General features: G+C 39.9%; 2 protein-coding genes across 6 annotated transcripts in view; both read right to left on the bottom strand.

Annotated features, from left to right (window-relative positions):
• IPCEF1 (interaction protein for cytohesin exchange factors 1) overlaps positions 1 to 52,571 on the bottom strand; it is a 62,250-nt gene extending 9,679 nt beyond the window's left edge. The window contains exons 1-8 of one of the 4 annotated variants that reach the window (XM_060753614.2): positions 52,246 to 52,571; positions 23,873 to 23,922; positions 16,872 to 16,908; positions 16,222 to 16,391; positions 11,629 to 11,702; positions 10,302 to 10,373; positions 8,822 to 8,883; positions 3,948 to 4,039 (exon numbers count right to left, since the gene is read on the bottom strand). In XM_060753614.2, the coding sequence (XP_060609597.2) occupies positions 3,948 to 4,039; positions 8,822 to 8,883; positions 10,302 to 10,373; positions 11,629 to 11,702; positions 16,222 to 16,391; positions 16,872 to 16,908; positions 23,873 to 23,896 (531 nt within the window). In that variant the 5' untranslated portion in view covers positions 23,897 to 23,922; positions 52,246 to 52,571. Of the gene's footprint in view, positions 1 to 3,947; positions 4,040 to 8,821; positions 8,884 to 10,301; positions 10,374 to 11,628; positions 11,703 to 16,221; positions 16,392 to 16,689; positions 16,833 to 16,871; positions 16,909 to 23,872; positions 23,923 to 36,210; positions 36,259 to 52,245 lie in introns of those variants that run through there. The other 3 variants (XM_060753613.2, XM_060753615.2, XM_060753616.2) reach the window with 3 other exon arrangements.
• A 12,557-nt stretch (positions 52,572 to 65,128) lies between these two features.
• CNKSR3 (CNKSR family member 3) lies at positions 65,129 to 142,149 on the bottom strand. 2 transcript variants are annotated; one of them, XM_060753610.2, is made up of 13 exons: positions 141,963 to 142,149; positions 106,960 to 107,123; positions 96,728 to 96,930; positions 91,418 to 91,505; positions 87,985 to 88,026; positions 85,332 to 85,451; positions 83,660 to 83,719; positions 80,243 to 80,311; positions 79,585 to 79,731; positions 72,733 to 72,863; positions 70,780 to 70,988; positions 68,662 to 68,751; positions 65,129 to 67,011 (listed from the first exon to the last, which is right to left on the bottom strand). In XM_060753610.2, exons 1-13 carry the CDS (start codon positions 142,012 to 142,014, stop codon positions 66,710 to 66,712), a joined length of 1,677 nt encoding a protein of 558 aa, XP_060609593.1. In that variant the 5' UTR covers positions 142,015 to 142,149; the 3' UTR covers positions 65,129 to 66,709. The 2 variants fall into 2 exon arrangements, with proteins under 2 accessions (XP_060609593.1, XP_060609594.1); XM_060753611.2 differs by having other exon boundaries at positions 72,733 to 72,860.
• Between the last annotated feature and the right edge of the window lie 2,030 nt (positions 142,150 to 144,179).

The following is a 144,179-nucleotide window of genomic DNA, read 5'->3' as shown; positions in this document are numbered from 1 at the left end:
ACTATCTCAAGACCACTGATATTACATTTGTAGTGGTAATGATGTCTTTTGCCAGGTTTCTTCCATCTTTAAACAACTGCACAAGAAATAATGACACATGAGAGGAAGTTTCCTATGCACATCAATAACAGTGAAAACTTATCTTCTTAAATCATTGCTATAAAAATTTTCAAAATAAACTCTTTTACCTACCTACCCAAGAATTACTTCTACAAGAAAGACCAAAAAGGTAGACCACAGGGGCCTTTTCTTTCTTTATTATTTATTCCAGAAACAACAGCAACGACTTGAATTATTTTAGCTGCACTTAGAAAGTACAGCCACATGAAATCCAAAATAGAATAGAAATCTCACATTATAATTTTAATTAAATCTGCCATCTTTGACATTCTTGCCTTGAGGATAATTAAATTAGTCTCAGAGGACTTTTACAAACTGGGGGGAAAGCCTGCAATGCTTTTAGAGAGTATGGGGAGGGGAGCTTGGGACCAAAACAATTTTAGAATAAACTAGGGAAAGATTACTCAGTTGGAACAATCCCAGGCTCTGATATTTCAGTGCCAAATATCTGTGAATAACTCCTCACAATGTCACAAAGGGTCTGATGAGGTTATAAGAATGATGTTACAAGAGACAGTCTCTGGCCAATGTGGCTAAGCATCAACTCTAGGTGCATACAACACGACATTCAAAGTCTTTTCAAGGCAACACTCTTGCCTTAAGTTGCTTTACCTGAGAACTGGATAATCGGGGCCATGCCCTGATATTAGAGAATCCTTTTGAGTAAGTGCCGGTTGTGCCTTCCACAGTGTCCTGACATTTGCACAACCCTCAGAATTCCCCTATGAAATCTAGTGATTCTTCCTATCCTCTATAGCAGTTCTCAAAGCGTGCTCCACGGAGACCTTGGGACTGGGCGAAGCATACCGAGGGGGTCTGTGGTTCCCTCCTTTTCCTCCCTCTTCCTCCTCCTCTTCCTCTTCCTCCAAGGTTTCTTCCCTCTTTCCTACTCCTCCCCCTCCCCACCTCCCTTGCTGCCAAAAGCCTTTTTTCCTCACCTTCCTCTCCACCTAGATCCTTTCCCCTTGCCTTCCATGCTTTCAAAACCCTTATTTCCCTCCCACTGTTCATGAGGTGCTTTGTGCTTTTTCTGCATGGCAGAAAGGTGCTGAACTGTATGGCCCCTGGGGTTTCTCCTTCTGTTGTTGTTTTTGTTGTTGTTACTATTACTATTATTGTTATTACAAAGGTTGGGTGACCATTTCTTAGGGGTACTTTGATTGCACTTTTCCTGCATGACAAAGAGTAATTGGACTGGGTGGCCTCTGGGGCCTTCCACTGAAATATTAAGCATGGTCAAAAACTTTGCCCATGCTTGTTATATATACATTATATATACTATAATATATAAACATGTCTTGGGACAGCTGAAAAGGATTGAGAACTTCTGCTCTACAGGAAGGGCAAAAGGCTGTTTACTTTGGAAGCAGCATGGGAGAAGCAGGAGGAAGAGCAAATGAAAAAAAATGCTTCACCACTATCCTACTTTCTTCAGCAAGAGTGTTCACTGGAATGCATTACCTTCATTTTTCATATTGTTGCCAATATAATTTTCAGCACCAGATATTCTGCTCCCACCAGCTAATGAGGATGGAAGCAGTAGTGCTTACCTTATCTTACTGAAACAGAAGGGAAAAATTAGAAGGGGATATCATGACCTACTACTCAAATAATATAAAGCTAAATTAAGCATTAGGCAATGCTTGGCATAGCTGACAATCATACAACCTCTTAAATACTGAGTTATTTAAGGTCAGAATGCTATGATTTATGAAAAGCAGTGATGAAGTGGAATGAGGATGACTATGAAGCGGGGAGTCTGGCAAGCCTGTTTGGTGCTAGCCAATGTCTGCACAGGGAACACTGTGAAGGTGAGTCTATGAGAGAGAAAGGAAGCAAAAGTGAGAATTGTCTCAAACAGAAAATAGATAGTGGAAAGATTATATGACGGAAAAGCTGTAATAGAGATATGGCAGTCAACCAGGAGAGAAAAACTGGATAAGGTCTTGGAGAGCTGCTAGTGACAAAAAAGTTCATGGGTTAATGTGTTATCTAAAGATGTCTTAGAACCTCATTACATGCAGAATTCCCCCTGTTTCCAGACACTGAGTGCATGAAGGTCATCACATGATGAAAGACTAAGTCCAGGGGTTGCCATGGGACTCCGGTTTTAAAGTGTCTAGAAACAGGCATTTTGGAGTCAGGTAGCTATCAACTCCAAACCCCTCTCTTAGATTAGAAAGGCAGATACTTGAAGGTATGATGGCAACTATTGTCAGATGTCTCTACTGTATTTTATGAAGACAAATGGAGCAAGTGATCTGTCAAGGGTACTTTGTGCATGGTAGGGGGTTGGACTAGAAGGCCCATGCGGTCTCTTCCAACTCTATTATTCTATTATTATATAATCCCATGATTGCTGTTAAAACAGGAGGAGTAACACATTTGAGGAGGGAGACAGTAAATATCTGATTAAAAAACAACAGGGAAAGGCATGAAATGCAATGATAAAGAAGATAGCCATTATGTCATGTCACGCCCGCCCCCCCCCCCCCCCACACACACACACACACTTTTTACTGCCTCCTCCCCTTAGTGGAATGAGGTCCTTAATGAATATTTACTTGTTTGTTTTTTACAACAGTGTCAGACTGTTTCTATTAAACATGATAGGGAGTAAGTTCCTTTTGTGTAGTAGGACTTCTACTCAGTGAACAGAGGTGTTAAACTCCAGATATTAGGGACTTCAACTCCCAGAAGTGCTAGCCAGCTTGTTCAATGATCATGAATTCTGAGAGCTGAGGTCCAAAACACCTGGAGGGCCACACATTTGAAACCACTGCCATAGAACCACATATACAGTGATCCACATAGGGATGACCTTGAGACACAGGTACTCAATCCAGGAAGGAATTAAGAGGGAACAGAGGCAAAATGAATGCCCGAAGTCCAAGGGGTGAAATTATAGGATCAGCTTGGAGAGGGGAACCATCAAAATGAACTACTGTGAAAGTTAAATCATGAAGACATGGGAATTGTTCTGCTTTAAAAAGAATTATAATGTAGCCAAAAAGATGAATGCACATGGTCATATTGCTGGAAGTGGTAGAGCAGCCCCATTGATGCTTTTCATTCATCAAGGACCAGGTTGATTTTAGCACATCTGTCCCAAACAAAATTCAGAGGGATTGACAGGATCCTATGCAGAATCCAAGGTCCAAGTAGCATCCATTACACCATCCCTTTATTTCTACCTTACCTTTTTCACAAATTGGGATTCAAGGTAGCTTACAAAGTAGAGAAAAATTACAATAAAATTCATATTATTTTAAAAAAATTAAAAACCATTTGAAATATTACTTTAAAACAAAGAATTGAAGCAGTACAACACTTTGTTCTCTAAACTAGATGTGGAAACAGTTTCACCCCCTGAATGTTTAGAACAGTAGTTCTCAACCTGTGGGTCCCCAGTTGTTTTGGCCTACAACTCCCAGAAATCCCAGCCAGTTTACCAGCTGTTAGGATTTCTGGGAGTTGAAGGACAAAACATCTGGGGACCCACAGGTTGAGAACTACTGGTTTAGAAGTTCAAGTTCATGAGATCCCAGCCAGCATGGCCAAAGCCAAATGATTGTGTATAGAGAAAAAGGATGTCATCTTAAATAGCTGAGAGCTTTCTTCTTGCCTTTATTTGCAAGGCCAATGGGAAGGGGAATGTGGGAGCTGTAATCTGAAATATGACTCTGGACAAAAGTGCTGAGTGCAATCTGACATTCTTCACTGCAGATTACTTCTCAGAGAGGCATCTTGAGAAAAAAAGAAAAAGAGAGTGACATTGGGACAAGCCATCCAGCAAGGGGAAACAAGCTAATTACTGTAATACATACTGAAGGAGGCAGCTGTAGCTGATCTGAATATGGAGGTGGCGGCGTCTCTGCATTTATTTCTGGATCTTCGTGTTCACTTTCACTATAGCACTCTGAGGCAAGAACAGTTTAAAAATGCATTAGACACTCCAGTGATTGCTTTGCAGTACAAAGAATGTGAAAGAAAAACATATTATTTCTGATTCAGTCATGTATGAAGGGTGACCTGTAAGAAAAATTGGGTTTCTTACAGCTTTTCTGATTCTGATTTTCCATTCTACTTGTAACAGCATTCAAAAAAGAAATAAATCTATAAAAGACTGTAGTAATCCCCACATTAATGGAACCTCTTTTGGTAAGAGAGGGGGAAATGTTATGTTTCAAGAAAGCAATAGAAACCCACCCTACATGTATGTGTGTGGGAGCGATCTCTCATGATGGGGTTGTGATATTTAGACCACCCACATCTAAATACCTCTGCCTTTTCAACTTCTGGATATACTAATGTATAAGTCTAATGATTTTAGATCAAAAAAGAAATCCCCTAAACCAGAGCATTTTATCCATGGGTCAATGTGAGAATTATACTTTAATTCTTATTTTTTTAAGTAACTTTCCCCATCTCTCAGTAGAATGGTGAAAGGTGAGAGCTTAGTCGGTCCAGGAGCACATAAAAGGAGAACCAAGTTCCCCTGCTCTCACCACCATTTCTCCACTTTTGCCCTTTTTAAATGCCTATATAGGGAAATGGTGAAGGCCAGCCCTCTGAGGTGGAGCTAGTGTTTTCTACTCTGCTTGGAATTATTCTTATTTGCTATAGAGCAGTAATTCTATGGAGCCACCCGTGACACAGTGAGTTAAATCACCGAGCTGCTAGACTTGTTGACCATGGAGCATCATAAGCTTCTGCTGTCAGCCCCAGCTTCTGCCAACCTAGCAGTTCACAAACATGCAAATGTGAGTACATCAATAGGTACCACTCCAGTGGGGAAGATAATGGCACTCCATACAGTCATGATGATCACATGACCTTGGAGGTGTCGACAGACAACGCCAGCTCTTCGGCTTAGAAATGGAGATGAGCACCATCCTCCAAAGTTGGACAGAACTGGACTTAATGTCAGGGGAAAACCTTTACTTAGTCATTTTATACCAAATAAGAGTGATTCCAATGAGAGTATTTCTGTAACAAATTCTATGACAAATAAGAGTGATTCCAATGAGAGTTGAAAGCACTCGTTCCACCTCAGAGGGCTGGCCTCCACCATTTCCCTATACAGGGATGTACTTTTGTATTTCAGACAAGTTTGGGCGTCAAAATTATGGCTTTTGATATCCATGGGCCATATCAAAAGCCATAATTTAGACCCCCAAACCTGCCTTAAATTTATACACAAGTACATGCAGTAATTCTATAAGAAGTAAAGTAAATTGGAGCTTAGTCTATCTTGGGGGAATCAAAAAGAAGCTTCCAATCCCCTTTACTTCTCTGCCATGACACAAACTTCTGGTCTTTTTGAATGTCTAGGCAGAGAAAATGGCAGCAGGAGCAGCTGGTATCCTGAGGCGGCACTGATGTCATATCAAAATTCATAATTTTGGCTCCATAATCCTGTCCTCAATGTATGCATGAATATATGGTACCTAGCAGGTAGTTGTAGAAGTCAGAAATGTAACTTATCCTTCCTACAAGGCAAGAGCCATGAAGCTGGCTGTGCACTCAGGGGGTGTTTGTAGATAGCCAGCTGAGTTGTGAGATTAGAACACAAACAGCTACTACAAAACACCAGCTAAGAAGATACAAAAGCTGAAAAGAGGATTTTTTTTAAAAGCAATTACTTGGGTAATTTACTACAAAGACTCCCACTGTTGAAGAAATTTGGTAGGACTAAAATGGCAAAAAGATATTTGTTACATTAGTCACTAGTTTACTTGTTCCTTTTTCTTAGGGAGGAACCCCTCCAGACTGGGGAGGGGATTATGCATTCTCAGTGCCTCTCAAATGCCTATACTGCATTGAACTTAACATAACTTGAAAGTGTTGCTTGATACAGCCCACACACCAAAAAGCAAATCATTCTGATTCATCATGTTGCTTTTCTAATGTAACTTCATCTAACCTTTCTACCCCAAAAAATAACTCACTGCAGTTAACTAGGTTCCTTCCAGCTCACTTCCAGCTCAACAATCAACACACCAGAACTAATGTTAGCTCTACCCCTTCCTGCTGTATATTTTGAGTTTTCTCAGCATTTGATGTCTCCTACATGACTTACTTCCTTCTTACTCTTTAGTCTATGGAGAAATCACTCCACACAAAATCTTTACTGGTTTAAAAAGAAAATACCCAAGTCATGTAATTTTTTCGGTTCCTCCTTTAACATGCCAAGCTGGATGGAACCAGTTTCCCTATTCCTTCTCTACTATTGTAGCTAGTTGATGTGATGTCGTGACCTGGCAATATAACTAAACTTTGTAGTTTGGAAGATGACAAAACACATATACAAGATAATGACATGATTCTTCCAAAGTGTCAAAATCCATGCTTTAGATCATGGATTCTCAAACTTATTCAGCCGCAGAGCCCTTTTTGAAGCAAAAGTTTCTTGTGGAGCCCCAATAAATGTTTATATATTATATATTATATAACGTATATATATCAGGCATGGACCAACCTTTTGACCAACATAAACTTAAAAGTATTTCAGTGGAAGACCCCAGAGGCCATCTAGTCCAGCCCCCTTTTGCAATGCAGGAAAAGCACAATCAAAGCACCTCCAACAGATGGCCATTCAGCCTTTGCAATAATAATAATAATAATAATAATAATAATAACCCAGGGGCCATCCAGTCCTGCCCCCTTCTGCCATGCAGGAAAAGCACAATCAAAGCACCCCCAACCGATGGCCATCTAGCCTTTGTAAATAATAATAATAATAATAATAATAATAATAATAATAATAAACCCCAGGGGTCATCCAGTCTAACCTCCTTCTGCCAGAAGCAGAGAGAGGGAAGAGTGAGAAAGAGGAGGAAAAACTTGGAGGGGAGGAGAGAATTGCAGAGACCTTCATTAAGCTTTGTGGAACCGCAAGGGCTCTGAGGAGCACACATTGAGAACCCCTGCTTTAAGTTAACTGAGACTATAACTATACAGATAACTTCTAAATCCTGACCCAATTGTACAAAAAAACATGGTAAAATATCTTTCAATAAATATTTTCCAATAAACTGTTAACATCTCTTTAAAAGGATAGGGAACTTGTGTCTTCTAGGGCTTTTTGCATTACAGAACCCATTATCATTTTGACTAAGGCTAGTGGGAACTGGGGTCAAACAACAGCTAAAAATCACTATTTTCCAGTCCTGCATTTAGGCAAAACCAAATAAATAAAACAAGCTTTTAGAAAGGAGTTCATATTTAAGCAGTAGACCACTGATAAATACTTGTTACAGTATACTATCTCCCAAAATGATACTTTGAATTTCTCAAAGAAACATTTGCAGATGTAACTTTTTGAGATTTGTATTAAAATGTATTCATATTTTTGGTTTACAAACCACAACTTTGAAAAGTTTGGCTGTGGAGATTTCTTAACAGTTCCAAGATCCTATCTGTTCTTGGAAGCCAAGCAGAGGCTACATCTACACTGCAGAATTAATGCAATTTGACACTACTTGAATTGTCATGGCTCAATACAATAGAATCATGGGGATTGTGGTTTTACAAGATTTTTAAGCCTGATCTGCCAAATAGCGTTGGTACCTCACCAAACTATAGCTCCCACAATTCAACAGCAATGAGTCACAGCAATTCAAGTGGTATCAAACTGCATTGGCTCTATAGTGTTGATCGGATATGGGCAAACTTGGGCCCTCCAGGTGTTTTGGATGCCAACTCCCACAATTCCTAACAGCCTCAGGCCCTTTCTTGAGGGAGGGGGAAAGGATGGGGCCTGAGGCTGTTAGGAATTATGGGAGTTGGAATCCAAAATACCTGGAGAGCCAAAGTTTGTCCATGCCTAGTGTAGATGGACCAATGTCAACCCTCCTTAGAACTTGGATGGGCTACTGTGAAGAAACAGGCAAACCACCTCTAAATATACCTTGCTTAAGAAAACCCTGTGGAATATATGAGTTGTCATAACTTGACAGCGACTTGAAGGCATATACACACACTGTCCGATAAATAGCCTTTCCAAGCTTAAATGGAGACACATATTCACCTTGTAAGCGGTCTCCTGTTTTGGGGTGATATTTCTTATTTTCTTTTTTAAAAGCCCAATCTTCCCTTCCTGAAAGGAATTCAGATAATCTATTGTTGACTATGAAGCAAACATGTACTCTCTTTGAAAGATACAGCTTTCATATTCTGAAAGATTTTCAAGGAGGGGGAGGCTATGAGATAATGGCTGAAATGCAGCATAACTGTGCTGACTCTTTTCACAGGACACAGTAATAGCATTTTGATTCCAATTTAACTGTCATAGTTTCACCCTGCAGAATCCTGAGGAATGCCATTTGGGGTGACCATTCTACTAACTGAGAATTCTAAATGCACCATAAAATTACAAATTCCAGGATTTGTAAAGTGGAAGCATAGCTCTGTTTTTATAGCATAGATGGGACATCTACCTCTTTTTAATAATTTCTTCAGACTTTTGCTGGAAAGATTCATAAATATGTATTTGTGGTAAACACATGGTTTGGATTTTATTATGCCAAGTTGGTTCCATATATTTATGAAGTTTGGATTTCTAACTGAATTGTACATAGGCTTCCTGTAATGTTTTTATATTCAAGCCAAACATGGAATTAGTTTTATTGCAGAAAAATATTCTCAAGTAAAAAGGTGCAGAAAAAAATACTACTCGGAGGTTAATAAAGGAACATACCTTCTTCATTCTTTTTATTGGCTTGGTCATTAGAGACAGCGAGGCCAAGTTTGCTTAGCCACCTGAAATTCAAAAAACAGGATCGTATGCTTATGGAATGGAATATCCCAGCTATGAACAAACACGCTTCTACAAAATACCTATAATCACCTTCCCCTGGTGGCACAATGGGTGCCACCAGGATTGCTAACTGAAAGGTCGGCAGTTTGAATCTGGGGAGCAGGGTGAGCTCCCATCTATCAGCTCCAGCTTCTCATACGGGAACATGAGAGAAGCCTCCCACAGGATGGTAAAACATCTGGCTGTCCCCTGGGCAACGTCCTTGCAGATGGCCAATTCTCTCACACCAGAAGCCACTTGCAGTTTCTCAAGTGGCTCCTGAAATTAAAAAAGATCTCCTGCTAGCCTTATCTAACATTGTAATGAACTTAGTCAAACCAAACAAATAAGTACCATGTTGATTAGAAATATTCACCATAATAAGAATGGTTGGATACATTTATTGATACTTCTTCCTCCTGTTATATGTTGGTCATCTCAGCATAAACTACCAAAAATGTGGGACACTTGCATATGCTACTTGCAATTAATGCACATAGGGCAAGCTGCTTTCAGTTTATGATCCAGTATAGCAAGAATCCTTCGATCAGTTTTACATATTATGGTGACATTAAGCATTATAACTCAGATAATGATGTTACCATAAAAAATTTACTATAGCAACAGCGATCGACTTTTGGAAGCTCAGGCAAAGGAGGAGGAAAAGATGCTTTCCCAAGGGGTGAAGTGTGAAGGAAATTGGCTTTTCAGTTGTGAATATAATTTTCACTGTGTCATCAGAATTCAGAATTATTAATTATTTGGACTCCAGCTCCTAGAATTCTCCCCAACCAGAATAGCCTTGTTCAAGGTGGCAAAGAGCCTGAGTTTCAGAAGACAAGCTGAAGGAGAAAGGTTTCATCAACATCAAAATGTGATGAAGAAGTGCCTTTTTTAAAGTACACCATTATAGCACTTTAATGCTACTTTAACTGGGGTTTGCAGTTTATGGAAAGGGATTTAGAAGATTTTGCCAGAGAGCTGTAGTGCCTTGCTAAACTAAAAATCTCAGGATTACAAAGGACACAAACAAAGTTGCGTTAAATCAGTATTATTTCTAGTGCCCACCACTGAGCACCAATGGAAAGATGACCATGCAAGGCAGGGGGACTTTAACCTCTTCCTCTGTTCTCACTACTGAGAACAGAAGTAGAAAACAGAGAGTTATTTGTGAGTGATCCCTGCCCACTTTGAATGTGACCTGATTCACTTTAGAATTTTGTCTCTGCCATCTAATGTTATGCAGTGCCTAAAAAAGTAACTCGGGTGCAGGAAAATGTTCTCAATCTGTGTATTCATATCTCTGATAACAATGGAAACAGTAAACAGCTCTAGTTAGGCAAAAGGTAGTAATCATGATTGGACATTTGCTATTGCTTACCTATTCATTTCCTCTCCATTTTCTGCTGCAAAATAAAATGTCTTGATGTGTGGATGGATGATCTTCATAGCGCTTGAGGAGGGAAATAAAAGCATATATTTATATAGGAGGAATATTTTAACTTGTCCTTCTTGAGCTCAGAAAAGGAAGTAGAAAGGGAAGGCTGTCTAAAGTTAGTGAGCTGTCAACACTGAGAAACATTACTTTTTTCTTGGAGAAAAATCAAGCCAGAGACTGGTGCATTTTCATGGATTAGCCATTACAGTTTAGGCTATAATAAATCACATCTTAATTTCTTCTAATATACTCTACACTCATAGAGTCTATAGGGGCTGCAGTGGCACAATGGGTTAAACCCTTGTGTTGCTGGACTTCTGACCTGAAGGTTGGCAGTTCAAATCTACAAGACGGGGTGAGCTCCCGCAGTTAGCCCTAGCTCTCACCAACCTAGCATTTCGAAAACATGGAAATGTGAGTAGATATAGGTACCACTTCATTGGGAAAGGGCAAAAAGACACTCCATAAACTCATGCTTGCCACATGACCAGGAGGTGTCTACAGGCGCAGGCCCCTTGGCCTGGAAATGGAGAAAGAATGCCTCCCCCAAAGCTGGAGATGAGTACCATCTCCAAGCCGGAAATGAAAGAAGTCTTTGCCTTCGTCTGTGTATTTGTCTCATTGTATGTCATTTGCAACAAGGCATTGAATGTTTGCCTGTGTTTGTGTAGATACTGAAATCCACTCTGAGTCCCCTCGGGGAGAAGGACAGAATATAAATAAAGCGTATTATTATTATTATTAAAGTCATTTTCACATTACACAGTTTTAATACAACTCTAGAGCTGTTGCTGCATCCTGTGGGATCTTGTGATTTGTAGTTTTGTTAGATACATTATTAGAATTCTTGGAATTACAATTCTCTGAATTTAAAGTTCTCTAAATTACAGATTTTATGAGATGCAATCATGACAACTGAATTGGAGGTATGATGCAAATAAGGGCACAATGTGGGGGGAAAAAGCATCAGACTGAAATGTAAATTTGTGTAGCAAAGAAGCAGAGGCAGGGTTTTTCTCTCATACCTGCTGGGAAGTATTACATAGACACATGGAGAAAAGAGAATGTTGGACAAGGTGGACATGCTGTTATGACCCAGATAGAGCTTGGAAAAGCTATTTTTTGGACACAGCTTCCAAAATCTTCCTGTCAATTATTATGAATGCTGGGATAATTTTAGAGTTGTGGCCTAAAAAAGTAACTTTCACAAGCTTGCTTTGTTCACATGTTTCTGTTTTTTTTTCAATTTTGGGTAGAATTATTTACTTACTGCTTTTTCTTGCATTCTGTTGCTCGTTCCACTGTGAAATTGGGAAGACTGAGGAATCCTTCAGCTTTTTCTGCCTAAAATGACATAAAAGCCATCAATATGGAATTCTGGCACATGATTTATTGAGAACTAGACACTAGAAATGGACTGAACCTACCACACTTTATCAATTAAATACATGTTGAGTAGGTGATACATTTAAGGATGCTGCCTTGATAAGCATATTTAAATAGTCTGCATACTTTTACTCTCTTCCATCTCCAAACAGAATTCAGACTATGTGACTTGCCACTTCCCCTGCATTCCTTTCAAAGATTCCCTAACTCATATTTATTTTTTCATAAAGCTTACTGACGAAGTAGAAGACACACTGCCTTGACCTGCTGTTGCTATGTTACGTTTCCCTGCATTTCTGAGCAACTCAAGATTTTGTTCAATGATGAGCACACTTTTTGCTTCATAAAAAGATGACCTGCTATTGCATAAAAGCCTATGAAACAAGCAAGACAATGTGAAGACGAAGCAGAGCTCCTTTGAACTGTCTCTTCCCCCTCAGATGCATCTGTGCATTGTCTCCATACACAAAGCAATCTCTGTTTTTAACCTGAGCAGTACATTCAGTAAGTTGAGTGGGGAAGGGACTGTCCCAAAGCCCACACAAAAGGTAAATGTCAGCCAACCCCCACATTCCTAACACTGCAGGTGCTGTGCGACAAAACTTTGTCTTTAGAGGAAGCTTCTAAACTTTTAAACTCAGGCTGAATATAGTGACTTGAAGAAGACTGAAATTTGTGAACAGAAATATTGGCTTTCCATATTCATAGAGGAAAGAAGAGATGGGGATAATTGGGAGATTCCCAAAGAGAGAACAAGGTCAAATCCTCCAGAATTTTACAGATGGTAACTGGAACACATGCAGCCAAGCAACATCAATTGACTTACGCATTGTAGCCATCAGCCTTATCCTTACAATTTGATTCCCCTTAGCTATATCTATTTGGTTTTGTTTTGATACTATTTTATTGTGTTATGTACACCCTGAGTCCTTTTGGGGAGATGGAGGTGGGGTATAAAAATAAAGTTATTATTGTTGTTATTATTATTTTACTGACACAAAAACACAGTATGTCACAGCAAACGAGATCTATATGCTGGATTTTGTATCACAAAATCAAGTCAAACACTTCCCAAGCGTCTAGGACTGTGTGATGTATTTTTTAATAATGCGCACAGATCCAAGTAAGGTGGCCTTTTGTAGTTGACAGATTGCGATTTTGTCAATGTTCATTGTTTCCAAATGCCGGCTGAGGTCTTTTGATTATTATTATTATTATTATTATATTATTATTATTATTCTGACACAAAAGCACAGTATGTCACAGCAAACGAGATCAATATGCTGGATTTGTATCACAAAATCACAAGATGATGATGATGATGATGATGTTGATGATGATGATGATTATTATTATTATTATTGTACCAGCCGCTCACCCGTGCCCAGAAATTGATCATTATTGCAGGTTTATTGGTTGCTGGTTGATGTTTGCTTTTATATTGTTATAATGTTGTTTTATTTTGTTTATGTTGTTGATGATTTTAATGTGTTTTATTTTAACTATGTTGATCAGGCTTGTCCCCATATAAGCCGCCCTGAGTCCCCTTGGGGAGATGGAGGAGGGGTACAAATTATTATCATCATCATCATCATCATCATCATCATCATCATCATCATCATTGTGTGGTCAAGATGGCAAAAGTTATTAATGAGAAAGTACACACAATCATCTGTCCAGTTTCCAGCAACACGGCAACAGAAATGTTATCTATCTGGAAACTCAATCTCATCCCTAACATCAATATCTGGAAGTGAAGCCCAAACTATGGCTTCAGTTCAAAGCACTCAGACTACCCAGGTGTCTTTTGCTGAAGGACCTGACTCACACTCTGGGGTCATTTGTGAACTTGTACTTCACCTCTTTCCAACACATAATGGCAGTGGGGAAAACACTTTACCTTGTTGATAAAAAAAAAAAACCCTTGTATCGCTATTTGTGTGTTCAGGTTGTTTAAGTTCAAGTCCTTTTTTAGTATTGAGTTCAAGGAGATGTGGTCATTCAGCTGAGGAAAAAAATCACCCTTTGCCACCATGTGATTATAAGGTGAGAAACAAGGGGATTTACTGCATATTTGCAAAAGCAAAAATAAAAAAAATGTATCAGATGCCTCAATTTGCAAGATTGCTTTCATTTTAGTTTTAAAAAAATCCTTCAACTTTACAACAAGGAGAGAGGATCTAGAAAAAGGCAAGGGGATTTATAAAAGTGCACAAGGGAGGGGTAACTTAGGTAAGCATGTAATTACCAAAGCCTTATCCTACCTCTTCAGTCCCAATGGATATATTTCCTGAATAAGTCTACATAAAATTGCACTTCACACTGCATCTCTGTGAGAGGTCATGAAGACTCCAATGTCAATGTGACCAGCTCAAGAAACTTTCCTACCTGAGATGAAAGACAACATTTCAAGCTTTTCTGTTTGTCTCTCTGGGCCCTTCCACACTGCACAGATAGAGCACTATGGTTCAGTTTTAATTGCATTCTATGGAATCCTGGGGTTTATAGTTTGGTGAGGCACTAAAGCTCTCTAGCTGAGCATTGTAAATCCCCCCCCCCCCCAGCTACATACTGGTGAAGAATGCAACCGTGGCAGTTGAAGTGGAATCATAGCATTTTAATTATGTAGTGTGAAAGGCTCATCACTTCCATATTGGTATGGGGGCATTCCATACATTCTAATGTATGTCCTTATCTCAGAAAGCTAAGGCCAAGTCAGGCTTTTGAAACACAATTTTATCCTTCCTTTTTAGTTTATATCCTAATGGTTCTTTGTACCTAATGGTAAGACTGGTACTGACTCTCCAACTCCTGATCTTTGGAGACTTTGCTGGTCAATTTTGCAAATGAAGAGTAACTGAGAGGCTTAGAATCTCATGATTATCCATGAACAAGACAATCAACCCAAACCTTCTCCTCTAAAACTCAAAGGAAAACCAAGTCTAAATATGATCTTATTTTTGGTTTAGTAACACACTCTTATGTTGGGGACTTAAGGTTCCAATAGAATGGTGAAACTTCACCTGCACACTCCAAAAATTTCTTCTAGAGCATGAAAGTGGAGAAACCCCTTCTAAAAGGTGATAGTCTTCCCCATCACTATGCTAAAATCAGTTCAGATTCAAAGCGATCGCAATCCTGATTCTTGTATCCAAGCAAGAGAAAAACACTGAAGAACATTTTAAAAATCTACACTGAAATGAGTCAAAGCTTATTCAGTTAAGCTTTATTATTCCACACTGACCAACCAAATGACTATGGGAAGCCTATAAAGAGAACATCACTATCTCAGTTCCCAAAATGGTTTCGAATCCACTGACTGAATCCACAGTATCATTTATGAGTATCTAAAACTTTTCCACAAGCAAAGTAATCTTTTCCCCTCTCTCAAAAAATGAAATCTTAATTCTTTTCTAAGGCCCCATCTAAACTGCCATATAATGCAGTTTAAGAATGCAGTTTAACTGCACTGAACTGGATTATATGAGTCTAAACTGCCACATAATGCAGTTCAATGCAATTAAACTGCATTCTGAAACTGGCAATGTAGATGGGACCTAAGACATACCATATTAGACTGATCAAGGAAACATTTATCTAACAGAACACTCCATATAGCTTCCTTTGGGGGCTCTTTCAGAGATAAACCCCTTCCTTGACTGGTTTGTTACCTTGGATCCACATTATTAACTGAAATGGGCAAGGGTCAAAAATGCAAGTGTACAAAAACCCTGAGCACATACTAGAGTGTTCTAAAGATCTATCATTTTAACCAAGGAATGACTGGGGCTCTGTAGGAGAGGCCATCTTTGAGTGATGTTGACTACTGCAAAATTATCTATGTTTTCCAGAAATGTAGTATGGCCATAACATGATATCCTCCACTTTTAGCTAGGAAATGCAAAGACAATGGTGACAGCAAATATACTTTTTTAAGAACATAAGTCTCAGAATCCCCCCAGCAGGATGGACACTGACAGTTGTGGAATTGTGCTCCCTCGTTCTCCTACCCAATTAATGCTTTCAAGTTTAGTGTGATAATCTATAATTGCTTTGATGTATGGCAGTAAAAAAATCCTTCTATAATCCTACCGACACTCTCTCCACTGATGAACTGAAAGCCAAAAAAGAGGGATAGGAGGACTGTCAGCTAAATAAGAAGCCCTAAACTTCTTTCATGAGCTCTAAACTTCTTTCAGCCAGTCTGAAAGAAATACAATTCACTTTTAGTTTGCTTATGCTTTCTTACCTTATCACTGTCAGTATAGCTTATATGTTAAATTTAGGGGATGCTTTTTAAAAAGAAAAGAAAACTGAGAACTGAAGTAACTCCTCCCTCTCACCGTCTTACTTTTATCTTTCCCCCTGCAAAAGAGACCTTACAAACTTGCACATTCTCAAATTTTACATCCAGGCATTATCCTTGGGAAACAAAATTTTGCTTCAGCAATGTAAATAAAGAAGTTAACATGCTTACCAACTGACTGCTGTACCAATACAATGATGAAGCCTTCAGGACACACCAGAACTTTTTCCATTTGTTGCCAATGAAGCCTCCTTTTTCTTTTTTCTTGTACAGCCATCCCTGACAATCAGCTAGTCCTAAGTCCTTACATGAGATCCTTCGACGGCTCATGCCACAAATTTCTGGGAAATTAAGGATACATACCAGTTTAAAGAAACAATGGAGACGGCTGTATTTTTCCTTCTAAATGATAAGCAAAGCTAAATCAGCCCAAACTGAGCCTTTACAAAATCTATAATGACAGCAAGCATAACACACATAAAGAGAATCAGATACTAAGATGATAACAGGAATCATAGGCACATTAAGGTATATCTTGCAAATTTATTAGAAATGTATCTTTTTGTGGCACAGACAAAACACACTGGCAATTAATTCAGCCAAACACACATTCTTTTCTCTTGTCTCCCACTCACTCACCATTATTGACCTACCAAAACAGCTTAGTCCAAATGAAGAGCATGTCATGGTGATTCTACACCCTCCCCTTCAAATCAAAGGCAAATGAAAATGAAGTTCCCACCGCCAAATAAACAACACTCCACTTCTTATGAGCTATACAAAACACACTGAACAAAAAGGGGAACAAAAGATCTCATTACCTTGGTTTTTCTTCCTTGTCTTCTGACGCAAAGGAACCTGCAAGAAATGCAGGAAGGAAAGGGAAGAGGAAATTTCAGATTGTGTTGCAACACTTGTAGAAAGGGGAGGGGGAGGTCTCCACTGACAGAAGGAGGAGAGAGGAGGAGGAGACGATGATGGTGGGCATCACTTAGCAGAGAATGCAGAATGGAATCTTTCAAACAAACACAGATACAGCTAATGGGGTAACAAGTAGCTGAAGCAGAAAATGCTGTAATGAAAATTGATTCATCTGAAGCTCCAGGACAGAAATTGCAGCCAATCTTTTTGTACCTCTGTCACTCAAGCTTCCTGTTTTTCTACCCACAAACAGCTCTTTCGTATAAGAGTAGTACATGAAGTTTAAAGCAATTGAACAACCACAAGCGAAAGCTAGCAATGAAGCTTCGGCCACTCAAAAGTTACTCAAAAAGTGAGATTGTGTTCATTTGGTGCCCATACAATTATTCTTAACCCTTGCATTACTCTGTGCTCACTATCATAAAAAAAAAAAACAAGTGGAGAGAGAACCCAAGAATCAAAGGTAAGAGAAAAGAGTTGCTGCATAACTGATGCAATCCCACTGGAATTAATGAAGCTAAAGTATCCAATCACATATTAAATCAGCCCCCTCCTGTCCTTCAGTAGTATGGTGAAGAACTGGTTTTGGGAGCAAGCCTTTGGGGCAGTGCAATGAGGCAATAATAGAATGGTGTCCTGAAATGGTTTTTAAGCAACTGATTTTAAAGTGGATATAAGTGATTTTAATGTTTGTTTTTATTTATAGTTTTATGTCCCAGCATTGAATGTTTGCCATATATATGTTGTGCTCCGCCCTGAGTCCCCTGCAGGGTGAGAAGGGCAGAATATAAATAAACAAACAAACAAATAAATATGTTGACCAGGTAGGGATATAGCCTTTGAGCCCTGGTAGCGGAACATCTGAATGGTTCCCAATGGAAATGGTTGTGCTTAGAGCAGTGGTTCTCAACCTGTATGTCCCCAGATGTTTTGTCCTACAAGTCCCAGAAATCCCAGCCAGTTTACCAGCTTTTAAGATTTCTGAGAGTTGAAGGCCAAAACATCTAGGGACCCACAGGTTGAGAACCACTGCTCTAAGACATATATGCAAACACACCTTTAAAAAAACACACTCCTTACAAAAAAGCTATCAGAGTAGACCAGAGACAACATAATGCATACTTCAGCTTCACAAACAAAAGAAGAAAGAGGTACTGTCTAAAGAAGGCAGGAAAAACAACCCTGATAAAGTCAAACACTTGGAGGAAAGAATCAGTATAGAGTAAGTATGAATGTATCCATGGATTCTGTATCCAAGCATCCCACTTTCCTTGGCTTCAACTATTTCTTAAAAAATCTAAAAAGCAAACCATGATTTTGCCATTTCATATAAGGGACACACTATTCCTACAAAACTGAATACAAAAGAACTTGATTTAGAAACCAATCCCCAGTGGATACTTTGGGCCCGTTGTAGCTACCTTTTGATGTGATATCTCTTGGTTGTCTCAAAGAATCCCGCCCATTCTTGTGTAATTTCCTGAATACCCTTCTCCCCTGAAGATAGCTTTGAGTTCCAGGGAAACTTGTAAGCTGTCTTTCACTCAGTTAGTGCTGCAAATTAATAATGAGAATCATTCCATCCTTGTGTCACATACAATTTATTTATTTTATTTATTTGCTACATTTATATACCACCCCTCTCAACCCGCAGGTGACTCATATAAGACACATCTGTATCCCCTACCCCTTTCCAGGCCATTTGTATTGCAAAAAAGAGAGAAAATATATAGATAGATATATACAATAATTTCAAATAATTCCAAGACCAAAGATCTCAATGAGCTGTGAATCCTCAATAAAAAGCCTCATTCACATATATCTTGTTCCACAAAACCCAATCTGGAAACTACCAGTGACATTCTGGTGACTTTTGAATTCTTTAAAAGCAGTTCGGTGTTTTGCAAACACATGTCTTCTGAGTGTTTTGGACTTCATCTCCCAGAATTCAAGATCATTAGCCAAGTCAATGAGGTTTCTAAGAATTAAAGTCCAAAACACCCAAAGGATTAAAGTTTGGGAATCCCTGAGTTAGACTAATAGTTTGAGGGAATTCTAATACAATTCTCAGCCTTCCTGGAGTTGACCATTGTTCCCCTGCAACAAAACGTATATGTCACCCTAAAACTTACATCAGAGATGAGACTCATTCCATTCATATGTCACATCTGCAGGGTGAAAAACCCTACAAATGCTCTGCAAAAGGGTATAAAAAGGAGACTTTTATATCAAAGTATTAGTATGGAAAAGAAGTGCATTTCCAAACTGTGGTGCCATTTTTGAAAAGTCCCCGTGTCTACCCCAGTCATTTGTTATTTCAAATGAATGAAGACTGGGGATTCCAGTGAAGATCTGAAGACAGGAGTGGAAAAAAGTAATTATGACCACAGTTTAAATCAGAATTTTTCATTCTTAACTGAGATGGGGGTTGCAATGAATCCCCAATCTTTTTGTGCAAATGGATTCTAGTGAATCCCCAATCTTTTTGTGTATATCTAGCCATGTCTATTACTAAGTATGTCCTGTTGCAAGCAATGAAGCTTACAAATAAGTGGGACTTACTTCCAAGTAACTGTAGCTTAGCAACCTCATCAGAGGTGTTATGCTTTTCAGAGGGGCATAGGGAAACGGTGCCCCACATCCCACATTGCCTGACTCCAGCTAAGGGTATTCAGATGGAGGGAACTGTGAACATGCATAGTGCATGTGGCTTCTTCCCATGCATTGCAATGGCAACACGGGAGCCCTCCTTCATCCTCGTAGCCAGCGCAGCATCATGTAATGGGAGCTGGCCGGCTCAGTGGATGGCCAGGGCTAAATTGGCACATGCCTTGAAATTTAGCCCCTTGTGACAAGGTTTAATTTCAAGAAAAAATGACCTCACAACCTCTGAGGATGCCTGCCATAGATGTGGGTGAAACGTCAAGCGAGAATGCTTCTGGAGTATTGAGCTTACTAATTCAGGAACCCATTCATATTGTGTTGCCATACAGCCCAGAGAACTCAAAGCAACCCAGACATCATCTCTGTCTCAAAACCTATGTCAAAAGGGCAACCCTGCATCACCATCATCCTGCTGGTGAGTAATCATGCTTTGTCATTGCATATGATTTAAAATTTGCAACATCATGGCAGGAAATGATCCATTTTACTCAATGTGAAATAAAATTATTCTTCCATTTCACTGTCCTACATGTACTTTAGTTTTGAGAAGGAATGAGGATATTGTCCCTATTAGACTTCCATCTCAAAATGAAATGTTTCTATAATCCCAACGTTTCTAGAATTACAGAGAGACTGAACAGTGCTTAAACCTAAAACAGGCATTTTAGATTTAAACAACTGGGGTAAAAACAACAGGATGAGGATGATGATAGCAAACATACATCTGCTGTATTCCCATTCTGAATTTTGTCTGACACTTTTCTGTGTATTTCTTATTAATTTTTGACACAATCTAATTTACAGTCAAAGTGGTATGAGTAGTAAAAGAGAGAAAGAGAAGTACATGGAAAAGGAAGAAGTTGTGTAAGTATTGCACAGTAGGACTCTGACATCCTTTTAAAAAGCCTGATAGTTATACAAAATAGAAGCAACACATTTTATCATTACAGATCTAACTAAATAATCCTGCTAAAATTACTATTCCCATTGCTCAAAAATCCATAAATGATCTTCAACCTTTCAAAAATATCTTCAATTGGCATTTCCTTTAGGATTTCTTTTGCCATTTGGGTCAATTCAGCAACCATAACAATCCATTGTTCCATCATTTACTGTCTGTTTTTTAATTCATAATGCCTAATGGAACCATTTCTGTTAATATAAATCTGGACCAATAACTTTTCACCTTCCTACAGGTCCATCACATATGAAAAAATAGCCCTCCTTGTCTGATATCCCCAACATTGTTTGAAACATTATGGGGCATTTTGACAGTTTTTTGGGGTTAAATATCATCTTTACATCAAGCTGAACAGACTTTTTTAAAATCACTGCTCAAATATCCTAATTTTTTCCATCCATACATCTGAGCATCATGCCCAAAACTAAGGTCCACCTTATCATATACATTTTAGAGGTCTGTCTTCTGTCTCTAAGTTTCAAAGGCCATTGATAAACCTTTCCACTACATGGGCATCATCTTTGCAGAACTCTAAATAAAATTCATTTTTTTCTGCTTTAATTCCATCTTGCATATCAGAAAACCAATTCAGATCTTTGACTCCCTTAACATACTTAATAGGCCTGGGTAACAACGGAAAAATTTGTTTCTAAAATCGATTCGTTTTTTGGGGGGTTTTGCGTTTCGATATTTAAAATAATTACAAAATTTTCCTTTTAAAAAGTTCGATATTTATGAAATTTTGTAAATGGTAAAAAAATAACGAATCGATTTTCGAAACAATAACGAATCGATTCGTTAATGGCGGACGCGACCGCGAAATACGCTAAAAAACCTCCAAAAACTTCTGAAGCTTCCCTCTCCCTCTGTTGTTGACTGTTGGTGTGATATTATAATTTTTTTTCACTAATTAAACCATAAAACTGGCCCAGACATGCAGAAATAATAACAAAACGACCTCAGAACAATAACGAAACGAATACAATAATGAAATACGAAGCATTTACAAAACGTCTTTAAAAATTCGTTTTTTAAAAAAAAATGCTCCAGAATGGTTCGTTATCGCTTCGTAATCAACAAAATTAACGAATTATTAACAAATTACGAATTAACGAAACGAAACCGCCCAGCCCTAATACTTAACATCTCTTTTGATGTAAATATCCTGCTATCCTGTTCAAAGTACATAAGATCATCATAAAGCATCCATCTCTAATTTTTAACTTATTTTTTCCATTTAAAGGGGTTCTTGCCGAGAGGTGACGTATATTATCTTCCAGAAAAACCTCCATTTATACTTATACCAAACTCATAGACAAGCCTTTTTAATGTGATAATTTTAAAATTCAGCAAATGCCTTGACTTTATCATACCAATGTTCACCATGCCAACCAATCTGAAATTATGGCCTTCAAGTTCCAACAGTCTTGGATCTCTAAGCAATATCAATTCTTTCAAAGCAACAGGCGTTCTAATACAATTTGACATTAGGGACTCATAAGCCATCCTTTTCTTTAGCATGATCCTGCCCTTTTCTTTGAATACCTAACTACACCTCTAAATAGCCAACTGAAGATTTAGGATATTGCAATGCTAGAAATCTGAGAGCTAAAGAAAAAGCTTCATTGGGAAGGAAGTGCTCATATTTGGAGGGAGGAATACCCTCTCACATAGTATACACTCCTTTATGCATGGTTACTCATAGAGCTCAAGGCAGCATATATAGATAATGAAAACCAAATACATTAAAATAATACAAGATATTCAATGATGAGAAGAGTAACTTTTCCACCATATAAAATTGATTAATAGGAAATGCCTGGCTTTAACTTAAAAGAACACTGGGTCAGCGCCAGATGTACATGTTCTATGAAAGCCTTAAAAGATCAGAACACACCAAATATCCTTCTCTTCCTCTACATGTGTATAGTAGACATCTGATAAAGCTGGAACAGGAACGAGAGCATCTTAATGCATGAACAGGTAGCACTCTTTGAGGTATTAGGACTAAAAACGTATGCACTAGTACCTAGATTCAGCCCTAAATAGGCCACCAGTGTAGTTTATATAGATAAGAGTAGGAAACATGTCTTCTCCGCTGCTTGTCCCAAGCTCCTATCACCACTGAATTTTCACAGCAAGCAAAACATCTAAAAGTTAGCTTTAAAACAAAGCAGCACTGAGTGGACACACATTGATTTCAAAATTATTTGTTCACCCAGGATACTTTTGAGAGCTTTAACCAACTAGAAAACCCAACTGAGATGCAGTAATGATGGAAGATATGGCCTCATGGGAGATGGACACTCAGTGAATCAGCCAAGAGATTAGCAATTGAATTATATGCTAATGGGAGGTTTTAAGTTATATTGAGGAGCTCTCCCACATAGTATCCATTACAATGTACAGGCTTTTGGACAGCATGAATCATTATGGTCATGGAAGCCCTTTCCAAGAAAGGATGCAGCTGATGAACTAGCTGAAGCTGTTAAACAGTGCTCCAAGCCAGTGAGGGCACTTCTAATGATATTGCTTTTAATGACAATAATACATCAAAAGAAGTGAAGTAGTAGCCACTGAATAATTCAATTTAATTTCTCTGAGCTATGTGAATTTATCTAATTTCCACTTCAAAGCTGTCCGGATTGGTCATCATCACTACATCCTGTGATGGTCATCACTGCATTTCGGAGACTTGATCTTCAGTATGTCTTTGGATATACCTTCCTTTCAAAAATCTGTGAATAGCTAGTCCCCATAACTTTTTGAAACATAATATAGGGATGGTTTACATAGCAGCCCTGTTTCATTTATTTCTTTTACTTCAATAAACTATCTCTGTTCTAGCAAATCTTGAACTATCCGGCACTGGAGAAACACCTGCTAAACATCTCCATATTTCTATCTTCTTTGTGGTCCAAATATTCCAAAATGGTTTAATAGTTCTGCAATAATAAAACTTACAAAATACAATAAAATCAAGTTGTAATACAATGCAATAATAAAATATTTCATTTATACTAAATATCTCAGCATGTTGTAGAAGATAGATCTTTATAAAACATCTTCAAAGACTGAAAGATTTGCCAGCTTTTTTACAATCCCACACAGACTACTTATTGCCAAGGTGATAGTCTTCATCTTTTTTTTTCCTTGAAAACCTTCTGGATGTTTCAGTGGAAATAAGAATCTCCACATGTCTAAAATGCTAAGCTTATTTTTCAAATGGGTAATAGTAATACTACCCTTTATTTAATATGAGTTTTATATACTTACAAGGTTTTTGCCATCAGCTGCCATGCACAATATTGAAATTGATGGGGAAGCTGTAAAAGAAAATATACAATTACACTTTAAATCAAAATCAATACATATTAGCAGAGTTATGCTGAAGGGAGAAGTGCATTGCTGTTACTCGTTTGGATCAACTGCCATGTGCTCTCACCCCAAGAGAGCAGAAGGCAATGTAAACAAGACCATCAGAAAATGAGATGCAGCGCAGCATCTCTGGAACCACTACAGAAGCCTCCAAACCAGGGACTGAGGATACCCACCAAGAGAACAAATAAATTAACAATGATTAAAACAACGTCTACCACAGCATTGTGTCTTTATTGCAAACAAAATACAGAATATGATACCACAATACCTTCAAACCTACTGCATATCATGTAGGACTCTTACAGCAATAGTCCCTTCAGACCAGCATTTGAAAAACAATGAAATGAACTTACTTTGGAATTTGCATTAGTAGCATTTTTTTCTTTTTAAAATGTCTACACTAAATAAAAACTAACTTAGAGTAGAACTTATTGGAGGATGCAGAGGATGGGCAGACTGGTTCTTTTACCATTATATCCATCTTAACTTCATTTATTGTTGTCTTTGAGCATCTGTCTCCTCTATACTTAAACTCTTACCAGGGAACATTTACAAAAAGTTTCTTGATGTGAGTTAACCAGGAGATGAGAGCTTGGAATTGGTTTATTCTTTTTTCTTCTATCATAAATGCATGCCTTCCTCTTCCTCTTACATGCCTTCATCTTTCAAGCTGTCCACTCCTGCCTCCATATGCAGACATATATTTTATGTCAATGCTCAACATGACATTTCCTACAGTGACATGGAGACTTCAAAAATTCAGGAAGTGGAACAAACTCATTTCAATTGAGGGGTTTTTTTTTTACTGGGATCTGGTCTTTTACAAAATATTGTTGCTGTTGTTAATTGCCATTCATTCAACTTTGACATGTGGTGACCCTATGAATGACAGCTTCCAAGTTTCCTATTCAAGACCTGTAAAGTCGAGCCTGTGGCTTCCTTGATTGAATCTATCCTCCTGCAGTACAGCCTACCTCTTTTCCTACTGTCTTCTACCTTGCAAAGCATTGTATTATTATTATCATCATCATTATTATTTTGCTGACACAAAAACACAGTATGTCACAGTAAATGAGATCTATATGCTGGATTTCGTTATCACAAAATCACAAGTTGAACACTTCCCAAGCGATGTGTTTTTGAATGATGCATGCAGATTATTATTATTATTATTTATACCCTACTTTATTTCCCCCAAGGGGACTCAAAATGGCTTGACCTAAAAGCATTAGTACAGAATTTAAAATGTATAAATATACGAAAATTTAAGCAGAATTAAACACAAACAGCAGTAAAAAAAAGCAGTTAAAATCCATCAAAACATGTTAAAAGTTAAAAACTGCTGCACCCCCTGATTAGATCTTAAACACCTTCATCTTTAAAAGCCTGCCTGTATAAAAAGGACAGCAGGAAGGGGGTCTGGTTAGGGAGTTCCAGAGTCAAGGGGCAGCCACCGAGAAGGAAGGCCCACTCTCTTGTTCCCAGCAATTGAGCTTGAGATGAAGGTGGGACAGGGAGATGGGCCTCTCCTGAAGATCTCAGGGCTCAGTCAGGTTCATACAGGGGAATGCAGCTGCCCAAATAGCCTGGACCTGAGTCATCTAGTGATCATGCCTTTTCATGATATGCCTGAAGTATGATAGCATTGTCATCTTTTTGTTCATGCGATTTATTTATTTATTTTCACTGCTCAGCTTTCACAACTACACACAGAAATCAGCAATATGAGCTAACTTGGCTATCGTAGTCAATGATATCTTGTCTAGTTTCTTCATAACTGCCCTTCTAAGTCCATCTTTTTCTGATTTCTAGACTATTGTCTCCCTTCTAGTTGATGACTGAGTGAATAAGGTAAATCTAATGGATCATGACTGCACATTGAAGATCAAGGTGAAACCATGCTTTATAAGACTGATAGCTCATGATAATAATATACTGTTATTGGCAAAATTCACTCAATGCCATCAAGTTATTTGGGACTATTGAAGCATGGTATGTTCAAAATTTAAAGATTATTTTGTGTGCATCTCTACACATTTTAGGTTCACAGCCAGTCTGCTTATAGGACTCTCTTGTTTGTTGATTGTGCAATGTGGTTCCATGGGAATATTCCAATTTGTGTTATATAATAATAATAATAATAATAATAATAATAATAATAATAATATAGGTGTATCATGAAGCACCTCAAGATTACAACCAATCCATTTAGCACTATAGCCCAAAAATTCTCATAAACTATTCTCAGTTAAGCAGCTGAAATGCTCATAGCCCCCATCCAAAGAATTAAGTAGTGCTGGATTAACACTAAGCTCCACAATCCATATTTAGGTAATTATAGAAGTGATTTGATTTTCAGAAATCATATCCTTCACAATATGACCCAGTAGGCACCCTGCAAATAAATTACTCTCATAGCTGCTCACAGCCGAGGCTATTATAGCACTCCTGGACCATTTTATTTCAGAGAAAAGTAATGCTGTGGAGGGAAACACATATGCAACAATTTTCCAAAGCAAAGAGGTTGTGGCTTAATTTGATAGTAAAAACAGGAAAAACATAATCTGCTTTTAAAAGTATGAATGTCATTGTCAAGTAGCAGCAGGAAAATATTATCATGAACTGTTTCATTTACATAATTAAAGTTACACACTAAGATGTTATGAATCAACATATCAGTTACTTTTCCACATATATTATTTATTTATTATTTAATTATTTAAAACATTTATATTCTGCCCTTCTCATCCCACAGGGGATTCAGGGCGGAGCACAACATATATACAGCAAACATTCAATGCCGGGACATAAAACCATAAATATATACAAACATTAAAATCACGTATATCCACTTTAAAATCAGTTGCTTAAAAACCACCTCAGGACACCATTCTATTATTGCCTCATTGCACTGCCCCAAAGGCTTGGTCCCACAGCCAGGTCTTCACCATCCTTCTGAAGGACAGGAGGGAGAGGGCTAATCTAATATTGTCAGGAAGGGAGTTCCACAACCAGGGGGCAATCACTGAGAAGGCCCTGTCTCTCATCCCTGCCAAACGCGCCTGTGACAGTGGAGGGACTGAGAGCAAGGCCTCCTCAGAAGATCTTAGTCTTCGTGGTGTTTCGTAAAAGGCGATGCATTCGGACAGGTAAACTGGTCCGGGGCCGTTTAGGGTTTTATAGGCCAAAGCCAGCACTTTGAATTGTACCCAGTAGCAAACAGGCAGCCAATGGAGCTGACATAACATGGGAGTTGTGTGCTCCCTGTATGCCATTTGTATAGCTTCAATGTATGTTAATTTCATGACACTGAAAGACAGCTAATACTGATATATGATTACTACATATACAACCATTGTTATAAATGTCAACTTTGGATGTTCCTTTACTTTTTTCTCTTTTAGCTATATGTGACTTAAACTATGTTTCTTTTATTCTGTAAGCTGCTTTGAGCCCCAATATAGATAAAATGATTGACTGGATAATCCAGCTATTGGTATTTACTCGCCTTTAGCTTTTAATAGACCAAAACACACACACACAGAGCACAACTCTTCAACAATATACCAAAATACCTACATCGTGGCCTTCAGCTATTGGATGCTAAAAATAAAGAGCATGTTTCTAAAACTAGATACAAACAAGGAAGTGAAAACTTAGGAGGGCGTCCTATGAAAGACTGTAAAATCAATTGTTTAGAAATTATGCATAAAATATAAACATGCCGATAGGAAACACCTTTTTCTCCATGCAAATTGTAAGAAAGATAAAAAGTTAACCAGAAAACAAGGAAATGAGACCCGAAAAACCACACAACTAAAAAGCACAAGAATAGAAGAGAGGGATATAGGAACCTATTATAAACAAAATATTGTATGTAATTATTAGTTTCCACATCCTTAACGGAAAAAGTCAAATGGGATTGCACTTCTTGGCTGAAAAAAATGAAATGTTTAATCTATGTACACTTGTAAATGTTCATGCATTCATTTACATTCTATTTACTATTCGTGATATTTATTGATTTATGCATGCACACAGTATAGTGTACTTATAATAGAACATCAGAAAACAAAGTACATAAATAAATGTCAATGGAACCCACACCGCATACAAATCATAATATAATTTTAAAAGCCTGGGAATGCTCTTTTAAAAAGAGCATTTTGTCTGACACCAATAAATGGGTAATTAGAGGTAAGGTAGGATTCCTTGGGTTAGCACTAAGACAAACAGGAGTGGCCTTGAGCAGGGAGAGTTATGAACTGAATTCTCCACCCATTTCTCTGAAGAGTTACCTTGGGAACAACATTGGATTTCATCTGGGGACCTTGGGATCTGAGAATGAGTTGGTCTCTAGTGGCCACTGCCTCATTTAATACATACCAAATTCAAGTTTAAGCTCATGTTCATGCCTTTAAACAGGTTGGCAGATCACACCAAGATTGATTGGTAATATATAATAAAAGTTGCCTATAGTTAACCCATACAGTTGTGTTGTCTCTTGATTTCACTGGTGGGAGAGCAGCTCACTGTGAAAAGCCAACTATGGACAATTGTGGTGGTGTTAGTCAGTCCCCAAATTTCTAGCTTTGCTGTTAAGTTAACATTTAAGTTGAACAGTTAGAAATCCAAGGAGAAGGACAAGCAATGTTACAGTGGAAATGTGAATACAGCAAATATAAACATTCTTGGTGTGGATTATTTTCATAGTCTCGTTTCTGCAGTGCTAGAAATTTGGGGATGGAGGGGAAAATAATTAGAAAAGATCATTCTTATTTAGGGTGTGTGTTCCTTCACCCTCCCTCCCCATTGCAGTTATACTCCTGGAAGGTGTTAAGGTTTGAACGAGTTGTCTGTTTGGGGGGAAAGTTAAAATTACTATGTTTAGAAGTCACAATAATATCAGCATTGCTAAAAATTAAAAACAGTGCTCACTTTCTCATCCCCTTTCCAACTCGAGAGAGAGAGAGAGAGAGAGAGAGAGAGAGAGAGAGAGAGAGCTTGTATCACTGCTGGTTCATGGGGCAAAAGCTGGTCCCCTTTCCTCATTGACCATTATTTCACTCCAGAAAGTACAATTCTGTTCCCACATTTCACATGTCTTATGTAAAGCCCAACTGTCAACAGAAAAGGGCAAAATGTGCAGCTATGAGTACTAGAAAATTGTGTAAGTGTGTTTGAAATGGAAATGGAGATTCTCAGAGAACATATCATTACGGTTTAGCTAGATATGGAAACATGTTTCCAGAAGAGCAAAGCAAAAAATGAATCAATGGCATTATGAGTCACTGCCTTATCCACATTGCTTGATCAGCTGCAGGGGGACCCTTTCAATGAAAGGTCTTGTCAATAAAATTTGAGTATTTTTCTCCCACAATCCTTCCCCCATGCACACATACACCCATACACATGTGCACCTGGAGAGCCATCTGTCCTGTCCCACCCCAACATTTCCTAAATACCTAGAATAAATTTGACTGGAAAATTCAAGCATGGACTAGAAAGAGAAACTATACATAGGTTAATGATAGATAATAGAGAGACAGCCATGGGCTTTTCTGTAAAGAAGTGAAATATCAAGGAATAGGTAAGTGTTTCCTTGAACCATATTTCCAATATCTTTTTAGCCACAAATTTATTATTTATTTATTTCTAGGTTTTATATACCGACCCTCTCACCTTCAAAGAGGGATTTGGACCGGTTCACAACATGTGTTAACATACAAAAAATATACAATAACAACACAATGCCACTTCATTACACGATTAAAATATCAGCACCATACACATTAAAACATTATCATCCCAGTTAAAAGAGCCAAATCGTCCGACACCATCAGAATCCCATTCATCATCCTCCTTTCATGTGGGCAAAGAATTAAATCAGTTGTCAAATGCCGCGTTCCACAACCAGATCTTTGTTAGTTTCCTGAATGTCACGAGGGAGGGGGCAGTTCTGATCTCTAATGGCAGGGAGTTCCAAAGTCGAGGGGCCACCATCGAGAAGGCCCTGTCCCTCGTCCCCACCAGCCGTGCTTGTGCAGGCGGAGGGACCGAGAGCAGGGCCCCTCCAGACGATCTTAGTGGTCTTGATGGTTCGTAGGAGAGAATACGTTCAGAGAATACGTTCGGAGAGGTAAACAGGGCCGTTCCTAGTCAAACATTCCTAGTTTGGCCAGATTAGATATAATATTTTAGTCTCAATAATGTATATGTTTCTAAAGTGACATATTTCCCTTTTTTTGGTCACTAGGATGTCATATAGTTTTAGAGACATACTTTTAACTGTTTCTGAGATGTCTTGTCTTAGAATCATAGAATCATAGAATCAAAGAGTTGGAAGAGAACTCATGGGCCATCCAACTCCAACCCCCTGCCTTGGTATGTCTTGGTATTTTATACAACCATATTACATGGTTGTTTACGACTTTCTCCATGTATGAGCAGCTTCTAGATCTGTGGCCAGTGTCAATCCCTGCAAGCTCATGAGCTTTATTATGTTCTCTATAAAAGTTTAGCTTGAAAAAAAACCAAGAGGCATGTGCATAAAGTAGGCCTGGGTAACAACGGAAAAATTTGTTTCTAAAATCGATTCGTTTTTTGGGGGTTTTTGCGTTTCGATATTTAAAATATTTACAAAATTTTCCTTTTAAAAAGTTCAATATTTACGAAATTTCGTAAATGGTAAAAAAATAACGAATCGATTTCCGAAACAATAACGAATCGATTCGTTAATGGCGGACGCGACCGCGAAATACGCTAAAAAACCTCCAAAAACTTCTGAAGCTTCCTTCTCCCTCTGTTGTTGACTGTTGGTGTGATATTATAATTTTTTTTCACTAATTAAACCATAAAACTGGCCCAGACATGCGGAAATAATAACGAAACGACCTCAGAACAATAACGAAATGAATACAATAACGAAATACGAAGCATTTACAAAACGTCTTTAAAAATTCGTTTTTTAAAAAAATTGCTCCAGAATGGTTCGTTATCGCTTCGTAATCAACAAAATTAACGAATTATTAACGAATTACGAATTAACGAAACGAAAACGCCCAGCCCTAGCATAATGATCTATGTATGATCTTGCTTTTTATAATTATTGATTCATTTCTGCTACATCTGTATTTTGCAGCAAATATTTCAACTGAATATGCCCTCGTGTGGCAAAAGATAGTATTTACTCACTTAAGAAAAAACATTTCCTTTCGGTGGAGATGTATAGTATCAGTGTAGTGGCTCTGACTCATCAGCACTCCATGCAAACAGCCTGATGTTATTTCAAATTGTATTTCAAGGCCACACCAGAATCCCAGATGTACCATAAGAGAGTATGTGAAATTGAAAAATATACCAGAAGTGTGATGTTACTGAAATACCCAGCACCAGATTTTGTCAGATCTTCAATTATTCATCTCCTTACAAGTTGCCTGGGTGCCCCATACTGACATCAGCTTCAAAAGAACCCCTTGGCTGGCTAGGAACAGTGGCAATGCAGAGGAGGTGATAGTGGCCTGTGCTGGAATTCAAACCCACACTATTCAAGTCTGCAGTCCTCAATGAGGGACAGACTAAGGGTTTCCCTTCCCCTATGTCTCCTGAATGTCAGGGTGCTTCCACACAGCCCTATATCCCAAAATATCAAGTCAGAAAATCCCACATTATCTGAGCGTGAACTCAGATAACCCCATTCAAAGCAGATATTGTGGGATTTTCTGTCTTGATATTCTGGGATATAGGGCTGTGTGGAAGGGCCCACAGTTGGAACTATATCTTTTTTTCCTCTTCTATGCTCTCATTCTGATTGGTTGTTTAAAATGGATTCTTTTCTACTGCAAGCTTTTTGAATCTGTCTTCTGCCTTTTTACTCTTTGATATGGTGAGTATGTGCTCTGTGCTTTGAGAGATCTCACTCTGCTTGTGTGTCAGAGAGACGTAAAGGTAAGGTTCCCCCCTGACATGAAGTCCAATCATGTCCAACTCTGGGGGTTGATGCTCATCTCCATTTCTAAGCCGAAGAGCTGGCGTTGTCCATAGACACCTCCAAGGTCATGTGGCTGGCATGACTACATGGAGCGCCGTTACCTTCCTGCCAGAGCGGTACCTATTGATCTACTCACATTTGCATGCTTTCAAACTGCTAGGTTGGCAGCAGCTGGGACTAACAGCAGAAGCTCACGCCACTCCACGGATTCGAACCTGTGACTTTTCGGTCAAAAAGCTCAGCAGCTCGGCGGTTTAACCCACTGCACCACCGAGGACTCCTCAGAGAGATGTAATGATTGGTATTTTTTCCCTCACTTGAAACCTAAGAAGATATGGGCAGTAGAGTAGCTCACACCCAGTTCTTGATTATTAAGAAATTCATTCATTTCTTATTATTGTAAATAAACCTTTGGTGATTTTTAAAGATTGGACTCTACATGTTTGCCTCCTAAGCTGTGAATTCTTTACATCACACAGCTCTTCATGCTTTGCATGCGAATGAGCTGATGCTCAACTTTAAGTATCCTGTTTGATTTTGGATTCTCTGCTATATTTTATAATGCTTTTATAATGCTTTGTATTTTATTTTATTTTGCAGCTGAGTTGCTTTTACTGATGTATTATTGTTGGGCTTGGCCTCATGTAAGCCGCCCCGAGTCCCCTTGGGGAGATGGTGGTGGGGTATAAATAAAGTTTTATTTTATTATTATTATTATTATTATTATTATTATTATTATATTTTAGGACATCCCCAACCAATCTACGGCCTCAGAATCAGTATGAATGTGCTGGATTCAGAGTTGCTCTGGGGCAGATTTACATTACTCTAATTTCCCAGTTTAGATGAGTCCTAGGAAATCTACCGATAACTTACTTTCTGCAAGTCCCACTTTGTCTACGGAAAGCAATGACAAATCCTTTCTGACCAAATCTTGCTAAGAAAATCCAATGATAGGTTTGCCTTATGAATACTGATGGAGTTTGGGGAAAATCGACACTGACATTTAGGAGTTGTAGCTGCTGGGATTTATAGTTAACCTACAATAAAAGAGCATTCTGTACCCCACCAATGATTGAATTGGGCCAAACTTCCCACACATAACCTCCATGCCTTGAAGGGACTCACTGGCACGAGCTTCCCTCCAGCCTCGCGTGCTCTCTCTCACCTGCACATGCACACCACGCTGCCATGCACTGAGCACACCTGCTCTTCCCTCCCCACTTAGAGTCTCAGAAACAGCCCTCCCCTTGGCTGAGAGGCCGGCCAATCACAGCGGAGGAGGACTTTTGGTGGGAGGAAGAGAAGGACAGGCGGAGAGAGACTCAGCCTTCTCTGCCAAAGGGGTTCCTCCGCACGCGCCCCCCCCCCATGACACACTCATGGGTCCCAACCCCAAGTTGAGAAACACTGCCCTAAGTCCCTGCAAGCACATGGGCAGGCATTTATGAAACATGTGAGTAATCATGAACATTTTACATAGACTTTTTAGCAGGAAAAACTAGTGGAGAATCAGCAGTGCTGTGCATAGGACAAAAAGATATAGATGGCAATGGAGCTGCTGTAGTGGACTGCTATGTTTGTTTTCCTGCATGACGATATAGGAAGCTGTATTTGCAGCAAGTGCAAGCTGGTCACCCTACTGGAAGACAAAACACAACAGAATAACAGCTTGAAGCCCATCTGCACTAATCAGGAAAATTGAAAAATGACAGCAAGGGAGGAGGAAGATTACTAAATACAGGAAGCAAACATTTGGAAGAATGTGACACATAGAAGCAAAAAAATAATGATGGCAAAAAAGAAGGCTAAAGCAATTCTAGACTATCAATGGAAATATAGTATCTGTTCATATCAATGTCATCGCTCTAATCCGCTTTGGTGGAACTTTCGCAAGAATACTGAGTTCCGTTCTCAATATAGCACTTGAAAAAGAAAGGCGACCAAGATCTTCCTTCTTAAACTGTAAAAAATTAAGCATTGTATACCACTGCTTTGAGTCTCTTTGTGGAGAGAAAAAGCAGGATGATGATAATGGTGATGATATACCAGGTTTTAGAATAAATGTTTGAGGAAGTTGGATATGTTCAATGTACACAAGACTAAGAGGTGGAAAAGAACAGATACTAAAACCATATATAAATATCTGAAAGCATGGTGATGAAAATTACGGAGAACATGGAATAGCTTTGGGGCTGAGGGATGATGCCCAAGTCAGTGAGTTGCTTTAATAACAGTGAAGAGTTTTACAACTATTTAACGACAAATTAGCTTGCTTCAGCATATGCTTTCATGGACTCCAGCCCACGTCAACAGATAGATTAAGTGTGATTGCATTTAACAGATATTTAAGCACATGTAGGTGGTGAGATTGGAAAGTATACATCAACAACAACCAACCTCACCAGAAAGAAAGTAGTCATAGCAGCCAAATGCAGGTGAAGAAAAACAACTTTGTCCCCATGATTAAACTTGAGGTACAATCACAGAGCCCTACTGTGAATATTTATTACTATTTTATTCACTGATTTTTTTCCTCCATGAGCCTGCTATTCTATTCCTGAGAATTATAGCAAATACAAAATATCAACATGCAATTCAGATAATTTGGTCCATGGATATGCCCAGTTTATGAACTCATTTTTAATATGGATGTAACAAGCAAATGTTATGGCTATTGTCTGATCATTACTTTCTGAAGTACATTGCTGTGTGGTCAGGTGATATGACAACAATGGAAGCTAATGGTTAGGAATTATCCTCTTGAACTCCTGCTCTTCTAACTGTAGAGAACATGAGACATGAGAAGGAAGGAAGACAGTATAAAAAGCAGCCTTCACTTTGAAAACAGCTAAATAAAGTCCCACATTTTCTGCATTGAGCTGGAATACATGGCAGATAACCCAGTTCAAAGCAAATATGGTGGAATTTTCTGCCTTGATATTCTGAGTTATATGGCTGTATGAAAGGGCCCTAAAATGATGTAAGCTAGAATGGAGGAGGTAAGGCTTGGTAGAAGCAAAAGAGTGGGGGAAATGGCTAGGAGGATCTGTTGAATATCTCACCAGCTTTTTAAAATACTCTTTTTGTGTGCTTTTAAATAGAAATATAATAAAAGATGCTACACATTTCCAGTGTTCTTTCACCAAAATAAAATGAAACCTAACACTCTTCTGTTTTTTCGTTGCCAATTAAGGTGGGAACTACAAAAGAAAACAAAAACCAAACACATGTATGACAATAATAAATGGGGCATGTAAATACAGGTTGCACATGTAACTCAGTGTTGCTATTCTGTTTCTTCAAGTTGTGTTAAAATTACGATGACCCTAAGACAGGTGCTTAACTCTTTTTTGTTTCATGGACCCCTTTGCCAGTCAGTAAAACTCACATATCCCTTCTCAGACTATAGTGGTAGATAGGCACCTTCTACTTCAGATAGGGATCAGAAAAAATAAAGATAATAAGTTGATTTTTTTTCAGTTTGAAGCTTGCGGATCCCTGAAATATTGGGACTCCATGGATCCCTGGTTAAGAACCCCTGCTAAAGAGGCTTCTGGAGCTTCTGGGGCTGAGAATGTGACTTGTCTATGGTCATTCAGAAGCATGTAAATCACTATAACAACCTGCTGGCACCAATTTTCAAAAGAAATTAGATCAATAGAAAGGTAAGAGAGAGTACTAAAGGACTATAACCACTTATTCTCAACTTATTTATTCCTCAGCATCTATTAAAATAGCTACAATCGCATGCATATCTGTCCAGTTTAATATTCTGGAGTTTCACACTGTCATTTCTAGTTTGTAGATAACTGGTGGATATTTTCCCAGAACAGAAGCACAAAGAGGAGAGCGCATTTCACCCGAAATTAAACACTTATCTATTTCCTTGATTGTAATATATGTGATTACAGCTGCAGCCCAGGACATTCTTAGCTAAGAGAAAGCCCTGTTTAAAACAGTAGAGATAACTTTTGGATAAACTTGTTAAAATCTGGCTGTAAATCTCTTCTCTTGGAACACACAAGCATTGAAAGTGTTTAGTATGATTTGGACCATCCTTCAGCCAGACATTCATAACCTATGGAAAAGGGGAAGTGTTACCGTTCTTTGAAAGACAAAAACAAAACTGAGCAAAATCAACTTAGTATTAATTATCCCCATAATGACAAATCAGCTATATTTCCCTGATAAGCACCAGAACAGTATTTTGTACACTTGGAAAAGAGCACATTGCACATACCCTGGAGCTGGGAATTCAAGAGAAACCTCCAGTGCTGCCACTTTCTTAACCTTCTCAACTGAGACAGGAAACTCTTCTTACTCAAATTAGCGGCAATGAAAGATTACCCAAGAGGAAACTGGTGGAAAATCATGAGTAGGCAAGCAAGAGCAAGGGAACTGGTTGGCATAACAACAACCCAAAGCCATACCAACCAACGAATCTCATAATCTGTCTAATGCAGTTCTTCTGAAGTAATTCCAAAAAGTTACTTTTTGGACTACAACTTCTAGAATACCGTAGCTGCGCTGTTCTGGAAGTATAGCACAAAGCCAGCAGTGTGTTGCAAATACTATCTTTGCCTGGACTAATAGAAGCACAGTTTTCAAGGAAAAGAAAGTAGTCGCCCACTTATACCCAGTACTGGTCACACCACATCTGGAGTACTGTATTTAATCCTGGGCACCTATTTTAAGGAAAAATATAGGCAACATGGAGCATGTTCAGAAAAGGACAAAGAGCTATGAAGAACAAAGCATATAAGTAAAGGTTGAAGGAGCCGAAAATGTTGATTTTCATGAAGGTTGAGGGGTCACATGATCACACAAATGCTTCAAGGGCTGCCACAAAGAGAAGGGTGTAGGTATGTATTCTGATGTTTCAGAGGGTAGTATAGGTCTAAGTTTTTACATTACAGGAGGTTGGATTATGACTGAACATTAGAAGGAACTTCCTGATTGTAGGAGCCATTCAGCCATTGAAACAATTACCTTGAGATAGTAGGTCTAATTCTTTGGACATTTTCAAAAAAGTCTGGATAGCTATTGGCTGAGGATGCTTTGACAGGACGTTGAGCATTGAACAGGGGGCTGGATCTGAATGCCTATATGGCCCTTTCCAGCTCTATGATTCCATGACTCACAACTAAAAAGTATACTCCGCTTCTGCTCTGGTTTCAGACCCACACACAGTGAATTTGACGGATGACTCAGCCAGCTCCATGACATGAAGAAGATCCTTTCTATGAGTGTCATGATTCAGACAGCTTACTGTGAGACACTTGCCTACCCCACTGACCTTGCGCCCCCTCAAAGACACTCATCTCAAATTGCTACTCTAATACAAATTGAAGTCTTATCCACCCACCAGCTTTAAAAATAATGTTTCCCAAGTGTGCAACTCCTTTTTTCAACATGCATACGGTTTTAATGTCACAAAGCTTTCTCAGCAGCATCAGGAGACTTTTTTTCTAGTATGAAATAAAGAAAAATGATCAGATGTTGTTGTTGTTGTTATTTATTCTGGTAACAAGATCTAATTTACAATTATAGTAATATTCAAACAGAACAAAAAGAAAGAAAGTGTGTGCGTGCGCGCACGTGTGTAATTACACTAAAACACAATACTAAAACATTAAATTGAAACGCTGAAACTAAAATGCTAAACACTGACTAAAACACCAAAGTGCCACTGGCAACCTTAACAATAATCAACAAACCTTTTATTGCAGTCAACAGCCCATTGGGCCAGAGATCAAATACATAATAAAATAAACCAATAAAAATTGTTTTAAATAGAACACTATCAAAACAATGTAAATTTAAAAGAATATAAAAGCAATATGTTATTTTTACCCTTTGTTGTGGAGTCACAGACCACTAACATACACTTTCGGATACAATTTGAAAGTATTACTTAAAATCTATAAAAATTGTATGAAAGACAACCCATTATTCTGCCGTTGATGGTTCAGTCCATTTCAGGTTTTGTTGTTCTTTTAATCTTTTGGCTTGATTTTTCCCCCCCCTTAAATCTTGAGGTATGCTATTTGGAACCAATAATGCTTCAGTGGGACAGACACAGCATAGATAAAAAAAGGAGGTGAAATGTGGTGTTCAGAGACAGGACAAAACTCTGAGCCTGTTTGATTTTTCACTTTAACGCATCATTTTCCCCCTTTAATTTATCCTCCTTTTGTATCAGATAGTCATGGCTGGTGGGAGTAGGGAATCAAATTTTGCAATAGAGTCATTTCCACTCCTCAAGACAATGGCTTTTCCTTTCCTTCCTCTATCCAGAAAAAAATATTTATTGTAATAACTATTTTATGATCAATTTCCCTTTTGTGATAAATTAAATTACATGACAGGTTAATTTTCCTACAAGGTATTACCAGTAGGGGGCATCCTAACACACCCGATGCTTTATGTCACCCCATGACAGTATCTGCATGCATGTAACTGAAACTCTGTGAACTGGTGAGCATATGAGTTTTCATGTTGACTTTCAGTTTATTCAATGTTAATTCAAAATGCAAGACTATTGTTTTTAGATTTCTGGACCATTTCTCTCTTGCTATGCTAAATATTTTAGATTTCGGGTGAAAGAACCATTTGATTCCTTATTCTGTAAGTTTTCATCTGACAGATCTCACAGAACACCCATGACTCTTAGGGCCCATCTACATAGGATGTAAAACACAGCATTTATCGAGTTAAAAGATGGAGTAGCTACATGATGCTAGCTGTAAAGCCATGCTGATTCACTGCAACAGACAAAAAACATACTAAAAAGATCCCCTTTTATCCCTATTCTGGTCAGAAAATGTGCATATTCACAACACAGCATATCCCTGTACAGACAGAAAACAGCAATTTCCTTCCCTCTCCCTTGTGGAGATTCCTCCAGGACACATTTCATTTTTAAAAGCCTGAAAAGCTGATTGGGCTGTGAAATGGACACACAGCTGCTTTAAAGGAAGCATGAACAGAGAGCAATTAGAACTCTCTAAAACTCTTTATTAAATGTTACAATATTAAACAGGGTTTGAATAAACAATTGGGGAAAGAGAGAAATATGGAAGAAAAAATCACTCAGTTATAATAAATAATAATAATCTTTATTTGTACCCTGCCACCATCTCCCCAAAGGGTCTTGGGGCGGCTCACAGTAACACTCCAAGTGCCACATGCAACACCAATACATAAGTAAAAATACAATGACATAAGTATAATCAACAGTGTATAAAAATCTCATTAATAAAATTATAGAAATTTGAAAATTATAAAATTCCTAAAACACAGTTCAGTTATGTGCTGAACCTCATATGTGCCCATATGAATCTGTTCATATTTACATTACAATATTTGTATGTGCATATATACAGTCCAGCACATAACAGTTCTCCCTGCATCTTCTTCCAATTCAGAGAAAGCCAGTGAGAATGCTGGGAGACCCAATCCCAGGACTAACAGGTCTGTGTGGGGACCTGCAGTCAGGTACCAGGATTTTTTAACCCCCATTTAAAACCTGGATTTTTGTGCTGTCTGGAAGCACCCTTAGATGATTAAGTGATAACTCGCCATCCACTTTTTCCTTTATTTTCCTTTCCATTCCTTGCTTCAAAATATCTATAGATTAAAGATTGGTTTTAAATAGTTTTCCTGATGCAAGTATCTAATCATGTGGTGCTGTGGAGAGGGGGATGATTATAGAAAATAAAATCATAGAACTAGGAAGTATCCTAAGGGCCATCTATTCCAGTTCCTTGGCGCTGCAGGAATCCACCACTAAAGCCCCCCAAGAGGTGACCTATCCTGGCAAGTTTTTTTTAAAAAAACTTTAGTGAATAGAATCCAACATTTTGCAACAGAACTGCTGTTGCATAGCTATTATTGTACCGGGATTGTGGCGCAGCTGGCTGAGTGTCAGCTGCATTAAGATCACTCTGACCAAAAGGTCATGAGTTCGAAGCCAGCCCGGGTTGGAGTGGGTTTCCAACCAATTGTGTAGCCTGTTTTCGACCTTTGCAATCTGAAAAACAGTTGCATCTGTCAAGTAGGAAAATTAGGTACCACCTTGTGTGGGAAGGCTAAATTAACTAATTTATGAGGCCATAAAAAAGACTCTGGCAAAAAGCACTCCAGCAAAGCATGTGGGGAATGCAGAAGTACTTCATCAGTGTCGCAGATGGATGATGAAAGCGACAGCTCCCTGGCGGCCAGAAAAAGTTAAATAGCCTCTGTGTATGTCTGTATATATTGTATGTCAATTGGCATTGAATGTTTCCCATATATGTGTACACTGTAATCCGCCCTGAGTCCCCTGCGGGGTGAGAAGGGTGGAATATAAATACTGTAAATAAATAAATAAATAAATTGTCAGGAATGCCTTCTTAATATTTACCATTAGTTAGAATCTTCTTTGTTGTAATATGTATCCATTGGTTCAGATCATAGTGTCTAAAACAGAGGTTCCTAAACTTATGTATTTAGCCCTCTGCTCCATTTTTCAGGATTTTTTTTCCTTATCATACCCCTGGAAATCTATCTTTAAAAAAAAAGCAAATAAACAGAAAGATCCAATGACAAGTTTGTGTTCTTTTATGTATCTCTATCCTACAGCATGATAAATAAAGATGTTGTAAATAAGATAACTTGAAGTTTGAAATTTTAAAATTATTTAATGAAACCAGCCATACTAACATTCACACTACACACAGAAAATTAAGATAATAAAAATAATGTGAAAATAAAAATAAGAAAAAAATTAAAATAATCCTATATTAGAAGGATTGATCTGGTGTGCTACCATCAATTTATTCAGCTCTATGTTTATCAGCATCATGATTTTTTTTTAAAAAAAAAAAAACCCATTGCACTTGCACTATTGTTTGTCACACAGTCTAGAAATCATCTCAATTACACTTCATACGTCACCTATTTATAATATCATATTGTAAACAAGTCATTATGTGTGTGTGTGTATCTTGATATCTTGACTGGTGACACTTGCATGTTAAGACTTGACCACTGATAAGTTATAACTTGCATTTTGTGTGTTCATTTGGAAAATGAAGTAATTACTATGACTTTAACTCAAACTCTATGTTACACAACAGAAAAAATATGTGTGTAGGTACTATTTTTCAAAAAAATCATCTTTTCTTTATGTTTCCATTGCCCCCTTATTTTTATTCAAGGACCTCCTTGCTCCTCACTCGTTTGTTTGCCAGTCACATGGCACATAACCAGGAAGATCTATGGATCAGCAGAAAGTAGGTCCCATTGTACCCACTTCAATGGCAGGGTATGAGAGAGTGGGAGGAGACAATCGCCCCACATCCTTAGGCCATCCTAGCATGGTGAAAACCAGATGGCTGTCAAGATATTCACTGTTGGTTCTACATAGGAACCAGCTGCGGGTGTCTGCACTGCAGGAATGCAAGGGAAAGCCAGGCTTTTCTCTGTTTTCTTACCCTGGGGTGCAGTCATATTAAACAGCTTTCCCTGTGTTGAACCCATTAGTCTGTGTACATTTTATAACCACTCACAGGCTGATCAACACACACATTGACCTAAATGGTTATTGTTGACTGCAGTCAAGTGGACTTCAACTTAATGGCAATTCTTGCAAGTTACTCATCATCTAAAGGTCTTGCAGATTCAAGACTATGGCTTCTTGTTTGTTTGTTTTTTTAATTGTTTTTTTCCTTTATTTTTAATTAATTATTTGACACAATCTCATATATAATCAGAAACATAATGAAACATGTCTAGATCTGTATGCAGATGGCAACTTGTACAAAATAAGTATAACATACTTTACCATTCACTCAAGTTTAAGACATTTTCAAAAATTTTGGAAATTCCTTACAAGGCAAGAAATATATCCTCATGATCAAGAGAGTTTCAGAGTATGTCCAAATACATCCTGATATCACATCAATAAAAAAAAACCATAAGAATGGGAGCAGGCAACAAAGTACTCTCTTATGACTAGAGTTTTCTGACTATTTTACATATACAGGCATGGACAACTGCAAAAACCCAATTTGCATAAATTGAAAGATGTCCAAAATCATAATCAAATGTTTCATTAACATTATGCCAACATATTTAACTTTTCCAGGAGTCACTTTTTTCTATTTTGTAGCATTCCAGCTTGTTCACATAGTATTACATATTTCTTTTTTCAAAATCCCTTCCCTCTTCTTTTTTTCCTTTTTCTCCCTTCCCTTTCTTTTCTTGACAACCATACATAAGCCCTTTTCTAAACATCAACATAGTATTCACATCTCAACAGTTCCACCATAATACATATAACATGGAAAAGAAAGTCACACCAAACGAGCAATAAATGATTCTTCATAATTTCTTTCTTCAGAAGAAAGTAAAACTATTTGATGAAAATTAGGATTTTGTATTAGTCAAACTTGGAATCCCATGTTGAAATAGCCTTTCCTTCTAAAAACCTTTTGAAGGAAATTAGAGGAAACACCATAAATGGAGGAATGGATCGTGAAAGTGGCGGAAGTGGCAGAGATGGACATTCTGACAGGATATATCCAGTCAAAAGACCCTTCGGAATTTAGGAAAGACTAGGAACCCTTCAAAAGGCTTGTTGTTGTTGTTCGTTCTTTCAGTCGTTTCCGACTCTCTGTGACCTCATGGACCAGCCCACGCCAGAGCTCCCTGTCGGCTGTCACCACCCCCAGCTCCTTCAGAGTCAAGCCAGTCACTTCAAGGATGCCATCCATCCATCCATCTTGCCCTTGGTCAGCCCCTCTTCTTTTTTCCTTCCATTTTCCCCAGCATAATTGTTTTCTCCAAGCTTTCCTGTCTCCTCATGATGTGGCCAAAGTACTTCAACTTTGTCTCTAATATCCTTCCCTCCAATGAGCAGTCGGGCTTCTTAGATTGAGTCAATCCATCTGGAATAAGGGCTTCCAATTTTTCCTGCTACTTTCTACCTCATCAAGGAGTATTGTTTTTATAGTGAGCCAGGTTTTATATGATAGTCTCAGTGTAGCCATTTTGACTGCTAAAGAGAATTCAGACTTGATTTGTCCTGGAACCATTTAATTCCGCATGGTGGCAGTATACAATTCTTTGCTTTTTGCTGTTCCACATGATTCTTCTTTGTTTAAGACTGGTTAGGAAGATTGACAATAGATGCATCAGTGGGGTAGAAAGCTTGCAGTATTGCTTCCCAACCATCTTGTGGCAGTATGATTCTAAATATAAATCTTATTAAACATTTGCTTTCAGGAATCTGAAAATATGTAACACTTGAAACAAGGTCAGCACAATGAAGTCATGGTCAAGTACTTTATTCCATTGTGAAATTAGAAATCAATGGACTTTAGAAGTGCTTCAGTTTGTCTTCTACACAACAACATAATCCAGATCAGAATTCCAGTTCCACTCTGGGAAGTCTCCACACACACCCACAAAAAATCTCCTGTGATGTCCACAAAGCTCCCCTCAAGCCAAATTGATTCAACAGACGGACTTTTTTTCATACTCCTTTTGGAGAAATGTGCCAAACAGCAGCAGCTCATTGGATAAGAATCAGCAATGGAGCTCTTCTTCCAACTCAAAAACAAAAAGGGAAAAGCAATTTCTTCGTGAGGAAGATGGGTAAAGGTGTTCCTGAGATCGTCATATCTGATTCCTTTATCTGAATTTTCCAGAGGGGGTGCTGTTTTCACAAGTGCTGCATATGTTCCTCCCAAATTCCTGCTCTGATTTTATCGCCAATTTATTACTTTCTCCTGACTTTTTTAAAACATGTTTTCCATTTTGATGCACATTCCTAACCACCACCTCCTTATAATCCATATCATTCTGAATTTTACAGCATGTGTAGATGGGTTTTGAATCTTATTCAGTACAATAGGCCCTCAGTATCTACTGGGGTTTGGTTCCAAGACTCGCACCTTGTGACACCAACATCTGTAGATGTACAAGTCCCATTCACTATAGCATGGTAAATACAAAATAGCAAGCAACTCAAAGAACTGCTGGAGAAGTCTGTTGTTCAAAGACTGGAACCTTCCAATATATGGCCCATTCACACTATTTGGTTATAGCACTATCGTTTTAGTTTAATTGCAATTGTAACACACTATAAACTTCTGGGATTTGCAGTGTAGGGAGACGTGGAAGAGCATTATTTACTATTCTCAAGAGCCAGCATGAAGCAATGGCTTGAGTTTGGGATTATGGCTCTAGAGACCAGGTACAATCCCCGGTTCGGCCATGAACATCCACTATCACGTACTTTCAGACCCAGAAACTCTGTGATGGATTCAACATAGAGTTGACATAGGTCAGAAATGACTTGTTAACACACAGAAGCAAATTTTGAATTCTGAACTAGAGAATTCTAATGTCTCATCAAACAGCATATCGCAGGATCCTAATGGCTACAGCCATGGCAATTAAAGTGGAGCCATGGTGCTATAATTGTTCAGTGTGGAGGGGTTCATGAAATCCTAGGTTTTGTTATCTCAGGATTCCAGGTATAAAAGCTATCAAAAACATCACCAATACATTCATTCTTTTAAGCGAATAGGACTTAAATGACAATGTTATCCATTGTGTCAAAGCTATACAAATATAAATATTATAAAGACTACATATTTCACATGTACAACAGAAGTTATTTTCCCTTCCAGCCAGCCATAAGGTATTTAAATATTAACTACTACCTTCTCAGCTGTGAAAGGCTTAAAACTCAAAAGCATGCTCTTTCATTTATGCAGTAGATTATGGCTGGAGGGTAGTTCAACAGGGAATTATCATTTTTAATTGTTCTGGGAACCCTCAGCCTCCAGAGATCTGTTCCAACAAACCAAGAGGCTGTGGTAGCTTGTTTTTGAGAGGCAAGACTAATCTGAAGAAGTGTTCACCCGTTTTCCTCCTTTAAAATTTTACCATGTCATCACCAGAAAAATATTACTACCTTTTTCACTTGTGCTGCTTATTTTCCTTTGCCTTAAACAGCCACCCAATAGACAGTAATCAAGATGCTTTGGCTCTAAGGGCCCTTCCACACAGCCCTATATCCCAGAATATCAAGGCAGAAAATCCCACATTATCTGACTGTAGACACAATAAAGGAGGGGCAGTCCAGAAAACTGGACAGTCCTGAATTAATTCACTACAAACCAAGAAAATCCTGGATTGTAGTAAATTAATTTGATAGTGGATTTATTCCACGCCTTCTTGGAAGGTGCGGGATAAATCCACTATTTCCGGTGTTTGGACTGCAGAATACTGCAGTCCAAACACTATTCCTACAGTTTACTGGGCTAAATAAGCACGGTAAACTGTGGGAATACCCACCTGCCCTCCCCTGAAGCCCCCAGATCCCTTAGAAAAGTAATTAAAAAGTAATAAAAAATAAAAGCTCCCCCCCCCCTTTCCTGGTGCATCATTTCTATGTCCTGGGAGAGCCCGCCAATGCTTGTAATGGAGACCTGGTAAGTTTTTATTACTTTTTTAAAGGGGTCTGGGGGCTTGGAGGGAGAAGGGTAGGATCTCCAGATGTTCTCTTGGGCTAGTCCTGAAAGAACATCTGGACACCAACCCCAAAAAGCACACACTTTCTGAGGTGTGTGTGGACAGGAAAATCCACATTTTTATATGCAGATTCTCCTGAGATAAAGGCCTCTCTGGATCCGGCCTTAGACAACACAGTTCAAAGCAGATATTGTGGGATTTCCTGCCTTGATATTGTGGGATGTAGGGCTGTGTGAAAGGGCCCTAAGTTAGTAGAAACAGCAGAAACCCAATCTGAGTCAATAATGTCAAGAAGATAAGCTGCAGGCATCTTTATTTTTAAAAATAATAATAATGGGAAGTTGTGTTGGGCAGTATCCAATTTACAGGAGAAAGCCCAAGGGAGCATTGTTGTATTTTTATTTTATTTTTGAGTTATGGGGGTCACTTGTTTTAACTGGGTTTTTTTTTTACTTCTGAATTAATGTTTTGAAGTATTTGTTTATTCCTTTTTAATGTTTATATTATCAATTATTTTAACTATACTTTGTTTTGACCTCTATTGTGAATCATCTGGGACCCAAACTGGAAGAAAGCTGTGATATTACAGAAATCTCTTCTTCTTACTGTTCTTCTATGAACAGTACAATCTCTTTCTTTTCTTTTTTTAGTTTGAAAAGCAAATGTTTCTAAAGAAAGGCCCCTTTAATAAGATTCTGTATGCATTCTGATTGTACTGATCCTAAATTACTTTTTATTATTTTTAATTATATGTATTCAAATGTTACTGGTAACTTAAACCTATTTTATCATAGACATTTGATACATATCTATATAAATAAAAATATAAAAATCTGTTTGTTCATTACCTCAAATCTCCCAAAATACTTCACCGTTTGCTTTGAAATTTTGACACAACGTAGCATTCAAACAGGCAAATATTTTTATATTTTCACATACCTACTATTATATAGATGTCACACCTGTGACAGGTAAAAATATGCTTTGCTTCAAAAAACAGCACCATCTGCTAGATGTCCAAGCAACATATGCTATACAACATATTTTACAAGAGCCAAAGGAGGCAGCAGCACTCCTCAGCCACTCACTGCACGGAGCTCTCTGGCGAGCTGTGACAACAATAGAGAAAGGTGGGTGGTGGCAGCTCTTAAGACCAGGAGGAACATGGCCAGCAGCCTCATGGCAGAGCAGCAGTGAAGGAAGGGCCATTGGGGGGGGGGGCACAAGAGGCAGGCAAGGTGGAAATGAAAGCAGTGGGTAGTTGGGCCGGCAGCACTCCTGGCACTCCAATCCATGTGCCACCCCTCCCATCAGTCTTAAAGGGCCAGAGACCCAGGAACCACGACTTCCTGGGTGGAACACCCTCCACTAGGGCTTCAAACTGTTTGGACTTCGACTCCCTGAATTCAATCACACCACTTTCTATAAACAAAGTCCAAAAAAAAAAAAAAAAAGCAGAAGACAGCTCAAAGGTTGAATGCCGCAGAATTCATTTGATTCTTTATTAATTTATTTATATTCTGCTTTATCTCTTCCTCTGGGCCCTTCCACACAGCCATATAACCCAGAATATCAAGGCAGATATCCACAATATTAGCTTTGAACTGGATTATCTGAGTCCACACTACCATATAATCCACTTCAATTTAAATTATATACAGCTGTGTGGAAGGGGCCCCAGAATATCAAGGCAGAAAATCCCACAATATCTGCTTTGACCTGGATTTCGGAGTCCACATTGCCATATATCTCAGTTCACAGCAGATATTGTGGTCTTTTCTGCCTTGATATTCTGGGTTATATGGCTGTGTAGAAGGGCCTAGAGTGCGCACTGCCATATAACCCAGTTCAAAGATTATCTGTCTTGATATTCTGGGTTAAAGATGTCCTCATTCCTCACATTTCTATGATTCCAACAGATATGCCATTTCAATTTGAGAGATTGCAACACAACAACAACAACAACAACAACAGAGTATGTTAAGGAAAGCAACGAGGAGGAGACCTGGATTAGACAATGGAGAGGCAGGGGGAAAGCAAGATTTATTTATTTATCGTGTCAGGAGGAATCAGACAGTTGTATTACATTTTTAACAAAACAAACAAACAAATAGACAAAATACAAAGTTTGCAAGCTTGGTAGTTGATTAAATGTCCTTTGACCAGTATCTGGCCACTTGGAATGCCTCTGGGTTTGCCACAAGAAGGTCCTCCATTGTGCATGTAGCAAGGCTCAGGTTGCATTGTAGCAGTTGATCACTGGTTTGCTCTTCTCCACACTCACATGTTGTGGATTCCACTTTGTAGCCCCATTTCTTAAGATTGGCTTTGCATCTTGTGGTGCCAGAGTGCAGTCTGTGTAGCGCCTTCCAAGTCGCGCAGTTTTCTGTGTGCCCAGGGGGGAGTCTCTCATTTGATATCAGCCATTGATTGAAGTTATGGGTTTGAGCCTGCCGCTTTTGGACTCTCGCTTGCTGGGGTGTTCTAGCAAGTGTCTCTGTAGATCTTAGAAAACTAAGCAAGATGAAAGAGCAGAAGATGGAAAGGAAGAGAGAAAGCCAGAACCAAAAGTCATTTCAAGCATTATGATTGGGCAAAATCCAATTTGGAAATAAAATTATTGAACCTACAAACCTTTTGTCTAATTCCAGATGTGTGGAGACATGCAAGTTTTCTTAGTATTTCAAGAAATGCTTTCTAAAAAATGTTATAAGACTCTCAGAGGGCTCTCCTCCATACTTCATTTGTTTCTTGCATTCAGAGTTGGTTCCAGAATCTGGCAAGCCCGAAGTGAAATAATTCCCTGATTTAACCAAAATAAGTGACTGTCTCAACTCTTGCTTTACAACCAGTATATCTTGCTGAGGTTACCATGTTATCAACTTAATGTCTGTGCTGGAAACATCAAAGCATTGTGAGAGCCCACTCGTTTTGACTGCCTGAATTAATTTTTCTTATAATTTATTCCTGCCTCACAGAGTACAGAGACAACAGATGATTAAGCCTGAGGGGTATATTACACACAAGCCACATAACAAAGCTTAGCAAGGCACATTTGAGTGGTATTTTTATGGGCATCTATAGTACCTATCAATTTAACTGTCACTCTCAGAAGTTTCTGTAGCAAGTTAAGATATAGAAGGTCAGGGATATCTAAAGTAAACTCAGAAGTCATTATGTTCTACTGGTAATGAGGATTAAGTCACAAAGTGCAGTTGTGCACATTTACTTAAGTTAATATTCCATTGTGTTCTGTGGAGATATACACAATAAAGTTTTAAAAGAGATTTTAAGAAGTTAAAAAAAAAAAGAACAGCATTTCAGCCTAACAATATTCCTTACAATCATTATTGTTCTACAGAGATCAGTCCAACTGCAGGTATATCTCAGGTAAGAAAGTAAAAAATAGTTATGCTTTAAAAGAATATCCATTACCAGATATAGAAAGCACTGAGTGAAAAAGGTGCTTGGTTTCCATGTTATATGTTGTTCTTGGCATTGAATGTTATCCAATGTATTTTGTTTTACTGGAATCCACCCTGAGTCCCCGTCCCCCCCGGGGAGATAGGGCAGGTTATAAATAAAGCATTATTATTATTATTATTATTATTATTATTATTTTACTTGAAAGCACACAACAACAATAACAACTCAACAATTACTTGAAGGCACACAATAACAATAACAACAACCACCACCACCACCACACCAGAGTTCTACTACTAGGAGGTTTTGGCACCACCAAGAGCGTACAAGTCAATCCATTATAACATTGTGCATTCAACTACCAATTTATGGAGCATTGCAGGACTCAGGACTCACAAACAAATGGAATTTGTCACAACAGTGAAGATTAACGGCTTAGTTAGAGTATAATTACCAGTGATTCATACAGTGTTACACAGCCAAGCAAACTGCACCATCCCTTGAACAAATATAATGTGTAAATTGAGTGATTCCTGATAATAATTCTGGTGATTGTGATCATGACTTCTGAGGCAAATGCCACGCCAATCCTGGGAATGACTGCTGCACAGATTCACATTAACACAGTCAACAGATTGTATGCATCCCTATTCCCAATAATTGTTGGGATTATTCATATGAAAATAGGTTGTTTTGCTTTTTCAGGCACCAGACTAAAGCTGGAGAAACTGTTTATTCCCAGATAGTGTTTCCAGGTTTTAATAAGTTTACGTCGTCTGATCTGAGCCAAGGAAATTGTTTTTACATCATTTTTCTCTGTGATCTGCCCTTCTAGTTTCTATTCTTTTATATATTTTTTAGACTTTCCAGTTGGTTTTATTTATGTGGACATACAAGCATGGTAAATTTCAGAGCTATAATTTGTGGCTTCCTGTCTCCGGGATCATTCTAAAGGAGTTCTCATGTGGCCAGTCTTCCAGCTAAATATTTACACATACATATACTGTGCATAACTTTTACTTAACGGGCAAGTCCTCAGCATAGTTTCACATCATTTGTCAAGTTCTACATGTGGTTCTTATCATGACAACATATTGAAAATATGTGCCTACCCAACACATTTTAAATATATTTATACAAGCCATTATGTGCTTATCTTCGAGGCATTTACTATATATAGAAAAAAATGGCAGATTAGATTTCCTGTTCTTGTTGCTTGTCTCAAGATCCCTGTATGCATATTAATCACATCCAGACCCTGGTTTCAGAGTCAAGACTAAAAAGTATATGTGTGTGTGTCTTGAATTCCAGCTGTGGCTCTAGTCTTTAGTCAAGTGAAATGCCTTTACATTACATTTATCATAATAGGAGAGGAGTAAAGAAGATAAGACAATGAAGTGCTGCGTTCCAGACAAGGAACTATACATATTACTCTGTATATGTGATAGAAGTTCCAAGACATTTATCCCCACCCAACCCTTAAGACGTATTTGTGGATTTCACTCTTGCAAAAATGTTGGGGTTTTTTGTTTGTTTGTTTGTTTTTGCTTCCTATATAAGAATAGTATATAATGAGCTCCTCATGTAATTTTTTTTTATTATCGTGTCAGAAGTGACTTGAGAAACTGCAAGTCGCTCCTGGTATGAGAGAATTGGCTGTCTGAAGACGTTGCCCAAGGGACACCTGGATGTTGTGTTACCATCCTGTGGGAAGCTTCTCTTATGTCCCCACATGGGAAGCTGGGGCTGACAGATGGGAGCTCACCCCGTCTCGCATTCGAATCCGACCTTCATGTCAGCAGTTCAACCAGCACAAGGGTTTAACCCATTGCATCATGTAAAGTGATTCAAAGGTATGAAGAAGAAACACTTGTATAATAAGATGAAGACAGCTTGTAGAGCTCACATGGCCTGGCTAATTATGCTGACTATGTGAGATATGGTGATCCTAAACCGAAACATTTGAAAGCATCATGCTATGGATGGCTACAATGCACTTTTAAAAAAACCACCATGTGTCCCTAGAAAGCATCCCATAGAATTCAAGGGGCTCAATTCTAAATTCTAAATTGTCTGTTTTCCTGTGAGGACAGCTCTCTATACACATATAGTTAAAGGCAAATTACAAATTTCAGTTGGATTTATTCCCATGTGAAACAAGGAGTTGTATACCAGTGAAAAATAATATTTAAAAATGTATGTTCATCCACTCAGTCCTCTGAATTCGATCTTTAACTTTATGCTTTATTCTCCCAGTTTTAACTCTTCTGCAAGAAGAACAAGCCAAAATACTAAGACCCGTATGCAGGAAAAATAAATTAGGAGTTGGAAAAAGAAGCCCTATTTTATTCAAGCTACTTGTCTTCTTTTTTTCCTCACATAAATTTATAGGAAAACACATACAAATACAGCTTTGTACTTCACTGAATGCAGTCTACAGTTTCTGGTCCAAGTAAATATCAACACTATGCCTATTTGAGGAGCAGAGAAAGAGCCTGTTGAATACACAGACAGTAGCCGATTCTGGTTGTGGATGAGATCTGCAGCCCTCATTGGACACAAGTTCTGTTAATTGTGTTCTGTTCTCTGTCACTGCAGCCCAGATCTATCATTACTTCATGCCTGTCGGCAGGATTTGCAAGCCTGCTCACAGTCAGGTTGCTTAAACTCCATTGGATTCAATGGGATTTAAGCATAGAGACTGGAGACATTTGCTTTTGCAATTACAGCTCCTCAGAATCCACCCCAGCCAGAATAGCCATGTTGTGCCACAAGCTTTAGGGACTTATAACTTTTAAAATAAAAATCTACAAGCTATGTATTTAAGAGATATAAAAATCCTCAGGATTTATCATCTTTTCAACAGAATACCTCTCTATTATAAATAAAAAAAAATATCCAGTTTCCATTAACTTTGCCTTCCTTCATGTCAGACACTCAATACAGTAGACTCCCAGATAACCAGCAACCATGGAGATTAATAGATGCCAGATAAATATAATTTTTGATTGCTTGAGAGTTATTATTAAAAACAAGCCTAGCACTATATCTCATACTATACTATAGCATAAATTCTTTGTTGATACAATCTGAATATTGAAATATAATTAAAAGCAAATAAAGACAAATAAAGACAAACTTAATGTATCATGATTTTACTGTTTTACTGTATGATAAAAACAGCTTTTCTATTTGATTTTTTAAATAGAGTTCTGGTTGCCTAAGTTCTGGGTAACTTAGAGTCTACTGTACTTATGTGGGCACAGGAAATACAACTTAATGTGTTTCTTTCCAATCAAAGCAAAGCTCACATCTTACTTACACTGAGAGCCCGTTTCTTTGTGCTTGACTTCAAATTCTTGAAAAGGACACCAAAGCAAACATTTTCTTTCATCTTCACATTGCACTTCTGTTACATTTTAAAACTGTAGAGCTACTGAGGAAATGACTATAACCCCACTGCCCATGGTGTAATCCCATTCTATACTCATGAAATTTAGGGAAGTTCCTAATAAGCCTTCTGTAATTTTCAGTTCTGTTATTGTTGTTCAGACTCCATTGTTGCTGCACATCCCCATTAGATGAATTGTATCTACGTGGGCTCCCTAGGAGGAAGTGGTTTCCAAGTTTGCAGAGTTTGTTTGAGCTAGTTTACATGCTGTATTTCAGACTCTTAAGACTACAGCCTGGAAGAAATGCCTACTGAACTCAATGCTATTTACTACTCCTGGATTATGATTGGAATTATTCCCAGGTCAAGATAACATGGGGATGTCTTATGCAAGTTGCATATATCAGCAGTAGGGTTGGGCGGTTTCATTTCGTTAATTCGTAATTCGTTAAAAAATCGTTATTTTTTTTGTTAACGAAGCGATAATGAACCATTCTGGAGCAACTTAAAAACGAAAAAAAAATTTCAATTCATTTCGTAAATGCTTCATATTTTGTTATGTATTCGTTTCGTTATTGGTTTGAGGTCGTTTCGTTATTATTTCCGCATGTCTGGGGCAAGTTTTATAGTTGTTTTTTGTTTAATTAGTGAAAAAAAAGTATAATATCACACCAACAGTCAACAACAGAGGGAGAGGGAAGCTTCAGAAGTTTTTTTAGCGTATTGTGCGGTCGCGTCCGCCATTAACGAATCAATTCGTTATTGTTTTGTTATTGTTTTGTAATTTTTTTACCATTTATGAAATTTCGTAAATATCGAACTTTTTTTAAGGAAAATTTCGGAATTCTTTTAAATATCGAAACGCAAAAACCCCCAAAAAATGAATCGATTTTAGAAACAAATTTTTCCGTTGTTACCCAGGCCTAATGAGCAGCACACAACAGACCTCTTCTAAAAATCATCAGGGTTCTTCAACAAAATATTGTGAGATGAAAATTGTATATATATTATCTGCATCCCCTTGTGAAGCCACTATTTGTTCTATATTAACCCAAATTTAGTCTCAGCTTGAAAGGACCTAGTCTCAAGGCCCTTCCTACAGGCCTAAATCCTGAGAGGAATCTGCATTTCTGGTTCCTTTTCGGAACCAACTTTTCCAAGGGGAGGGGGAAATTCCCCCTCAAATGCTTTGTTGTGTCATTTCCAGGCACAACAGAATGCTTTGAGGCCTCCAGGAATTGAAATGTCGAAGCTTCCAAGAATGGTAACTCTGTACTTTTAAGTTGTTTAATTATGGGGGGGGGGGGCGAGGGAGGGCAAGGCGGCAGAGTAATCCCAGTTCTTCAGACTCCTAGAGCCCCAAAAAACTGGCATGGTGTGGAGATTGACCCTTAGGATTGTGGAGAGCAATCCCAAGATTCAATCCCTACAGGGCTCATACCTGCAAAGATTCAGAAGTTTTCAGATATTATTATTATTATTATTATTATTATTATTATTATTATTATCTTTATTTATACCGCACCAACATCTCCCATTGGAACTTGGGGCAGTTGCAAATAACACACAATGGTGCCATACAGCATGTAAAATACAATATATCAACATTAAAACCAATAACACATTTAAAACCAGACATATAAAATTAACAAGAGCAATAGAATCAATAAAATATGACAATCAATACAATCAATCAATTTAACCTGGAGCTAACCTGGAAACCCAGGTTTACTCTAGATTTAGGGTTTAGACTTGTGTAGAAAGCCCCTCAGCGTAAATGAATGTGTTCTATTTACACTCTGATTCACCATCCAGTGTTTGATTCAGTGAGCCTGCCCTATCTTAGATTGACTGGTTCAGGTGAATAATGAATGTAAACTGGCTACCCCAGGTATTCAAAACTGAAAACTGTGCTCTTCATTGTAGGATGAAAACCATGCCATTATTCTTAGAACATGGCAGTCATTTGCAATAGACATAGGTTATTATGGCTTCCTTTTAATATAATTTAAGTCATAGTTTTAAGATCATGTTGTTGTTGTTTATTCATTCAGTTGCTTCTGACTCTTTGTGTTCATATCAGTGACTTAAGATAGTTTGTGGATTGTAATCTTGGGGTAGTTCCAGGATTGAAGAGGTATTGGGCAAAACGTCATGGATAAGAAGATTCCTTTTCAGCAACAGAAGGCACCATGGTGGTTCTGGAAGAACCACTGAGAGAAATACTGGATGGCTGAAAACAGACTGAGCCAATAGTCTACTCTTTTTAAATTTCCCTGCTGGAGAAAAGCAGAGTTTCTTAAAACTTTTTCCACTTACGTCTCCTTTCCATCCAAGAAATTTTCACACAACCCTGGCTATATAGGTATATAAAATAGGTATAAAATGAAATATTTGCAAGGCCTGCTAAAACAGGCTGATTTTCCTTTTCATGAAATATAAATGAAATATTTTCTGGACAGTCCACTGTAAACACTGCATGTTGTTGATAACAGCTTCATGTAAATGTCTAGGTGGTATTCAGAAAGCTTTTACTGTTGCTAAATTTTTCATGACCCCAACATTGCACTAAGAGGACCCCATCTGGGGTCAGGACCCACAGTTTAAGAAGCAGTACTAGAAAGCAGAAAAAGGTTGAACGGTATCCCTCTAGTTCAGTGGTTCTCGACCTGTGGGTCCCAAGGTGTTTTGGCCTTGAACTCCCAGAAATCCCAGCCAGTTTACCAGCTGTTAGGATTTTTGGGAGCTGAAGGCCAAAACATCTGGGCACCACAGGTTGAGAACCATTGCTCTAGTTGGTGCTTGACTGCATTTTCCATCACTAACTATGTTGTCTAGGTCTCATGTAGGTTTGTTGGGACAGAACTATCATAGGTCCTGGGATTTCAGTGTGCATAACCGAGATGTAGAGATGAGCTCTGTAATGGCAGGGGTGAGAGGCTTGGTGATATTAACTATGATAAAGTTACAAGGGGTCGTTTCTGATGACGCCACTAAGCATGTTATCTAAAGAATCAACCACAGCTGTTCAGATGATTCCATTTAAATAAAACAAACAAGAAGTCTAACAAATTAGGAGAGGGAGTGAAGGAGCATACAAGTTTCTCAAGGCAACAATAATGCTCTAAGATTCCTTCCCCTTGCTCTAAGAAACAGAGAACAAGATCAAAGACACAAGACTCAGGTTTAAGTCCTGAAATCTGGGAGTTCCAGACTGATGGGAATTACTGTCCAAGAATTCATGCCTTGAATTGTGTGAATCTACCCATTTCTAGTCTAGAGCAACCTTATCACAAGATGAATGGGCAGGGATTTGAAGGCTATTTCATGACAAGGGAAAGAAAAGTAAGGACACACCTGGATGACACAGATGACATTTGCACAGGGATGCCATCTCTTTATTTTTGTCTTGACAAGAGGCTTGCTTATCATCTTGCTGATTGGCTCAGGTTAGGCAGAAAAGGCATCAGAGCCTTTTTGTTGTTCATTCGTTCAGTCGTCTCCGACTCTTCGTGACCTCATGGACCAGCCCACGCCAGAGCTCCCTGTCGGCCGTCACCACCCCAAGCTCCTTCAAGGTCAGTCCAGTCACTTCAAGGATGATATCCATCCATCTTGCCCTTGGTCGGCCCCTCTTCCTTTTGCCTTCCACTTTCCCCAGCATAATTGTCTTCTCTAGGCTTTGCTGTCTCCTCATGATGTGGCCAAAGTACTTCAACTTTGTCTTTAGTATCCTTCCCTCCAGTGAGCAGCCGGGCTTTATTTCCTGGAGGATGGACTGGTTGGATCTTCTCGCAGTCCAAGCCTATCCACTGCCTTAAATGACATATAAACCAATCCTGCAGAGGTGATCAGTAAGTGCCCTTGAGTTGATGCTGTGTCCTTTGCAATATTTCTACTGTTCACGTGCAGAGTCTGCACTGCAGATGGTTGGTGCTGCCAACATTCTCTAGGCAACAAATCCAGCTCACTGAGTCATGGCTTGTTCCAAAAGTTATGCCAAATGCCTGTGGTTTTGAGACCATAAAGTAACCGAACCCTTAAGGATTCCATGGTCTGTTGTTGCCTATCCACTGTTTGAAGGGTAGTGCTATTGACAGGTAGTGCTAGATTGCCAACACTGGCTATTGTTGTCCTTTAGAGTGGGATCCTTATGATCAATCGCAGTATCTTCCACAGTATTTAAAAGTAGAAGCAATTCTTAATGGGTTTTCTGTGTACATGTGCATCATGAGTATTTATATTCAGTAACTTTCTTCATTCAGTGAGTTTCCTGTCAGCAGAATTAATTTTGTGGCAAATGGCTTAAGGTTTGCAGCCAAAAATCTCTTCTTATCAGTCCCAAAAACTCCAGCAGTTCAGCACAAGTGCTGATGAAAAGAGAAACAGCCTTTGCTAACTCAATATAATCTCCTGCCAAGTTAAACAAATGCTTGTATATGTATCACCCTTGAAAAGCCCTCTCACATGAGTGACTTGTAAGCTTGTTACTCATTCTCCTCTGACATCTCACTGGTGCATCCCCAGAACACTGTGTAATAACCACAGACCCCTTGTTTCCAATGAATGTGGGTTTCTAACCAAAATATTCTGCTAGCCTCACTGGAAAAAATGTCATTTGCCCAGGCCAAGGTCTAAAAGTGCAAAGAATTTTGATTAAGTGACTGTTGTGATATGTGAACAACATTCTCCACAACATAGGAAAAATCATTTTTAAAGTGCCCTGATTATAATTGTGGGTAATCACACAAACATGTAAAATGCATTTGATTCCCATTTCTGTAATACAGTGTTGACATTTCTCATTGTGAAAAAAGTTGGGGAGAAATGGAAACATGGTAGTTCTAACCACTGAATATAAATTTTAAATTTGTTTCATGTCAAGCAAGCTACAATTAATAAGCCTGTTGTAGAAGTCTATGTTGGCCTCATAGTTATATTTTTCTTAACTGTGTGTAAAGTAGGGTAAGTGTAGTTGTTGGTCAACTAATGAAATAACTGTTACTATACTCCTTTCCCCCCAAATGTTTCAGGAAATAGTTGTAATAGGGCTGCTGTGAATGTTTTTAACACAAGCAACATGGTACAGATACTGAATTGAGTGCATCCTAACTCTAGAAAAAGGCTGTATAAGAAACTGTAGAACAGGAAAGCTGGGGAAAGGAAATGGGGAAAATGTCTCTGTCGAATATATAAAGAAGGGATAGTTTAGACTATTTTCTCCTCTAAGAGTCATATTCCTTTGGGAACAAGTTGTTGGTGACACATGATGGGCACAGTCTAAGTTCCGATAACAGCCAGAATACTGTTGAGGCATTGTGAGTGTAAGTACATCCTTCAAATCACTAACTTGCAAACTTATTTAGGCCCTGTTAGGGCATTATTCCAGTGTAACTCTAGCATATGCCATGGTTGCACACTAGTATCCTCTTTTACAAGCAGTTTAGCACCTGGTTGAAATACTAGAGCACAGCTTAAGGACTGTTCTGAAACATAATGACAGTTCCATCCATAATATGAAACAGCTATCAAAATAGACACTGATTTTTTTTAAAGTGTAATGTGATTGTAATGTTTTTCTGATGTTGCAGTTGATTTTGTCATATTTTATTTTGCGTGTTTTAATCTGTATTTCTGAGCTTGGCCCCATGTAAACTGCCCCGAGTCCCTACGGGGAGATGGTGGTGGAGAATAAAAATAAAGTTATTATTATCAACATCACCCAGAATGCCACAGTATTAGGATGCTGGCAATTCCTTTTGAATTGAGGATGTACAGGTGAGCATTTTCTACTCCAAAGAACTTAGAGAGACCAAGAAAATTTTGCAAAATAAAAATAACATGGTCCAGTGAGCAAAGTTGAAATTGGATAGGCAAGAATAGGAAGAACAATTGTGGTCAAGGCATTCTTCATCTAAGAAAGTTGTTCATGTTCCCTGGCAAGGCATCTGTGAAATGAGACCAATGAATTACCTAGCAAAGCTAATGAAGTCTTTGTCGTATTTTTCTTTTGGGGAAAACAAAGTGAATTTTACCTGATAGGCTAGATATTCTTGATCTTTTAATTCTAGTGACCATCCAACCTCTACCACACAAAAACATTTTGAATCTTCTAGTCCTGGAAAAGGTCAAGTCACTCTTAAAAATAACAAAATACTCAAAAATTGGTCCTTTGCTATCCATTGGGAAAGTTTCCAGGAACTCTCAGGCACCATCTACACTGACATATGCCATTTCAGAATACAGTTTAACTGCATTATATGGCAGTGTAGATGAGGCCTCAGGAATACCATAATCCATGGTTGCTCAAGTCTTGTTATATATAGAGTGCCATAGTAAAATTGTATCACTAATATAAAATGACAAAAACAAGGTTAGATATAGATAGATGGTTGGATAGCAGTAGATGTTTATTATTTGGTGTCCTGGAATTTGTTTCTCCTGGTCATTTAGCTGTGGTTAGATATTCACTGAATCGCCATAAGAAGCTTAATTAAGGATACGTTTCTTCAATGAATTAACTGAACGATGAATGAATCAATGAGCACTTGGCAAGTTGATAAGGTTGGTGGAGTCAGTAGATGTATTCTAGTTGGGATTAACAATGGAATTTGGTCCTTAATGCTTCATTAAGGACCTATGGCCCTATGTCAAGGCTGGCTAATGGTTTTCCTCCTCTGACTCTTCTACCTAAACATGAAGGAATGAAGGCTTGTTACACTCCTTTCAAAGTCAACTACTCTCAGCAGTTAGCAGTGTTCTATTTTTAAAACCAACATCACAGCAACATCAGCTATTGTGGAAGTCATATTTGATTAAATATTGGAAGATAGTGTCCAATGCTTATGCCATGGACATCATGCGATTAAAATAAAGAACTAGCTGCAAATCAAGCAGAATGGGTTCTCTTTGGAGGTCAGTTGATCTTTTTCACCAAAATGATATGCAGTTACTACTGAAGCTGCACAAAGGAGCAGAACACCACCATATTGAGCTGCAAAGTAATGGCTACCCTGAAAAAGAAGTAAATGTTTACTTTTGCATAGCCACTCTGGTTTTCTATATTTAGAGTTTTTCTTTTCCAAGATTGCTTCAAAGTATTGTTTTCAGAGATAATTTAGCACAAACCTTAAGGAAGTGAATCAAGATCAGTGTGGCATAGAATGACTTGACATCAATGTCCCAGCCACTCAAGCTAACTATGGAAATATAATATTGTCAGAGTTCAGTGGTGCATTTATGATCATCTAAACGGGGGAGGACATGAGCTGTACACCCCCTTCTTGGTCTGAAGTGCATCCCAGTGAAGAATGTAATAGGATTAATGCTGACATTTCAAATATCTTATTTTAAGTTTATATATAACTATTGCAAGTTTTATGTCCCACAAAATTAAGCAGAACTAAAGGCAGACCTTGAAAGTAATGTTATACAAGTAATGACACTACCTGTAACATGTTGGAGGGTGGGTGAATGAGAACATAAAATATCATTTTAAAAACATTCTGTCTTATAAAATTCTTGTACAATAGTCACATGATTATATTACTATTTCCACATCAAGTAATCTTTATGCATAATCTGGAAATGCATAATCTGGAAAGAATCCCAAAACTTGTGTGACTGTGGAACAGAACAGACAACTCTGCATCTGTATGCTTGTCCACTGCACCCTGCCTCAGGTACAGAGGAGGAACTGTTGGAGGCTACAGACAATGCCGTTGCTGTTGCCCATTTTTGGTCAAAAGATATTTAGCCGCCTGCACGCCTTCTATTTTTATCAGTTTTATACTAATTTATACAATGCTTTTGATACGAAATAATAATAATCTGGAAACTAAGCAGGATTATCCCTGCTGAGTAACTGGATAGGAAACAACCAAAGAATACTAGGTGCTATAGGTTGTATTTCAGAGGAAGGAATTAGCGAAGCTACTTCTGGATATTCCTTGCTTAAGAAAACCTGAAATGCATGGGGTCATATTATGTTAACAACTTAATGACACACACAATACTGAAATTGTTGGTTTTGGACCACTTTTCTATTTTGGACCACTTTTCTATTTTAAAATGCATTAAACAGCATTAAAATAATGCAATTAATGCTAGTACCACATCATCATATACAAGTAATGTCCAATTCTTCAAATATTGGGTAAATAAGAGAAACTGACAAAGCACCAAAATCTATTAGTAGTACTTCTTAAAAGCAATGTTTCAAACACTAACAAAAGATAACACAAAGTGCATAATCTAATTTCATAGCAATAAGTTTATACCAACAGAAATTTCTTTCCACATTAATTTTTCTTTTGACAAATTCTTCAGATGTTGTCATGGAACCTTCAGATATTTCTAAGAAATCTAGGCGTGTTCTAGTGTTGTGTTTCCCAAACTAATATTTCTAGTTTTTTTGACTTCAGCTCTCAGAATCCCCAATCATTGGACAAAGCAGTCAAACCTTTTGGAAGTTAAAATTCAAAACACTTTCTGGGCTAGAGCTTGGGAATCACTAGTCCAGTCCGTGATGCCAGGCCACAGTGTAATCATCTTCATTCCATATGAACTAAGTGTTCAAAGAACAAACCTGGTGTCCAGATTCATAAAATGCAGATGAAATTCAAAAGTTGTAGGCCAGCTGTTTTTAAGGAAACCCTGCACACTGCTAAGTCTTTAAGAATCAGATAAGCTTCAGAAAAATTCCAAGAATAGAGTTTGAAAAGCACAGTCTTCAGTCTGTTCATATTTTGCGTATGAAGAGGACAACATCTTACATCAGTACAAGCCTGGGTGAGAGGATATTTAAAAATCTCTGCAAATTGCACCCTTCATGGTAGATGAAGGAAACTTTGCCAATAGTCTCGCTTATCCCACCTTCACTCATCCAACGTTCTGTATTATCCAACACAGTCTGCCTCCTGCTGTTTCAATACATTGCGATGTTTTGGTGCTAAATTTGTAAATACATTAATTACTACATAACGTTACTGTGTATTGAACTTTTTCTGTTGATTTGTTGTAAAACATGATGTTTTAGTGCTTGATTTGTAAAATCATAACGTAATTTGACATTTAATAGGTTTTTCCTTAATCCCTCCTTATTATCCAACATTTTTGCTGATCCAACGTTCTGCTGGCCCCTTTATGTTGGATAAGCGAGACTCTACTGTAATTTATATTTAGTTCTACTGACCAGAACAAAACACATGTGACAGTTTGTCAAGCTAATATAATCGGAGCTAATATAATTAGCCATACAGAATATAACCACTCCCTCTGTGATTGGTTTTTGAAACACAAAACTTGTGATTCTTTAGGGCAGTGTTTCTCAAACTCTGCTCCTCCAGGTATTTTGAACTTCAGCTCCCAGAAATCCCAGCCAGCTTACCAGCTGTTAGGAATTGGAACTGAAGTCCAAAACATCTGGAGGAACATAGTTTGAGAAATTTTACTTTAGAGTATAAAAACTCTAATCCACTTGCTCATTTTAAGTCAGGAGTAGTTACACCAGAGGTTGGGCGCAAATGAGATCTGTTTAGGCACCTGAAGAAAAGATATCAAGGGAATGTGAACACAGGAAGTAAAAGTCCTATATGTGCACAATTTTCAGTGTCTCGTTCTCTGGAAGGCTAGATATTTGGGGAGTGAAGACAAATTTAATGGAAGAGGGGAAAAATCTATTTGGATGAGAATTATTTTTATTTTTTTGCCCTTCCCTCAATAGCTTTGTCCTTGCTTCAGGATGAGATCTAACTGGGTTAGAGAATTGACCTCCATGTCTAAACCTCGTACTGGTTTCCAAGAACAGCTTAGAGGTGAAGCTCTCTCTCTCTGAGGACATCTTCATTTTACAAGTTTGCTCTTAGCAAAGGAAGCACACACATATACTTTGGAAGAAAGTGTTCTGTTTCCACTTTGAAGAGTAAAGCTTTCAATTTCTACCATCTGTTTCCCGGCTTTGCAGAATGGTTGACTTTTTTAATTCCCTACCTGAACATGTACGGAATATGGCTTTTAAATTGTGGTTGCAAAAGAGGAAGCAGAAAGTTAATTCATTTCCTTGAGAATACAATTACATAAAACTGCAGTTGCCAACTTGAATCATTTGGAAAATAGTTCTTTCCATAACAACTCACCTTCCTATTCCCATTATAACTCAGTACATCTTATCCTTTTGGTTCAAAAGGATTAACACAACCCTTTGGGGTCCTGTGAGAATAGCCATGTACCACTATTGCCTGTATCCCAATGTATTTTCCTTGCAGATGAAAACATTTTGGGGTTTGGGAAACAGCCATTCTGATCGGTACCACATAGTTCCTGCACTTAATGTAAAAGTTATAATTATAGGCCCACTTATTCTACAATTACATGTACATTTAACTTTCACAAGAATCTCAACACACTCAACAAAATCTACTCTGGGTGCCTAGAACTATGCAGTATATTACACTTCTTCACATAATGCATAACGAAGGCTGCATCTACATAGCACCAATGCTGCAATTTTAAGTTTTGTGAAACATTTATGTTTCTCTGTCAGAGAGCTCTGGTGCCACAACTACAAATCCCAGTGTCCCATAGAATGGAACCACTGCAATTGTAATAGTATCAAATTTCTATACCATATTTCTGCAGAGGTTTGTAGGAATGGGGAATGTATTACCCTCTAGAGCAGTGGTTCCTAACCTGTGGTCCGTGAACCACTGGTGATCCGCAAGAACGAAAATATGGTCTGCAGCCTGATCACACTACACCGTTGCCTCGAAACCATATGGCAATGAGAGCGACTGGTCTTGCGAAACCCTCTTATAATGCCGAGGCAACGGGGATGTTGGGAGGGAAAAGCTCTAGATTATTAAATATGTTTTTCTGTGCGCGAACAAATGGAGACTACTGGGTGGCATATGTTCTGTATCAGAAACTAGAGCCGATGTGGTCTAGCCAATGTAATTTTCTGAATCAGCACTCCAAATAACCAAACCGAATCTAAAGTTGACCAAAAACCGATTTGTAATCCTTTTGGTATGAATGTTGGAGAGTAGTCCCTGGTCAAAGTGGCCCTGGGTCAAGTGGTCTCTGGACAAAAAAAGGTTGGGAACCACTGCTCTAGAGGCTATTAGACTGCCATTCCCATCATATTTCACTTGGATGAGGGTTATGCAGACTATGCCTATTGGGAATTATAGCCCAGTTTCTCGAGGCCCACATGTCCCCCAAACCACTAACTACTGAAACAAGAAAAGGAACCCTTACATATTCAGTTGCAGATCAGACTTCATCAACATGAAACTTACAGCAAAATAAGCAAGACCAATCTTGCTACCCCAGAGCAAAGATTTTTTAAAAGATGGCAACATCTTCCTGCCCCCACACACATTGTGTTGCTAGCATTATGTGATAAAACAGAGAAAAAGCCCATGGTCAATTCAAAACACCCACTGCACTTTGGATAGCATGCTTGTCTATATAGAAACTATGTAAATACTTTGGTTGCCTATTTAGAAAACCCTCTTCAGAATTTTAATCTAAACTCTACCTCCATAGAGCAGTAGGGTTTTTTTGTTTTGTTCTGGAAACACATTCTTTAGAAACATATTCGCTGAAATTTGGAAAGATGTATTTGGAAACATATTAACTGATGCCCAAAGTAAACAGTACAGGCTGTTTTTGCATTACGTGTATGTGTTTCGGAGAAATAATTTTAAATTTTAGCCAGCGAAATCTTGTGCATCACCAAACTATCAAACCTGGAATGAAACTAATAAGAGTTAAAAGTGGACTTGTAATGGCATAACTGTGTTGTGACAAAGGGGCCCTGATCTCTATTAGTCAAGAGGAAGGAGTTGCCAAGGTGATATTCCTCAAGAGAAGTACCAAATATAATGTAAACTGGTAAAATCAAGACCAGAATTCATCATGCTTTGTTGTTGTTGTTGTTGTTGTGAGTCTTCAAGTAGCTTCTGACTTAAGTGACTTTAATGTAAACTTATAATAAGGTTTTCTGGGCAAGGTTTGTAAAGAGTGTTTTCCCCCTTTATCCTCATTTACTCTGAGAAGGTGGGGCTTGCCCAAGGTCACCAAGTGTATTTAAATCCCAAACTTCCAGAGTCATAGTCCAACACTCAAACCAATACATCAAGCTTGTTTTCTGCTCTAAATGCAGTTTAAGAGCAATGAATAGTAAAGGCTGATTTAAACTGAAGTATCTCATTTTTTCAGTGTGAGAGAATTAACACCAAATGATGGAACCACTCCGAAGGCTACAGAGCTATTTGACGGTTGAGACAATTTTTGAATCCAGGATTTTCTGCTGCTCAGTTCAATCTCATTATCCCCTCCTTCATGCAAACTAGATTCAACTATCTATTCTATAGATTGCCAGAATGCCTAACAGCAAGTGTGAAACGTATTTCTTTTGTTACGTGAAAACATTATCAGATTGATCAGAGACTTCAAAACCAAACTGTATGCCTCTCATCCAAAGACAGAAATACTTGCACATATACAGAAAAGGTGTTTTGAGAGTCTGGATACATGCAAGGACTTTGTGTGACAGATTCCATAATCTCCCACAGCCTTGTCTAGAGCTTCACAGAGGACAGATATAACATTTCAATGACATTTGGGGGCCATCCTCTCAATTCAATTATTTTCATTTTAAAAATGAAATCCAACCATTTTTATATGATGGGAAGACATAATCAAATGCTGTTGGGTAACAAAGTCTTATCATGCTGGTACCAATAGCTGAAAGAACAATAATTCAGAGCTAGATCATTACTTGCTTTTGTCTGTGAAGACTGGATCAAACTTTGAGTTATAAACATGTGTATTTTTAATGGTAAAACTAGTGCAAATCCAGTGAATCTGATAAAGTTGTATCAGTTTCCTACACAAATTAATTTAACATCTGTCTTTCCAAGCTGAAAAAAAACATCATTTCCAGAATTACACATTTCCAAATATATATCCCAGACCTATTTAAAAGGAAAGCAAGAAGACCTGCTCAATACAGTTTTTTTTTAAGGTCAATCTGATAATGTTAAATAGCAGTGTAAAATCTTTTCAGTCTAGAATAAAAGCCCGGGAGGTATTTTGAGACTATCCAAATGACATGATTTGATTGCTATTTCTGTGGGTAAGGAAATTAACAACTTTTTACACTAGCTGATTAGTGCAGAATTGTAGTAGTCTTCTGTAAGAAAGAAATGTAAAAACTGCTTAAGGTTAAAAAATACAGCACAATTATAAACTTTTAAATTATTTTAAACATAATATTCTTTGCACGTCTAACAAAACTTCTTCTCTACAAATTCTTAACATCCAAAGACTTTTCCAAATTCTCCATTGTACAGATCACCCAAATTCTGACCAAATGTAACTAAAATCAATAAGAGCAAAGTAGTTTTTCTGCCAATGGTTTAAAAAACTGTCAAAACCATCTTACAAAAGTGTTAATTTATCACAAGTCGGTCTTTAAAGCACAAATATGATCAAACCAGTTCAACCTTGAACTACTCGGGATGCACCAAAACCCCGAAGGAGTTCTTTTCAGAACACTTTGGTTAAAAGCTATCCAGTCTTCATCATTTATGGATTTTAAAAAAACAACAACAGTATATTTTTGTCTTTACCATTGTCCCTAGAGATGCATTTCCTTGGCATGTTGTAGCAATCCATATCTTAATTGGATGAGAACTGCAGCAATTCAGGGAAGAGTAGTTGAACTGCACTAAGATTTTAACAACTGGGATATCAACCAGAAGAAGCTCACATTTGTAGCTTGTCAGAAGAAAGGAAGAAACTGCCTTTTTATTCCTTAGAGTTGAGTTGTCTGCAGTCACTTGCCATACCCAACACATCATTTAAAAGGAGGGGGGAATGACGTCTCCTTCTCTTCTTTTTTCTTGCTCAGGATTGCAGCTCAGGCTTTTTGCTGAGTGCTACATCAGCTGCACGTCCAGTAGGCTGCACGACATTGAGAGTATTGTAGCAAATGAAGTGCCACCAGGCCTCATTACGATGCAGAGATTGCTCAGCATGAGTCACGTGGATTTCAGGTCGTCAGAATCACTCAAGCCTGATAACTTTTCTTCAGAGGACAGAACTCCCCTCCATTCTTGAGCAGATAAACTAAAATTTATGGTTTCTCTCACATCCATCTCTTTACACACACACACACACACACTACAATTCCAGTGAATTTGATACAGCAACATCTGGGAAAACAGCAAGCTTCTCTGTGTAGATAAATTAAAAAAAAACATGTTAACTACTAAATAACTCTGTAGATAATGCAGAGCTTCTTGACCTAGAAGTGATGGAGAGGGGAAGGCACTTGGTAACAGATCTCCTCCCCATCACCAAAATAATCATAGTCCAGTCAGTAAACTCAGTGAGTCAATAGTTTGAGCCGTGTGATCCAGCTGACCAGCAGGGAGGGTTCAGTTGAAGAGGACTTTGTAGTGGAGGGGGGCACAGGTGGCTTTTTGGCACCATCCTCCTGGAAAGGGATGGTGGCACTGTTGTGAAGATCCATGTTAACAAAATACCGACTTCCTCGGATGTAGTCTGCGCCCCTGACTAACTGCCTTTCTGCCATAGGCCTGGAAAACTGGTGCTGCAATGGGGAACTTTCTTCAATTATAGGTGGGATTCTCTCATTGCTGAAGTAGCGGCAGAGAACGTTTTCACCTGCAATGCAAAAGTGACATTTAGAAAACCTTGTGTTTAACTTCAAGTCTCAGTGGTTGAGATAAGGCATTCAGTAAAGATGGTTCAAGACTATGCTCCCAGACCTCACCTATTTCCTGTTCCTTTAAGCTGAGAGGTGCAAGAGGGCAGTTTAGCAAGGAGGATTGAAACACAATGACAACATCTGCATCATCATAAACAGAACAGAACAATTGCTGATCCTCCTCTTTCCTTCAAAGTCACACAAAGGTGGACAGGGAGCCAAGTGAGAATTGTGATTACTTCAGCCTGTCCATTCTTTCCTGACTCCCCCTCCCCCCAACCACTTTTTTTTAATGAATGTGCTACGGGGACTGTGGAGTCCGAGACCAGGAGAGATTCCTGGAAGGCTATAGCCTGCTAATCTTTGCCTGCCAGTGTTAGCAGAATTGGGTGAGGGGGTTATCAAGAGATGATCTCAGCAAAAGATAGCTGCTGCTGGAGACTCCCCCAACATACACAGAAACTGCATAATTTTCAAGTATGTCAGCAGTGGGGAGAAAAATAATTGACTTATTCTATCTCTCCTGAGAGAACAAATATTTTCAAAATGTACATCCTTACTATTATGCCATGGCTGTTTCTCCAAGACAGCCAGATTGGGGAGAGCTGATTAGATGTATTACCCATAACATACGTAGGACTAAGTTCATTTGCTGACCCTGAGTACAGAAAACCCATTGGCTCAATAGCTAAATGGCTAACACTTCTGTACGTTTCACTGATTTAATAAGACTACACCAGCTGGAACTAATAGCTAGATGCAGGTCTTAATATTCCAGCTCCCACACAACTTAGAATCCAACTAGAGTATGTTTAGTTAATGCTGGGGATTCATGAATACTATTACCAGAAGCCATCATCTGAATATTTTTGAGAATACTTTGCTAACATTTTAATAAAACTGACCCCTCCTTAAGCTGGCTCCTTCTCAAGCAATGACATTGTAGACAAAATGGACTCACGAGTAAAAACAAATTCCTTTGTAATCTTTCTCCTGATTGTGAGAAAGTCACCAAAAATCACATAGTTTTTGATGGTAATTCAGATTTTGGAACTTCTTTGGTGTTTGTGGGTGCGCGCACGTGCAGAAAATGCCTTTTTTTTTTTTTTTTTTTACAGAAAACAGGTTTACTTCATAGAAAACAGAATTTTCTGCTCAGAAAATGCTGCTTCCTGTAGAGGACACCTTTTTTTCAGAAATATGTTTTGTGTAAACTTCAAAGAATCTTGTCCGACTAGGATTCTCATTATCAGAGTTTCCCCAATACTCAAGAAACACATTTTTGACCATTTTTCAAATATACCTTTATTCAAGTCTAATGTGCCATCAAATCTAATGCACACCTCAGTTTTCAAAACCCTGAAACCCAAAAAAGTATTTACCATATTATGCAAATCTAATGCACATCCTAATTTTGGGATGGTAATTTAGTAAAAAAAAAAAAGTGAGTAAATGCGGTATTATTTTCATCTCGGCAGTACACACACAAGTGGATTCCCAGCATCCAGGCAGTCTCTCTGTACAGTGGCCCATCCTTTAGCATAAACACACTGAGAGAAGTATTTCCAAGAAAGCAGTAGACCTCCCACTGAACATTGTTTCCTCACCTTTTCTCCCCATTCCTCTGGGCTTCGAGAAAGGCTCTGCAGCTCCCACCCAGTTCCCGTCTGCTGGCATTGACAATGGGCGAGGCTTTCCTGAAGACAACAAAAAAGGTTTCCAGAAATACAATAACATAAAATCAGAGTTAAATTGAACTGATGCACTAGCTTTAACTGTGCAAAAGCCCTCACAGACATTTTGAAATCTAGGTCTCCAGAGTCAGGGCTGAATCTTGGAGTACACTCAAACAGTCAGGCTTAAAGACCTCCAAGGGTAGCACTTTTCTCAATCCTACGACTACATAGGATTGTTTGACAGGAACCCAGGAGAGGGCTTTCTGGGTGGTTGCTCTCACACTCTTTCTAGGGAGGCTAGATATCTCCTATTTTTCTGTCCTCCCATCAATAAGTGAAAACCTTTCTCTTCTAATAGGTTTTTAAAAAACTGATTACAAGTGCCTTTAATTATGTCTTTTTAATTGTGAGTTGTGCCAATTTTTATGCTTTAAAATCAGTTTTAAAGTGTTTCAACAGTATGAAATATTTATTTTATCAATGACTATATATGTATATATACATAATTTAGTTCTTTGTAAATCTTTTAAGGGTGTTTTAATTTTTGTAACCTGCCTTGGAGGACCAGTATGGAGTAGCAATTTTAGTGTTGAACTAGGACTATAGGAAATCAGGCCTGAAATTTCTGCTTAGCCATGAAAACCCATTGGGTGACTTTGGGCAAGTGACTCCCTCATCCGAAGAGGCAGAAAATGGTAAACCGCCTCTGACTCAATATTGCTAGGAAAACCTTATGATAGAGCTCAGAATTAACTTGATAGGACATAGCAACTCAACAACATCACCAAAAACATTCACCTAGAGTCCCATTATTGGAGGAAAGTTGAACTATGAAGAATCAATATTCAAATAAATGCATAAACACCGCCAGTAAGATGATTTTTTTTTGTTGTGTCAGGAGCAACTTGAGAAACTGCAAGTCACTTCTGGTGTGAGAGAATTGGCCGTCTGCAAGGACGTTGCCCAGGGGACGCCCGGATGACTTGATGTTTTAATCATACTTGTGGGAGGCTTCTCTCATGTCCCCGCATGAGGAGCTAGAGCTGATAGAGGGAGCTCATCCGCCTCTCCCCGGATTCGAACCTGCGACCTGTAGGTCTTCAGTCCTGCCGGCACAGGGGTTCAACCCACTGCGTCACCGGGGGCTCCAAAGTAAGATGATTATTAGTGCTCACATGAAAGTGAGGTTTCATCTTTCCTGTTGAAGGTTTCTAATTCCTGATTTAGAGATAAACTGCTTGTGTACACAGAGGACCACCTTAATCACCATAGCTAGCAAACACTATAATCCTCAATGGGCCACACATACTGTTAGAAGACAATGGCATACTATCCTCAAACCTTACTAGCAGTACAATTCCAGATCTGTTTTCTTAGTCTTTTTCATTTAAGTGGGAATCACTCTTCCATACATACAAAGACTACAGTTTAAATTGTATGCGGGTCATATTCACATATGCACACCTTTGTCATAGTAAGCCATTTATTTTTAGCGCTCTTCCATAACAATGTTCATCGCTTAAAGACTCTTGACATCCTCACTTAGTCAAATGATTTTTTTAAAAAATCATTTCAAAATGATGACTTCACTTCAGCAAATGCTAAGAAGTGATTTCACACTCAAAAATTCATTAAATGCTATGGCTTGAATCACCTGTTGAATAGCAAGTCATCATGTATGTACATCTCATTAATCCAGTGGGTCTAGACTAGTTGGCAACAGCAGCTGGAGTAATTTGAGTCTGTGTTTCTTAGTCTTACAAATTCAATACAAAGGGTGGGGTAAGAGAGCAGTTTTAATCATGCTTAGGGCAATCCATGGCCCTACAGATGCTGATAACTGCAATGCCCATCATTCTTCACCATGCTGATGAGACCTGAAGCACAACGTCATTTGTTGTGAGTCACCCTGAGTCTCCTTCAGGGTGAGAAGGACGGGATATAAATGTGGTAAATAAATAAATACATAAATTTGGAAGGCTACTAGCTGCCTACCTATGGTTAACAGCCTAGAAAAAAGACCAGATGGAAAGACAGATATTTTCCTACCATAGGATTGTGTTTTTTCTCTCATTTTTGCTGGTAGCATATTTGCTCCCGTTGGATGGCCAGGCAGTGGATCAGTATCAGTAAGAGTAAACCTTCGCCTCCTGAACTCCTGATCCAGGAAAGAATTGGGGGATTCTGCACCTTTGGAACCAGGTAAGGGCTGCTTCGGTTTATTTCCTCCTCCATAAAGGAAGCTCCCCTTTTCATCCCTAAAAAAAGAAATTGGATTCAGTTAGAAAAATATAAACATAAAACACTGTGACATTACATTTGTACAGGGTCTCAATGGTTTTAACTGAAATCTGGTCAAAAATACAGAAAAGATGGAGAGGCATTATATGCTACATTGTACGAAAAGCACAGCATGCTATGTTGGCCCCGGAATCTCATCTGTCTTTTTTTCCAAAAACAAGTTTCTAGCTCTTAAGGCTGCATGCAAGCAAAAGCATGCTTGATGATATGTGAGTAACCCCTGGTGCCATTATAACAATGAGAAAGAACTGAGTAAGATTTTTATAATCAGGAGCAAGGCGAAAGTGCTGTGCAGCTCACTTTGTCCCATGATTAGCAGTAGCTCTATAAATCATGAGGAAAAGGCAAAAAGCTTCCAATGAAATCAGGCACATCAAGTGAGGTCAGCCACGTTTGCTTATTATGCATAATATATACATGGCATAGAATTCACTTTTTCGTGGTGTCAGATCTGTGTCCAACTAAAATTTTATTTTATTTTATAATCCACACTACTTGACTACTTATCAAGGGTGGCAGGACAATGTTTGGTTGGAAATGCTTTGGTAAGCGGATGACATAATGCTGAATGATACTTCAGGAAGAAAGTCACTGCCTAAACTTTAGGTCCTTAAGATGAAAGCGGTGATGGGAAACAGTTTTCTGTATGTTTTGGTCCACGGCTTCTATGTTACCAACATGTAAAGGCACTTCCATATTCCTTACATGACAACTAGGCCTTAACAGCAATCTTGGTGAAGCATCTCAGCAGCTATTGTTTAGCAATCCTAGACTAGTATTCCACATCTTCTTTACTGTGCAAATGTACAGCAATGCAAGGGCAGGGAAAGATAAGCTGGAAATACTTTTGGCAACATTCTTTAAACCATTATGGAGGAAAGAAGGCTTCCTGAAATATGTAACATGACAAGGTTGTTGTAAGTTTTTTGGGCTGTATGGCCATGTTCCAGAAGCATTCTCTCCTGACATTTTGCCTGCATCTATGGCAGACATCCTCAGAGGCTATGAGGTCAGACACCTTAAAGTCTACTTGGATGAGGCAGTTGACTTTGGATTCATCCACAGAGGCATATAATACAGTTTGGAACTGAAATATATGGCCAGTGTAGACTCATATAACAATTTAACTGCACTGAACTGCATTATATAAGTCTATACTGACCATAGAATGCAGTTTCAAACTGCCGTGGATGGGCCTTGAGTAGCTACAGAATCTCCCCACTTTGTTTTTAACCAAGAATTTGCCATCATCTGAAGACAAGAGAATGTCCGATGCCCTAGCTAGATTTGTTTTTAACATGCAAACATGAAGTTATCATCATTTTTCACAGTTTGAGTGCTGGTTTTCTATTTTTGTCTATCATATGGCAAGTTCTAAACAACAGAAAACGAGGGGCAAACACCTAGCAGAAAGTACAGAAAAGTTGCTTTTTCTGCCACACCTTGCCTTTTCAAAGGATACACCTTAGTTAATAGTGCCCTCAGGATACTCTGGTATTCATGGCACTCAGAGAGAACAGGCAGTAATGCTGTTATATGCTTAGAGGCTCAAAAGGCAAATTAAAATTAATATGTTTAATTGGCAATTTTGTCAGTCTAGTACAACAGAAGCACTGCAGGCAAGCAAATTCAAAATAATAATACACAAATCCCAAATAATACGGGAGCTTTTTGTGAAGCAATATAGAACTCTTGGCATACCGAGGAGCATATGGAATAGCTGGTGGAGGAGGTATGTAGAGGTCCAGAATGGCAGGCTTCTCTTTTTTCAGTGAAGTAGTCTCCATGGTGCTTTCTGGGGATTGAGTAGTAGTTGGAGGTGGACTGGTCTGCTGTGAGAAGAAACAGAAACTTTCTTAAGTAACAGAAGCATTACTTTCAACCAGTCATTTGACTCACTGTATGACAAGATGCTTCATTTTTCACCTCTGACACAAACCTCTGGAAATAGCTTCTGATTATTTGATCAACTGTCCTACTTTAGGATTATTTATTGTGTCTTCTGGTTTTATTATGCTCCATCTGTCTGAGGTTGCGTGGAACAAGACTACTAGTAACATTTAAAAAATAAATGTCTTGTCTGGCAGTGCTTGGATGTTTTTTCAGCCACCCTTTCCTAATATTTGAAATCTGGATTTGACCCAAGACCATAAAGCAAGCAGAAGCACTTTTGTAAACTTCCAATATTCTAAAACAAACCTTTAGTAAACAAAACTGGATGGGTGAACTCTTAGGCAGAAGTCCATGCTCTACTTTGAAAAGAAAGATGGTGCTTGTGGGAGTTTCCAGCCTTCTGCTCTACCTAACCATGATTTAAAAGACCACAGGATCACAATGCAGGGGAAGGATGTGTGAGTGAATTAATACTCTAAGCATGGGTGACAAACTGATTTTCATCAAGGGCCACATCAGCCTTACGGTGACCTTTGAAGGATTGTTGAATTTGTGGATACAGAGGGCCTACAATATTTTTTTTACATACTGCTCAGCGCTCTTTAGTTTTTACTGAATTTGTGTCTATGAAAGCTTATGCTATTTAATTTGGCCATAGAAACTCACGATCTCTCAACCTGAGAGGAAAGCAAAGGCAGTCCTCCTCCCCACACAAAATTTTCTCAAGAATATTCCTGGGATAGGTTCTCCTTAAGGTCACTGGAAGTCAGAAATGAATTGAAGACATTCCACAATAACAACAGAAATGCTGCCTCCCTGGCAGTTAGATGAGTTCTTCTCTATACGTGCATCTACACTGTAGAATTTTTATTATTATTTTTATTATTATTATTATTATTATTACTTTATTTATACCCCGCCACCATCTCCCCAAGGGGACTTGGAGCAGCTTACATGAGGCCAAGCCCGACAACACATCAATAAAACAAAAACAATAAGCAAAAACAATACAATTGATGTAACTCACATGTAAACAGTAACACACAAGGATTTAAAAACCTATGGCCAAGCCAAATGTAATAATTTAAAATTTCAAAAAATAATGCAGTTTGACACTATTTTAACTGTCCTGGCTCAATGTTCTGGAAACATGAGAATTTTAGTTTGGTGAGACAGCAACATTACTTGGAAGAAAAGGCTAACAACCTTGTAAAGCTACAATTCCCATGATTCCACAGCCTTGAACCAGGTTGACTGAAGTGGTATTAACATGTACTAATTCTACAGTGTAGTCATATTCTATGTTAGTCTCAAAGGTACTACAGGATCCCTTTCGAAACTGATATTTCAGACTAACAAAACTATGTATTTGATTTCTATCCCTTTTATACCTAGTAAGACTGCTAAGTATTTCTTCGATTAATGGCTCACTCTAGCTTGAAATGATTCCAGTGCAGTTTCCATCCTTGGGCCCTTTCACACTTATAGAATTACATTTCACTTTGACTTCCATGGCAGCAAGTAATGAGATCCTTGAATTGGATGTTTAGCCAGTGCTTTCAGAATTCTCAGTCAGAGGGCATCTCTTTGTTGTTTATTTGTTCAGTCGCTTATGACTCTTCGTGACCTCATGGACCAGCCCACTCCAGAATTCCCTGCCGGCTGTCACCACCCCCAGCTCCTTCAGGGTCAAGCCAATCACTTCAAGGATAATATCCATCCATCTTGCCCTTCTCTAGTATCTCAGAAAACTATTGCAGATAATCATGCATATGTCTAGAAATTTGAGTCCAAAAAACGTTAGATCAGCCCCTTCGTTAATGGTGTTTCGTAGTGTAGAGATGTGTTTATTATAAAGTGTTATTTATAATGTGTTTAAACTGTATTTATAATGTTTATTATAGAGTGTTTATTATACTGTATTTAAACTGTATTTAGGTTTTACATTAGTTGCTATGGCCTAACTGTGAGGGATAGGTTGCCATGGTAACACAGCCTCAGAGGAGGTGGGCGGAGTTTAAGGAATAAAAGGTTTGAAAGCGTCAGTTAATATTCAGTCCGGTGGATGAGACCCGGGGAAGAGGAGAGCCAGTTGAGGGCTCTGGGAAATAGCAGAGTCAAGAAAGGACTCTGGGAAAAGTAGTTTAGTCCGGTGGATGAGACCCGGGGAAGAGGTTAAGAGTGTTGTGAAGCTGTGAGAATTCAGTAGTTCTTAGAATTTGTGAATATTTCTTCAGCAAGAGAGCTGAAGGTGTTACCTTGTTAGATTGCTTAGGTTAAAGAATCTAACAGAGGGGGTTTAAAGGATCGCCAGTAAGGAAAGACTGGTGATCAGTGGTTTGTTCCGAGTATAGGGCAAACAGTGTGGATATTCACAATAGGGAACTCTGAAGTAGTATAAGCACTTCACTAAAGAAGGAGTTTGTAGAATTGTAACATCAGAAGCCTGAATGTATCTCAAACCAGCCATTTTGTAACATCAAGCCTTGTGCCAAGTTCAAATTCTCAAAACTGCAACAATTACGTTCTGTTAACAATAAAACTTGTTCTCTTTATATTTCAAACCTGCCTCCTCCATTGCTTTTATGCTTGGTGCATTCCACACTACCAAAGTCACCTCACAACACAACTAAAGATAAACAGAGACATAAACCAGCGTCTCTAAACATATTGGTGGCAGCTTAATTGATATCTAAAAGAAGGTTCCTCACAGAATATTGGTGGCATTAAAGAAGATTAATACTTCCTCACACGTAGAAAACTAAAAACCTGGCTGTTTAAACAGGCGTTCGGATAAACAGTGAATGTACACGATGAATATAGGATATAGGAATATAGGAACGGAACTATGGATGACGAATTTGGATCACGATTTGTTAATGTGTTGGTATTGATGTGTTATTACCATGTATACTATGTTGTTAATGTTTTTTTAATTTTGTATGTTGTTGGATTGACTTTTTGCTCTTGTTGTGAACCGCGTTGAGTCGCCTACGGGCTGAGAAACTGCGGCATACAAGCAAAGTAAATAAATAAATAAATAACAACAACAACAACCCCCAAAACCTGGCCCGACTTATTCAGAGGCCAATGGAAGTTGTGTAACTTAACTCTGATAAAAAAGAAACCATCTTTGAAGATAGTGGTGATAGGTGAGACCTCAGTCCACCCAAAAGAACCTAAAAGAAGCACCAACCCCCTCTACTCTTTCCTGTGGTTTGACTTCTGGTCTTTTTGAATGCCTAGAAAAATCATGGCGGTGACCTGAGTCTGCTCTGACACTTTCCTCTCTCTGCAGAATGATCCTTGACTTATCCATAGGCTAAATAAAAATAATTATGACCCCCAAACGTGAGGTAGACTTGTACATGAGTAGATACAGTACATACTCCAGGTCTCCACAGTATGCAGCCATGGCAGCTGAATTGAATCTATAATAGTATCAAGTGGAAGAACCTCTGAGGTATATCATCATTTAGAATTAGACAAGAAACTGTATTTGACCTGCTCACAGACTACCAGTATGACCTCTCTTTTGATTCAATGAGGGATTAGGAACAAGGCTGGGCTTACCACACTCTTTACTTTCGCAACAAATCTTTTAATTTTTTTATTCCGAGCTACTTCTCAGTGTTCAGTTTCCCACACTAGATTTTCCAGCAATTCATGTGAACATTATCCAGAAAAATAACTACAGCAGCATCTTTATGCACAGCAATAGCTAAAAAGTACCTGTGTAATAGCTGAAGAATCCTGAGAACTATGTCTGTGTTTATAACATTAATTTATTTCCTAACTTCCTGAAGGTGTCAACCTACTCCCTCCTTTCTCAATACCTGTTTGACCTCAAAAATCAGCATCTCTTTAATGCTATTAATCCTCCTGCCTTTTCCACACCCTCCCTGTCTCAATTTCTGCTGATACCAGCAGCTGGCAAATGCAGACACCCCATGATACAACAAAGCAAAAGCAGGGGGAATCACAATTCAGCTAGGCTATAGAGAATACTCTGGATAGTGCTGCTCTATTTAGCAAATATAATCTCTTGACAGTAGTTTTTCAACCTAGCAAGCATTTACTGTTTACTTCAGAATTCATCTGTCCAGAAGATTATAAGCAATTTGGCCCCAAATGGCCTCACTAAGATATCTGTCCCAATCAACAATGTCCTCCTTCAGGGATTAAAGAGAAAAACGTCATCTCTCCCGCCTACTCCCAACTTCTTTTGGTATATTACAACGGGAAGATTATTTTTCTTTTTGCAAAAGGAGCTTTTACAAAATCTTCCAAAACACTGGCTCTTTTGTATTCCACACAGCAATAGATGCAAAACTACTTTAACTAATTTAATTACTGATGTAAAATAATGATAATTCATATTGAAATTTAAGTTCTTTCCCAGGAGATATATGTGTATATATGTATATGCATATTGAACTGCAAAACTGCAACACGGGCATTGGTTCCCTATTGTCTTCTATGCTTAATTAAAGGTATGATCTCATGCAACTCTAAATTGATTAAACAAAAAAACTGATTCAAGCATGCAGTAGGTGTCTTGTACAGTCCAGGCTTTCCTGGTCTACCACTTTATACAACAAGAAGTTGGGACAAAAACTGCTGAGCAAAATGCTCTTCCATGTTAAAACAACAACTGCCTATGAGAAAGTGTCAGGTCAGAGTTAAGGCTAACCTAAAATGCTGTTGATTATGTGCAGGGAATTTGTGTTTTGTTTTTAGGAGATCATGAAAACATGCAGCCTCACCCCATATCTCCAACACATAACTCTCAATCCATGTAAGACTGCTTTTCTGGCATATTTAGCTGACTTAAGACATTTCAATCAAGGGATAAGTTCAGAAATGGTGGAGTTTTAAATATTACCTAAATTTAATATGAGCCTTATTAAATAGATAGACAAAATGTCAGCCTTCTATTAACTGTCCCCAACTTATGAGACAATAAAGGACATTCACCCAAAATGTAAATTATGTAAAATATGATCTGATCTCTCAACCCCTTTTTTGCACCCCCAACTGACCCCTTCCCAATTTTGTTCAGGGCAAAATAAATGTAACAGCCAACTTGCTGTTCCCAACTGCATCTAGGAAAACTGGATTATACTTAAACACTCCCAAACCTCTCTAAAGCACTAAAACTACAACTGGGAACAATTACTAGTTGTACTTTTAAAGCAAAAATGGGGCACTGTAGGACAAAAGTTGCCTTCCCAAAAACCCCTCCCAACTGTGATCTGCTTAGCTAAATTCCAAGAGAAAAAGATAATCTATACAAATAATAAAAGTGAAAATATGTATGTACGTGTGTGGCTGGTGTGCCCACTTACACATATAAGTTCCTGCCTCCACAAACAGCTATAGCTTCCACTACTCAGGAGACACCAAAGGCCCTCCCTCCAATGCCTTTGCAGGTTATGGTGAGTACTATGAATATGTACAACAGCCCTGCCAATGTCCTCCACCAACACCATACTGCCCACCACCCAAGCGATGTTTTTTATATGGGGACAAATTCATCCTAGATTTCATGTGTTTCCACCACCACAGACATCCCAGTGTTTCTTACTCTCTCTACTGGTGTGGAATTTGCATGAACCTGCCCACTGCCTCTCCCTTAACCCTTTCCTATTATTTTCTATGGCACACTGCAAACAGATGAATTGATCAGCAACTGAATATACTAGAGAGGTTTGAGGAGAATTCACTATGATTTATAGGAGTTGTAGGTACTGGGATGTATAGTTCACCTGCAATCTAAAAGCACTCTGAACTCCACCAATGATGGACCTGGAACTAACTTGGCACACAGAACCCCATGACCAATAAAAATACCAGAGATCTTTGAAGGGATTTATAGGAGTTGCAGTTCACCTACATCCAGAGCGCACTATGAACCCAAACAATGATGGATCTGGACCAAACTTAGCATGTATAAGTTTGGTGGATTTTGAGGGGAATTGGCCTGGACATTTTTGAATTGTATGTACTGGCATTTATAGTTCACCTGCAATAAATGAGCACTCTGAACTCCACCAAAGATGGAATTGGACCAAACTTGGGTACACAGAACCCCCATGAGCAGCAAAAAATACTGGAGGTCTTTGGGGAAAATTCACCTTGATTTGGGGGTTGTAGTCCACCTACATCCAAAGAGCACTGTGAACCCAAACACTGATGGATCTGGACCAAACTTGGCACAAATACTTGATATACCGAAATTTGATTACTGGAGGGGTTTGGGGGGAACTGACCTTTCTTCCACCCACAAGCAGAGAAACTGTGACCTCCACCAGTGGTAGACCTGAACCAAACATGGCACACAGACCTCACCATGACTAACTCAACGTACTGGAGGGGTTTGAGGGGACTGACTAACCATAGTGCGAGTTGTAGTTTACCCTACAGCCAGAGAGTACACTGAACCTCCCTGCTTAATGCATCTAGAGCAAACTTGACAAACATAACAAACTTTTAAGTACTGATGGGATTAACCTGGCATAATGTGAGTTGAAGTTCACCAACCATCTTTCACATTTTGTACAATAAGAAATTGACTTTTTCAAATAACCCGAGCAACGCCAGGTACCCAAGCTAGTGTAAAATAATATTTACTCACCACCATCTGGCAATTCACATTACCTGAACTAGTGGTGGCTTCCACCTTAGGTTTTTTAGTGGGGCGGGAGTAAAGTTGAAAGAGCCTGTATGGCGTTTCTTCACTAGCAAATTAACACCAGAAGGATTCTCACGGAGCTTCCTCACGAGATTTTTCAGCTGCCATCCCACCTTCACAATAAACCAAATGAAATGAATTACATAATTGCAAACGGTAATCAGGATATCTCCTATACAATGCCACTAGGGAAATAACCTTTCACTATAGACTAGGGGCCACACCAACACATTTCAGCATACCCAAAGTGATACAATATCTCTTGTGGCCACCATTTTGGCTGATTGTTTTGATGGCTTGGGGAGGGGGGTCTGGGAAGGACACAATTTGGGCAATTTGTAAGGCAGTTTTCAGGCAAACGCAGCCTGAGAATCAGCCTGAAAAAGATTTCAACAAAAAAGGGAGTTAAGAAGGATTTGGAGCACTTCAGAAATCAAGGCAAGGAGCCCCAAGGATGATACTTTGACCACATCTGTCATAAATGATAGAGGGGGGGGGGACAAGAATATATGCACCCACCACTCATAAACCAAAACAAAAATCTGCTTTATAAGCCACTCATATTCTGAAATACACTTAGCTAAATTCCAAGAAAAAGGACAACACAAAATGACATTTACTCACCACAGTCTGGCGATTCACCTGGATCACTTCATCACCAGCATGGATTTTCTGAGACTTATCAGCAGGAGACTAGAAAGGACAAGAACAGAAATGCATGTTTCCATTAACTTTGCCACTTAAGAATTACCAAGCAGCCACCTGCTTATGTGGAGAAGGAGAGCTTTGACAAACAAGAAACACCAGTGAGCATGCCGATGTCATTTCTACAGGAGTTACACCATTATGAGCAGCAAAACATCCTAGCAGAAAGAGTGTGCCTAAAACATGGAAGCCCTGGGGAACAAAAAAAGCAGGGGGCAACTGAAGACCAAGTAATTTGGGTTACTGGAGTTGGGAACCAAGTTTTCCTAAACAAAGTGCTTAACAAAGATTTCATCAGTGCCACTCTACCATTGATTCTGGTCATTATTTCTGCAGGAGATCTTTGTTGTGAGACTATTCAAGTAACTCATTAGTTACTCCCACAATTGAGAATCAAGCTACCTGCTTTTATATCTGCATAAATACTACTCAGAAAAATTATGTAATTTTAGGTCAATAACTCTCAAAAATTCCTACCAGCAGGTTCTGTGCATACTTCTAGCCTCAATGCTGCTAAATGAAATCTCTTTTAGTGGGTTATACTTCACTGGAACTGAATGTTAAAGACTTTTATATAACATAAAAGTAATGTATCCAAATGTGTGATTCAGTTTTGGGGGCTCCTAGATGTTCTTAGATGTTCAAAAACTGTTGCAATGATCTATTACCACAAACAAAGTCCTTTTGCTGACTTTCTGCCCAAAAATCAGAGATCAACTGAACTTCAGGAAGAGTTTTTCTATCAGTACAAGTATGAGCAATGATTCGGCAGAACTCCCCTTTTCTACAAAGCTATTCATATTAATTTATTATGAATTAAATCATTATTCTACTCTCAACAAGGTGGTTTACAAGAAAATGTACAAGTGCAGGGCAGAAAGAACACTAAAGAACTATTAAGCTATTAATCCAGTCCAGTTAGGTGTGTGAAGCATCACATGCAACTGACTCTTAAAACAACAGAAGACAGAAAGGACTCTTCACGCAGTATCATAAGCACCCAAAGACATCACTGAGAGTCTCACCTTAAATAACCTCCCTTTATGGTGATTAAGAATACTATCCCATCAAAGTTTTGGCAATAAGTAGTACTTCTCCATCTGAACAACATGGTCTTTTTTAAAAGGTGACTAGGTTATACATATATCTTTTCAATTTGCACATTTCTTACTGATAAGTCACCTAATAAAGTGCCAACAACTTAATGAGAGATCTTCAAGAAAGTCCCCAAAACCATCTATCTGAATGCCTAACAAGATAGATGGCATGTTTAGTGACCTCTCAGCAAGTAGCAGTTCAGCACCCAAATATTTATTCTCCTTGGTCCACAACAAAGTCCCCTATTGCAGTTGTTCATTAAAGTATCTCTGATACCGCAGCACAACATCACAGCCAACAATATCCTGACAACCCACGTCAGAGAGAAAGGAAAAAGGTACTAAGCTGGTACATGTGACTCATACAACTGAAACAAATGCTTCATTTCCCCCATTCTCTTATCAAGCACAATAAAGGATATTTTCCTTGAATGACCTGAAAACTAAAAACCTCCCTCGGAAATATCCTCTCACCTATCATCACCTCCTGACGGATCTAAGACATTCCAATCATACAGAGTCAGAATCAGGAGATAAAGTTATATACCCAGCAGGAACTTCAAGAAAGAAAGAAATGTTGGGAAAGACAGGGAATCTCCAGCCCTAATGAGCAACTCCCTTCCTTTGGCATGGAAATGACTGTTTTTGAAAGAATCCAGCTAATTTTGCCTCTTAGTACAGAGTCAAAGAACTGAGGTCTAAAATACATATTACACAAGGAATATCTGTCAGGAATAAGCATCTATTTGCTGAAGTCATCCATTTTAAGAAAACACACAAAGCCCACAAAATTTCCATCATGAGCATTTGGATGAGGACCAGAAAGTTTTGTTTGGACCAGAGCATTCCCACCAGAAGGCAGGAAATCACAAGTCGTTAAAAACAATTTGGAAATCCTGTCACCTGACTGGAACCAGACACATCTCATTCCTCTTGAATAACTCAATGGCTTCAGTAACAGCTATCTCAAGCTTTCCTTTAAAGACATGATTACACAAACGGGAAAGAGGAAGAGAGTGAAATGTCTATCCTCTACATCTGATACTACTACTTGCAAAGCAAATAATAAAAATTATGGTAATTGCAGATCCCTTAGTCCTCTGGAGAGATAAGGATTAGCCCAAGAAAGGAAGCAAAGGTTATTTTGTTTGTGCTTGTTTTAGTTCAACGCTGTCTTTCTTCAGTGAGCTCAAAATGATGTATATGGGATTTTCTACTCCCCGCTTTATTCTTACGACAATCCTCTGACGACAGTTTAGTTAAGAAAGTGCATGACTCACCAAAGGCCACCCAGTGAGTAATTCAATGGAGAACTGAACCTGGACCTCACATATTCTGACATTGCAACCACTACTCTACTCTGTTTCTTTTATATGAGGGAGCCAACGTTTCATTTCTTCAAATATATTTATTTCTCATTGAAAGAGGGTTTTATAAATCAAACACCTAACTAGTTCATGGAGTTAGAAAACCTTGACATATATGTCAAATACGGAACTGTTTTTTAAATTGTACTCAAAGCCACTGTGGTCAGGCATTCTGATAAGATTGAAACATGGACACGTATAAAAGAAATGTTCAGGATAAGCAACAACTCCATGTTTTCCTGCCATTTCCACCAGATGAATAATAGTCGTCATCTTTCTGTTCAGAAGAAATATTACCTCGCTTGAAGTTACAAAACTCTTATGATAATTTCCATATCCTCTCAAACCTCCCCCAGGGCCATTATTTTCAATTCTTAAGAAGCTCTACAAGTAAAAAGGTTGGTTTCTGTTATCTTGGAAAAAAATTCCTTTTGTTCCAGGAAGTATATGGAATCTTACATTTTATTCCCAGTCTAAACATCCTGCTGCTGGATTTAAAAAAGACAAAGCACACTATGGAAGTACATATTTGTATAGTCAGCATATACTAAACCAAACACCAAAAGCACCGCACTCAACAATGATTCTGGTAATTCCAGTTATTTCAAACCCTACCGGCATTTTGAACTATCTATTTGCATGCTGCAAAATGAACTAATGGGTTGATATTAGGCAAGTTGATACAGTCAAACAAGAACACACTTAATTATCATAGTCAAGGATAACTTAATGACAGTGTTATGAAATCTGAATGAATAAAAATATATGAGGTTCAGAGTCTGCTTTTAATCAAGTCGGTGCCTTGGGTACTTTTTTTTATCTAAAAATAGCTTACGTTCATTATGTTTTGAGTAGAACAAAAAATTACTCACGTTTTCTGTTGTTCCAGTAACAACATGCAATCCATCATAAGTAGATTTTATATACATTCCCTAAATTGGGCAATTGAGAAGATAAAATAAGCACAACAGTAATTACAGCTCACCTACAATGCTTACGAGACTGTGTACAATCATTTATTTCTTAGCAGCAAATCCCCCCTTCATGTCATTTTGGCACCAACCCCAATGTAACACTGTTTAATTGTATAAATGAGGGAGTAGGAAGGAATTCTTATTTCAGACTCATACAACTTAGGGACAAACTAAATGTTAAGGAGAATCTAGATTCCCAATGATTAACATGATTTATTTCACACACCAGACAAGCACTTCTGCAACAAGATTGCCAAATTAATCCTGTATATCTTCTAATTACAATTATATACCACTGAATGCATATGATAAAAGGTTGAGGAAAAACACATACTATGGCAAACAAAGATCTTTCATCACTCTGTGATGTATATACTGTACTCGTGTGTAAGTTGAAACCATACAGAAGTCGAGATGTATGAGATTGATATGACCCAAGGATAAGTCGAGAGGCATTCTGCAGGGGGGGGGGGGGGGGAGAGAAGTGCCTGCACTGCCTCAAAGAGTCTGCCATCCCTGGCTGCCACCACTGCCATCTCTGCACCCTGGCATTTAAAAAAGGTCAAAAACTAGCCTATAGCAGAGTAAGAATAATTGGAGCTTTGGAGTAGGAATAGTTGGTGCAGTCTACTTTGGCCTTCAATGAAGTAATAGTATGAACTAAACCAAGAGCTTAGCAACTTGCTGAGGTATTCTTGGCATTATGATCCAATCTATTTAAAACCACCACACTGATTACAGCCTAAGCATTCCTTTGTAATTAAAATACGTAGAAAGCAGACCACTATCCTTCTCAGTGTAGTGGAGTGCACACTACTCTGAGGTTCATAGAGTTATTCATACTCAGATAATTTCCCTACATCCTGCTTGATTTTGACACTCATTGACTAAACAAAATGGCCGCATTGTCAAAGGTTTCCTGATTTTCGTGATCTTGCAAGTATTAATTACAATATTATTAGCCACAATGTGCTACCCATTGTAAGAGCTTCTACATTCTCTTTAACACAGAATAGCTGAGATCCAACATCATGTGACATAGCAAGGATGTCATCACCCCAAGACTCACAGTGCCACTGCAATACAACCATCCCACCCCACCCCGGCAACACAAACACACTTGGTCAGGAGCATGACAGGATCATCTGACAATATTCCCAAAACCAGAAGCAGGCTGAGGACATATTCCACCAAGATCCATAGGGTCCTCTTGCATCATCTCAGCAGATGGCATTCGTCTGCTTCTGGCTATGAGAGATTTCTCCAATTTCATCTGCTCTCCACTAGCAATGAAATGGTGATTGCGGGTGACTATTACAGAAATATGAAGGAAGAGGCTTTGGTCACTCTCTCTCTCTCTCTCTCTCTCTCTCTCTCACACACACACACACACACATGCAATCAGAAGGTGGAAATTATGCTTGCATATGTTACTAACAGGAGACTGGCAAGTGTGTGCTTACACACCAATTTAATTGCACTAACTCCACAAAGACTAAGTCACAATAAATGAGCTTGAAAGGGGAGCACTGAGTTGAAGTTGAGAAACACAGAAGGAAAACATTCTTACCAGGCCTTCTCCGGGTTTGATGTTGGTTAAATGAACCTCCTCAAGACATGCTCCTTGGCTCATCAATGGATCTGCTGTTGACCTGATTGTTTTATCACAAATTCCATTTAAAACCTTGGACTGAAAGAAAAAAAAGACCTGAGCTACAAAATTGCTTTTCGATATTATGTTGTGTCACGCATACGTTCTTTTATCTCCCTCTAAAGAAATGCAGGAGGGGGGATAGAATAGTTACTCTTGGGTGCATTACTCTGTCAAGATGCCTTTGCTCAACTAGTAAGAAAATTGTGATCCTTTGTGTCATTATTGTAAGCCCTACTAATTCAAACAGCATTATTAATTAGTTCTACAAAGGGCCACAGCTGTTTGCAGTTTAGAAGTATAGGACAGCAAAGACCACAATACTTGCTTAAAAGGAAGGAGTCCACAATGCCCTGGTATGTTTTGGGTGAAAGTCCAGCTCACATATTATGGAAATCGTGGTCCCATCAATGCTACAAGCAGCAACAGGCAGGAGAATACTCTCAGCAATGAAAAAATCACAAGAAGATGAAAATGAAACTTTCTCCCAAATTCATGTTCTCCCTGATACCACTTATGTTCCCCCCGCTGCTAGTCTTAGCAGAAAAATAGCAATCTCAGTGGAACTTACTGGAGAAGCATCTCCTAACCCTAAGTATATGTTTTTATTATTCATATATAGGGAAATATGAATATCAAAGTGTAGCCAGTATTCCTAATAATCAGCACAGTGAAAACACAATTGAGAAAGCTATTGTTTTTTTTTTAAAAAAATCAATGCTGCAGTAAAAATAAAATCATACAACACCCACTATACATTAATAAGAGTGAGTATGGAAAAACTAAATTGTTCTACATTTGATTGAGGTGTGTGTATTTTTAGTCATTGTGCATTCCTAAACATCTATCAGCAGGCAGAAGCCTTATCAAAGAACACAGCCTGATTTGTGTCAAAAGCAGGAAGTGATGATTAACAATTACAAAATATTAAAAGCATGTCACTGCATCCCAACACCAGTCACAAGACGGCTGCAAAAACATTTGGAAAACTCCCCTTTCAAACTAAGTGCAATTAAAAACATATTTTTGTATCATGCTAAGTATATCTTTTATCAGAACAAAGCTTGCTATGCTATCTTATTGACAGTATTATTGCACCAGTCATGAGAATATATGTGCTTCAACATTTTGTGTGCTATGAATTTGTCATCCCAATGTGTAATTAAGGAAATTAACTATGTGTCTGCATAATAAATTGTGAAGAATATACAACTCCTTCCGTAAGCAAAACAAAATAAATTTGCAACTTTACTGCTCCAGCAGTAATAAAAACCCCCCAATATTTCATTTAAACTATACAAAGCAGAACGGAGGCAAACATACACATCTGAACGGAAGACAAAGAACAATTTAATTACTCTAATGAGAAATAAGCATAGCTTGAGAAAGTTTCTTCTTCAGACAGAAGTCTTTAGCTGTGGCATAGAATTATGGGAATTTTAGTTTCCCCAAAATAATATCTCTACACCCTTATTATTCCCATTTCCCATCCTCTATAGGAGTCTGGCCAACTCTTATCAGATCTAACATTGGAGAGGGAATATATATCATCCCCCTCACACAACTTCCCCATCCGCTCAATTCTTCACCTTCCTGTATGGTGAGATCTGAAACACAGCCCCATCATGCATCTATTGGAAGATGAAAAACTTCCATTCAGTCAGGAACCCTCAAAAATTAGAGGTTTCTGGTCGCCTGAAAGCTTCTATTCTCCGTTAAAGGAGGCAAGCCCCCCCCCCCTCCTCTTTATCCTGAAATTTCATCATTCAACACAAGAAGGTTGAGGAATGAGAAAACAGGTGTGAGAAACCTTCTTCTGCCCAGGGATTGGATCATAGCTGCACTTGGGTCCAAAATGGGTAGGATTTGACATGATCCTTTCTTGGACTTTTTCTCTCCAAGAATACAGAGCAAAGAGCATTTCCATGCATATGAGTTTACTCAAATACAATAGCCTATTACTTTCAAAATTCTACTCAGATATGTGTGTGTGTGTGATACCAAAGATTCAAATATGTTCTTATCTTTGGTTCCCAGCTAGATAACAGAAGCATCACATGGGCAGATATGGAACTCCAGGAGATCACCTCTGGCTCACAGACTAGAAGTTCCATGAATTATGACTCCACATGCCCTTCTTATATCTAGCCCTAAAATGTCCAAAACACCTGAAAAGTCAAAGGCTGCCCATGCCTGATTTAGCCCATTGTGAGCACGCGGAACTGCTGCAAGTGTTTCTGCCAAGAGTCAAGAAGGAACCTGCAGCTCTTACAATTACAAACGAGTTCTATCTTAAATGACTAAAATATTTAAAGACCTCCTTCTTTAGAGGTTTTCAAAAAGAAACTGGATGACCATCCTTCAGGAGTGCTTAGATGTGTATTTCTACATAACAAGTGTTTGGTTGAGATGGCCTTTTTAGTCCCTTCCAGCTCTACAATTCTATGATTACCAGAAGCACAGAAAAAAGGCAGCACAAGGCTCTAGTCTCTGTCACTCTTCTGAAGCTCCTTAATAAGCATAGCTGCAAAGACATTCAAAGTATGAGTTTAACACAAACTTTTAATCTTACCACACTGAGAACTTTATCTTCCATTTCAGCTACAGGACAGTCCTTTTAAAAAAAGAAAAAAAAGAGGAAAGTCAATGTTTTGTTACAGGGAGATCCCATGTAGGTCCAAAGAGATGCTTTGATACAGTCTTCATGTGCAGTAAGTAAGAGATGTGTGAAACATTAGTGACATTTAAATTTCTCCTTTGATAATTATTCAAAATGCTTGTTCCTTGTTTCTTCTTAAGCAGCTCAGGTTCATCAAATGGTTGTGTAAAGGAGAATGGTACACATGGCACATTTGTGGTTTGTTAATGACATCATAGGTTTCTACCTTCTACAGAGTTAAGCTTTTAGTTCATCTTTTTCTGCACTGGCAGCAGTTCTACAGAAACAGAGTGTGGAACGTACACTCAACTCCAGGATTATTGGACAATATTATCACCATTATCTCTCACCACTGGCGCTGGCACTGATGGGTGGTGTAGTCTGGCACAGACAGTGTCACTATTTCCCCACCTAAGTTCTCAGATTTCAGACATGTGATTTTTCCAGTTTTGCCTGCAGAAGCTGCGGACTGCATCAGGATTATTTGCAGTGACTGGATTGACTTTGGGGGAAGGGGATTCAAGACTCTGCAAGTTGAAACAATGGGTAGCAAAGCCCTACAAAACAAGGAATAGCACTCTGTTGGCAGGTCTTTTGATCCCACATCCAATACTCACTCTTTTATCTTCACACACCGGGACACAAAGCACGTGCTCTACCATTGAGGAATTTCCCCTCCTTGTCAAATACATACTTTTAAAATACCCGATGAGTTAGATCTAGAAACTTTTTGATTTAGCCTAGAGAGCATTTTGGCTCATAGAAAACAGGCAAAGAGCTTACTCAAAAGCATCCTCCAGCATGTTATCCTATTCTAATCTGGACTGGCTTTGGAAGTCGATGAGAGTCTTTTTGCTCAAGGAAACTGCTGCTCCTGATTCTTTCCCCACACCAGTATTAATTCAGTTTAGACAATAAAATTTGATTCAGAAAGTAATTCTACTTTCAAGCATTTGATCTTAAAGGTATTATCTGAAATCCTCTACTCAAGGAATTGAAGCCAGGAAAATATAAACAAATGAAACAATGCAGTACTGACTCAACAGAAGGCTTTGAAGTAAGAACTTAGAAGACTGCACTGCTTTCTTACATTTTTGAAGAAATGCCTAAGCAGCATTCAAGAGTGACTTCCTAGTTTAGACTTTAAGGGTTTCCTCCCACACTCTACTGATGGAAGACACTTTGAGTCAGTAGTGATTCTAATTGGCAAAAGATTTCTATGGAGGAAAGAATTGACTTCTAGTCCTTTTCCCTCCCCCATACTCCACTTCTCACAATGTTCAGAAGGATGCCACAGGATGTGACAGAGTGAGGTTTTGCAGGATGGATAGACATGAGCTCGATCAAAGAGGCCTCCATTAATGGCATGACACCAATTAGCTACAGTCCACAGCATTCAATTCAGTCCAAGAATAGTAGAGAGAACAGCAGTGCTGTCAAGTTCTGCTCAAAGTAATCAGTCCAAAAAGCACTTTAATGCCAGAAAAACAAGTACACATGCATTAATATGTGCCATGACTCCTCATACTGAGAGCATCCTTCACACCATAATGGTGTATAAGAAGAAAATTCAAAAGAATATTACTTCTTGGCATCATCATTATGATGTATTTTATCATTCTAATTTAGATTCTGCTATTAATTTATTTTCCCTCCATGGTTTCCTTTCGAAGACAAAGACATTCTTAATTAAGCAGGATTTTCATGTATAAGTGGGGATATTTTATTTATCTTCTAAACCTTTTGTTTGTTCTAAAATTGTTCTTAAAATGTTTATGAACAGATTTTAATTGTTTTTACAATTTGACTGTAAATGTTTTTAAGTTACTGTGCTTGGAAGCTGCTTTGGATTCTGCTCCAGGAGAAAGCTGGCATATAAATTAAATAAATTAATAACTTTTCCTATAAACCAGTACACAAAGAGATTCACAATGTGAAAACAAATGCTGTGCAGATAAATCATTATCATTAAAATGTAATAAAATAATCTGTAACTTTAGAAATGCTTCAAAACAACCTTTAGAAAAATAAAAGGATAAAAAACAGTTAAAAAGCAGTAAAGAACCTTTTGAAAGTTCTTTCTTCAAAAACAGATTGTTTCCCTCAAAAAAAAAAACCCGTTGAAATAGAAAGAACTTTGTCTCTCTGGTGAAAGACCACAAGGAGGAATCCACTCTTGCTTTCCTGGGAGCAACCACCAGAAAAGTCCTTTCTTAAAGGACTCAGAACCTCAACAGGGGTGTATGAGAGGAAATAGTCCTGCAGATATGTGGACTCGAGCCATATTTGGCTTTGTATGTCAGAACCAGCTTTTTGAAGTGTTCACAGACACAAGCTGGTAGTCAATAAAACTGTCATAACAAGGAAACTATGTACTGGCTTCTTACAAATGAACAGTTAGAGAAGCCAGCCTGTTTTATTAACCTGTGGCATATTGATCATTATAAAACACTATGTGAAATGATACACTTGCTAAAACAAGTCAGGGTTATGCAGGACACTTCTGTATAAGACGAAAGTTCATAAAAGGAAATAAATAAAGAAACAAGTGAAAATGAATAATACTTGTGTTGATGTGCTTTCAGGTCAACACCAATCCTTGGTGATCCCATCATAAGGCTTTGTTGGCAAGATGTACTTAGAGCAGGTTTTGCAATTACCTTTCTCTAAGGATAACTTACTCAAGGTCAACCACTGGATTTCCATGGCTAAGTGGGAATTCAAATCCTCTGATTCTTGGGGCTGATTCACACTACATGTTTATAATATGGTTATTCCACTTTAAATGCTTCTCTCCTATGGAATCGAGGAAATCACAACTCTGGGCCGAGCATTTATAATTTGCAGACAGAGTGCTCTACTGACTCAACAGGCTGCAAAAATCAGTCTGGAACCAATAATTGTGCGATGGCATCGGTTTCTTGGTACAGCACTCAAGCCACTACAAAACAATGGCTCCCATGAGCAATACTTGAACAGAACAAAAATTAACTAAATCTGGTTCATAATCCCACACACCCTTAGAGTAAGTGGGAGGTAGCCAGGTGTGATGTATGACAATCCAACTATTACACTTCTAACTTAATAGTAAGTCATTCCAAAATACAACACTTCAAAATAATAAGGACAATAATTTAACATATACTATAGGAGAGACCTGGCAATAGCCTGTACACACTTGCTATAATGATCTTTAAATATATCCAAGACTTCAACTTGTTTGTTTCCAAGCTACATGTAAAATTACATGATGGTTATTTCTAATCATCCAACCTTTTGACTTCTTTTTAGTAGCATGGAAAGAATGAGGAAATCCCTAACCCTTAAAACACACAGAGAGACTGACCTTCTGAACAGTGGTGGTCAAATCCAAGCACAGCTGAATGATTTTGTTCTTTGTCATAGAAAAGTCAGCTATCCCAGTAAACGGAGTCCTGTGGTAAGACAAGAATGCACTTTTAAGGAAAAATAAGCCACACAACAGTAGTCATTACCTCAAGCTTAGCATAGGTAACCACAGGTCTGCTTAGCTGTCAATGTTTAAAATGCCAAACATCTTTTTAGCTAGGTATTAACTGTTTTCATGGTCGCTTATAGCAGTGGTTCTCAGTCTGTGGGTCCCCAGATGTTTTGGCCTTCAACTCCCAGAAATCCTAACAGCTGGTAAACTGCCTGGGAATTCTGAGAGTTGTAGGCGAAAACACCTGGAGACCCACAGGTTGAGAACCACTGGCTTATAATGTAAACATTGTATCTTGACTTACTAGGCAGCCAGTACTTCTAATGTACAATAGGTTCGGCTTTTGCCCAAGCTCCTGCCAAGTGGAAAGAAGTGGTATCTATCAGGGTTTGAAGTAGGCAGGTTCTAGGAGTTAGGGGCCACATGCGACCCCAGGATCTTCTTTGTGAGCTGTATCCTGTCAGATGTCACAATTTGACTCTGCAGGTCCTCAGGCACCTCAAGGGGAACCTTCTAGTCACTTTTTGTTATAAAAATGGTCTGTACTGTCTTGCTAAATTAGTCCATTATTTTTTTTACTAAAATGGAGAAGAAATGCTTCCACAGGTCTCCTATTGAACATTTGGGGGCAACATTGTTTTGATTATTAAGAGCTGTGAGATCCTTTAAGGCAGTGGTTCTCAACCTATGGATCCCCAGATGTTTTATCTTCAGCTCCCAGAAATCCTAACAGCTGGTAAACTAGCTGGGATTTCTGGGAGTTGTAGACCAAAACACATGGGGACCCACAGGTTGAAAACCACTCCTTTAAGGTCTTTTAGAAAGGGCCGAATGTGAACCCCTTCCTGCAATTTTGACTGTTGCCAACCTCTTTGGTTGGGATAGTAATACCACCTCCAAATCTTAGGGGCTGCATTCCACATATTGCTGCCAAATCTACTACAGCCCTGTTGGGGGAAAATTTATTTACTTCAAAACAAGGAGGCTGACCCTACTGCCTTGCATATAATTGGTTTCAAGCTTCTGAGAGACATTCAGATTTGTTCTGCACTCCCCAAAGGAGGGATTTCTGCAGAAACTTCAAGGATAGATTTGAGTCCTTTCTCTCTCTCTCTCTCTCTCTCTCTGGGATTTTGCTCTTTGTTATTAAGTAAAGGGAGAGAGGGAGGAACAACAGAGCCCTTCAAGTACAGCAGAGGTGTTATAATGAAGATGGAGATGTTTCATTTCACTTTGTACAGGACTTGGGTAAGAGTAAGCATCCTTATGGCCAATGTGATGCCTTCCAAAGTGAGATACAAATCCCTGCCTCCATCATCTGGAATTTGCTGAAGATATTATTAGGGTTGGAGAGGGAAAGAGGAGTTGTGCTGATGGTGACCCGGGGAGCATATTTGCCAGGTCTTTGTCCCAGCAGTGATGATGCAGAAGACAGCAATTATACAGCCCTGTGTGCAAACATAGGAAGGAAAAGGAACAGATTCCTTGGCAAGCAGTTACAAACAAAGTTCTGTTAATACATTCCTAAAACTTTAAATGAATCTAACAACAGTATTATCTTCCAAACTTGATGCTGCTTCTCCAGTCACATTTTTGCCACTTGTAGAAGCAAAAAAAGTAAAATTCCTCAAGAGTGGATGTAAGTACCCACACCAAGTCACTTCTGATTTATGAAGATCCTAAGGCAACTCTAGCATAGGGTTCTCTTAGCAGGATTTGTTCAGAGGCTGTTCGCTTTTGCTATCCTCCGAAACTGAGAATCAATTACTTGCCCAAGGTAACCCAGTAGGATTCCACGACCAAACATGGATGTGAACCCTGGTCTTCCATTGTCCTAACCTAATAACCAAACTATTGCACCACACTGACTCTCCCAAAAATAGGTTAGCATCAGTTGTAATTTGCAATATGTAAATAATGCAGTTATGAAATTTCCACTGGAAGAAAATCCCTAGGAATGGCAAAGAAGGCCAACCTTGGCCAAGAAGCCTCAATAGGGAACCTTTAACGCCCTTTGTCCACTTAAAATACCACATTAATCATGAAAACATTAAGAAAAACAACCTTTACTCACTTTTCCATTTATCCTAGTACTGTACACTCTGATATGAAGGACTCAGGAAAAGCACTTTCAGGACTAAAATTCTCAGAACCTCCCAGCCAATATCTCCATACTGCCTGAAGAGATCTGGGAGTTTTAATCCAGAAAAGTAACTTTTCCAAGGACTGAAAATGACCCTACAACCCCTCCTCACGTGGGTTTCATTCATTCTTGCCTGTCAAGAGCACAATAGTTAAGAAGCCATTTATTTCTACCTAAAAATAAAGGAAGTGAGAACCTGAACTGGGTCTATCTCAGACACTGTTAGCGTGTTATGGGGAAGAGGAGAAAATAAAGCTTTTTCCTCTTTCTTTATATTCACAACATCACAACCCCCTCCAACTGCAGTGCAGTAAACTTTCTCACACAGGCGCAATTAGTTTGAGCTGACTTGTGCGAGAAAGTAAACAATGATGAGCACTTTGCTAGTCTAGTGGGAAAAACAACACTTATCTTTTGGCACAGAAATCAAGGGATCAAAAAAAAAAGTAAGTGTACACAAAAGTCGACTATGTTTGCTTGGCTAAAGAAAAAAGAAAAAGAAAATCTCTAAAGGGCAATTCACAAACAGCACACAGCATAGCAAGGCCTTCAATTCAAGAATGGATCAGCAAAGAACTTCAGAAGGAATATTTTAATTCAGTGGAAAATAAACCTCCTAACATTATTTGAAAGTACAAATAGATCAGAAACAAAAATGTTTTAAGAACTGGTAGCTCAGTCATCACCTATCCTTTTTTGCCATTTTAAATTCAATTTTTAACAGATAAAACACACAAAAAACAATGCCTGAACAACAATTCCATAATTAACTATATAATTTCTCTCACCAACACCTCTTTTAGGAGAGCTTGGGACTCCGCCTCTCAGAATCTCCCATGGCCACCGGCCATGCTGTCTGGGAAACTCTGGGAGTTGGGAATCCTCAAAAATTCTAATTTTTGCACACTGGTCTGAGGGGAACCAGATGCGAAATTCATTTTGGTTTGTTTGTTTAGTTTCCTCTCTTTACTTCAAATTTCTTCTGTCACAATGAATTTTAAAGTAGTTCTTTTCAATGTTTTCATTCTAGAATCAATTCTCCATGTACCACAGGGTTCTGTGCTAGACCCAATGTTGTTCAACATCTTTATTAATGATTTGGATAAAAGTTTAGAGGGCATGCTTATCAAGTTTGCAGATGACACCAAACTGGGAATTTTAGCTTTACATGTTCTTTAGCCTTCTCTGCCAAGAGTGCCAGTGCCTCACCAAACTACAACTCTCGGGATTCCATAGCCTTGAGCCATGGCAATTTAAGTAATTCAAATCACATTAACTCTACAATGTAGGTTCAGCCACAGAACAATCCAGTAGCTCCTTGAGACTAACAGAGAACAAGACATTTCCAGCATAAACTTACTACTGATAAAAAGACAAAGTAGAGTGTATCCATGAAAGCTTACACTAGAATTTTATTCTTCCTAGTTAAATCTCAAAGATGCTACTAGATTCCTTTACAAATGTCTTTGCTAAAACAGAGTAACACAACAATGGCCTTGAATATCAACTCTGAACTTTGTTGTGAAGATAAAATAGGGGGGATATATTGAGATCATTGGGGGGATATAAAAACTAATAGGCAAATAAGAATTTCTCAATTCTTATACGAAATGGGCTAAAAAAATCCCAAAAGCTTTGCTTTGTTTTACCTTTATCTAATCTCTGTGATAAGCTTCTGATGAGCCTTTTAACACAGCTTGAAAAACAAAATTCAGACAGTCCCCAAGTTATGAACAAGATAGATTCTGTAGGTTTGTTCTTAAGTTGAATTTGTATATAAGTTGAAACAAGTACATTTTAAGTGGAACTCCATGCAAAAATATACGTTTTAGCTTTGGATAGAATAGGGAAGGGTTAACACCCCTGTGGTGTTTGTTTTGTTGTCTGTGCCCCTGTTCAGAAGATTTCACCTCACTTTCTGTCCCTGTGATCATTGGATTTTGAAAAATGTGCCTTGTTGTGGAAACAAGGATTGGTGAGAAAGCTTCTGTCGAGACACCTTTTCCCCATGACAACTCTTTCTGCAGTATTTAAAAAGATAGCTATGTCCTCCCTTAAAGGCAGTTAACTTTGGTTAACTCTGGTCCTCCAGGTGTTTTGGACTTCAGCTCCATGAATATCTGGTTAAAGTGGCTAAGGCTTATGGGAGATGAAGTCCAAAAACACCTAGAGCTTAGGAATCATTGTTTCAAGAGGACCAGTAAGAGAAGCAAATTAGGATTAATTTTGAAAATGCATAGCTGATCCAACTGTTTATCTTCACATGGTGAGCTTGAAATAAGGAAGGCAGGCAGGAAGGAAGAATCTAAGTAACTGCCAAAGAACCAGTCCAAGTAGTGGTTAGGACAAAGGAATTTCAGAGACTCCCCTTCATCCTGTCAGCTTCACAGCCTCTCTCGTGATCTCTCCTACGTACTTCCTGCCTTACAAGCAGGGCTTGCAGAATGGCTGTCGGCATGCAAGAGGTGTTATCACCAGACCTCAAACTGTGGCATTATTTGCTCAGATAGTTGTTGTCTTCCCCCACAGCTGTCACCACAGCCACTGATTTATTTTAGCCAGGAAAAACGAACATTTCCTGCTTTGGAAACTTTGTTACTCTGGCCACAATTCCCTTCAATCATACAAGGAGGGAAGAGAAAATTGTGACTGTAGCTCTATATATCTCTTGCATGGAGATAGGCCTCATTGACCTTAAAGGAACTTAGTTCTGAACAGACATGCACAAGGATTGCACCGTCAGTCACAAATTGCTCATATTTTCATGGCTGAAATGTCTGGGGTCCTGAAAGATTGCACAAAGTGGCCTAATTCTATGTAAGCAATCCTTAGGAAAGCATATTGAAATATACTTTTAAGTCCAATGCATGTGTTACTTGTAAAGTAAGAGTCTCAAAAAGCTGAAGTAGCAGGGACATTTATCTGTTAACATCCTCTAAAATCTGCTTTAGCCAAATGATTTGGGGAGCAGGTATGGGAAATGAAATTATTTCACTAAGCCAGGTATAAATTCTACTTTTTTCTGTTTTATAGCATGAAGTTTATTATCATACCTGTCCAGCCATGTCAGTAAAGTCTTGGCAGCACCAATGAGCTCTACTACTGAGGTAAGAAATTCATTCGGGGGTTTGCGTGAGGTATTTCCATCATAATTTGAACTTTTTCTCCGGCTACTGATGTAATTTTGCAGATTGTTAGAAGACGCTCGTAACTTCAGAACCAAATTCTTCATGTTGTCTGTTTCAAGGCCATAATTCTGTAGAGAAAAAAATTAAGTGAGCACTTAATCTTCTCAAAGTAGTTCTCAAGACAGGCAACACACTGGCAATCAACATATATTGTTACTGATCATTGCATCACTGTTTCATTTATATTCCATGTTACAATCTCAAGACAGATTATATATTCAACCTGTGGTTCTCAACCTTTGGTCCTCCAAGTGTTTTGGACTCCAACTCCCAGAAATCCCAGTCAGTTTACCCATTAGGAATTGTGGGAGCTGAAGTCCAAAACACCCAAAGGACCAAAGGCTGAAAACCACATTCATCTTAAATTCTATGGTTGCATTCATTTGTACAACTGACCATGGAACTACCAACTGACATCTGGGCTCTTTCATACTACGTAAGGGCCAGCCAGTAAGTTCATTTGTTCAGAAATAATTAGAAATGCCTGAAATGTGAGTAGATCAATAGGTGGGAAGGTAACGGCTCTCCATGCAGTCATGCCGGCCACATGACCTTGGAGGTATCTATGGACAACGCCGGCTCTTCGGCTTAGAAATGGAGATGAGCACCACACCTCAGACTCTGACACGACTGGACTTAATGTCAGGGGAAAACCTTTACCTTTACCTACCTTATCTTAAAACTATATAGTTTTTGAAGATAATAATTCATAGAACCAAATTTATTTTCTTATAAAGAATTGATTTTTGACCACATGTTTATAATTACGTTGGATTTATTCAAGGGAAGTAATAGGTAAAGAAAAATCCTAAGAAAATCAGCCTTCCTTCCCCAGCCTGGTGCTAGCATGCGGGCAGGGGATTATAGGTAATGCCTATAATGGTGAGGACAAATCTATTTTATGAAGGGAAATAATATTTGCCTAAGAAAATCCCATGAAATCCATGGGATCGCCTTAAGTTGGCAGACAACTAGAAAGCACATACACAGACACAATGTTACATTTCAGACCACATATTTGGCTAACACACATTTTTACTGGGGGGAAACTACATTTGAACATATACATGTCTGTTTAAGATCTAGGTCTCTAATCTTAGCAGCATTACATGCATTGGATATGATCTATAAGGCATCATTAAGAAAAGTCTCCCCTAAAGACATACAACGATGGCAGTCAAGCCTTCTGAAAAGACAAAAACAGAACAAAGAAACATGCACAAGAAAATGCACAAGAAAAGTGTATTGCTGCAAAAACAAAAAGAAACATGCTTAATCGCGCGCACACACACACACAAACAGGCAGGCTGACAGTGTGCCTTCAAGTCACCTGTTAACTTGAGACCCCATGAATTTCATTGGATTTTCTTAGGTGAGGAATACTCAGAAGTGATTTGACCAGTTCCTTCCTCTGAAATATAGCTACACCACCTAGGACATTATCCCGTTGGGAGGGGGCAGTGTAGCATCATAAAACCATGGTGTTTAGTCCTGTAGGCGCTACAAAGCAAATAGTTTTGTTTGTAATTCCTTATCACATGTTGATCTTTCTTGCATTTTCGCCTGAAATCAACCATTTTCAAGTTTATCACACAAGCAGGTGCAGTTCCCACCCACTCCATTTAAAAAAGCCTGGGGGGGGGGGGACTGGACAATAACAATAACAACAACAACAACTTTATTTTTGTATCCTGCCTCCATCTCCCCGGAGGGACTCAGGGCAGCTTACATGGGGACATGCCCATTCAACATAGTTAAAATATATAGTACACTAAAATTCATAAAACAACACCATAAAACAATATAAACAGCCACACCATAACATAGTATAAAACAACCATTGATCAAACCACCAATGGCCTGAGTAGAAAACAGTTCCTGGGCTTTCCTCTCCCTCCAATCCTGCTGCTCTGAAAGAGACCCGATGCACTGATTAGTACTCTGTGGATAGTGGGCTTCCCATCTACTGCTTAGTTTCTGAGATCTGATAGTTTAAACCTACAATTCTACTTGAAATTTCCTAAAGGTCTATTGTCAGTAGTTAAAGCTTCCCTTTAAAAACAAAACAAAAACCAACTCAGCACTTTTGCATTACAATATGTACTAAACAGAGTAAACATTTAAATGCAGCAGTAATATAAACCTATCAATTTATTTGTACACAAACAGAAGAAGCTGTTCCAGTAATGTTCTTCAATTGCCTTTTATAGGATGCTGTGAGATTTGTTTCTGTTAGGTTGCTTCCCCTCTCACAACTCCAAATCTGGTTCTGAGCCAGATTCTATGAGCTACAGTCTTTTGCTAACAAAGAGAATGTAATTGCCAGCAAATGAACTCACACACTCATAACATCTCCTCTAAGAAAATGTAACATGCTCAAACATGAGCTACAGTTTGGTCAAGCAATTTACACCTATTCAAAGAAAACAAGAAAAAGTGCTTTTAGCTGCTGTAGTCTCAGCGCCTGCACAGAAAATGACTGGACACATGCTTACAGTTACAAAACAAGAATGTAACTGCATCATTAAATTGTATACACAATTATCACTACTACACATGACAATCCACTATTCCAAACTGTACTGCTAAGGGAAGGGGGTACTGAACAGAGGCACACATCTAGGCTGATCTTGATTTTAAATATTTATGTCTACAAAGCTGGGATCAGTGGTTCTCAACCTTCCTAATGCTGCGACCCCTTAATAGAGGTTTTTATGTTGTGGTGACCCCAACCATAACTTTTTGTTGCTACTTCACAACTGTCATTTTGCTGCTGTTATGGATTGTAATGTATGTATCTGATATGCAGGATGTATTTTTATTTTTATTTTTATCTGATATGCAGGATGTATGACACCACTCTGATGGCCGAAAGCGAGGAGGAGCTGAGGAGCCTTCTAATCAAGGTGAAAGAAGAAAGCGCAAAAGCTGGGTTGCAGCTAAACATCAAAAAAACCAAGATTATGGCAACAAGAATGATTGACAACTGGAAAATAGAGGGAGAAGATGTGGAGGCCGTGACAGACTTTGTACTTCTAGGTGCAAAGATTACTCCAGATGCAGACTGTGGCCAGGAAATCAGAAGACGCTTACTTCTTGGGAGGAGAGCAATGTCCAGTCTCGATAAAATCGTAAAGAGTAGAGACATCACACTGGCAACAAAGATCTGCCTAGTCAAAGCCATGATATTCCCTGTAGTAACCTACGGATGTGAGAGCTGGACCTTAGGGAAGGCTGAGCGAAGGAAGATAGATGCTTTTGAACTGTGGTGTTGGAGGAAAGTTCTGGGACTGCCTTGGACTGCGAGAAGACCCAACCAGTCCATCCTCCAGGAAATAAAGCCCGACTGCTCATTGGAGGGAAGGATACTAGAGACAAAGTTGAAGTACTTTGGCCACATCATGAGGATACAGCAAAGCCTAGAGAAGACAATTATGCTGGGGAAAGTGGAAGGCAAAAGGAAGAGGGGCCGACCAAGGGCAAGATGGATGGATGGCGTCCTTGAAGTGACTGGACTGACCTTGAAGGAGCTGGGGGTGGTGATGGCCGACAGGGAGCTCTTCTGGCGTGGGCTGGTCCATGAGGTCATGAAGAGTCGGAGACGACTGAACGAATGAACAACAACAAATTTTTATTTACTGGATGAAATTTGGCACAAACACCCATACGCCCAAATTTGAATACTGGTGGGGTGGGGGTTGATTTGGTCATTTGGGAGTTGTAGTTGCTGGGATTCATAGTTAATCTACAATCAAAGAGCATTCTGAACTCCACCAAAAATGGAAATGAATCAAATTTGGCACATAGAACTCCCATGACCAACAGAAAATATTGGAAGAGTTTGGTGGGCATTGACCTTGAGTTTTGGAATTGCAGTTCGCCTACATCCAGAGAGCACTGCGGACTTAAACAATGATGGATCTGGACCAAACTTGGCACGAATACTCAGTATGCCCAAATGTGAAAACTGGTGGAGTTTAGGAAAACAGAACTTGACATGCGGAAGCTGTAATTACTGGGATTCATAGTTAACCTATAATCAAGGAGAATTCTGAACTCCACCAATGATGGAATTGAACCAAACTTGGCACACAGAACTCCCATAACCAAAAGAAAATACTGGAAGGGTTTGGTGGGCATTGACCTTCAGTTTTGGAATTATAGTTCACCTACATCCAAAGAGCACTGTGGACAAACAATGATGGATCTGGACCAAACTTGGCACAAATACTCAATATGCCCAAATGTGGACACTGGTGTAGTTTGGGGAAAATACCTTGACATTTGGAAGTTGTAGTTGCTGGGATATATAGTTCACCTACAATCAAAGAGCATTCTGAACCCCACAACGATAGAATTGGTCCAAACGTCTCACACAGAACCCCCACGACCAACAGAAATTACTATATTTTCTAATGGTCTTTGGCAAACCCTCTAACACCCCCCTCATGACCCCCCTAGGGGTTCCAGCCACCAGGTTGAGAAATGCTGGCGTGAATGGACCTTCAGAAGTTATCAGACTTGAGCCCCATTATCCTATTTCACTTGCTATGCTATTTGGTATGTGATAGCCATTCATGGATTGTCTTAAGGAGCCACGTATTTCCTTCCCAATACAAAAAACCATGCCAACTGGTAGTTTTCAGTAGAGCAAAAATGGCAGGAAAGGGGCTAGACTACGAGATTTAACACTTTTCTCCCATAACTCTGTTCCCACCTCACAAACAAGGAAATCTGGTATGTTTAAACAAGAAGAGTACCACAACTCTAGGGGTGCCCACCCCTTTCTCCAATCCATCTCTTATCAGCCTTCCTTCCCCAGCCTGGTGCTAGCATGCGGGCAGGGGATTATAGGTAATGCCTATAATGGTGAGGACAAATCTATTTTATGAAGGGAAATGATATTTGCAATATTGGCCAAGGAGATAAAGCAAAAAAGCAAACACATTTTTGGAAATGTCTTCCCCACAGCTGCAGTCAGGCAATTGTACAGAAGAGATCCAAAGCCCCCTTTCAGCTCAACGCACCCTTTTCATCACACAAAGAAGAGAAAGGCACACGTATCTGGGAACATGCTAAGGTCAAACATTCTTGTCTCGTTAATCATTAATCTGAGTAGCTGTGGATCAACTTGCCTTTAACAAGGTTCCTAAAAGCTTAATGTGGTTCAACCAAATAATATGCTGAGCTCAGTAGCCGATGCATCCCACAACATGAGGCAACAGGGGAGAGACAGACAAATATATTGTCCCTCGATCTCACACCAATGATAATGGAATGGTTAGATTTTTTTTATTTTTTAGAAAGCTGCACACCACCAATTGTGATGGCTTACCACTATACTAAACATCAGCAGACTAGCAATTCATATCGCCTTCATCTTTTATCACAAAACAGCAGTTGCCAATGTATTACTATAAACTTCTTGCAGAGAGAATGAACTAGACTTGCCTGAGGGCCAGCCAGTAAGTTCATGGCTAAGTAGGGATTAGCCAGGTACAAATTCAAATCCTCTCCCATTTCCTGAAATGACATGGTGGAAGGTCAGTGGCCCTGACTTCTAGATTCTCATATTAGTCCTTCTTTTGCTCTTCAGTGTGCTGCCGAGGGCGATCATGTTTACCATTGCTTAATTCTTATGAAGCACTTTTTAAAAAATCTTGATGTTCACAACCCTATAAATTGTAGACTGTGGGTGATTACATCTGCCCTTGTCCTTTGCTACTCAGCTGTAGAGTATGCATGCCCATTGTGGAACATATCTCACCACACTAAAAGAGTGGATGTGGCTCTTAATGAGACATGACGCATTATCACGGGGTGTCTGCGCCCTACACCACTGGAGAAATTATACTGTTTAGCCGATATTGCACCACCAGGAAGTAGCAACCAATAGTGAAAAGAGCAAGGCAGTGACATCTCCAGCCCATCCCGTTTGGATATCAGCCAGCAAGCCAATCAAGAAACAGTTTTCTAATATCTACAGAGACACTCATTGGAACACCTCAGCATGAGAGAGTCCAAAAGTGGCAGGCTAAAACCCAGAACCTCAATCAATGGCTGATACCAAATGGGAGACTCCCTCCTGGACACACAGAAAACTGGGCGAATTAGAAGGTGCTGAACAGACTGCACTCTGGCATCAAGATATTCAGAGCCAACCTTAAGAAATGGGGCTACAAAGTAGAGCCATGGGGCTACAAAGTGGAGCTGCAGACCACCTACTACAATGCAGTCTGAGCCCAGCCACATGCACAATGGAGGACCTTCTTATAGCAACACCAGGGGCACTCCAAGTGGCCAGCTACTGGTCAAAGGACATTTAATTGAATGCCAAGTTATCAAACTTTGTGTGTGTGTGTGTGTGTATGTGTTTGTGTGTGTGTCTTAAATACAATACAACTCTTTGGTTTGCTCCTGAAACGATAAATAAATGCAGACTGTGGGGTATATTTAGGTCAACTGTTTCAAACAAAATACATTTGTTATGGGTCGCCTCACTCCCCATAGACCCACTCCAAGTTTATTAAACACAGATTATTTCTGTTCCATCCCCTGAAACAAGGGCACATTTTATATCAGCCCTCAGAGGCTCTGCCCATTTTAAGAAAAACACATTCAAATGCAAGAAGAGTTACTAAATGAACCGAATGTAGCCGAGTCAGGGCATAACAGAGTGACAGCAAATTCTTTCCCACCATTCTCAATGATGAAACTGTATACACTTTTGGCACCAGTTTAGAGAAATGGAGCAAGTGGACAGAACAAGCACACCCCTATCATAAAGTAAACTGTATCCAGCACAATGCCTCTGATGCAACAGGAATTAAAGCAAAGGGCGGGAAGAGAGAATATCCTGTTAGGTTTAGAAAGAAACTAAAAAAAGGGGAGCAACCTCTGTTATGAAAGATTAGTCTTTCAGTTGTGTCACTCTGGCATGAAAGTGACATACGCTCAGATACAGGCAGGTATGAGGAGAAGGAGGCTGCCCTATAAATATACAAATTCCTACTTCACGTATACTCCCTCTGAAGTCCAAATATCCATGTTACCTGCTAGGTCTCAAAGACACACTTGCTCGTTTTTACAGCTCACAGCCCATTTCTTTGCAAGCCTGACTTTGGCAATATAACTAAAGACAGTAGTGACTAGGGCTAGATCTACACTGCCATATAATGCAGATTCAGATCATATAATCCAGTTCAATGCAGTTAATCTGCATTCTGAAACTGCATTGCATGTCATTTTAGATCCAGCTTAGATTGGCACAAGTCAATAGCAAAGAATGATAGAGCCACTTGGGATAAATAGCTGTTTCATTTATCTGCCCAATATGTGCCTCGCAAAATGTCAATTCTCTTAAGGGAGAAAGACCTAATTCCATGTCACAGCTGGACATCTTTTGCTCCTAACCAGGCAAGACAATCTTGATATGAACCCAATACTCTGGCAGCCATATATCCGACATTTTCTAAGTGATAGTAAAGTTAATACCTCTGACCTGACCACCTGTAAAAGAGTTAAACCATTGTAATTAGGGTGCAGTGGTCAATGCAGTAGGAGTAACATATAGGTTGTTATACTGAGTAAGTTTGATGAGGGACAGATGGAGGTTTGGAGAGTGTATTGGAGAATTATTGGTTTGAATAGTGAGGAAGAAGAAGTAAAATTTGTATACTTTGTATACTGCTGGAAACAACCAGAGCCAGCTAACACCTCCCAACAAAGGATCCCCCAGGCAGGAAGCAGCCAAGCGTTGAAGCTGCAAGGCCATTCAGTGCTAATCAAGGCAGCTAATTGCAGAAGAGAAGGTTGAGAGAAAACATCATTCTTTGCTGCAACAAAGAAGAAAGAAAAACTTCCTGCTTATTTGGGAAACAACAGAAGTTTCTGTGTGTTTTGTTGTTTTTGGATACCTAGTTCCTTAACCGGAATAGAGTCACTTCCACATGAACAGGGATTTTATGACTGCATAGAACCCGACAATATCTTATGTCATTTTTTAAAGGAGATAATTATTCTAGTTTGCCTTCTTAATACCTATGTAGTACAGTATACATGAATGAGTTGATGAGTTAAGAATCTCCTCAACATTTTCCCTCCTCAAAATCAGCAAAGATAACTAGAGGTCAAATTCATTTAAAAAGGAAATAAGCAAACTGCTAATATTTTTGACAACAACTAAGAAGACTTTGCTACTTTGCCTGGTCTATGGCTCTTAAAACTGGGGATGGATGTTCTATTTTGTATGTTTGCTTATTTTGCTGTTTTTAGTTTATTGAGGTTTTAAGCTATGGTATTGCAGAAGATTTAAGCTATGGTATTGCACTCACTACTGCACTCACTACTGGAAAGGTTTTATCTGGTTATAGCAACAAGGTCTTAGTTACATCCCATGTGGATTACTGTAATGAGCTGCAATTCAAAGTGTTGGATTTGCCCCTTATATGACTCCAGCTATCTGAAGAACCATATCTCCTTCTAGGTGTACTTGTTCAAGCTCTAAGATAGGATCAGAGGCCCTTCTCTCTGTCTCAAAATGTATTTAGGGTTGTTTGTTGAGATCAAAGAAGAGGGCCTTCTCAGTGTCGGCTCCCAGCCTTTGGTACTTCCTCCCTAAACAGATTAGGATGATACCCTATTTGTTCTCCTTCATCAGGCAACTTACTATTCCATCCACGTGTCTACAATAAACTTTTATTGGTGCGTTGTGAGGCCGAACTGATCTTTAATACTGAATCCTAGTGTATTTTAAATAGCTCTACAGATTGAGTCACTGCTGTTTTTTAAAAAAAATGTTTCCATGTATATATTTTAATTATGCTTTTATATGGTTTTAACAATTTAGAAGTCCCACTGCTGGCAGAAAGGAGTGATATGACTTGGGAACCGTGGTCCACGCTCTGATTACATCCCAAATAGATTACTGCAATGCACTCTACGTGGGGTTGCCTCTGAAGACTGCTTGGAAGCTTAAGCTAGTTCAACACTTGGCGGCCAGGTTGCTCATAGGAGTGGGGTACAGGGAGCGCAGAACTCCCCTGTTACGCCTGCTCCACTGGCTGCCTATTGGCTTCTGGGCACAATTCAAAGTGCTAGTCTTAACCTATAAAGCCCTAAACAGTTCCAGTCCAGTTTACCAGTCTGAACGTATCTCTCTCTACGAACCACCAAGGACCTTAAGACCTTAAGATCGTCTGGCGAGGCCCTACTCTTGGTCCCGCTGTCATCACAGTCGCGTTTGGTCGGGACAAGAGACAGGGCCTTCTCTGTGGTGGCCCATCAGTTGTGGATCTTCCTCTCTAATGAGATAAGATCTGCCCCATCCTTCCTGACCTTCCAGAAGAAACTCAAATCCTGGCTGTGGGATCAAGCATTTGAAGAATAGACTGATTTACTGGTGAAGGTAAGGTTTTAGTTGTGCATTCATAATCAGGTCAGCTTCATGAGAACCACGACTCCTCTTAACTTTCCCCCAGCAACAGCAAGAGTATCCCTCTAGGCAGGAAATTCCAACCAGGTGCCCCCCCCCCCCAACCACAAGTGTTTGCAAACCAAGAATGGGCAACTTAGAAGTCCCTGAAGAGACTCTGAACTGGAGTGGGTAGATCAAAAGACAACCTAGAAAAATGGCACTACCTAAAAGAATCCTCCACCTTGTGCAATGCTTTTGATACAAAATAAATAAAAGGTCAGCAAAAGCTCCGCTACGTTGGGAAGTGAACAACCAAACATCTCAAATAAACAAACAATGTACTTAAAATGTCTGGGTAATCTTGGATCACAGGACCAAAGTTAAGAGGATTTCTTACGTTCAAGTAGAAAAACTTCAGAGTGGGATGGTGTCTTTGCCTCAGGGCAACCTTTTTTCAATTAATCACCAATTTTTCTAGCACTCCAATATTTAAAGGAGCCTAACCTTTCTAAAATCTTAACATTTGATAAATGCTTTGGAAGAAAATGAAACTCTTTACATGAACATGCCTTTCCTTTCATTGGGAAATATGCAACCATCTCCCTTTTGTCAAACACTTCCATTAACCAAAGGGTGGGGAAAAGAGGGGTGATTTTAATATTTATTCATTCTGTAAACTGACCAGTGCACAAAGAAGGTCCACAGCCTCTAAAACGAGCTCCTGATGTCCAATCCGGGTGATGCCCAACTCTTCGAGATCCTGGTGGGAAATCTGTAACAGCTGAGCTCCATTTATCTTCTCTCGTTCAAATTTTGTGACATATTGCTGCAGGCAATCATCCAAACCTAAATAAGAAAGAAATTCATTGTAATCATATTTCTAATGCTTTTTCTTTCATTTAAAAATGCATACACAAAACAATCAGCACATCTGTTCTCTAGCTTATTCTTGTTTACATAAAATGCTAAAAAAAAAAAATACTCTCCCAAATCTCTTGCCCTCCTCATCAACTGCTACAATTTAAAAATGAAACAGGAGTGGGATAAATAATAATAAAAAGAAAATACATGATATTCAAAGTATTCCACTAAAAAGAGACAGTGTAGTACAGGTAGTCCCCAAGTTACAAACAACATAGGTTCTGCAGGTTTATTATTAAGTTGAATTTGTATGTAAGTGAGAACAGGCTCATTTGAAGTGAAACTGCAGCTAAACCCTGTGGGACCAGAAGTGTTTTGGTTTTTGGATTTTTCTGGATGTTGGAATGCCTGTATTGCATATAAGTACATAGTGGGACAGCTTTGAGATAGAATACCTGTATCGCATAGGAGGATATAGTAGGACAGCTTTGAGACGAAACTCAAGCCTAAACATGAAATTAATGTATGTTTCATATACTCTTCAAATAATATTTTACTCTTATGCATGGACCACAGTTTGTGTGCACCGAACCATCAGGAATCAAAGATGGCACTATCTCAACCACTGATATGGATAATTTGGGATTCTGGAAGTTGGAATAAAGGATGCTTTATTTGGAATTCTGCATAAAGGTAATGTAGGTGCTAATTTCTTAGATTTCAGGTTATACTAGATTTCAGATTAGATATAGTTTTAAAGCACTATTTAAGCAGAACAAAACAGTGCGTAAACATACAAGGACAGAGGAGGAACTGTGGCTCAGTGGCAGGACACATACAGGCAAGCCTCCTAGATTCAACGTTTCCAAGTCAGTCTGGGAAAATCACACTTGCCCAAAATCCCCTGTCTGCACAACTATTTATTGAAGGTGCAGCAATGCTCTCCTCTACACATACGGCCAGCTTAGAGGTATCACAAACCAAGGAGAAAGCACTGAAACATTGGAATGCAAACAGAAACAATGAAAGGGTTATGAATTCACTCATTCTACATGAAAAAAGCTTCTTTGTTTGAGCAAATTCCTTAGCAGGACAGCGATCAGATAACCAAACTAGGACACTTAGCCAAAAAAAAAAAGTGTAACAGATCAGCTTAACAAAATAAATAAATAAGCCAGTTTAATTCTTAGGCGGGTTGTACAAGCAGGAGATTCAAATACAGACAAAATGCTGTGCTTCAAAATTAGGGTTCCTCAAATACGAGACATTGAAGGTCAATCTCTATGCAGCAGACTCTTTGGTAGTTAGTTGAATTCCATCCACAATATGCACAAATTTGTGGTTGCAGATGTAGAGATAAAGAGCATCTATGGTTGGATTCCTGTTGGCACACTATTCCACCATAATAAAAATAAAGGCCATGGGTATAGTAGCTGTGACAGAATTGGAGAAACAAACTGCTTAGGGCTGGGAATATCTGCCTTCCCTTGCTATGGAATACTGATTGTAAACTGCTTTGAATACAGGAGAATAGAAGAGTGATAAAATGCTGCTACCACCACTCTAAATCAATAGAAAAAAAACAATATCTACTATGATACAGTGGTTGAGGTCTTCGATAAGGATTTGGGGAAACTGGAGCCCATTCACACTACAGAATTATAATGGTATTATTCCATTTTTACTGCCAAAGCAACATTCTATGAATCAGATGGTGAGAAGTCTCAACCAGCCACACATCCCAGCATTTCCTTGGATGTTTCCATTCACTGTTAAAACTGAACAAATTGTACAACAATTATACATTATGAATGGATCTGGGGTCTACATTCATATTCAGCCATGAAATTCATAAACTATCTCTCAACCTACTTTACTTCATGGGGTGGTAGCTAAGATTAAAATAGGAATGTGGACCAAGTACATCACCTTGAGAGACTTGAAGGAGAAGGGGGATATCAATGAAACAAAAGACAAGGAATTAATGACATAAATCGAATAAAGATGAAGGTAGGTTACTCAACACAGAGAACACTCCAAAATAAATTATTCTTGGTGGACAAAGAGAAATTCGGGGGACAATTAGTCCAGTTGGTGTGGACATGTGTGGTAGATGGAAGGAGCAGAATTACCTCCAAACTATTCAACTCTGGCACATTCCACTTGGGTCACTGTGCAAGCATAAAAATCCATTTGTGTGAAGCACAGATGACCAAGAAGAAGAAATAAAGATGTCCCACCTCCATATTTCTCCAAAGGTCTAGTTAGTAAGAATAACTGGATACAGATCAAGAGACAGAAAATCTCTGCAACTGACATTTCCAAATCAAGATGCCTAAAAATCAAGCCATCTCTGGAACAGAAGGAAAATGCTTAAACAAACAAACAAACAAACAAAACAGGAGAAGTCTCAATAAAAAAGGGGGGAGGGGAAATCCAGTGAAATGGAGGGTTCCTAGTCAACCACATGGAGAAAGAAATCAAAAGTAGACTCCACTCTTAACATACTTCTCCTGTGGTGCAGTTTACATGGCAGGGCCTCTGATGTTGAACAAAGCATACTAAAACTCCACAAAACTAGTCTTTAAAAGAAAGGTTTTATATGATGAAAACCTCTTACTTATTATCACAGCATTCGTTTCAACTCTGTTTCATCATATGTTCTGTGATAGCTTCAGTAAAAAAGTGTTGTCCCTCAAATTTCTTTGTCCACATGCACACAAGAAGAAACAAAAGAGGTAATTCAACCCATAATCAAGAACTTACGTCCAACAAATTCAGCAGGGCTTAAGGATAGCTGAAGTATTATTATTGGACTGTATACAACCACACACACAGCTCAAACTAAGCTCCGGTGAATCACAATTTAATGTTTGCGTCCACACTGAAAACAATGCATTCTTTTCGTCCAGGTGTGATAAATCCATTTCTGGACACATGTTCAGAAAGCATGGAGAGGAGGACAATGTCTATAATCCCTTAGAGAAGAGGCAAGCAGTAAGTGTAACTAACAGATACATGAAGTACCATATATGCTTATATATAAGTCAAATCTCATGTGTAAGTCAAGTACAGGTTTTAGGGGACAAAACTATGAATACTGATATGACTTGTGATATGATTTGAACAAAGTGGAAAGTGCCAGTATTGCCTCAGGGGCACCACCACCAGAATACTACTTCTGGTACTCAAAAAGACCAGAAGCAGCACTGCATCAGAAATGGACTTTTTCTGCACTCTATTCAGCAAAAGACAAGTTTTTGAAGTTTTTAAAAAAACAAACAAACAAACAAACAAGAATACAGTATAATTAAGATATAGTGCTTGACCCATTGATATGTTGACTTCCCTATTAGCATATACACTATGTCTTCCTCAATGTAAGATCAATTATTGCTGAATAAAACTGCACAGGGGAGCCCTGTAAGGTGGCCTCAGGCACATCTCATTAGACGCAGTCTATCACTAGACAAGAGTAGTGTCAATGAGTTTCCACTAACCACACAATAGAGATTTTAGCAGTTCACCACCTTCCTCCAAAATGTAATCTTTCAACAACACCAGCCAGTGCTAATAACCAGGCTTGAATACACAAACTGGAAACAAAAGTGTGCTCACAGATTTGCTGCTGACACCTGGCAATTCAAGTTTCAACAAAACCAGTTGCAAAGGCTGGCTTCTTTCAACAATTGAAGGTGGTATCAATCGATTTGAAGAAACACCTGTCCCATAAGAGACAAGCCTAGGCAGTCCTAATGCCACTGAACAACCACTTTAATGGATACTGATGAAGGATGGTATCTTGATAAATCTCAGTGTTGTCTGGTTAGCAGGGTCCCATGTGGGAGCCAGGATGTTTTCATGTTTCCTTCAATGCTTCATACCATTAATTCCATGCTGTGGGGAGCATATCTAAAGCATCTTCATGAACCTGGTACCCCACACACAGTTGTCCCTGAAAATGTGTTTGATTACAACTCACATATCCCCATACAGCATGTTTTAAAGATATTATACTCAAATATACATTTTGGAGACATAAAATACTAACCAAGGTGATGGGACCTGCAATCAAATATATCTCCAGGATAGTAGGTTGGGGAAGATTTGGTGTAAGGTTTAATTTTGGCTCTTGTCATTTATTTATGGCACTTTGCTATGATTTACTTTTCAAGAACATTAAATTAGAAAAAGAGGGAATGCTTTCTAATTCCTCCAGAGCAGACATTTTTAAAAATACCCACTGGTGAATAAAATATTTTGTATAAATACCTATGAGATAGGTCCCAAAACAGTCAGAGCAATATAAAATAAAACCTGTTCAGGAAGTCCCTCCACAGAGGATATAGTCCTGGCTGGGCTGCGGTTAAATTACTAGATGTCTGGTCTTAGAATAGGATTTACCCTGGAGGATCTAGAAATTCCTAGAGAGCATGCTATGTCCTCCAGGGTGACTCCATGGGAACTTTGAGGACCTAGCACATTCCTAGAGTGACAGTTCCCCCAAAGGTCTTAATAAATGAGACCACGAATATGGGTTTCACATTCATGGGAGTCTTAGTGCATATTTTAACTTGAAGCTTCAACTGTCAATGTCTAAATATTAGGACAGATATTTCAAACTTTCAGGATGAAAAACCCAGAAGGTGGATTCATCTGGATAACCCCATTCAAGTTCTAGATATTAAGTTCAAGACAAGAGAAGCCCTGGGGTACATTCGCAATATACAAATACAGTATATCCCCATATTCATGGGAGATACAGTCCAAGACCCCTTGTGGATACCTGAAACCAATGAAATACTGAACCCTATACATTGACTAGAAGTATAGTATAGACACACTGGAGGACCCAGAGAGGCCCATAAACAACTCTAGGATGATTATTTGTGGGTAGAGACTGAATCGCTAGATATGGGAGTTGTATTGTACAGTGCTATTTTCCAATTAAGTTGCTATGGTAACATCCAACGTGATCCTGGGGCTTGTAGTTTGGTGGGGAACTAGAGCTCTATGAATGAAAATTGAAAATGCTCCTTTACAAACCCCAGGATTTCGTGGTGTTTGTAAATCCCATAGGGCCCATCTACACATGCCTAATAAGCCGGAAGTAACTGGGATAAAAGGAGGGGGTGGCTACATGACATTTAGGAAAAGTGCGGAAGAAATCGGGTTAACAGCTGAAAAACCTGTGTTAAAAAAATGTGCTTAAAACCCAACTCCGCCTTTAAAAATGCAGAACCTTCGTGTGACTGCGGTCATACAAAAGACTTGCTTTCCTTTCCCTTCCCCCTATGTGGACTGCTCCAGTGAACATGCATATTTTAAAGCCCAAAACAGCTGATCAGTTGATTGGGCTGTCAAAAAAATGGGAGCTAGGGACACACAGGTGGCTCAAGGGAAGCAAAAGTGAAATGCAATTAGAACTCTCTGAAACCTGGTCTCCAGAAACGAATGCAGCCATCAAACCACTACATCATATTGGCTCTTTCGTGGATGTTTATATGTACAGTATTTGTTAAAGTCAGTTTCTCTAAGGGAGCTTCCAGACTAGACTAAAATCTGCTTCAATGCGGGTTTAAATCCCTACACCTTCCCCCCCCCCCAAGCCCGAGCATTCCCAGGTGGGTGTTCCCATGCCATCCCAATAACTTTTGGAATAGCATCGTGCTACCCAACTCCCCTCCCCAAAAGCCTTAAAAATAAAGAAAAACTTACCAGGTCACCATGAGGTGCTAGGAGGCAGGGGGGGGGGGAGGAGAAAATCCCCCCCCCCCCCGGCCGCCTCCTGGCACATCATTTTTATATACCAGAACTGCCGAAGCAGCCTCATGGCAATTTTTCTTTATTTGTAAGGCATTTAAGGGGGTAGGGAGGGAAGGGTGTCCTCTTGCCTTCTCTGGGCTCACAGGGCAGAAGAAGCAAATTGGGCTGTGGGGACAGTCAACTAGAACTGCTTCTGTAATCCTAATAGTCTGTCCCCATAGATTCCATACCCCATTAGAACTGGATCTTTCAGTAAGACTCGGATTTAATGGGGTATCTAAATAATTCGAGACAAAGCAGGGTTTTCCTGCTTTATCTTGAAGTATTCTTCTTTTACCTGCATATGGGCCCTGCATTTATAGTATCTGAACTAACAATTTGAACTATTACTACATGAATAATAATAAAGTTAATGTTTTTGTGACTGTTGTTATTTTAATATATAGGTTCCCCTCTTTTTCTGTTAGCTCTGTTTAAGGTTAATCTCACCATCTGTTTGCTCTTGTTCCATGTCACTGTTTAAATTTGCACTTCAGATTTTCCTAACACAGATGACACTGTCTGCCACATAGTCTTTCAGCTGTTTATTTGTGTTTTACCTAGCCTTTGGTTCATATGGCAGGAACCTGGAAATGTTGTGTTCATGAAGGAAGGACCTCATGTAAGAATCTGTATTGATTTACCTTGAACTCCATTACAGCAAAAGAGAAGGGGGCTAGTTCACAAATGCTTTGTTTTGTTTTTTATTCATTCAGTCGTTTCCCACAACTCTTTGTGAGGTTATGGACCAGCCCACGCCAGAGCACCTTGTCCACCGTTGCCACCCCCAGATCTTTCAAGGTCAAGCCAGTCACTTCAAGGATACTATCTTGCCCTTGGTCAACCCCCTCTTCCCTTTTCCTTCCATTTTCCCCAGAACCATTGTCTTCTCCAAGCTTCCCTCTCTTCTCATTATGTGGCCAAAGTACTTCATCTCTGCCTCTAATATCCTTCCCTCACAAACGCTTATGCCATCAAAAACAACTAAGCTTTTGGGCAGACTTCTCCCATCTGGTACCATCCAGATAACCTGGATTGCAATTCCCAGATTCCTCAGCCTTATAATTGTTTTTGCTGCAACGGCACTAACAAGGTTACTTGCCTGGAAGATTTGAGTTCCTTGAACAAGAATTCTAAAAAGACACTTACTTGGCAACCTATTTCAAAATACAGATTTCCTTGGTATAAAATACAATGAAAAGAACAAAAGTAAAATGAATCAGTCAAAATGTTTTAACAACATTGTTACTAAAAAGTTGGGACAATTTTCTTATTTTGTTCCCCCCTTGTGAAAACAAATAATTTCATAAAGTTTTCTTTCTTCTGTACAAAATTATATGAGTTGCCATATGTATTTTGTTATTTTACACATCAACTTTAGGTTATGCATTTGTAGACAATTTGGTTTTTTAAAGTTTTTTTAAAAAGTGGATCTTTTGTTTTTATATAAGAATTAAACATCCCAAAAAAATCTCTAGTCCAGGATTACAACATTCATAAGTATTTACAAAAAATGTTCCAAACTGAAACAAATATAGAAACATACAGTAAAAGCTACAAGCCCAGCATCTCCATTTAAACATGTAGTTTGTTTCCTTAGCTACCCAGAAATAATATTTCACTTCTATTACTCAGGGAATTAAGTTAACACCTTTCCAGGAAGACTTCTATTAATACACTCCTGCAGAAGTGCAAATATTTATTTATTTGGGAAGGCCAATAAAAGCCCCAAGTTTAAACCAGTCAGGCCAAAATTTATTTTAATTTTTTCAGGAGAAAAAAACCCTGCAAACTCTGTTTATACTTCTCCGGCATGAGAAACTGCATGCCATGTTAATAATATCTTTTGCTCAACACAGCACAGTCATCCCACATCTTCCAAGTCCTTGTGATGGAGAGTATGCGTGGTTTCCAAGTTAATGGATTTTCTGTGGTTACAGGACTTGTTTGTGAATCATGCTGGCTCCCTGGCTTGAACTCCGAATAATTGGTACTTTAAGGATTATTCCCACAGTGAAAACCGGAAGCCATGTTGCAATGTAGACTCCGGGCTGTTTGGGACACATGGGGCAACACCTGGGCTGGGCCAGAACGCCTCCCACTGCAACGTGAAACTGTTGTGAAGGACTGCAATGAAGATACTTGCTCACACCATAATAATCACCTACCCAATCTCTTTGGGCTCCCAGATGACTAATGCAAACATATACAAGGACCTATACTGACTTCTGCATGCAATAAACCAGTCAGAAGCCACTGTGTAGTAAGAGCACATGCCACCGAGGAGCTTTGAGGTAGCGAGCTCTATCATTCCAGGCTAGACTCATTACATGACCTGCAATCTAGCTGGCATCAACTAGTCTATAAATATTTTGCCTGGAGGGGAAAAGAATTCTCATTTCGCAACACCAGTTTAACATTTCTGACAAGAGAAATAGAGCTAAAACAAAACAAATTTAAAGAACATAAGAATAGCCATGCCAAAACAAAGCTGTGCAGCCTGATAGGGTCAGCCCTAGGTATCAGGTGCCTTAGAATGCCTTTGCATCCATTGCACACATCTATCACCTCTAACCTTATCACAGCCTGGTCCCATGTTCTCATGTTTTGACATGAGCACTAGAGGCTCCAGCAGCACTTAATGCTGCTATGGCCTAAACCTGAGAAACAAACATGAGGTCAATGGGATGAATGAAAAGGCTGTACTGCTGCAGAGATGCCAAAACAGCAGCAGGACACAGCTCTTCCCAAACTGTCCATGCTTGTTGTTCATTTATTCAGTCGTTTCCGACTCTTCGTGACCTCATGGACCAGCCCACGCCAGAGCTCCCTGTCGGCCGTCACCACCCCCAGCTCCAAGGTCAATCCAGTCATTTCAAGGATGCCATCCATCCATCTTGCCCTTGGTCGGCCCCTCTTCCTTTTTCCTTCCATTTTCCCCAGCATCATTGTCTTCTCTAAGCTTTCCTTTCTTCTCATGATGTGGCCAAAGTACTTCATCTTTGCCTCTCCTATCCTTCCCTCCAATGAGTAGTCGGGCTTTATTTCCTGAAGTATGGACTGGTTGGATCTTCTGGCAGCCAAGGCACTCTCAGAACTTTCCTCCAACACCATACTAGCTGAGATATTTTAGGGGTTGTCATCCAAAGTAGGAAGCTTTTCCCTGCTTCAGTGTTCCCTGGTAGAAACATGGGCTTCCCCCACATGCCTCTTTACTATTATTTCCTTTTTGACTGGAATTTCATGTCTTAAGAATCTATCATAAAATCCTAGAGTTGGAAGAGACCTCATGGGACATCCAGTCCAACCCCTTGCCAAGAAGCAGGAAAATCGCATTCAAAGTACCCGTGACAGATGGCCATCCAGCCTCTGCTTAATAGCTTCCAAAGAAGGAACCTCCACCACACTCCGAAGCAGAGAGTTCCACTGCTGAACAACTCTCAAAATCAGGCAATTCTTCCTCATGTTCAGGTGGAATCTCCTTTCTTGTAGTTTGAAGCCTAGTCTCCAGGGCAGCAGAAAACAAGCTTGCTCTCTCCTTCCTATTACTTCCAAAAGTCTAGATGTGACTTGAGCAGGCACCTAGGAATTCATTTAAAGCCAAAGGTGATCTCCACTCTACTCATGCCCAACCTACCATAAACAGGAAGCACTGCTCACAGTTTCAATCATTTAAAAAAACAACACCTTATTTCTCACATCCAGACAGCCAGCAGATTGAATTGTGATTTGGAAATGTTGCCTGTTACTTTTCTCACTGCCATTTTCCCCATGGTAGCACACGTTCTTTTAACACAAGTCTAAGTCATTAAGGCTCTCAGGAAGGTTCAGGACCTGGGAAGTGAATACATCTGTGAACGAGATCTGAATAAAAGGCCCTGGCATGCCAGGCATGTGACCTGCCTACAGGGAGTTAAAATTCTTCTCCAATTATACTTGGGATTTGTGCAAGTACAATTCCTGCCCAGCTGAAACCTTCAGAAAAATAAAGCTCAGACACTACAATGCCCCCACTGTGCCTGCTTAGATACCAAGTTGATAAGCGGCTTAGCAATACAAGATTTGCATCACTTTGGAAACAAATGAATTTAAACACAAAATAAATAGCAAAATAGCACAGCAAGGGCTTTTGTCCACAAATCAGTGAAGGGGGAAGCGTGATGCTACACCCATCATGTCTTTCAGGCCTTTTATTTAGCAAAAGAGTTTGCGCGGGGGGACGCACACAGGACCAAGATGTTACACCACAATTGACTCCCTCTCACTCCATCATCCCAAGAGTCTAACATAGTAATAATTAGAAGAAAAGCAACCTAGTATGCTTAGAAATGCAGACAGGATTGACTTCGCAAGGTGTTTTGGAGTGATGCATCATCCATTAATGTTTACTCATGCTATATTTCTGTAGTTCCTATGATTCTGTAGTTCCTATGAAAACAAACAGCAATTTGTTTTATTTAAGTCATTGACTGTGCTTAAGTTAAATTAAGTGAATGTTTTTACTTTATAAGTCCATTCTCTCAAGTGACAGTTTAGAGAACTGATCTTGGCACAAACTGAGTCAAACAGCTGATCGTATTCACTCTCCTTCCAAAATAAGACACAGAGCTTGTGCCTTCCATGAATTGTAATTCCGTATTCGCTTACAAGAGCTCAGAAACTTTTGAAAATTATAGCTTTTGGATTACAATTCACAGAATCCCTGATCAGCATTGAGGGTTCTTGGAATTCTCATTCAAAAAGTTAATTTTTCCAATCTCTGACCCTTGCTTACCATCCTTCATCTATTTCAGAGTACTTTCGAAGAGGCTATTTATAGCCTTTTAGATATTTTCATTTAGAATATAAATTACATTTCAAGGCAGAAGAGCCTGAGAAGCCAGAAAGAAATCACCATACACATCAGAAAGAGCAGCTGAGCTTGCCAAGATTTTACATCTGGCCCCCAGAGTAACTGCCTGGCATATATCAACAGGAAACATAAAAAAAATATGTGCCAATACAAGTCCCCCCCCCCCCCCCCCAGCCACCATTCCTATACCTTTTATTCCTTATCTGCTTACTTGCATTAAGGCCAAAGAAACAATCAGACCATCAGTGGCGCATGGGGGGGATATAGACCATCCATCCTATTATCTTAATCCCATCCCACTCATCCGCCCCCAGCTTTTCCTTTATCCCTTATAGTAGAGTAGAAACTTATGGACTGCATGGGCTTGCAATGTGATCTGCTATTAGGCATTTACAGAAGAAAAAGAAAGAAAACCTTTACTTGTCAACCTATTTTTTTCCAAACCCTTCACCTGAAAACCTATTTTGCCTTTGAAGAACAATCGAAGACTTACCTTATTTGGCCTCTGTCAGCATCCAACTCTTTCCAATCCCTCTCCTACCCTGGATTAATCACTTGTTCCCATTCTGTCCATCTGATGTAGGCCGTTGAGCCTTCTTGAAAGACATTGCATCACTACCATGTACTGTTTGTACAAAACCCAGTACACTTGACACTCAATTCATGCTCAGGAACAACAGCAGATATCCATGTGCAAAACAGCAAGGCTTCAGGCATATGTTGCCAAGCTGCACCCTTTGTTACACTGGGAAAGATTTCAACTTTCTCTTACTGTTTAGTTCGTGAACTTCTGACAGAGAATCCTGCGGTAAGAACTTAAGGCTCTGCATGACAAAAAAGAAACTTCCTATTTTTATAAGAATCATTGAGCAACTGACATATTGCCTGCAGCTTCCTCAACATTCGCATATTTTCCTGGGAGAGCGGAGAGCAGACTTAGGTTTATGGGGCAACAGCATTCAAGGCTGTAAGGGCAACAGTGCTGTGTAAAGAAGCGTTTCATTTCAGATCCAGGAAAACTAACACCATTATGGAAAGTTAATTTTTCCCTAAGATGTTTCTGTTTCTCAATTATTCTCAATCACTGAGTGTCAAAAGTTTTGCTTCTAAACCACATTCTTCGGGCATGCCTCAACTAGTTCCTCTGAGCCACCCTTTTCTGGCAAAGACATTAACAAAGGATTGTACTGTTTTAGCAATTACTAATACACACACACCATACAATACTATATTAATAGATGATTTTCACAAAACAATTGTCTTGGGCTTCCCATGGAACCAATCTTCCATTGACCTTTAATATAATATGTCCACTGATTTATTCAAGTATTCATATTCTTATTTCTGACAAAGATGGACTAAGTACGTTCAAGCATAGCTAAAGCTGTTGTACAGCCTCTGCTTCAGAATCTACACAGCATAGAATCATAGAATCCTAGAGTTGGATGAGACCTCATGGGCCATCCAGTCCAACCCCCTGACAAGAAGCAGAAAAATGACATTCAAAGCACCCCTGACAGATGGCCATCCAATCTCTGCTTAAAAGCCTCCAAAGAAGGAGCCTCCACCGCACTCTGAGGCAGTTTTCCACTGCTGAACAGCTCTCACAGTTAGGAGGTTCTTCCTCAAGTTCAGGTGGAATCTCCTTTCCTATAGTTTGAAGCCACTGTTCAGCATCCTGGTCTCCAGGGCAGCAGAAAACAAGCCTGTTTACTACTCCCTATGACTTTCCCTCACATATTTATACATGGCTATCATGTCTCCTCTCAGCCTTCTCTTCTTCAGGCTAAACATGCCCAGATCTTGAATCTGCTCCTCACGGGGCTTCTTCTCCAGACCTTTGATCATTTTAGTCGCCCTCCTCTGGACACATTCCAGCTTGTCAACTTTTTCCTTCAATTGTGGTGCCCAGAATTGGAACAGTATTCCAGGTGTGGTCTGACCAAGGTAGAATAGAGGGATGGCATTATTTCTCTGGATGTAGACACTACACTATTTATGCAGGCCAAAATCCCATTGGCATGAAGATTCAAGGTTGACTTCAGTAGAAAACCCCCACCTCTCACTCCGCTTTGTGGAGGATCAACACAGGGACAACTGACGCCAGTCATTTCCAAGTTAAATTAGATATCCCCCATTGGCAGCTGGGGGTAAAGAAGGGGTGGGGAGGTTTCCAGCTAAGTCTAAAGGCCTTCTAGAAACTATAGGCAACAGGACAATATTTAGCAGACTGCCCCTGGCACTAATGATTCCCAGATGCCTACCTACCAAGGCCAGCAGATGTCAGGTGCCTGTATTTCTTGTACTGTGTTGCTACTGCAGACCAGATGCTTTTGATTTGCACAGATCTCACTCTTTCCAGGAAAACCGGACAAAACGTGGAGAACTGTCTGGCACTGATCATCTGTAGTGAAAACTCAATATACCCAAAACTTTGCATCCTGGAGCTTAAAAACATGTAAATTTTATTGAAATAGAAACCTAAGAAAAATATACAGTAGTTTCAGTTCTTGTGGGTTTTTTCGGGCTATATGGCCATGTTCTAGAGGCATTTCTCCTGACGTTTCGCCTGCATCTATGGCAGGCTTCCTCAGAGGTGCCATGACCTCTGAGGAAGCCTGCCATAGATGCAGGCGAAACGTCAGGAGAAATGCCTCTAGAACATGGCCATATAGCCCGAAAAAACCCACAAGAACTGAGTGATTCCGGCCATGAAAGCCTTCGACAATACATACAGTAGTTTGCTTCAGAGCATGTAAATAGTAGCTTGGTTCGAGGCACAAATATCAGGAATGGAAATTCTTTGGAGGGAGAACAAGAGTTCACTGTATGTCCTGATGTAACTACAGTAAAGCAATATTCTGGACCACATCCAGGTAACAGGACAGTAAGCACTACTATGTCTTTTCATTCTATGTCTAAAATGCAAGTGTTGTCTCTCTCATGACTCAGAAACATTCAGGGTAATCCACAGGTCACCCTGCGGCTTCACCTACATCGCATTCCAACTTCTATGCACAATGGAGTTCTGCATTGTCAGGCGGCTGATTGGGATACCGTCCAACATTACTTTTATGCTTCTGCAACACCACAACACTTTCATGGATGATGCACTTTCTCCATGCAGCAGCACTTACCTACACTTTTGCAACAATCACAGTATCTCATGTATAAATGGACTAATGTTTTGGTTAAGTCAAGGACAGGATTTTGATTTGACCTGTGGATAAATTGAGGGATAGCCAATACTCCAGAAGACAGGATGAGAATTCAAAATGATCTTAACAGGTTAGATTAGGTTAGCCCAGTGGTTCTCAACCTGGGGTCCCCAGATGTTTTTGGCCTACAACTCCCAGAAATCCCAGCCAGTTTACCAGCTGTTAGGATTTCTGGGAGTTGAAGACCAAAAATATCTGGGGACCCCAGGTTGAGAACCACTGGGCTAGAGATTCTGTGACCCTGGCCCCTTCCCCACAGCTGTATTAAATCGACATTGAACTGAATCAAAGCAGATATTGTGGATTATCTATCTTGATATTCTGGGTTATATGGCTGTATGGAAGGGCCCTTCATCATGGCTCAGGCCGAATCTTACCAGCAAAGCCACAAAATAGATACACAGACCCTTCAAAGAGATGTTATAAGGAACAGAAGTATTCTCCTCTATTCAAGAACCTAGAGAAATATATTATATGAAACAGATTTTATCAAAGACAAAAATTCTGAAAACCAAAATAGTTTTGCATCCATGGCTCTGAACACCTCCTCTCTTCAGGCCACTTCCACACAGCTGTATAAAATCCACACTTAACTGGATTATATGGCAGTGTGGACTCAGATAATCCAGTTCAAAGCATATATTGTGGATTATCTGCTTTGATATTCTAAGTTATATGGCTGTGTGGAAGGGCCCTCAATACCTTGGGTATCTGTGGAAGAAGTGGGGAAAGACTGTTCTCAAAAACCAAAAAAGAAAATGTGTATAATTTAAATGTGGGTGGTTTTATGGAAGTAATAATTTGGGTGTTTAAGAAAAAGGAATTCTGTTTATTTCTGCTCTACCATTCTCCTGAAATTTGGTGTTCAATATGGCTAACAGTGAAATAATACAAAACAAATACAATTGAGATCACATGAAAAACTTATTTAAAAACTATGTTTATAAATGAGACTAATTGAAGAGAACACCTGTACTGTTGAAAAGCCAATTTTGCAGCAATCCAACTTAACTGCCTGAAAGAATGTACTTTTTGCCCCTTCCAGCCTCCAATTAATCAATATGACAGTTTAATTAAAATGAATGCAACTGAAACTAGGTGTTCAAAATGGGATCAGCAAACAGCACAATTGTTCACTCTCATTTTAGGAAAAGTGAAATAATTTCATAATACGAAAGTGAAATATAACACATGAAGAAAGCAGACTCCCACAGACTGGTGCCCTCCAATGAACATCAACCTTCATCAATCAATTGGCTCTGAAATCTAAATATGATGGGCACTGAAATCAGATGGATCAAAAAAGCATGAAGTTGGATAAGGTTGAACTAACAATAAAATGGAGCCCCTGATGGTTCCATGAGTTAAACCGCTGATCTGCTGAACTCAGGGAGTGGAGTGAGCTCCTGCTGTTAGCCCCAGCTTTTGTCAACCTAGCAGTTCAAAAACAATCCAAATGGGAGTAGATCAACAGGTACAGCTGCAATGGAAAGGTAACAGCACTCCAAGCAGTCATGCTGGCCAGATGACCTTGGAGGTGTCTATGGACAAAGCCAACTTCTTAATTTAGAAATGGAGATGAGCACCAACTCCAAATTTGACTTAATGTCAATGGGAAATCTTTACCTTTATCAGTAAAATACAAACAGCCATTCTTACCCTAAAGTTGTAGTTACTACACACCTCCAAGTCAATTCTGACCTATGGCCACCATAAGGCCAACCTTTTTTTTTGGGGGGGGGGGGGAGCAGATTTGTTTAGAAGAGGTTTGCCACTGAGGCTGAGAAAGTGCAACTTGCCCAATTTACTTTACTGTAATAATAGAGATCAGTCATACAGAACGAAGTTCATACCAGCTGAACATGCAACTTCTGTTCAACCCCATATTCTTTCAGTTGTTAATAATGTCAGCCTGAGACCCTGAAGGTCTTTGGCTGGTCCTACTGAGACCTGCGATAGATAGTCTGAAATAATATCCCGTCAGAGGCATTTCCTGGCCTATTATGCAAAAGCTCTTTCAATATATTTTTAACCTCTAGGAAACAAAGGAAATTCTTCTGCAGCAGAATGGAACAGGACTCACTTTTCAGCATTAAAGGGCAGAAACAAAGCACTCGGGAAACAGATACGTAAGGGCACCCACGCAGTTGGACTTACACTACTTAGTACCTAGCAACACTAGTTAAGTGCTCTCAAGACAGCCTTAAAAAGGGACTGTGGATGATCTTGTGCCCCATGTGGCACTTCTTTCTATTTCTGTGCCCTATATGTTTTGCAGCTCGACAGAATAAACAGCTGTGATGCAATGGTTACATGCAAAGGAGACAATTAATATTAACTGGTCATATGCATAACATGAAATGCCTTTCACAGTAATGTAGAAAAAGTTCACTTAAAAATCCTATTATTTGGGTAACAAGGGGTTTTTTTAATGATAGGAAGATGTGTGCAACCAAATTGATGGATTGTTCCTTTTAACACATCATGTGATATTAAAGGATTATGGATCACTGCTACATGTATGTAATTTGTGGTTTCTTATTCTATCTTGATAGCTCAGCAATAAATTTGATTAGTTTTGTTTTAAAATCTGGCCTCTAATTTGTCTGGATACTTCTCCAGCTGGCAATCCTGAGCCTAAGACAAAGTATGTGGGAATCAATGTATTTGTATTTACTCTACATCCATCTTTTTACACACTTCTCCTCAGAATGTAAACAACGTATGGCCTAAAACAGCAGCAGCAGTAACAATAAAACATGTGGCAAATGAAAATTTCACTGAGCAAATGAACTGGCAAATGAAATCATAAAGGTCACTGAGGCCTCTCCCACATATTCAATCTGAGTCCCCTTCAGGGTGAGAAGGGCAAGGTATAAATAAGGTAGATAAATAAATCTATATATATAAATCTGTTAGGTTGGTTATACCGGACAGGTAAACTCTAAACCCCCCCAACGAAACTGCACCAAAATTGCCATGGCCCTAGGACAACCCACTCGGTACAAACTAATCCACTCACAATTACAAACAACACAACAACACACTCACAAAATGGCAAAACAACTGAGCATGCGCACTGGAGCAAAGTCTCCAGCTCGCGCGCACACATGGCCGAACGGCCAATGCGCCCTCAGCACTTCCCTCGCCCCGCCCAGCACGAACATGTCGCCGCCCACACACACACAAACAACGCAACTTCCCCCCGCCCCCTTCCCTCCACCCCCTCCTTCATCTTACCCCTCCCACGCTGCCTCCAAGCCTCGCCGCGCCGCATCCCCACCGGAAAGACACGCCTCCTCCCTTCGCCCCACCCCTTCCCTCCCTGACTCACTCCTTCCCTCCTCCCTCCCTCCCTCCCCCTCCGGAAAGACACGCCGGTGGGGATGCGGCGCGGCGAGGCAGCGGCGCTTGGAGGCAGCGTGGGAGGGGTAAGATGAAGGAGGGGGTGGAGCGAAGGGAGGGGGCGTGTAACCAGAGAGGGAGGGAGGAGGGAAGGAATGAGTCACAGAGGGAAGGGGTGGGGTGAAGGGAGGGGGAGACTTTGAAGACACGCCCCTCCGTTCGCCCCACCCCTTCCCTCCCTGACTCACTCCTTCCTCCTTCCACCCCCTCCGGAAAGACCCGCCCCCTCCCTTCGCCCCACCCCTTCCCTCCGTGACCTTGAGTATGGGAGTTGTAGTTCACCGACATCCAACTTCGCCCCGCCCCCTTCTCGCCCACACATGCACCACGCAACTTCCCCCCTCCCCCTGCTAAGCCCACCCACGCCGCTGCCAAGCCTCGCCCCTTTCTAACCCTGCCACCCTCTTCCCCCAGTCCAAGCCCCGCCACGCCGCTTCCTGCCCTGTCGAAACCATCTCTCCGCCCCCTCCTTCATCTTACCCTGCCCATGCTGCCTGCACTCCTCCTCCTCCCACCCCACTCTGCCGAAGCCCCACCCACACCCACCGACGCCCCGCCCCTGCACTCCTCCTCCTCCCACCCCCCTCCGCCGAAGCCCCGCCCACACCCACCGATGCCCCGCCCCTGCACTCCTCCTCCTCCCACCCCCCCTCCGCCCAAGCCCTGCCCACACCCACCGACGCCCCGCCCCTGCACTCCTCCTCCTCCCACCCCCCTCCACCCAAGCCCCGCCCACACCCACCGACGCCCCGCCCCTGCACTCCTCCTCCTCCCAACCCCCTCCACCCAAGCCCCGCCCACACCCACCGACGCCCCGCCCCTGCACTCCTCCTCCTCCCACCCCCCTCCGCCCAAGCCCCGCCCACACCCACTGACGCCCGGCCCCTGCACTCCTCCTCCTCCCACCACCTCCGCCCAAGCCCCGCCCACACCCACCAACGCCCCGCCCCTGCACTCCTCCTCCCACCCCCTCCGCCCAAGCCCCGCCCACACCCACCGACGCCCCGCCCCTGCACTCCTCCTCCCACCCCCTCCGCCCAAGCCCCGCCCACACCCACCGACGCCCCGCCCCTGCACTCCTCCTCCCACCCCCTCCGCCCAAGCCCCGCCCACACCCACCGACGCCCCGCCCCTGCACTCCTCCTCCCACCCCCTCCGCCCAAGCCCCGCCCACACCCACCGACGCCCCGCCCCTGCACTCCTCCTCCCACCCCCTCCGCCCAAGCCCCGCCCACACCCACCGACGCCCCGCCCCTGCACTCCTCCTCCACCCACCCCCCTCCGTTGTAGCTGCTGGGATTTATAGTTTACCTGTAATCAAAGCATTCTGAATTCCAGCAACGACGGAAATAAACCAAACGTGGCACACAGGACTCCCATGACCCAACAGAAAGCACGAGAAGGGTTGGGTAAGCCCTACTCAAAATTCAAACTGCCAAAACCATCCCTCCTCCATCTTACCCTGCCCACGCCACCTCCAAGCCCCGCCCCCTTCAAACTGCAAAAACCATCCCTCCTCCATCTTACCCTGCCCACGCCACCTCCAAGCCCCGCCCCCTTCAAACTGCAAAAACCATCCCCTGCACTCCTCCTCCCACCCCCTCCGCCCAAGCCCCGCCCACACCCACCGACGCCCCGCCCCTGCACTCCTCCTCCACCCACCCCCCTCCGTTGTAGCTGCTGGGATTTATAGTTTACCTGTAATCAAAGCATTCTGAATTCCAGCAACGATGGAAAAAAACCAAACGTGGCACACAGGACTCCCATGACCCAACAGAAAGCACGAGAAGGGTTGGGTAAGCATTGGGAAGGAAGAAAGGAAGGAGGGAAGGCAGGAAAGAAAGAGGTATCGAAGGAAGGAAAAAGAGAAAGTAGAAAGGAAAGAAAAATAAAAGGAAGGAAAGGCAGGAAAGAGGTAAAGAAGGAAGGAGAAAAGAAAATAAAAAGTGAAAGAAGGAAGGAAACATGGAGGGAAGAAAGGAGGCAAAGGAAGAAAGGGGGAGGGAATGAAGGAAAGAGAGAAGGATGAAACCAAGGAGCGAAAGAAGGAAAAAAAGAAAGAAAGAGGTAGAGAAGGAAGAAAGGAGAGAAAGGGGGAGAAAAAGGGGGAAGGAATAGGTAGGTACCTCTCTTTCATAACACTCCAGATACCTACCTCTACTTTGAAAAGTTTTACTATAGGCCACAGCAACGCGTGGCAGGGCACAGCTAGTAAAGTAAATAAAGAAAATCCCACATTTTTTGCTTTGAGCTGGAATATATGGCAATGTGGGCTTAGATAACCCAGTTCAAAGCAGGTATCGTGGGATTTTCTGCCTTGATATTCTGGGTTATATGGCTGTGTGGGGGCCCCCGGTGGCACAGTGGGTTAAACCGCTGAGCTGCTGAGCTTGTCGCAGGTTCAAATCCAGGGAGAGGATGAGCTCCCACTGTTAGAACCAGCTTCTGCTAACCTAGCAGTTTGAAAACATGCAAATGTGAGTAGATCAGGTACCACTCCAATGGGAAAGTAACAACGCTCCATGCAGTCATGCCGGCCACATGACCTTGGAGGTGTCTATGGACAACGCCGGCTCTTCGGCTTAGAAATGGAGATTAGCACCAACCCCCAGATTCGGACACAACTGGACTTAATGTCAAGGGACAACCTTTACCTTTACCTATGGCTGTGTGGAAGGGCCCTGAGTGCCCTAGACAAACAGATGAGGAAAGGAGTCCATCCCTACACATGCTACTTGTGATCACCGGAAGAAGTATGGGCTATAAATGCAAAGCACAGGCACACATAAAAAAAAAGCAGGAAATCTATCTTGAGTGGTATTACTGGCAAAACAAGTATATCCCAACACAACACTCCCTAAAATGGCACAATAGACAATGAGAACTGGGAAGCCCCGGCCCTTGAGTGCTCTAACTGGAGATCAGCTGTGACCAGCAGTGGTGTGGAATTGAAGAGGCATGAATGGAGGGCGAAGGGAGAAATGTGCCAAAAGGAAGACGCGCCAAGCCAAACCTGACTGGGGCCACTTTTCACCTGGAAACTGATGCGCTCACTGTGGAAGAACATGCAGGTCAAGAAAAGGGCTCCACAATCACCTACGTATCCAGCGCCAAGACACTACACTTGGAAGGCCATCATACTTGGACAACAAGAGATCGCCTAAGTAAGTAAAATGGCACAACAGAAAAGAAGCTGGTAATATCTTTGGTACTGATGACCTTTCATATCTGCAAGTTCTAACCAAAAAGGTCAAGAAAACAATCTCAGTGTTTCTCTTATGCAGGAAGCAAAGCAGACATCCAGCTTATATGTATTACGTATACTTGGCAGAAACCACTTTAGGACTTCTCTTTCAAGTCTTTACACTAGCCTTGCATCTTGAAAGACATGTTCAAGATGTAAACTCGAATTCATGTTGCCCTCACAGTATTAAAGAAGCTTGTGGTGGCTATAGTAAGTACTCTTTAATAATAATAATAATAATAATAATAATAATAATAATAATCCTTTATTTATACCCCACTCACATCTCCCAAATGACTCGGTACGGCTTACAAGAGGCCGAGGCCCAACACATCAATAAAATAACAGCATAACAAATACAACATATTTCATATGAAGTAGAAAATGATGGTTACAATATGACCCCCATATCCATGGGGAAAGCATTCCTGGACTCCCTGGGAAACGTGAAATGTAGAAAATAGTTTCAATGAGACAAAGGAAGGAGATCTCAAGAACAAGGTATAGCTTGCACAGGAGGCTCTATGTAAATAAGTGTGACCATGGATAAGTGAACCCACATATATCACTTCCCCATGTATGGGGTTCATACTGTATCTGCTTCAAAACAAGTTAGGGTCTTTTTAAATGATTTCAAGTTGGTTTCATAAGTTAAAGTATTCCAAACCTGGTAGCTCTACTTCTAGGGAGGCAGCAAGTTATAGTGGTTTCAGTGTTTGACTGTGATTCTGGAGACCAGGGTTTGAATCCCTGCTCAGCCATGGAAACTCAGGGGTCTTCCACATAGCCCTTTATCCCAGGTTATCAAGGCAAAAAATCCCACATTATCTCAATGTGGACTCAGATAACCTAGTTCAAAGCAGATATTCTGGGATAAAGGGCTGTGTAGAAGGGCACTTAGCGGATGACCCTAGTCAAGTCATGCTCTCTCGGGGCCCTTCCACACAGCCTTATACCCCAGAATATTAAGGTAGAAAACCCTACTTTATCTGCTTTGAACTGGAGTATATGGTAATGTGGACTCAGATAACAAAGTCAAAGCAGATATTGTGGGATTTTTTGTCTTGATATTCTGAGATATAGGGCCCAGCGTACTGGTCCGAACATATCTCCTTCTACATCCCACCTCGGAGTTTAAGATCTTCTGGGGAGGCCCTGCTCTCGGCCCCGCCTTTTGTCACAAACGTGCTTGGCGAGGACGAGGGACAGGGCCTTCTCGGTTATGGCCCCCCGCCTGTGGAACTCGCTCCCTGGGGAAATTAGGTTATCGTCTTCCTTCCTCTCCTTCAGAAAGAAGTTGAAAATGTGGATGTGGGACCAGGCCTTCAGGTAATTATGCTGACAATGACAATGATAATGATGACAATTGCTATGGTAATGAACTATGGACAAGCTTGATGGAATCTCCAACCACAGAATTAGGCTAGATGAGGCCACAAGGCTGTTATATTTCAGCATATTTAATTGAATTGACTTAATGTTTTAACTGTATGTAATTATTGGTTTTGATTATGTATTTTGTTATGTGTACATGGAGGCATTGAATCGTTGCTGGCTGGAAGCTGTCCTATGACCCCCCCCCCCCCCAAGGATTGAGAAGGGTGGGGTACAAATATCTGAAATAAATAAATAATAATAAATGTGTGGAAGGGCCCTCAGTCCCAGAGGAATCTTGCCAAGAAAACTCCATGACAGGTTCACCTTAGCATCACCATCAATTGGAAAGAATTTGAAGGCACACAGCAGGAAGAAGCAATACTTTCTTAATCTGGACCAAAGAAAAGGTATAGCTAATTAGAGCCTTCCTGTTTGGAATTCTCATGCCATTAAGAAAAGTGCAATTGAAAAATATGATTGCCTATAAGAAAGTGGCCATTTTCCTTTGGTTAACAGTTCAACGAATAAAATCTTATGCACAACAAATGCATGTCTTTTATGATATATGTACATATAAAAATATAAATGTCTGGGCACACGAAACATATATTTTCCCATGAGTTCATTCTTCTATAGCAGGCTTTAGCTGAACATGGTTGATAAAACCAATAGTTTTGGTTTTTAAGAGATTGTTAGTGTGAAATCCATAACATGCCTACGTTCATTGGACTCAGTTTTCATTTTAAACCACATTTTAAGGAATATTTATGACTAGCGTATGAAAGCAGCAAAAATGAACCAACTTTTTAAACAGTCAGAGATGATGGGTGTTATCACCCAACACCATCTGGAAGAGCACAAGTTCCCACGCCCCAAATTAAAGGCTGATTCCTTTCCCTTTCCAAACCATCACATATACACAAGTGTTTTAAATATAGACATTTAGGGATGGCAAAGCATCAGGTAAAGCCGCATAATTGTCCCAAGCAACCTTCAAGCGGTCCTTTCAAAGGGTATATTTAGTTCATGAACAAAAGGGTTTTTTTCCTGACAGCAACCAGGTCTCATTAATTCCCTTGGTTTTAAGACAACAGCCAACCAATTGTTAATGCCTTCACCCAGATTAATGTCTTCACCCAGAAAAAAATAAATTAGCCAGGCCCATATGGTGCAGATCAGGAGGGCTGGGTTTGCAATAAAGTTTAGACAGCTTTCCAAAACACAGACATTGGAGACACACATGCTGCAGATTAGCAACTGCAAGTGAAGAACCTGAGGGTGGTGGTTTATTCGAGCAAATTAGTCTGGAGTGGTTTTCAGCATGTCCCTTGGGAATAAATATTGTGTAAGCAGAAAGAAAGAAAGAACCCTCTATAACAGTGGTTCCCAACCTTTTTTTGACCAGGGCAGACTTGACCAGGAACCACTTGACCAGGGACCACTTTGACCAAGGACCACTCTCCAACATTATTATTATTATTATTATTATTATTATTATTATTTGCAACATTTCTACCCCACCCTTCTCAACCCCCGAGGGGGGATTCAGAGCGGCTAACGCTGGTTGCAATTCAATGCTGCAAATCACAATATAACAACAATAAATACATAATAGATTAAAGCCATAAATACACAATAGATTAAAAACAATCATATGATCCAGTTTAGTGTCCAAAGTGCCATTATATCTGCTAGCCAAAGGCCTGGTTGCAAAACCACAATTTCAGTTTTTTCCTAAAGGAAAGGAGGGAGGACGTTGATCTAATCTCATTGGGGAGCAAATTCCACAAGCAGGGGGTCACCACTGAGAAGGCCCTGTCCCTCGTCCCCACCAGACGTGTCTGCGAGGTTGGTGGGACTGAGAGCAAGGCCTCCCCGGTGGATCTTAAACTACGAGGCTGAACGTAGCGGGAGATACGTTCGGACAAGTAAGCCAGGCCAGAGCCAAATAGGGTTATTACTAAAACATTAGTACTAAAAGGGGTGCGGCTGGTCAGCTCTGAAGAAAGGAGTGGAAATTAAATAAATAAAATACATATAAAATAAAATAAATAAAGAGGAAGGAGGTTCGTGGACCAGATTTTCGTTCTCGCGGCCCACTGCTCGCCCACAGATTAAGAACTACTGCTCTATAACCATTAAGACATATCTATTCAGATATTTTTCCAGAGCAAAGCCTCCAGAGGTGCACGCCAATATAAGCTTATGCAAAAATTAAAAATGTTCCAAGAGGAGGTATGTTTGCTTAAACAACAGTGTCTTTTTCAAATTAGTGATTCCAGCAGAGGCTATGCTTGTTTGAATACTTTTTAAAAGAGCAAGTTTCAAAGTGTTGTATATTTTGGCATATCATGAAAACAAAAAGTTGAAAGGAAATTAACTTAAACAGAATCACTCAGTTAACTTTTCCACCAGCCAGCAAGACGATGGATTTAGTCATTCACAGCCGTTTCCTCCTGCCTCTACGTTCTTAACGCATGGCGATCTTGTGCAACACTAACGCAACAGTATTTGCATTCCAGAGTTCCCAAGAGAACCCCTGGTGCGAAACCCTGTCTGAGGATACAGATGCATTGCAATGGCCTCCCCCACAAATGCTGCCTGTTTTCATTTGTACAGACATGCAATTTAACTACAGTTGGGATGACAAATGCACTACCTCCATTTTTCCTTGCCTTTGTGTCAGGTCTATGGAAGCGACACTTCCTAATCTGATTAATAGTTCTGAGACATAATGCAAGAACATCTAGCAATCTTTATGCCTCCTAGAAATCCTAGACTAACTTTCGCACAATTCTGGACATTCTTCCGGGGAAGAATAAATTGGGATTTCTGGACAGAGCTTTAAAAGCTCTTTAAAAACCTTTCCCATTTTTGTGAAGAGCCATAACGAACTATCTCCTGAACTCAGGTAAGATTATTACAAATAATCTGAGAATCTGACAGTAGAACATGTGAAAAAGATCTTGGAGTCCTCGTGGACAACAAGTTATGCATGAGCCAACAATGTCATGCGGTGGCTAAAAAAGCCAATGGGATTTTGGGCTGCATAAAAAGAAGTAAAGTGTCTAGATCCAGGGATGTCATGCTACCCCTTTATTCTGCCTTGGTCAGACCACATCTGGAATGTCGTGTCCAATTCTGGGCACCGCAATTTAAGGGAGATGTTGACAAGCTGGAATGTGTCCTTAGGAAAGCAACTAAAATGATCAAGGGTCTGGAGAACAAGCCCTGTGAGGAGTGTTACGCAGGAGCGGCTTAAAGAACTGGGCATTTTTAGCCTGCAGAAGAGAAGGCTGAGAGGAGACATAAGGGCCATGTATAAATATGTGAGGGAAAGTCATAGGGAAGAGGGAACAAGCTTGTTGTCTGCTGCCCTGGAGACTAGGACACAATGGAACAATGGCTTCAAACTACAAGAAAGGATTCCACCTGAACATTAGTAAGAACTTCCTAACTGTGAGAGCTGTTAAGCAGTGGAACTCTCTGCCCCGGATTGTGGTGGAGGCTCCATCTTTGGAAGCTTTTAAGCAGAGGCTGGGTGGCCATCTGTTGGGGGGGGGGGTACTTTGAATGCGATATTTCTGCTTCTTGGCAGGGGGTTGGACTAGATGACCCACAAGGTCTCTTCCAACTCTAGGATTCTATGATTCTATAATCTATAGTGTCAATAACGACTGGTAGCGGCTCTCTCAAGCTGCCCTAGCCTTTCTTGGAAATGCAGGAATTGAATCTATGTGTCAATAGTAAATGTTGTACCACTGCAGTAGCCATCTATTTATTATCTGTAGAGATTGTGAAACTCACTGTTTCCTCTCCACATAAAAAATAGTTTCTTTACAGCCCTTAAATACTGTTTTCTGTCACTGATGTCCATACTATGCCCAATAATTGTGGACATGGAAGCACAAATATCCCAAACACTACTGTTTTTACAGCAATTTTTGAAATTTGTGGTCTTCCTTTCCGTCCGCAAAAGAGTACATATAACGTGAATTGAAATGTAAAACTTTGGTGAGAAGTAATAACCTAAGAAATCACTGCCAAAAAAGGCCATTTTTCTTGGCTATGGATTAAAAATTAAACATAACACCAATGTGATTATCAAGCCATTTGTATGTTTTTAAATGATACTTGTGATGCCCAAAAGCAATAATCATGATTAGTATGAGCACAGAAAGAGTTTGCTTTTTTCCAGACCACTGACTTATTACAAACTCATCAGGCAAAGTATAGCATTAGGAAACCCTCTGATGTTCCACTGAGAGGTCATGTCACACTGAGAGCATGAAAAAACTGTATTGTAGCAAAGAGGGATCCCTCCTGCTAAAAGTACACATACCCAACAGAAAGTTAAAACCACTTACTGTGGCTAGGCCAAGTTTTGATTAATTAGGGGCGCTCCCCTAGAATAAACAGCAGAAGGAAGCAACCCTAGCACACTTTAAGCCACCTTACAGTATAAGTGGGTCCAGTGCCTGTACTATTCCTTGAATTAGGAAAAGAAATTAACTTTTGGATGCAAGATGAAGAATTAAATCAGGGAAAAGCTTCAAGACTCGCCAAAAAGAAATAGTATTATGGCCACAACCATACAAATTACATTAAAACACACTGGATGCTAGGCATACTTATGTTTCTAACAGATTTGCATGTGCACATTTTAATAACATAGCAGTTGCAGTCCAATGCATGTTTATTTACTTGTTTGTTTGTTTGTTTGTTTAAGGCGACTTACAAATTGGCAGCAATTTGATGCCACACAGTCATAAAATACAATTTAAAACATTTAAGACGTTATAAAAATTCATACAAAAACCATTAAAAACATATAATTGCCAATGTCTTCCTGTATACTAGGTAATATACACAGAAATGCACCCTATGGCTGGATCAAAAAAGACAGTCTTCTAAGAAGGTCCATGACACCCAATATTAGCGGCCCATCTAGTCCATATTTTTGTTCAATCAGGGCTCAACCAGCTGCCATAGAAGTCCACAAATATGACATGAACACAACAGCATCCTCAACCTCATGTGCCCCACTGATTGATATGTGAAGGCATACTGCTTCTGACATTGAAGGTAATAAGTCTAGCCAGCAGACACCAATTGCCCTAGCTGCCTAATCCTTTTTAAAAGACATTCAGGATGATAGCCATCAGTATAGGCCAGGGGTCCTCAAACTAAGGCCCGGGGGCCGGATGCGGCCCTCCAAGGTCATTGACCCGGCCCTCGCAAAGGGTCAACCTAAGTCTGAAATGACTTGAAAGCACACAACAACCCTATCTCATCAGCCAAAAGCAGGTCCACACTTCCCATTGAATACTAATAACTTTATATTTGTTAAAATTGTTCTTCTTTTTAATTATTGTATTGTTTAAAGTGTTTTTTGCACTACAAATAAGATATGTGCAGTGTGCATAGGAATCCATTCATTATTATTTTTTTCAAATTATAATCCGGCCCTCCAACAGTTTGAAAGACTGTGACCTGGCCATCTGTTCAAAATGTTTGAGGACCCCTGGTAGAGGCTGTAGACATATATTCTACATTTTAACTTTCATTAGCTTACATATATTTGGACAGATTTGTGGTTTCGATGATAACTTCACAATACAGCAAATGTATCCCTGGACATGTTCTCTTTCTGTTGATGCTGGCTGGAGGATTATGGGAACTGCAATCCCAACTGTGACACCAAAACATATCCTAATCTTAAAGAGTAGTGTTGGAAAACAGCTGAGTAGTGGGGATGGGATCAACACCAGCAGGTTTCATCTTCAAGTTGAGTCACCATTCAAACAAGTGATTCAAAAGGACTTCTTTGGTTGAGATGATCCAACACTTCACAGGTCAAAACCCTAGTATGAATGCAGGATGCTTTTGGAGATCTTAAGAAGCAGGTAGATAAAAAGTAGCTGAAAGATACTGATCATTCCAACTTGAGAAGAAAACTTCTCACAACTCCTAGGAAGTTTACCAAATATGAGGCATGGCCATGAGAAATTACTTGGAAATACAAGTTATTACAAATCATACTTAATTGCACAGTTGGCTCTCCACATCTGTAGGTTTAAGTTTAGCATACATGATCATTCTCAAATTTAATTTTTCAAGGATGCTGACCACAAAGTCACAAGGGAAGACCTAGAGATTCCCAGAGAGAACACTTCTTTAGGCATCTGTAGGTTCTCTAGTGAGATTCTACAGTCAAAATCTCGCCAGCCTTAGAGATTCCCAAAGATATATTCTCACAGGTTAAAAAAATACAGTTTTTCCATTCTTTTTTCTTTCACTTTTGTAAGGGTTCGATGCCTTTAACCCAGTAGTTCCAAACCTGTGGTCCATGGACCACCAGTGGTGCCCAAGAACTAAAACATGGTCCATGGCCTCACTGTTACCAAACCATAGAAATGAGAGAGACTGGTCTCACAGAATCCTCTTATAGTGCCAAGGCTTATTAAATATGTTTTTCTGTGGGCGAGCAGATGGCAGCTACTGGATGGCATATATTCTGTATCAGGAACTAGAGCTAATGTGATCTATCCAATGCAATTTTCTGAATCAGCACCACAAAAAACCAAACCAAATCTAAAGTTGACCAAAAATTGATTTGTAATCCCTTTGGTACTAATGTTGAAAAGTGGTCCCTGGTCAAAAAAAAAAAAAAAGGTTGGGAACCATTGCTTTAACCCCTGTAAAAGTTGAAATGTCTAATTCAATCACTTAAGCCCCAGTTTCAGAAAAACAAGATATAACTATAATTAAAATATTTTCAAAATGTATGAACACATTTTCATAGGTCAATTCAACTTTTAAGTGTGTTTACATCATTAGGATGTTGATGTTCTCAACCACGTTCTCAAACTAATTCTTCACTATAAGCAAAAATCACCCCCTCACTACATTGCAAACACTAGCAAACTTCAGATATGCCTGATGACATTGTAAACCCTGGTTATGCAGAACCTTAAGGTATCTGTACTAGGGCAGAAGTTGTTATCGTAATGGTGACTGGTGCAGTTTCTTAGATATGTGTGGAGTTTCTTGATGCCCAACTGACTACCTTGAGGCTGTTTTTAGGGCAACAGAACCACAGATGCCATGTGAACCTTCCAAGTTCTCCTTTAAAACCAACTATTAAACAAAGGCCTTGCCTCCTAAAATCACCCCAAATTAAGAACCTCACATTTATTCTGTTTTGAAAGATTTTTTTTAAAAAAAAACTGTGAGGCAGCTCTAAAATCACCTTCCTCATCTGCCTGAACTGACGCAACCTCAAAATGAGCCAGAACATTTGCATGGGCAAAACACCCATTTAGGAATCACCACCTCATCACAATCAGTCACTGCTAAGTGCACTTGCCTACAGAAGAGGCCTCCAGGATCTGTTTACCAAAAACAGATTTTTAAGAAAAACTTTTCAGCACCATTAGCCATTCATAGAGAACAAACTGGGCGAAATTCAGCTCATTATTCACAGGATGAAAAGCTCCATAATTTGAAACTGGATTACCTAGAAATTTATGCATTAGCTTTCTTTACTTGGCTATGCCTAATCGAGAAACATGACTACTAGCAAGAGGGACAAAACAAAGGATGAAGTTCAGGTCACAACAGACGAGGAAATGCACACTACCCAAGTTTTTTTAAAGCATTATTTCCTAAAATATATTTTAACTGCACTGATTTCAAGCACCTGAATTAAGGCAAAATGGTCACAAAAATGATAAAAGGGGATGACTTCCTCACTGAACAGAGATTTATTTATTTATTTATTTATTTACCATATTTATATCCTGCCTTTCTCACTCCGGAGGGGACTCAAGGTGGCCTTACAACAGGCAGCAATTTGATGCTGTGCACACATATATTAAATAAACAATTACAATTAAAACCAAATAATTAAAACATGAATTATTAAAATGTCAATTAAAAAGACATCCAAAACATAATCCAGGGCCGTTCCATTTGTCCATCGCATTGATTCATAGTCACTTATTGTACTGCTCCAATTACTTGCCAAAATCTTTGTCCCAAAGCCACATCTGAACTCTTTTCGTGAAGGTCAGGTGAGAAAGGACTGACCTGATTTCACTGGGGAGGGAGTTCTATAGTTGAGGGGCCACTACTGAGAAGGCCCTGTCTCTTGTCCCCACCAATCGTGCCTGCGAAAGAGGTGGGACCAAGAGCAGGGCCTCCCCAGATCTTAATCTCTCGAGGGAGGTACGCTTGGACAGGGAAGCTGGGCCGGAACCGTTTAGGCTATATGGCTAACCTTGTTTCCAGTAACTTTTTCTTGAAGTTAGAATGGAATGACAACTTTAAAAATAACCCACCCGATCCAGAATAATCAATTAGAGGTAGGGCCCAGATTGGTTGTCATACATGGAAGTGGGCACCATATTAAATGGTGGATTCAAAACAGTTATCTTGCACCGTGAATGTCTAATAGCTGTTAAATATCTATGGTTTCTGCACCCATGGATTCAACTATCTACAGCTTTAAAATGTTTTCAAAGCTCAAAACGCAAATCTTAACTTTACCATTTTATATAAGGGATAAAAAGCAAATGTTTCCCCTTGACATTAAGTCTAGTTGAGTCTGGGGGCGGGGGGTGTTCACCTCCATTTCTACGCTGAAGAGCTGGCGTTATCCTTAGACGCCTCATGTGGCCAGCATGACTGCATGGAGCGCCATTACCTTCCCACTGAATCTTTTGCATTTGCATGTTTTCAAACTGCTAGGTTGGCAGAAGCTGGGGCTAGCAACGGGAACTCACTCCATCCTGCGGATTAGAACCAATGACCTTACGGTCAGCAAGTTCTGCAGCTTAGCGGTTGAATCCACTACACCACTGTGGCCCCCCACATATAAGGGATACCATTTTACTATACCACTGTATATAATGGGAGTTGAGCATCCATGGATTTGGATAACCATGAGGTAGCCTGGGACCAAATCTCAGCAGATACCAAGGACCTACTGTAATATGGAAGAGGAGGCCATAAAAGGAAGAAAGTTACAACTGTTTTGCAGCTTAGCTTAAGTTATTGCATGTTGTGCACTTTTTGATAGTTTTTGACTTAGGATAATCTTATCACAGAGTTTTCTTGGCAAGATTTGTTACAAGGGCATTGGGCATCACATTGCTTTGAGTCTGAGAAAGAGTGACATCCAAAGTCATCTGCTAGGTTTGGAGTGGGGATTTGAACCATGTCTCCAGAGTCATAGTCCAACTGAAAGGTCAGTGGTTCAAATCAGGGGAGAGGGGTGAGCTTCCACTGTTAGCCCCAGCTTCAGCCAACCTAGAAGTTTGAAAACTTGCCAATGTCAGTAGATCAATAGGTACCACTCCAATGGGAAGGTAACAGCACTCTATGCAGTCATGCTGGCCACATGACCTTGGAGACATCTATGGACAACGCCGGTTCTTCGTTTTAGAAATGGAGAAAAGCACCACACCCCAAAGCTGGACACGACTAGACTTGATGTCAAGGGGAAACCTTTCCCTTTACTCCAGAGTCATAGTCCAACATAGGAACTGCATCACACTGGCTCTCCTGCTTGCTATTTACCAGTTCTGAATCAGCCTTTCTACAAACCAACTAATGCACAGGCCCTCTGGAAACAAAACTATAGAGTTTGGAGAAGCCAGGACAAGTATATTTCAGGGCAGGGGGGGAAACCATTCTCCCAAACATGTCTGGCACTATACATCTGGAGTCTTCCTGCCTTCAATTCTGATCTAAACAGACAAGCTCAGAGCTCACATGATTCAAAAAAGATAATCTGCGAGGAATGTCTGAGCACACAGATGCTCCCAAATGTCTAACATATATCTGGGAAGGACTTGCTTGACTCTCGGAAGGAAATAATATATGAAGCAGGACCTATGACAACTCGATAGATATTATTTGTTCAGAAGTAAGTCCAAATGACCTCCTCCCACAGAGTCTAAAGTTCTAAGGCTAAACTGTGATAATTTGTCTCCTTGTATAAACAAAGCCAGTTGGTAAGAGAAACATCTGTTAAGAGAGATGAGGAATCTATGGGAGTCTGTGATGTGTTTGAAGACAATTTTAGGGGGGAGAGAGAGAGATGTATATGTATGTATCTATAGCAGACCTGGGCAAACTTAGGCCTTCTCTCCAAGTTTTTGGACTTCAACTCCCACCATCCCTAACAGCCTCAGGTTTAAGTGGCTAGGGGGGGGGGCTGTTAGGAATGGTGGGAGTTGAAGTCCAAAACACCTGAAGGAAGTGCCAAAGTTTGCCCATTTCTGATCTATAGGCTGAGCATCCAGAGTTCGGAAATAATCGAAAACAGTCCCCATGGGTGGTTGAGACAGTGACACCTTTGCTTTCTGCTGGTTCAACGTGCACACATGTTGTCTCACGGACAAAAAGGATTGTATATACAACTAATTTCTGGCAATGGGTATCATAAGGTGCCTTGGGTCCCATCTCTGAGATGTCTTTCTATGTAGCTATATACATATAAAATACGCCAAAAAATTAAAAATATCCAAAAACACTTCTGGTCCCAAGCATTCCAGAGTGGATCCACACTGTCATACAAAGCAGTCCCAAGTGCATTACAAGGCAGGGTAAATCCAGCCTCAAATATGGGACACTCAAGTAGGATCAGTCCATATCAGTCCTTCAAAGAGACTGATGTCTTGCCTTTGTCCTGATTCAGCATCTTCCTTTGGCCTCTTCTTGCGCTCCTGGAGGTCCTGACGTGGCTCTCTGACAAGCCATGCGAGAAAATTTTTGTTTAACGTATTGTCAAAAGGCTTTCATGACCGCAGTCACTGGGTTGTTGTGAGCTTTCCGGGCTGTATGGCCATGCTTCAGAAGCATGCTCTCCTGACATTTTGCCTGCATCTATGACAGGTATCCTCAGAGGTTGTGAGGTCTGTTGGAAACTAGGCAAGTGAAGTTTATATATCTGTGGAGTGTCCAGGGTGGGAGAAAGAACTCTTGTCTGCTTGAGGTAGGTGTGAATGTTGCAATTAGCCACTTTGATTAGCATTGTGGGCCCTTCCACATAACTTTATATCCCAGAATATCAAGGCAGAAAACCCCACCTTATCTGAGTGTGGATTCAGCAGATATTGCGAGATTTTCTACCTTGATATTCTAGGATATAGGGCTGTGTGGAAGGGCCCTGAATGGCCTTGCAGCTTCAAGGTTTGGCTTCTTACTGCTTGGGGGAATCCTTTGTTGGGAGGTGATTAGCTAGCTCTGATTGATTACTGCCTGAACAAGAGTTCTTTCTCCCACCCTGGACAAACACCATTTTCCTAGGGCTCTTCCACACAGTCCTATATCCCAGAATGTCAAGGTAGAAAATCCCACATTATGTGAGTATAGATTCAGATAAAGCAGTTAATAATAATAATAATAACCAGAAACTCAAAATCAAACTGCAAAGGCTCTGCCATAAACCAGTACAGGTGGTCCCAGTGGACATGGGCGCGCTGGGTGCCGTGCCAAAAGATCTCAGCCATCATTTGGAAACAATAAACATTGACAAAATCACAATCTGTCAACTGCAAAAAGCCACCTCACTTGGATCTGCGCGCATCATTTGAAAATACATCACACAGTCCTAGACGCTTGGGAAGTGTTCGACTTGTGATTTTGTGATACGAAATCCAGCATATAGATCTTGTTTGCTGTGACATTCTGTGTTTTTGTATCAGTAAAATAATAATAATAATAATAATAATAAAAGTTTATTCACCCTAGAGAACTCAGGGTGGTTTCCATAGACAAACATGAAACAGACAGAGTAGCCATTAAAATATAAACATAACCTGTAAACAAAATCATATGCATTAAAACAAACTGATTCCATCTGCTTTGAACTGGGTTATCAGAGTCCACACTCAGATAATGTGAGTTTTAATGCGTTGATGTTGTGGGATATAGGGCTGTTTGGAAGGGCCTTGGATGGCCTTGCAACATCAAGGTCTGGCTTCTTACTGCATAGGGGAATCCTTTATTGGGAGGTGATTAGTTGGCCCTGATTGTTTCTTTGTCTGAAAAGAGTTCTTTCTCCCACCCTGGACATTCCACAGGTATATAAACCCCATTTCCCAGGCCTTTCCACACAGCCCTATATCCCAGAATATCAAGGCAGAAACCCCCACATTATCTGCTTTGGACTGGAATATATGGCAGTGTGGACTCAGATAACCCAGTATCCCAGAATATCAAGGCAGCACCCCGCACATTATCTGCTTTGGACTGGAATGTAAGTCAGTGTGGACTCTGATATTCAAAGCAGATATTGTGAGGTTTTCTGCCTTGATATTCTGGGATATAGGGCTGTGTGGAAGGGCCCCAAGTTTCCAATGGACCTCACAACCTCTGAGGATGCCTGCCATAGAGGCAGGAGAGAATGCGTCTGGAACACGGCCATACAGCCCGGGAAACTTACAAACAACCCAAATCTTTTTGTTTGCTTGCTTGCTTGTTTGTTTGTTTGTGTGAGCGCCCGGGCCTGAAGAAACCCCTCCCTCGGGAGGGGGAGAGGGGAGTGGAAGCCCACGACTCACTTCGGAAGCCCCCCGCAAAACAAACCCGGGCGCAGGAGACGCAGAAAGAGCCGCCTTCGGGTCGCGAACACGCGGCGGGGCAGCGCCTGCCAACTGCACGCCTTGGGTGAAGCCAAACAAAACAACAGCAAAGCAAACAGGGTGAAATCAGAGGCGGGAGGAGGGAAGCGGGGAAGGAAAGTCCCGGGTCAACTCCACAAACTGGGAGAGAGCTGGAGCTGGAGACAGAAGGGTTTGGAAAGAGGAGGCGAGAGAAAGGAGAGGGAGAAAAGTATCCAACTCGACAAAGAGAGAGAGAGAGAAGTTGGGAAGGAGAAAGTTTGGCGGAGTGCTGCAAGGAGGAGTCCTTACCCTTGGTCCACTCGACCACTTGCTTGGGGCTCCACTTGCTCACCGGCTCCATCCTCCAAGACTCCCCAGGCGAAGGCGGCTAGGGCTGGCTGATGCGTCCGCTCTGGCCCCGCTGGCGTCGGGCTCCCATCGGAGCAGGCGGCCGCCCAGGCGAGCAGGAGGAGGCAGGCAAGCGGGCGGGCAGGAGTCCCGGCTCCGCGCCGCCCCCTTCGGCCCGGGCCAGCCTCCCTCTCTCCCTCCCTGCCTGCCTGCTTCCCTCCTCCTCCTGGCCCCGCTCTGCCCCCTGCAGGAGGGACGTGGAAGCGCAGCAGGGCAAGACGCTCCCGGGAGGAAAGCCCGCACAGCTCTCCCTTCTGCTTTGCTTTGCCTTTTTCAGCCCCTGAAGGTGGGAAAAGGGCCTGCCTCCAGGGGCAAACCAAGAGTGGGCAACTGGGAAGTCCCTGGGCAGGCTCAGAAGTGGAGTGGGCAGAACAAAAGGCAACCTGGCAAAATGGCACTTCCTAGAACAGTGGGGGGAGGTCGCGAGGGGGTGTCAGAAGGGTCACCAAAGACCATCAGAAAACAGTAGTGGGAAGTTTGGCCCAATTATATCGTTGGTAAGGTTCAGAACAGGCATGTAGCCCCAAATTCTCATGGTGGTCCGTGAGTAGGCCTTACTGGTACATTATTTAAACTGTTATGTTTATTCATATCATGATCTGATCACCCTACTCAATATATCCCATATGCATGGGGGTATTGGGGTAACGATACAAAAGGTTTGCTAGGGTAGACCCTCTTTCACTCGGACTCAGCCCCCCCCCCCCCCCCCGAATCGAAATCCTGGCTACGGGCCTGGTTCAGAATGCTCTTTGATTGTATAAATTCCAGCAACTACAACTCCCAAATGTCAAGGTCTATTTCCTCCCAAACTCCATCAAACATTTGGGCATATTGAGGATTCATGCCAAGTTTGGCCCAGATCCATCATTGTTTGACTCCACATTGCTCTCTAGATGTAGATGAACTACAACTCCAAAACTCAAGGTCAATGCCCACCAAACCATTCCAGTATTTTCTGTTGGTCATGGGAGTTCTGTGTGCCAAGTTTGGTTCAATTCCATCATTGGTGGTGTTCAGAATGCTCTTTGATTGTAGGTGAACTATAAATCATAGCATTTATGTTGGAGGCTACAGACAATGCAGCTGCTGTTGCCCGTTTTTGATCAAAAGATATTTAGTCACTTGTGCTCCTTCTATTTTTATCAGTTTTATACTAATTTATGTGATATTTTTGAAACAAAGTATATAAAAACCGCTAAAGGTTCTACTGGGGCTTCCCACATTGTGTTTTGTGAAACATGTTGCTGTTGTTGTTCATTCGTTCAGTGGCTTCCGACTCTTCGTGACCTCATGGACCAGCCCACACCAGAGCTCTGTCAGCCGTCACCACCCCCAGCTCCTTCAAAGTCAAGACAGTCACTTCAAGGATGCCATCCATCCATCTTGCCCTTGGTCAGCCCCTCTTCCTTTTTCCTTCCATTTTCCCCAGCATCATTATCTTCTCTAAGCTTTCCTGCCTTCTCATGATGTGGCAAAGTACTTCATTTTGGCCTCTAATATCCTTTCCTCCAATGAGCAGTCGGGCTTTATTTCCTGAAGTATGTGAAACATAAGTGCAGGATTTTCCCAATATCCCTTTTTGGCCACACACTTTTCTAGACATGCATCATATCACAACACAGTCATTCAGCTGTACTATCAAGCCAGTTAAACCAGCCCCAATATGTGTGTGTGTGCATTTTTGTGGGTGTGATACAGTACAGGCAGTCCCCAAGTTACAGACATCTGGCAAACAACTCATAGTTAAGAACAGGGGTGAGACAACAGGAAGTGAGAGGAATCTATCCCTCCCAAGAGGAATTCACTCCTGGAAGAGTTATTATGGAGAAAGGGGTCTCATAGAATCATAGGATTGGAAAAGACCTTGTGGGACATCCAGTCCAACCCCTGCCAAAAAGCAGGAAAATCACATTCAAGGAACCTCAACAGATGGCCATCCAGCCTCTGTTTAAAAGCCTCCAAAGAAGGAATCTACACCACACTCCAGGGCAGAGAGTTCCACTGCTGAATAGCTCTCACAGTCAGGAAGTTCTTCCTCATGTTCAGATGGAATCGTCTTTCCTGTAATTTGATCCCATTGTTCTGCATCCTAGTCTCCAGGGCAGCAGAAAACAA

The sequence above is a fragment of the Anolis sagrei genome, chromosome 1, assembly GCF_037176765.1.
Source record: "Anolis sagrei isolate rAnoSag1 chromosome 1, rAnoSag1.mat, whole genome shotgun sequence".
Classification (NCBI taxonomy): domain Eukaryota; kingdom Metazoa; phylum Chordata; class Lepidosauria; order Squamata; family Dactyloidae; genus Anolis; species Anolis sagrei.
Note: the sequence above shows the minus strand (reverse complement) of the source record. Positions and strands in the feature narration are given on the sequence as shown.

What these genes read in the sequence shown, in the direction of transcription:
- CNKSR3 (XM_060753610.2), bottom strand. Translation starts at nt 142,014, where the DNA reads ATGGAGCCGGTGAGCAAGTGGAGCCCCAAGCAAGTGGTCGAGTGGACC. An exon ending in GCTATTCCATATGCTCCTCG is followed by an intron (nt 70,989 to 72,732) that starts GTATGCCAAGAG and finishes TTCTTTTTTTAG; the next exon opens with GGATGAAAAGGGGAGCTTCC. An exon ending in AGAAAAAACACAATCCTATG is followed by an intron (nt 68,752 to 70,779) that starts GTAGGAAAATAT and finishes TGTTGTCTTCAG; the next exon opens with GAAAGCCTCGCCCATTGTCA.